General features: G+C 39.5%; 3 protein-coding genes and 1 long non-coding RNA gene across 17 annotated transcripts in view; 2 read left to right on the top strand and 2 right to left on the bottom strand.

Moving 5' to 3' along the window:
* The window catches only part of DCBLD1 (discoidin, CUB and LCCL domain containing 1), a 74,643-nt gene extending 31,882 nt beyond the window's left edge, over positions 1-42,761 (top strand). Inside the window, exons 3-15 of one of the 3 annotated variants that reach the window (XM_081530921.1) lie at positions 12,325-12,459; positions 13,812-13,863; positions 18,310-18,382; positions 28,519-28,652; positions 33,402-33,442; positions 34,391-34,606; positions 35,004-35,128; positions 35,397-35,556; positions 35,645-35,752; positions 37,340-37,424; positions 37,656-37,705; positions 38,488-38,607; positions 40,710-42,761. In XM_081530921.1, coding sequence (XP_081387047.1) covers positions 12,325-12,459; positions 13,812-13,863; positions 18,310-18,382; positions 28,519-28,652; positions 33,402-33,442; positions 34,391-34,606; positions 35,004-35,128; positions 35,397-35,556; positions 35,645-35,752; positions 37,340-37,424; positions 37,656-37,705; positions 38,488-38,607; positions 40,710-41,218 — 1,808 coding nt within the window. In that variant the 3' untranslated portion in view covers positions 41,219-42,761. Of the gene's footprint in view, positions 1-12,324; positions 12,460-12,820; positions 12,976-13,811; positions 13,864-18,309; positions 18,383-28,518; positions 28,653-33,401; positions 33,443-34,390; positions 34,607-35,003; positions 35,129-35,396; positions 35,557-35,644; positions 35,753-37,339; positions 37,425-37,655; positions 37,706-38,487; positions 38,608-40,709 lie in introns of those variants that run through there. The other 2 variants (XM_081530922.1, XM_081530923.1) reach the window with 2 other exon arrangements.
* On the bottom strand, positions 33,614-46,468 carry LOC145521983 (uncharacterized). Its single transcript, XR_014065822.1, has 6 exons — positions 44,400-46,468; positions 42,767-42,880; positions 40,140-40,300; positions 38,477-38,647; positions 34,726-34,879; positions 33,614-34,581 (listed from the first exon to the last, which is right to left on the bottom strand). It is a non-coding gene; the product is annotated as an uncharacterized LOC145521983 (long non-coding RNA).
* Positions 46,469-59,740: 13,272 nt separating this feature from the next.
* On the bottom strand, positions 59,741-100,474 carry GOPC (golgi associated PDZ and coiled-coil motif containing). Of its 11 annotated transcripts, none has more exons than XR_014065820.1 (9): positions 99,950-100,474; positions 79,710-79,874; positions 78,149-78,172; positions 74,771-74,946; positions 73,569-73,734; positions 69,903-69,998; positions 68,499-68,663; positions 65,243-65,803; positions 59,741-62,837 (listed from the first exon to the last, which is right to left on the bottom strand). XR_014065820.1 is itself a non-coding variant. In XM_081530924.1 (9 exons), exons 1-9 carry the CDS (start codon positions 100,235-100,237, stop codon positions 62,707-62,709), a joined length of 1,392 nt encoding a protein of 463 aa, XP_081387050.1. In that variant the 5' UTR covers positions 100,238-100,474; the 3' UTR covers positions 59,741-62,706. The 11 variants fall into 11 exon arrangements, 9 of the variants coding, with proteins under 9 accessions (XP_081387050.1, XP_081387053.1, XP_081387056.1 ...); XM_081530924.1 differs by having other exon boundaries at positions 65,623-65,803; XM_081530927.1 differs by having other exon boundaries at positions 65,680-65,803.
* A 9,526-nt stretch (positions 100,475-110,000) lies between these two features.
* Positions 110,001-133,709, top strand: LOC145521978 (nephrocan-like). 2 transcript variants are annotated; one of them, XM_081530918.1, is made up of 3 exons: positions 110,001-110,189; positions 122,539-123,440; positions 131,497-133,709. In XM_081530918.1, exons 1-3 carry the CDS (start codon positions 110,001-110,003, stop codon positions 131,942-131,944), a joined length of 1,539 nt encoding a protein of 512 aa, XP_081387044.1. In that variant the 3' UTR covers positions 131,945-133,709. The 2 variants fall into 2 exon arrangements, with proteins under 2 accessions (XP_081387044.1, XP_081387046.1); XM_081530920.1 differs by lacking the exon at positions 110,001-110,189 and adding an exon at positions 114,204-115,134.
* Positions 133,710-144,179: the final 10,470 nt, after the last annotated feature.

Genomic DNA, 144,179 nt, shown 5'->3' with positions numbered 1-144,179 from the left:
CTTTGTTGGCCTGGGCGAGCTGAGGGAGTGGGCTTTCCTGTGGGGCTCTTGTCCCGCTCCCTGGAGGAGGTGAGGCCCCTCTGCAGCCAGGATGGCCCCAAGACTGTGGAGGGAGGGTCCCAGGGACCCACAGCACCTGGAGGGGAGTGCGCACTGCAGTCTCCCTACGGGGGAGTGGGGGTTGAAACACATGATCTGGAATACCGCCTGCAATTCCAGTATACTGGGTTCTAACAGTTACATGTGTGGCTGAAACAGCTAAATAGTTTTGGTTTATCCAGCTCAGATTTTTTTCAATTAATTGCTAAAACCCATTGCCAAGAGATTTTAAGACTCAACACTGTCAGATTTTTAAATGTGGAGTTAATGTTTTGAAAAAGAATTATGTCTTCTGGCATTCATGTTTGGAAGCTCTGCCAAGAGTGGACATTTTTGGAATGTGATTCATTAACCACTGTGAATAAGCTGAGGTTGTACAGTTTTTACTCATTATGCATTTAATTTGTAATGGTTCCCCCCTCCCACTCCACATCTATTTTGTTTTAAAGGTTTGGTGTGTGTACTTTGAGTGCTTTCATTCATGGTAGCAAAATGTACTATAAACAGGTGTGACCCACATCAGCTTCCACAGTGATCAAGGAAAATACACAACTGATCTCACTGATTGTTAAGAGACCTGATACAAACAAGATGAGATTATTCTTCTTCTGTTTGTCATGTATTATAATTATGGCTGATATTTCAGATGCCAACATCAATTAAAAGAATGCACTTATATACCTGTGGCTGAGTTAAGACACTGATTCTCCCTTTTAAAATACTCTTGAAACAGCCAGAAATCAACAACTTTATCAGCCTTACTTTAGAACATATGTTAAGAATAAAGTATGACTCTTCAGTTTAGTTCAGTCGCTCAGTCATGTCCGACTCTTTGCAACCCCATGGACTGCAGCACGCCAGGCTTCTGTGTCCATCACCATCTCCCAGAGCTTACTGAAACTCATGTCCATCTAGTCATCCAGCCATCTCATCCTCTGTTGTCCCCTTCTCCCGCCTTCAATCTTTCCCAACAACAGGGTCTTTTCCAGTGAGTCAGTTCTTTGCATCAGGTGGCCAAAGTATTGGAGTTTCAGCTTCAGCATCAGTCCTTCCAATGAATATTCAGGACTGGTTTCCTTTAGGACTGACTGGTGGATCTCCTTGCAGTCCAAGGGACTCTCAAGAGTCTTCTCCAACACCACAGTTAAGAAGCATCAACTCTTTGGCACTCAGCTTTCTATATAATCCAACTCTCATATCCATACATGAGAGTATGCTTCTTAAGATATTTTTAAACATAAACTTTTAAACTTATAAACATTTTTGGATATAAAACATATATACTGACTTTCAAGATCATGTGTACTAATATCCTGGCCGAAAAAAAATTTTTTTAAGAAGTATCATACTTTTCTTAGAGATTTTTTTTCACTGTTATTAAGGGCATTTTGCATTTCAGTTTGAGGCCAAAGTAACAGAGACTTCCTTCAAAAGAAACAGCAATGTCCCTTTCCTGGTCTAGAATCCAATCAGGATCATGAAGCATTTAGTTGTATGCTGCTGCTGCTGCTGCTAAGTCACTTCAGTCGTGTCCGACTCTGTGCGACCCCATAGACGGCAGCCCACCAGGCTCCGCCGTACCTGGGATTCTCCAGGCAAGAACACTGGAGTGGGTTGCCATTTCCTTCTCCAATGCATGAAAGTGAAAAGGGAAAGTGAAGTCGCTCAGTCGCGTCCGACTCTTCGCGACCCTATGAACTGCAGCCCACCAGGCTCCTCCGTCCAAGGGATTCTCCAGTCAAGAGTACTGGAGTGGGCTGCAGTTGTATAGTTTGGTTCAAATTGCTGCTTCGGTATTGATTCTCAATCCCCTCCTTTTTATATTTGTGATGTAAAATAATAAGAAGTTGTATAAAATATTAAAATATCTTGAACTTGGGGGGGAGAGTAGGTGCTGATTCAGGCATTGTGTCATACCAATGTACCGACATTTAAAATATAAAATGTCTCACATTGTTTTATTTATGACACTGAAGAGGGAAGGCTGTGGATTCCTACTAAAGATCATTATTCTCAACTTTAAAACTTGTTAGGCGCCCTGTCGTCTTTACTCGTTAAGTTCCATTTCCAGTCTTGCTGACCACAAAGAAGTCACCCAGAGGTTTGTTTCTGCCACCACTGTTTGTGGGGATCCCAGAGAAACTCTTATTTCTGTTTCCTGATATTTCAAGATTTACTAGGTCCCAGTTTTCCATGAAAGTTGATCTTTCCCAGTGAGTAGAGTTTAGGGCTGTTCCTCAACCCCCTGAAGGACCTGCTGGAAGAATCTTGGTGGGAATATTGGTCCCTTGGGATCTCAAGGGACCTTGTTCTGATGGAGTTTCATAGACTTCTACACTCAGTCACTGTGGATCAGTAAAACCAGGCCTTCAGCATGGACTGAGATGAACACTTCTGTTTCTGTGTAGAGTTTTCACTTGGGCTTAAGGGTGCAGACTCTGGAATTAGACTGCTTAACTTCAATTTCCTGCTTTACTGCTTACTTTTAAATTACTTTGACCTTGAGCAAATGCCTAAATTTTCTGTGTCTCCATATTCCCTTATTCAAAATGGGAAAAATAACAATATCTGCCACATATGGGTGATTGAAGCACTTGTATATATAACTTTAAAGTATGATGTATGGCCCATAATAAGCACTCAGTCACTGTTAGCTACCGTCATCATTCCCTCCCTCCTTCCCCTGCTCTTCCTGCCTCTCCCCTCCCTTTCCACCCGCTCCTCCTCCTCAGTGGGCTAGCACACAGTCTATTGTTTGTCTAACATGTCTTAACAGCAGAGAATACATCGGTCCCTCTCGATACCCCACATGCTCTCCTTTCACCCAGAAGAGGCTAAGCTGCAGCAGGACACGCCACCTACCCCTCCCAGTGCATCCCTGGCAACCCAAGTTTATCCAAATCAGTCCCAGCCTGTGGCAGGGGTTCCCTGAGTCAGAAGTAGCTTCATGGACAGATTTTCTCCATCCAGATTCATGAGATGAGTGGAGAACCCATATTCCCTAAGCCCATAGTTCATTCAGTTTGGCTTATTTTGTTTTTTTTTTCCACTGCCACCACCAGTTCACATCTTTGTGTCTATTTCTTATAGCAAAAACTTCCTGATTTTCTCTTTTCTTTCACCAGTCTCCATTCCCTCCAGGCCATCTAAGATTATCTTGTTAAATATTGTTGTGATAATTTCTTTCTTTATTTCAAAAATGGTTAATTGTGCCTCACTGTCCACAGACAATTGCTAGCTTGGTGTTCAAGGCTGGCTCACTCACTCTCTTCCCCACCCACATTTCCAGCCACATCTCTGAGTCTCCGCATCTCTATGCCTTTTCCGAATAAACACATCAAACAGTTTCACGTTCAGTACATTCGATGATGTCATTTCTTGCGTGTGTCCCTCTCCTGTTCCCCCTACTTTTCTGCCCCTTCTAAAACACACACACACACACATACACACACACACAGTGTGAAGACAAAGCAAATCCAATGCTAGTTACCCTAGAACCTCCTCTGATGTTCAGCAGCTCCAGATACTCCTTCTCTTGGGCTCGCATTGTTTTTCTAAGCCTTCAGTGTAGCACCAATCTCAGGTGGAGATCATTATTTTAGCCTCTCAACTGATACGGGGTTTCCTGAGGAAGGAACTGCATTTGATTCATCCTTTGAACATCCCCTGTTGCTTGTCATAATCTTACACTTGCAGACTCTCAATCAACATTTAATGAATCAAATTGCATGCAGCTTGATTTTGGCAAACATACATTTAAAAGTCTATAACTTTATAAATTTGAGTATCTTCACTCACACTGTAGGAAGATTTATAGTAAGATTCCTCTATCAATAAATATCTGCTCTGCATTTAAAGAAAGACTTGATTTACCTACAATTTTAGGACTCTACTTATTATATACAAAAGACCATGAAACTGTATAGAAGGTGCCTGCAATAGAGCATTCAGTTGTGCTGTACACTGGGCTTTGGGGCTCTAGAGTTACTCACCTAACCCTCGTAATAGCCCTGTAAGAGGGGGCCTATTATTAGCATCCACACATAAGGAAACTGAAGCTCAAAGAGGTCAAGTCACTTGCTTATAATCACTTAACTAGATCTGGGATTCAAGTCTGAACATTTGGCTCTAGGGACCCCATTCTTAAGCACCGCGCCATTCCCATTCAGGGTGACAAAAGCCATCTGATCTCGTGGTTTGTGCAGAAGTGAACTGTAGTTCTTGTTCATTATTTGCTGGAAGAAATGGAGACCTCTGCAGGCCTTCCCCTGGGGTGGGTATCCTGAGAACCAAATGGAATTCTGAGAAATCACTCACTTGCAGAGTGCTAGTGTAAATTTAAGGCTTAAAAAAGTGCTTCTTAGTCAAGAAATTAAGGGAGACATCATGGTCAGTGAACCTAACTATAGTCAGTTAAATTAGCTGTGTTGCTAAATGACTTGGACTATGGAAAACCCAGGATGTTCCAAAATTGTTCTCTTACATTTCCTGTACTCCCATCTCCACCCCTAGTATTTTTTTAACCATTGTCAGTGAGTTAGAAATACAACGATGTGAAGTCAGCCATTAATATTTATATTACACCAGGAACAAGAGAAATGGGAAAAGTCAGAAATAATCTGAGTGTTTTGACTCATAACTACAACAAGATTTCTGTGATGATAGTTTAGAATGATATGTGTCTGGCATATTGCAGTAAGATCTAATCATTATGACTTCTCTGTTGATTTAAGAAGATTCCAAATAGAGAAAAACCCGATATTGGCAGCCTCTATTGTATACATGGTTTATGTCTCAAAGCCATATTATGGAGAATGCAAAATTCTTATGACTTCTGAAGATAAAACAAAAGCCTATGAAGAAGCTTTTGGAAGATTATTTTGGGGCTTCCCACACGCCAGAAATGCATTCTCCTCTATCACTGGGGTGGCTTTGGTGGAAATGCTTAAAAAGGACTGTTTTTTCTTTTGCTTTGTTTTGCCTTTTATACCAAGATAGAATTCAGAAAGAACTGTAAGCATATGAAAAAGTTAGGGGGCTTCCCTGGCAGTCCAGTGGTTAAGACTCTGCACTTCCACTGCTGCAGGGGATGCTGGTTCCATCCGTGGTTGGGGACCTAAGATCCCACATGCTGTGTGGCATGGCCAAAAATTTTTTAAAAATACAAATAAAACATATCTCTTAAAAAAGTTGTATCAGCCAGAATGTTCCATGCTAGATGTCTCATTAACATAACCATAAACCTCAAAGAGAAAAGATACTGGCTTCTTCCTTCTCCTTTTCTTCAAGCACTTCCCCAGAGATACACTGTGATTCATTTCAGCAAAACACTTCCCCAGAGACACACTGTGGTTCATTTCAGCAAATTGCCATCTTTTGTTGGGCGAAAAGTAATCGCTTAGGTAGGTTCTGGAGTGAAGGCACTTGTTGACCCAAGTCCCGTAGCCCCAAGGAAAGCTGCACCTTTGTCTAGGAATCTGCCTGGTTCATTTATCATCTGTCACTGATTTTTGTCTGGGAACCAGAGACCAAAACTCTCCAGGGATACCACTTACATTCTTACGTGACTATGGTTTTAATGGCACAGTCCAGGAATATCCCTTTTTTATGCAAATTTCCCTCCTTTTCAAAGAAAACGGCCCTGAAAATTCTGTAATTTTGTACAGTGGCCTATTGCAATTAGCTAGCAAGGACAAACCCTGCCATTTGACTGCACAGAAGAAAAAAAAATGGAAAATGGACAGAAGTCCAATGGCATTTGAAACTTTAGCATTTCTGGAGATTGTTTTATCAGTGTGCCTCTACACCCAGATCTGGGCCACATCAGGTACCACTTTCGTGGCAGCCAGCTGATGGCACACCGTGTGGCTGGCTCTGCCAGTGGCTTGCCCAGGGAGCATCACTTCATCTTGTCGGCATGTTCTTATCTGCCATGAAAAATTAAATGTGTGAGTAAGATGGTGCTCATAAGGCTAATGAAGGCTTTTAGGAGGTTTTTGGTGGTTGTTGTTCAATTTGATTTATGACAAATCTCTGGTGAGTTAGTTTTTCTTTTGGTCTCTGTTTTCACCACTGGATCTGGAGAGGGAGAGATCTCCTCTTTGGTTTATGGCATGCATAGCATCTTTTAAACACATCTTTTCACAGATGAAACAATAATTTAGTGCCATCAGTTTCAAGATCAAAAGCATAGACCCATCTGAAATGACTTGGAACAGTTATTAAATAAAATACTGCCTTGTATCCAGAGACTTAGGCAGACAGGCCATAGAGAATGGAGCGTGAGGATGAATTGCTGCACGGATTGTCAGATTGCCAGAGATTCCAGAGGACTGGCTCCAGGCAGACAGTTCATTCTTCCTGGTAGGACAGTTTGCTTTTATTCACACGTGGGAAGATAAAGGGTTTCCCCTCTCAGCTGCTTATGGAACGGGATGTGCTGAGAGGAACTGGCCTACTGTGCTCAAAGCAGGCAGCTCCTAGTGTTCCTGGCCCTTATTCCTTTTGTCCAAAGAATCAGTCCATTGTCTGCCAGCTCCTGGTCTCATGTCTGGTGCCAAACGCCAAAATGCTACTCCATTTGGTATCACTGATGGCTTTTCCCACAATCCAGGGTGACTCACTACAAACCACAAAAGGTAGAAGGATTTATTTCTCATGATTTTCTTACTACTTGATGAACTGCCTTTCTGCTGTCTCCCAGTCAGATGGGAATTTGGGACTACAAAGATGGAACCTGCTTCCCAGACAAGGATAGAGGTAGGGAGGAGGTTGGAGTTAGACAGCAAGTCCAAGTTCTGTGAAATACACAGCACTTCCAGTTGTAAAGCAAACATCCATGCAGATTGTGAGTCTTGCTTTTGGGTCTGCTAGAGTTCTTAAGAACTGCTCAAAAGGGTTAGGGTTCAGCCTTGACTGTGAATTGAGGCAGTTGTACCAATCCAGGAACACTGCACAGGAAGAGAATATAACCACAGTCAAAGCTAGAAGTCACGTATGAACTCTTAATGGGTTTCCAATGACACTGACATTGTGTATTGTTCAAATACAGATGTAGACCCTTTTTAAAAATTGAGGCAGAGAGTACCTGAGAGTAAATACATCTTTTGGGCAGGTGTGGGTGGAGAAAGTCTTTCATAGAAAAAGATATCATCCTCAAGGGAGTCTGGCTGAAAACTGAGAATGTAGGACTTTCCTGGTGGCTTGGTTGTCAAGAATTCGCTTGCCAATGCAGGGGACCTGGGTTCAATCCCTGGTTCGGGAAGATGCCATATGCCGCCAAACAGCTAAGCCCGTTTGCCACAGCAGCTGAAGCCCACACTCAAGGGCCCACGAGCTACAGCTCGTGAAGTCCACGAGCCTAGAGCTTGTGCTCTACAGTGAGAAGCCAGCACAGTGAGAAGCTCGTGCACCACAGATAGGGAGTAGCCCCCACCCTCTGCAACTGGAAGGAGCCCACACGCAGCAACAAAGACCCAACGCAGCCAAAAAGTTAATTAATTAAAATAAATTAATAATTAGTTTTAAAAAAAACTGAAAGAGAGAACTTAGGATAGGCTTGTAGGAGCCTCACATTTTTCTGTTTTCATCACTTTTCCCTTTTAACTCCAGGAATGCAGTTATTAACTTTCAGTCTTTGAAAAGGAATCTTTATCTGTCAGACCTTCAGACAGGCAATAATTTGAATGTTTTGCCAAAGGCAGTAGAGAAGCCAGTCTCCAGCTTCAGTTCGCTGCTCTGGACTAAAGCTGCCTCCTGCTGTGTGGTGGCTGTGCCTTGATGAACCTATCAAATAACTTTTAATGAGGGCATTTGTAGAGACAAGGCACATCCTATCCCTGCTAAGGTTTAGTTATGTTTTTGCAGCATATCAATGAGAATGTGGGAAGGATGGTGTCCGTGCGTGCGTTAAGGGTGATTAAAGGCTGTGTGTGTTTACATTTTCTTTCTTTGAACTTCTTCCAGAAATGTTTACTGGGACTTTGGGGGGATGCAGCCAAATTAGAGTTTTACTATGTGTTTTTGATTTAGGAAATTATGTGTATTGCACAGCAAGTTAGCATGATGGCATGCACTCTTATCTATATGTGTAAAGTATTTATAATTTTGCAGCCTTTCCTTTCAATTGTTCCATAAAAATTAAAAAAAAAAAACAAACCTCCAATTATTCAACCGTGAGAAAGTAGGACATCCTGTCATTTGCAACAACGTAGATGGACCTTGAGCACATAATGCTACATGAGATGAGTCAGATAGAAAAAGACAAATAGTGTATGATCTCTACTTACGTGTGGAATCTAAAAAAAGACCAGTTCATAAAAACAGAAAGCAAAATGGTAGCTACCAGGGGATGGAGGGTGGGAAAATAGGATTGATGTTGTTTAAGGGTACAAACTTGCAGTGAGTAACAAATAAACCCTAGAGATTTAATGCACAGTTTAGTGAATATAGACAACAATACTTCATTGTAATCATCAACTTGCTGAGAGACTACTACTTAATTATTGCAACCACTCAGAAGAAATGATAAGTAATGTGATAGATACACTAATTTGGAGAAGAAAATGGCAACCCACTCCAGTATTCTTGTCTAGAGAATTCCATGGACAGAGAGCCCTGGCGGGCTACAGAGGACCTCCATGGGGTCAGACACAACTGAGCGACTAATACAACACACTTGCTAATTGTCCCTACAATGACTACACATTAAAATACATAAAGGTATCAAACTAACATGTTGTCTACCTTAAATTAGTGTTATATGTCAAATATATTTCAACTAAAAAAATGTCAAGTTCCCACTGATAATCAATTTAGACTTGCTTTTCCTCACTGTTTTTGTTAGAACCTGTTGGAATGCAAAAGAAGTTTAAGGAGAGATTGGCATGGTGTCATCATCACTGTTTGGAGAAGTATACATGTTGTTATTTCTTCTTGGAAAAAGTAAATATGGGTTAGGAAAATATTCTGACTTATTAATAGCAACAAGTTACTAGTTATTTCATCTTTGTTGTTAGGTTTGCAAAGCAAGTATCTCACTTAACCTGTGCAAAGAACAAATGAATTTGAAATGTATTTAAAACTGAGAATCAGTTGCAAAAGTCAAGCACAGTAATGACTCACTTTAATTTTGAAAAAACGCTTCTCATTCTACTTTATTATACAAAAATGGATTTAGTATTAATTGCCTATCTTCTGTGCTTATGAGCACTCTTAAAGATCAAAAAATCCATATAGCTACCACACTAATGATTTTCTTTCCTTTCTTTTCTATAATTTTCTTGCTTACTTCTTCATGATATTCTGTAATGATAAGATTAAATATTTTATATATCCTTATAATCATGTTTTGTTTTTAAAAACCAATTATTGCAAGTAGAAAAACATTTAACTTCATTTAGATTCAGGCAATATTTGGGAAGCTGCCACATGCACAAGCTGTCTGAGAGAAAGTGATGGATAGGAAAGTCCCTAACCCCACGGAATATAGTCTAAAAGGAAGACAGGCATTATTTGTTTGTTTTTATATATTCATTTAACAGATACTTAATGCATGAGTAACTCTTTATATCCTAGGTTCCATTCCAAATAATTTGCGAGTATTAACTCATGTAAGTAATTATATACAAGTATTTCCAAAGAGAGAAACAATCTTTTTTATTTGGATTTCATTATCATTTAATAATAGGGAACAACAGAGATGTGTGGCATGTAAACACACAGCATCCCTCTCATTGCGTCACATTTTCAGAATATGACACCTGGACCGGACAAAGGGAAATCCGATCCCTTATATCAGGAGAGGAAGGCTGAGTTGAGTTCACAGTCTTCTTCTGCCTATTTAAGCCATTTGGTCCCTATATTGGCTTTGGCTGGTGTGACCAGTTGTACTCATGCTGACTTGGAGTGGTCTTCTTCCCTTAACCTGATGTAATCATTGTTGTTGCAATAGCCCTTTCTATGCTGTTCTATTTCGGGAGAAGTTGATGAAGAGTACCTCCCTTCAAAATTTGTTTGCTAATCCCCGTTTTCAGATAAATTATCATGTCTTGCATACTTGATTTTCAAGATGACAATTTACAAACTAAACTTCTACTTGAGTAGTCTTAGGAAGGTTTTTTTTTTTTTTAAGCTCCAAATCTAATTTTGTCTTTTAAAAGTTCACAGAACTTCTTATTGCTTTTCAAGCAACATAGTCTAGAAACAATATGTTATACTCTTAATTGTATAATATATACTGTGGTATTTCAAAAGCCTTTAGAAATTACTCGGCTTTCTTATAAACTTCATTTTACAAATCAAAGTAAATTACATATGTTAATCAGAAGTTACTGTTAAGAGTGGTAGAGAAGAGAAAGAGAAATGAGTAAACTGCATGAACATAGATTTTTACCATGTATGGGACAATCTTAAAATTGTGGAACTTTCTTTACTTTATGTACATTTTTTTTTTAATTGTAGTATAGTTGATTTACAATGTTGTGTTAGTTTCAAGTGTATAGCAAAGTGATTTAGTTATGCACACACATATTTTTTATTCAGATGCTTTTCCCTTATAGTTGAAATATTGAATATAGTTCCCTGTGCTATGCAGTGGTGGAACTTTCTTGGAAAAAGGGAGTTTGTGAGTTTCTTTGAACAAATTTAGGAGGCCCCTGTGCTTAGTCGCTCAGTTGTGTCTGACTCTTTGCAACCCCATGGACTAGTAGCCCGCTAGGCTCCTCTGTCCATGGGGATTCTCCAGGCAAGAATACTGGAGTGGGTTGCCATACCCTCCTCCAGGGGATCTTCCCAACCCAGGGATTGAACCCAGGTCTCCCGCATTACAGGAGGATTCTTTACCAGCTGAGCCACCAGGGAAGCCCTAGGAGGCCCCTAGAATATATTTTTGTGATAACATTTTCTTTGCTATCTCTCTTAGTCTCTCCAGGCTGCTATAACAAAATATCATAGTGGATATAGTATAGTGGCTGGTGAAAAACCAGTTCCTGGTTCATAGCTATCTTGTTGTCTTCACCCGCTGGAAGGGGCAAGCCAACTCACTGGGGCCTTCTTTATACAGGCTCTAATCCCATTCGTGAGGGCTTTGCCCTTGCTAAACTAAGCACCTCCCCAAGGCCTCCTAATACTATCACATCAGACATTAGGATTTCATTATATGAATTTGATTGGGACACAGTTATTTAGACCATACTTTAAGCAAATTTGGGCTTCCCTGGTGGCTCAGATGGTAAAGAATCTGCACTGCAGGAGACCCGGCTTCGATCTCTGAGTCAGGAAGATTCCCCTGGAGAAGGGAATGGTAACCCACCCCAGTATTGCTGCTTGGAGAATTCCGTGGACAGAGCAGAGGAGTCTGGCAGGCTACAGTCCATGGGGTCGCAAAGATTCGGACACAACTGAGTGACTAACACTTTCATTTCACTTTTTTTTTTTCTTTTAAGCAAATTTAGGAGGTTCCTAGAATATCACTTTTGCACTAACATTTTCTTTACTATCTAACATTTGTGTGTGTGTGCGTTCATGCTCAGTCTTGTCTGACTCTTTTCGACCCCATGGACTGTAGTTGCCAAGCTCCTCTGTCAGTGGAGTTTTCCAGGCAAGAATACTGGAGTGTGTTGCCATTTACTCCAGGGAATCTTCCCACCCCAGGGATCAAACCTGTGTCTCTTGCATCTCCTGAGTTGGGGTGGAATTTTTTTTTAACCACTTGCACCACCTGGGAAGCCCCCAATATATTTGATTTTATTAAAACAATTTATTTATTTATCTATTTAATCTTGGCCATACTGCCAAAATTTGGCCGTACAGCATGGGTGATCTTAGTTCCCTCACAAGGGATTGAACTCATGCCCCCTGCATTGGAAGGACAGAGTCTTATTAACCACTGGACTGCCAGGGAAGTCCCCTAATATATTTGATTTTTGTTAGCAGTGTTCTTACAAAAATAAAAACCTGTGACTTGGGTTGTTCATAATTAAATTAACTAGTTCCAGCCTGTTGCCTGTCTAGAGCTGGCCACTGTCCCTACCTTGGTTTGTCTGTATAATTAAGTTTACCGTCAGTCTCTACCTCTCAGTCTCAGTACAAAGCAAAATTTCAGTTGGTAAAGATGATAATCCTATGTGTGTGTTGTTTGGTAAATTTGACCTTTAAGGAAGAAAAATGCATAAACAAATTCTTTGTACTGGTCTAAATTTTGAAATGAGCATGCTTTGTTTTTAGGCCCGTATTGTGGAAGCATGACTATGCCCAAAGAACTTTTGCTGAACACCAATGAAGTAACTGTGCGCTTTGAGAGTGGATCCCACATTTCTGGGCGGGGTTTTTTGCTAACCTATGCCAGCAGCGACCATCCAGGTATGGCGGAATAACCAGCATGAATCTGTAAACCTTTATCTGTCTTAGAATTCCTCTTTCTTGTCACCATCTCTGGACAGAATTATGACCTCAGAATCAGAATTGAGATGTGAGGGAAGAGAGGAACACAGTGTCTTCATAGGTATTTAGTTAGGTCTGAACTGAATACTTTCATAGCACATGATTGACCACTGACTTATATGGGAGAGGGTTGACTTAATTTTCCAAGAAACCTTGGATTGTATATCTTTAGGGATATGCGCCTGACCCTCCTCAGGTCTGGCTGTTCTCTGGGGCTCTCCCCCAGCCCCTTTCTTAGTCCAGGAGACAAGCCTTTAACCAGTGATACCCCTTGCCCCAGCCCTCATACACACCAGCGCACCAGCCTGGGAGCATGCAGTGCGAGAAGGATGAAGTCACTGTCACCGAGTGTCCCGTTCAGCAAGCTGGCACATCAGCAGGAGAGAAGAGGAGCATGAACACGGATGGGGAAGGAAAACATGGCCTCTTATCCAGGTCTCCAACTCCAGAGTCATTCCGTGCAGCCCAGGGTCTCTCCAGGGCCTCGGAGGTGCTCAGTTCCTTCCAGCAGAAATAACTCTGGGAACAGGGTACTCCATTTATTTCCGGTTCAGCCAATCAGATCTGAGCAATCCTAGCAGGCCCCTGCATGGCCAGTGATTAGCATAGGTTGCTCCCTAAGAACCACTGAAAAGATTAAGGAAAGAACTCCTGCAGCAAGTGTGGAATATTTTGGAAACTATCCTAGGTGCATCTAAAAGCACCCAAATCCACAGCATCTGTGAGTTTCCATTTTTAGTATAAGTTCAGTTCTGCAAGTTGCTCCAGAGAGCACCTTTCTTTTAAGTCTTTGGACCTCATTGATCAAAGCTGATAGGCACTTTGTGTTCCTGCTAAACACCTGGCCATGTGGTCGCTCGGATGCCACTAGATAAACTGTCAAATTAAAATGTGCCTGAACCTTCTCTGTAAACCACATGGGCTCTTAAAATTGTTGTCTACCTGCCAGTAGAAGTTACATGATCTTTGTAGGTGTGTAGTTAATAGCAATGAACCAATGTTGTTTTTTGGTTGGAAAAAGATTCTGTTACCATCCACTGGATAAATGGTGAAGAACCATCATTGAGGGTAGAAAAGAAAGATGAAGGGAACTAATGAAATCCTGGGGATAGTGTATCAGTTTTTATTTATTTTTAAACTGAAAAGTTCAGATAACTAGAGAATAAATAAATACTTTTCAGAAACTGTTTCATTTTAAAAGAAATCTTTAGAGCATGAGTGTCCTGACTTCTATTCAGTCTGCTAATTGCAGTTGTCTTTATTTATGACAGATTTAATAACGTGTTTGGAACGAGCTAACCATTATTTGAAGACAGAATACAGGTAAATACAATGTTCCAGTTGTGCTGCAGTCATTTGTTGCTGAATATTTTGTTTTCCTTGACATTAAGATAAAGTACCTTTATTTGTATTTAATTTAAAAAATCATCTGTGTTGTAATGAATCAGGAATATTTGAAATGGTTTCTTATACAGCAGAGATCAGCAAAGTTTCTGTCAAAGGCCAGGTAGTAAATATTTTAGGTTTTGCAGGCCATGCAGCCTTTTTTTACCTGTTCATGCAGTTTCTGTTGCCTTTGTAGTGCAAAAGCAGCCATAGTGAGTATGTGTGTGAACAAATGAGCGTGGCTGTGTTCTGATAAAACTTTATTTAAAAAAAAAAGTGCAGGCTGGATTTGGCCAATGGGTCATAGTTTGCTGACCCCTGAGTTCTACTCTAGTACCAGTGTGCCAAAATGGAGTCTAGAGTGCATTTATTACCTGGCCCCCATTTGGGAGTGACTTTTGTGATTCTGGAGGGGGTTCATTTTCTCTTTCCCACAGGAAAGAGACCTACTGAGAATAGATGAAAAGTTTCACTCCAGCCTTACTTTAACTGGAAAAATTACTTGATCTCTTTGATGTACATTTTCTCATTTCTAAAACAAGAGCCTAGAGCGGGTTTCTCAACCTTGGCACTACTGATATTTTGGACAATTTGTTCTTTTGAAGAGCTGTTCTGTGCATTGTGGATATTTAACAGCATCCCTGGCCTGTGTGTGCCAGTTGTGATAAACATCTCCAGACATTTCCAAGTGTTTCTGGGCAGGCAGAAGTCACCCCTAGCTGAGAACCACTGGTCTAGAAGTCATTGTCAACAAAAACACTAACAACAACTCTTAACTCCTTAGAGTGTTTTCTCACTGCCAGGTATAGCTCTCTGGGTTTCGCATATCAACAGCTACACAATAAATAAGTATACGCCAGAAGTCAAGCTCAAGGGTCCGTGGTCCTATCCATCTAACATTCTAATAAATGAGATTCTTTTATATGCACAACCCTACTGTTTACTAATATGAAGTCTAGTTCAGAAAAGACAAAAACAAAAATGACCAATAATTAAGTGTTGCCCTTAAAGTTGCTGTTCATCCAATGTGGACATTCACCAGCATTTGCTTTCCAGCCATCCGTGTATAGCCCCAGTGGTGCTGAGGCCTTTGGGAATCAGTAGTCATTTCATATCCTCTTAGAGAAAGGAATATACTCAGCCCCACAGTGTGATGTTATGGCACCAGATCATCTAAGCTGTGGCCCAGCCGATTTGTAGTGTTTAGTTAAAGATGAGGTATGATGACTAGTACAGAGCCATAATCCTTCCTCTATCATGAAATGTAGAAAATGTAGAAGTTGGAAAAGTCAGATAATTTTTGTAATTCATTTGGTGGCAGCACCTGATTAATGTGACCGTAGATTCATCTGACAGCAAAATTGGACTAAATTAAACATGAGGCTGTTTTACCCTTATCCTTTTGGCCCAATACAACTATCCATGTATTTGGTAGAGATATTGAAGTTCTGATTAATATTTGCAGACCTTAGTAGGGTTTTACATCATATACACTGTTAGCACTGTTTTACTTTTCCAAAATCCTTCAGATTCTGAATTCTGAAATATATCTGGCTCTAAGGGCTAGGATAAGGAACTGTAAGCCTGTAATAGGATTTCCATTATTTCTGTTTCTTAATTCCTTGATTATTGCTGCAGTGCTGGATTCCATTAGGTCAGTGGGGAAGAATTATAAACCATGTACTTGGGTAGTTTTGATAATTAGGTGTTGTCACACATCTAACTTGCTAAGTCAGCAGGAGGAAATTGAGAGGAAATGAAATAAAAGCAACTGCTATTTTAGAATCTGTTTGGGCTGGTACATTCTTCTTGAGCAAACCAAACAAACATTATTGTGATATGGTATATATAGAAACAAGGGCTTATGGCATTCATCTTCAAAGCTGTCAATGTTCATGTAATGTTTTGAGTTTCCTTTTGCATGTTTTTTAGATGTATAGTTGTCTTTCATAGCCTATTGATATGTTGATGCTGGAAGGAACTACAGAAGGGGAAACTGAATTTAAAGGGGATTAAATGCAATATTCAGGGTCACACAGCTAGTTAGGTAGTAACAGGGCCCAGGTCACCACACCCCAAATCCTTTCAACCATACCATATGCCATGACATGTTTCTGGAAAGCTTCTTGAAAAATGACTCTTAAGTAAGTAGAATCCTAATTGTAAATGCACCTATTTTAGTCAAACTCATAGAAACAGAAAGTAGTTGCCAGGGGCTGGGGTTAGGGGAAATAGGGAAAGGCTAATAAAAGGGTATATAAACTTTCAGCTATAAAGATGAATAAAGTCTGAGGATCTAATGTGTAACATGGTGACTATAGCTGTTAACCCCACATTGTATAATTGAAATTTGCTAAGAGAGTAGAGGGACTTTCCTAGTGGCTCAGTGGTGAAGACTCCACCTGCCACTACAGGAGACACGGGTTCGATCCCTGGGTTGGGAAGATCCCCTAAAGAAGGAAGTGGCAACCCACTCCAGTAGTCTTGCCTGGGAAATCCCATGGACAGAGGAGCCTGGCAGGCCACAGTCCATGGGATTGCAAAGAGTCGAATATGACTGAGTGTCTGAGCAGCAGCAGCCAGAGTGGTGGTGGTGGTTTAGTCGCTAAGTTGTGTCCAACTCTTATAACCCCCTGGCAGGCGTCCTGCCAGGCTGCTCGTCCATGGGATTCTCCAGGCAGGAATACTGGAGTGGGCTGCCATTTCCTACACTTCAATGTCCCCACCACAAAAATATATATGTACGTGTGTGTGTGTGTACCAGATGATGGCTGTGTTTTATTAGAGGTGAACAATTCTTTCACAATGTATATACATATCAAATCATCATGATGTACACTTTAAATATTTTACAATTTTATTTGTCAACTATACCCCAATAAAGTTGAAAAAAGTACACCTTTTTCTGATGGCAAAAGTAATCTGTGATTAATTTAGACCATTACTATACTATCTAGGCATTTAAACTTGACTAATTCAAATTGAGTTGTGCTAGAAATAGAAAATACACTGCAGATGTTGAAGATTTATTTTTTCAAAAGACTAGAAATATCTTGTTAATTTTTCTGTTCGTTACATGTGGAAATGATAAATTTTGAATATATTGGATTAAATAGAATGTATTAATAGTATTAATGTGCTTGTCTCTTTAGACTTTTTTAATGTGGCTACTAGAATATTTAAATTTACATGTGTGGCTATCCATAGAAAACGGAGAAGGCAATGGCACCCCACTCCAGTACTCTTGCCTGGAAAATCCCATGGACGGAGGAGCCTGGTAGGCTGCAGTCCATGGGGTCGCTAAGAGTCGGACACGACTGAGCGACTTCACTTCCACTTTTCACTTTCATGCATTGGAGAAGGAAATGGCAACCCACTCGATTACTCTTGCCTGGAGAATCCCAGGGACAGAGGAGCCTGGTGGGCTGCCATCTATGGGGTCGCACAGAGTCGGACACGACTAAAGTGACTTAGCAGCAGCAGCAGCATAAAAAACAAAGTTGTTATTTAAACATTTCTTTTTATAAAAACAAGATTATACTATATATACATATATAGTGTTTATAAACTTTATCTTTTTTCTTAAAAACATTTCTTCTTGGATATTTTCAAATCAATTAAGATGCTTTAGGGAAGCTCATTGTTTAATAGAGTTTATAATGAATTCTGATATAAAGCAAATAGTTGCTGTGTAAAACTTGCCCTCAGATTAACATTTGAGATTAATCTGTGTGTATGTGTGTTAGTTGGTCAGTTGTGTCTGACTCTTTGAAACCCTATGGCCTGTAGCCCACCACGTTCCTCTGTTCATGGCATTATCCTGGCAAGAATACTGGAGTTGGTTGTCATTTTCTTCTCCAGGGGTCATCCCAACCCAGGGATCGAACCCATGTCTCCTGCATTGCAGGGAGATTCTTTACCATCTGACTCACCAGGGAAGCCCTTAGATTAATCTGTGTTTTCACAAATCAACTTTCTGAGTTGTCATTAGAGGAAGATGTTCCTGCATGCTGCATGGAGAGAAAATACTTTTAAGTATAATTTAATACTTTTTACGGAGAAGGCAATGGCAACCCACTCCAGTACTCTTGCCTGGAAAATCCCATGGATGGAGGAGCCTGGTAGGCTGCAGTCCATGGGGTCACTACGAGTCCTACATGACTGAGCGACTTCACTTTCACTTTTCACTTTTACGCATGGGAGAAGGAAATGGCAACCCACTCCAGTGTTCTTGCCGGAGAATCCCAGGGACGGGGGAGCCTGGTGGGCTGCCTTCTATGGGGTCGCACAGAGTTGGACACGACTAAAGCAACTTAGCAGCAGCAGCAGCAATACTTTTTAAGTAAACCTTAATAAAATATATACTCTATTTTTTTTTTCCAGCAAGTTCTGCCCAGCTGGTTGTAGAGACATACCAGGAGATATTTCTGGGAATGTGGTGGATGGCTATAGAGATGTAAGTAATTGAGGGTAATTTTATGGCAGGGAAGACAATAAAAAGTTAGTGCTTGTTGTTCTGCCTAAATTCTTTACAAAGTAAAGTCAAATAAGATGTAAAACTTTGTAGATAGATGCACACTTCTCTTTTCTGAGAATAAATGAAATAATAAGTATAAAAACCAAGGTTATTCAGGCATTCATTCACTCCTATTTTTAGCATTTCCAATTAAGCCTACTATAAATGAAATGGTAAACAAAACCCTTTATTATAACTTAAGAGTATAATTCCATCCAATTTTCATAAGAGATCATCCTTTTGTTATAATTTATTTATTGATTTTACTACTCCAACTGCTTCAGGTAATACAGCCAAGGACATGAACATCTTATAGCACAGAATAGTGACATTGTATCTGGGACCAATGAAGCCATTTGCCCTGCTCTTTTACATTATTCCTCTCCCTCCTTGCACCCCAATTTCTTAGGCCTATTGAAACTGGGTGATATACATTGTTCCCAGAAAAAGATAAACTCACCAGAAATCCTTTTTCTTAAGTATATGTCTTACATTCAGATTCACAATTCTTCATTTCTTACTATTTACAGATTTCTATCCTGGAAATCTGATACCTGATTTTTTAAAATTTACATTACTATTTCAAATGGTTGGGTTATAGCTTATGGGAGGGGGCTCAAGTTATTAGAAATATGAAAATCTGGATAGTGATGGAACTTTCCTAAGATTTATTGACATGTCTTTATGCACAGGGAAGACATACATGTTCTAGGAGCTTGATCATTTATCTCCTACAGGAGGAGGAAAAACTGGCTTTAATTTTGCTTTCAGTACCTCCTGATTCTGGAAGCAGCAGGTCTGTGATTTTGCTCGTTGTTTGTTTTTTCATGTGTTTTCTTTATTTACAAGATTGACACAGAATGTTTACTTGGCCTAGAAACTGAATCTTAAAATGATTTGTACTACCTCAGTTCGAAAATTACTTGGCACAGGCTGAAGTACTAAATGACTTTAGGAAGTAAACCAAAAGACATAAAAAAGTTGAGGTATAGTTGTCACCTCCTAGCAATGTATAGTTTTAATTTATTATTTTCCTGTCCAGTGTAAGAAACTTAAGAATTCCATGCAGCAAGAGAAATAGCGTTGTTTCTTTCTTACTTTAGCTGTTTACCCTGCCTCCTCTGGACAGAGCTCTCCTTTTCAGAGTAACAGGTAAATGGTTTCCTGGGTGGTACGTGACCTGGAAATGCTGACAAGCAGGTTTCCTGTTTGATGCACTAGCTGGTTTTACACCATTTGCTCTCAGTATGATTTTATCTGGAGGGAAAATTTGTATTTTGAAAACGCATCTCTTCAAAGAAGTCAGACTTGTGTCTCTTTTTTGTATATGTTGATATTGTGGGTATATTAGATATCTCTTGCCACATAAGTATTACCAAAAACTTGGAAGCTTGAAGCACATGTATTACCTCTTATGTTCTGGGGTCGGGAGTTTGAGCACGCACTGCTGAGTTCTCTGCTTCAGGGACACTCACTCACCGGGTTGTATCCAAGGTGACACAAGGGGGTCACTGGGGCTGCAGTTTCATCTGAGGCTCCACTAGGAAAATATATGCTTCTAAGCTCATATGGTGTTGGTAGCATTCAGTTACTGATGGACTGTTGGCTAGAGGACCTCAGTTTCTGCTTGGTTGGACGCCCCTCAGCTCCTTACCATGTGGACTGTTGCAACGTGGCTACTTGCTTTTTTTCCCCTCCTGATAATTTTCTTTCCATCTCCTGTGTACCATTTTTATTTATTATTTTTTTAATTTTATTGATGTATAGTTAATATATAATTATATGGGCTTCCTTGGTAGCTCAGACATACTTCAGTCAGTATTACAGTCTCTAGGTCCATCCATATGAAAAAAAATTGGTGTAGACGATCTTATTTACAAAGCATAAATAGAGGCACAGACACAGAGAGCAAACATATGGACAGCCAAGGGGGAAAGCGGTGGTGATGGGAGGGACTGGGAAATTAGGATTGATATATACACTATTGATGCTATGTATAAAATCGATAGGGCTCCCTGGTGGCTCAGACGGTAAAGAATCTGCCTGCAGTGTAGGAGACCTGGGTTCGACCCCTGGGTTGGGAAGATCCCTTGGAGAAAGAAATGGTATCCCACTCCAGGGTTCTAGCCTGGAGAATTCCATGGACAGAGGAGTCTGGCGGGCTAATAGTCCGTGGGGTCCCAAAGAGTTGGACGTGACTGAGTGACTAACACAACACAGCACGTAGAACAGATAACTAATGAGAACCTACTGTTTAGCACAGGGAGCTCTACTCAGTGCTCTGTGGGGACCTAAATGGGAAGGAAATCCAAAAAAAGAGGGAGGTGTACGTACAGCTGATTCACTTTGGTGTACATAATAGAAACTAATACAATATTGTAAGCAACTGACTCCAATAAAAAAAAAAGAATTGGTTCATTCTGTGTTGTTTCAAAAGGCAGAACGAAGATCTGGGAGCATATAAAGAATTATATGCTACCAATTTCCATAGCATATAAAGAATAACTGACCAATGCAAAATGAGACAGGGTGTCTCCAGAAACAGTGGGGCCCTAATCACTGAAGATGTCCAAGTGTGGAGATTACAGCCTTTGTCATGGTGGCCTTGGATGTGTGTGGAACGCTGCTGTGGGGTGGAGAAAGGGACAGCCTGTCAGGAGGTGTCACAGAAAACTTTCAAGATCATTTAGAATTCTGAAGATTCTGTGATTCTGTGTCCTTGGCTGGTGAATTAAGGCGTCGTACAGTGTAGGCTTAACAAGACAGTTAAGAAATACAGACTTTAAGCTCTGCCTCACCTGGAAACCAGAAATAAAAAGCTCTCAGAACAGTTTTTCTCTTAGTAGCTTCTCCCAAGCCTGCTGACGGTACCATCTGCTTTTAAGCAGAACACATCCCTTAACTAACTTGTTTCAGTAATTCTCCATTCCCCCCAAATATTCAAGAAGTACTGTAAGTTAAAGGGAGACAGTGCAAAAAGTGTGTTCTTGATTTATCAGAGAAAGGGAGAAACCCAGTTGCATCCACCCAGAAAAAGCCAGAGGCAAATAAATACATCATATTGGTGAGTGCTTGTCTCTGACTGATGACAATATAGTGATTTTATTTTTTCATATTTTCTAAAATTTCTATGATAAATGTATATTGCCTGTCTAAGGACAATGTTATCATGGTAATTATGAAGACTGTAGCGACACTAAAACAATTCATTGAATAGACTGAGGAATATATTTTTGTAATTTTGAATATGTGCTTTCTTCGTTTTTTTTTTTTTTTAATTTTTGGCTCTGCCGGGTCTTTGTTGAAGTGCCAGGGCTTTCTCTAGTAGCAGCGAGTGGGGGCAGCTCTCTCTAGTTGTGGTGCACGGGCTTCTCATCACGGTGGCTTCTCCTGTTGCCGAGCACGGGCTCTAGAGCACAGGCTTCAGTTGTTGTGGCCCATGGGCTTAGTTGCCACATAGCATGTGGGACATTCCCCGACCAGGGATCAAACCTGTGTCTCCTACATTGGCAGGTGGATTCTTTACCACTGAGCCACCAGGGAAGCTGTCTTCATGTTATGTTAAAATGAATCTAAAACGTTTCCTCATATTAGATTTTAATACTTTGTCAATACTTTTTAGTACAAGTTGTTTTTTCTTAAAGGAAGACTTAAGAAAATGCTCCAGTTCTGGGATGCTTTGATGATTTCTTTGTCTCCTCATGCTGATCTGCTTGGTCATCTTTTGTGGCTCAGGGACCTTCAGCGATGTTTAATTCCACCAACTTACAACTTCATGAGCCTTGCAGGTGTCCTCCTCAGCTGTCCATTGCATTCCCTTTCCTGAAGAAATATGTTTAAATTTTTTTGTTTAAGGCAATCACTGATTAATATAGACTTTCCTGTATTTACATTTCAGTGAAGTTTAGATCCCCAAATAGCTAGAAAACAAAGTATAAATCTATTGTTCAAAAGGAAAATTTTTAAAAATCTGATTCAGTGAGTGTGAATTTATAAAGGTCAAGAAACAACAGTTAGAACCGGACATGGAACAATGAACTGATTCAAAATTGGGAAAGGAGTATGACAAGGCTGTTCATGTAACAACTTATTTAACTTATATGCAGAGTGCGTGCTAAGGTGCTTCAGTTGTGTCCAACTCTTTGTGACCCCATGGACTGTAGCCCGCCAGGTTCCTCTATCCATGGAATTTTCCAGGCAAGAATACCGGATTGGGTTGCCATTTCCTTCTCTGGACGATCTTTCCAACTCAGGGATCAAACCCACGTGTCCTGCAGCTCCTGCATTGCAGGCAGATTCTTTACCACTGAACCACTGGGAAAGCCCGATATGCAGAGTACATTATGGGAAATGCTGGGCTGGATGAATCGGAAGCTGGAATCAAGATTGCCTGGAAAAATATCAACAACGTCAGATATGCAGATGATACCACTCTAATGGCAGAAAGTGACAGGAACTAAAGAGCCTCTTGATAAGGGTGAAAGAGGAGAGTGAAAAAGCTGACTTAAAACTGAACATTCAAAAAACTAAGATCATGGCATCTGGTCCCATCCCTTCATGGCAAATAGAAAAAGTTGCAACAGTGACAGATTTTATTTTCTTGGGCTCCAAATCACTATGGATGGTGACTACAGCCTTGAAATTAGAAGATACTTGCTCCTTGGAGGGAAAGCTATGACAAACCTAGACAGCATATTAAAAAACAGAGACATCACTTTGCCAGCAAAAGTCCATACAGTCAAAGCTATGGTTTTTCCAGTAGTCAGGTTCAGGTGTGAGAGTTCAACCATAAAGAAGGCTGAGCACTGAAAAATTGATGCTTTCCAATTGTGGTGCTGGAGAACACTCTTGAGAGTCCCAATCTTAAAGGAAATCAAACCAGTCATTCTTAAAGGAAATCAACCCTGCATATTCATTGGAAGGTTTGATGCTGAAGTTGAAGTTCCAATACTTTAGCCACCTGCTGCATAGAGCCAACTCATTGGAAAAGAACTAGTTTCTGGGAAAGACTGAAGGCAAAAGGAGAAGGGAGTGGCTAAGGATGAGACAGCTAGATAGCATAACCAATTCAATGCACATGAATTTGTGCAAACTCCATGAGACAGTGAAAGACAGGAGAGCCTGGCGTGCTGTAGTCTGTGGGGTCACAGAGTCGAACATGACTTAGCGACTGAACAACAATAAGACCAAAAAGCCTCAGCTTTAGAAAACATCACTTTTATTTAAGTTGGTGGAGTGGTTGTTTTTTTTTTTAAGGAAATAACCTTCCTTCCTGGAAACAACCCAGGAAAGGGCTTACAATTTTATGATATTATGGTAGCAAGATCTGGTGGTTATTCTCTTGAGGATGTATCTTATGTCCTGCCTTTAATATAATGAAAAAATATTAAACAAATACATGTAATTTAATATGCAATAATATAATGAAATAAAAATTCCATAAAAGGGGCACATACCACTGAGTACATCAATGCTAGGGACCGTGGGAAATGAGAATGTTTGTTGTCAATGAAGCTGATGGGTCCCATTGCTTGTTGGCCTGTAAACCTGTCCTCCTGTTACCGAGGAGGTCCTTGGACATCCCAAGTCCACTGAGAGCTCTACACAAGGCAGGGATTCTGGGATGAAGACCATCCAGCCCCAGACTGAATTCAGAGGAAGCCAGGAGATCCCAGAGACAGTGGGAATAGCTGCCCAGCTGACCCCTAGATCAATCTACCTTTCATTTGGGGCTGAGAAAGGGAAGCAGTCCTGCATCGACCCTATAATAGTACACAGGGTGTCCTTTAGAATCACAAAGTGATTCCCAGTCCAGCCTTTTCATTGCCCAGGAGAACTGGGAAGCTGGGTCCAGAGCAGTGAGATGACTTCACATCTGGTAGAGTTGGAGGCAGAGACAGGGTGATGCACCAAATTGCTGAATTTACATTCAGGATGTCTCCATTATAGCTAGCTCCTCTATTTTGTGCCCTAAGAGACTAAAACCATAATAAGAAACCTTTCAAAGAAAAGAAAATTCATAAAAGATGAAAAGGCAAGCTGCCTTTTTAAATATTACTATCTTCTAATTCTTTTTTTCCCTCCAAATCAAGAAGGGGGTAGTATCTGCATCTGTTTCAGCATTCTCTTCTCTTATTTTTTCTCTGTCATGAAATCCTCCCCTTTTTTCACTATAATAGTAACCATTGCAAAACTGACTCACTTTGCCAAATCTAAACTAGTTCAGGAAATGTGAGCTCTCTAAATTAAAGATCACAAAAGTTCTCAATTTTATTGCAACCGCATTGTTGCTGTTGTTCAGTCACTAAGTCGTGTCCAACTCTCTGATCCCATGGACTGCAGCACACCAGGCTTCCCTGTCCTTCACTATCTCTTGGAGTTTACTCAAACTCATGTCCACCGAGTGAGTGATGCCATCCAACCATCTCATCTTCTGTTATCTCTTTCTCCTCCTGCCTTCAGTCTCCAATGACTTGGTTCTTCTCATCAGGTGGCTGAAGTATTGGAGCTTCAGCTTTAGCATCAATCCTTCCAATGAATATTCAGGGTTGATTTCCTTTAGGATTGACTGGTTTGATCTCTTTGCAGTCCAAGGACTCACAAGAGTCTTCTCCTGCACAATTCAAAAGCACCAGTTCTTCAGTGTTCAGCCTTCTTTATGGTCCAACTCTCACCTCCTTACATAACTACTGGAAAAACCATAGCTTTGACTATCTGGACCTTTGTTGGCAAAGTGATGTCTCTGCTTTTTACTATGCTGTCTAGGTTTGTCATAGCTTTCCTTCCAAGGAGTATCTATTAATTTTATGGCTGCAGTCACCGTCTGCAGTGATTCTGGAGCCCAAGAAAATAAAATCTGTCACTGTTTCCACTTTTTCCTCCTCTATTTATTATGAAGTGATGGGACCAGATGCCGTGATCTTCATTTTTTTAATGTTGAGTTCTAAGCCAGGTTTTTTACTCTCCTCTTTCACCCTCATCAAGAGGCTCCACATTAGTCACAAAAATATGGTTGGTCTCATTTGTCCTCCTAGTATTATAACCTAAACCTAAGAAAAACTGTCCACTGCAATAAGGTAAACAGTGTTGGCATTAACACAAAGGGAAGCTCCCAAGTTCAGTTATGAAACACATTTTCATGAGTTGCTTTTATCTTTTTGGCACTAGCCATCACAGAGAAGTGAGGCATTGCTAAATTTTATTTAGGTAAAGATCCTTCTGGACTGCTCAGTCCTGGGCTAATAGCCAGATCACCCTCCCACACCGGTCTGGGCTCGTGGGGGCCTCTGGGCCTGGGTACCCTGTGAAAAAGTTCCATTTCTTTCTCCCCACCCCCACTTCCAATCACAGGGCCACCTGCTAGTCAGAGGCAGCCAGGCACCTGCTCCGGGTTCATCACCCCAGCCAGCAGCCATGGAGGGCTGAGCCAGTTGTTAGACCCACTCAGAGGAGATTCAGGAAATGAGAAGGAGGCTGTGGGCCCTGGATTGCTCTTCATTCACTCTGAGACCTTCATCCTGTTTTCTTGTCCATTGAATGTTTTGTGGCTGATACTACCATTTTGGTTTTGAAAGTGAAAGCCACTCAGTCATGTCCAATTCTTTGTGACCTCATGGACTATACAGTCCATGGAATTCTCCAGGAATCTCTGGGTTGGGAAGATCCCCTGGAGAAGGGAGTTTTCGTTTTGACGCCTTGTTAAATGTCTAATTTTAAAATGAAACTGTGGTATGGAAGTTTCACCTTCTCAAATGATCCTCAAAATGTGTATCTAGTAAAGCAAATTTAAGAAGCTGTTGTTGTTGTTCAATCGCTCAGTCGTATCTGACTGTTTGTGTCCCCATGGACTACAGCTTGCCAGGATTCCCTGTCCTTCACCATTTCCCAGAGCTTGCTCAAAGTCACATCCATTGAGTTAGTGATGCCATCCAACCATCTCATGCTTTGTCATCCCCTTCTCCTCCTGCCCTTAATCTTTCCCAGCATCAGGGTCTTTTGTAATGAGTTGGCTCTTCACATCAGGTGGCCAAAGTATTGGAGATTCCAATGAATATTCAGGATCGATTTCCTTTAGGATTGACTGGTTTGATCTCCTTGCAATTCAAGGGACTCTCCAGAGTCTTCTCCAACACCACAGTTCAAAAGCATCAATTCTTTGGTGCTCAGCCTTCTTTATGATCCAACTCTCACATCCATACATGACTATTGGAAAGACCATAGCTTTGACTAGATGGACCTTTGTTGGCAAAGTAATGTCTCTGCTTTTTAACACGCTCTAGGTTTGTCATCGGAGAAGGCAATGGCACCCCACTCCAGTACTCTTGCCTGGAAAATCCCATGGATTGAGGAGCCTGGTGGGCTACAGTCCATGGGGTCGCTAAGAGTCGGACACGACTGAGCGACTTCTCTTTCACTTTTCCCTTTCATGCACTGGAGAAGGAAATGGCAACCCACTCCAGTATTCTTGCCTGGAGAATCCCAGGGACGGTGGAGCCTGGTGGGCTGCCGTCTATGGTGTCGCACAGAGTCGGACACGACTGAAGCGACTTAGCAGCAGTAGCAGGTTTGTCATAGCTTTTCTTCCAAGGAGCAAGCGTCTTTTAATTTCATGGCTGCAGTCACCATCTGCAGTGATTTTGGAGCCCCCCAAAATAAAGTCTGTCACTGTTTCCATTGTTTCCCCATCTATTTGTCATGAAGTGATGGGACTGGATGCCATGATCTTAGTTTTTTGAATGTTGAGTTTTAAGCCAGCTTTTTCACTCTCCTCTTTCACTTTCATCAAGAGATTCTAGTTCCTCTTCACTTTTTGCCATAAAGGTGGTGTCATCTGCATATCTGAGGTTATTGATATTTATCCTAGCAATCTTGATTCCAGTTTGTGCTTCATCCAGCCTGGCATTTCGCATGATATACTCTGCATATAAGTTAAATAAGCAGGGTGACAGTATACAGCTTTGACATACTCCTTTCCCAATTTGGAACCAGTCCCTTGTTTCACGTCTGGTTCTAACTGTTGCTTCTTGACCTGCATACAGGTTTCACAGGAGGCAGGTAAGGTGGTCAGGTATTCCCATCTCTTGAAGAATTTTCATAGTTTGTTGTGATCTACACAGTCAAAGGCTTTAGCATAGTCAATGAAGTAAATGTTTCTTCTGGAATTCTCTTCCTTTTTTCATGATCCAACAGATGTTGGCAATTTGATCTCTGGTTCCTCTGCCTTTTCCAAATCCAGCTTGAACATCTGGGAGTTCTCAGTTTATGTATTGTTGAAGCCTAGCTTGGAGAATTTTGAGCATTTCTTAGCTAGCATGTGAAATGAGTGCAATTGTGCGGTAGTTTGAACATTCTTTGGCATTGCCCTTCTTTGGGATTGGAATGAAAACTGACCTTTTCCAGTCCTGTGGCCAATGCTAAGTTTTCCAAATTTGCTGGCATGTTGAGTGCAGCACTTTAACAGCATCATCTTTTAGGATTTGTAAGAAACTGAGAAGCTATCTATTCTTGCTGAACAAGTCACCCCAGAACTTAAAATGATGGTTTAAAATGATAGCCATTTTCTTTGCTGACCAGTCTGTGGGTCAACAATGTGGGCTGCTTGGTTCTTAAGCTCCCTTTCCCTAGAATTGCAGCTGCATTTGTGTGACAGGTCATCTGGGGTGGGAGTCTCAGGAGGCCTCACTGACAGTTGGCAGGGCCGCGTTACCTGCAGCAGAACAGAACAAGTGATATGGCCCAGTTCAGACTGCGTGGGAGGTGACCACACATGGGCATGGCCACCAGGAGGCGTCATTCACTGGAGAACCTTGGATACTGTAAATTACCTCCCTTCCTTCCTACCTAGGGGAGAGGTTCCCAAGTTAGTCAGCATAAATATATGATTCTGATGTCATTCTGAGATGGTTATCTAATACTTTTTTCCATTCCCTTCCACTTTTTATTTAAATGAATTATAATTTAGCTATATCATGGGTCATGTAGGCATCCTGACCCCAAGTTGCAACAAAAGGAAAACTCCCACTATATGTGAAATGCATTGTTGAGTCACTTGTAAGTGATGACTTGCTGTGTTTCAGACTTCTTTATTGTGCAAAGCCGCCATCCATGCAGGAGTGATTGCGGATGAAGTGGGTGGTCAGATCAGCATGTTTCTGCGCAAAGGGATAAGTCGATATGAAGGAATCCTGGCTAATGGTGTTCTCTCAAGGGAGTAAGTACTTAGCTTTTTGTTCTGAATGCAAGGTAACCCTGCAGGCATATGTAATCAGCTCACAATTTTTTAAAGACAGCCGGCATGTGATACCAAGGGCCTGTCAACTAGGAAAAACATGTGTGTGTGCTTAGAGTAGTATTTATAATGTCCATGTGGGCTTCCCAGGTGGCGTCAGTGGTAAAGAACCCACCTGCCAATGCAGCCGACTTAAGAGGTGCAGGTTCTATCCCTGGGTCAGGAAGATGCCCTGGAGGAGGGCATGGCAACCCACTCCAGTATTCTTTCCTGGAGAATCCCATGGACAAAGGAGCCTGATGGGCTACAGTCCATAGAGTCACAAAGAGTCCGACACAACTGAAGTGACTTAGCTTGTAGCAATAAAATAGCTCACTGTTTAGGCTGACAAGTTAGTTAAAATGGCACATTTCTAAAGTCCCAGGGCAGCAGAACTTTCTACTCTCAGGTGCTTCAGTGGGAGGGAATAAAGGCTTATTCCTCTAGTTTCTCATGTTTATGTAAACTACTGATTATCGCCAATATTACCAAAGATACTGAAGGAGATACAGGACTGAAATAAACCCAGGCAGAACCACAGAAATCCCTAGAGGATCCCTAGAGACAGTCTCTTAAGGACAAATCATAGTTGAGAAATGAAAAAAAGATGGCTTTTGTTAACATTGTTCACTTCTGTTTGTGTTATCCTCTGATCTTTTAGCTTTTTACGAAAAAAGTATGTCAGTTGCTTTAAACACTTCAACCTCAGTTTTTAATGCTTTCAGGTTTCCTCAGCATCTAGAGAGGAAAACTAGAACTGTTATAACTAAAATAGACTAGCCTTGTGATCCAGATGTCCATCCATATAAACAGGCAGCTAAGACTGGTGCAGAGGGACACTCCCTTTGGAATGGGTGGCCACCTAGTGAGGGAACAGAGCTCCTTGAGCCACTATACGGTTAGTGTCCTCAGGGATTGGTTCCAGGACTCCCGTGGATACCCAAATCCAGGGACGCGCAAGTCCCTTATATATAAAATGGCATAACATTTACATATAACTATGCACATCCTGCCATGGACTTTAAATCATCTCTAGATTACTTATAATACCTAATACAATGTAAATGCTATGTAAATAGTTGTAAATACTACTGTAAATGTTGTGTAAAGAGTTGCATGTGGCAAATTCAAATTTTGCTTTTTGGAATTTTTTTCCTGAATATTTTTACTCTGGTTGGTTGAATCTGGGGATCCAGAATCTGCAGATATGGCTGACTGTATATACTTGAATGTGCTCATACATATGTACTATAAACATAAATAACATTTTATATTATACACATGTATTATATGGAGAAGGCAATGGCAACCCACTCCGGTGTTCTTGACTGGAGAATCCCAGGGACGGGGGAGCCTTGTGGGCTGCCATCTATGGGGTCGCACAGAGTTGGACATGACTGAAGCGACTTAGCAGCAGCAGCAGAAAGTATATACTTTTTTTTTCACTTACATATTTACCTCAAACTCTTTGGGACATTAAAATTTATATCCTGATTTATAAATTTATACCCTGATTTATGGGGAGCTTCCCAGGTGGCACTAGTGGAAAAGAACCTGCCTGCTAATGCAGGAGACATAAGAGATGTGGGTTCAATCCCTGGGTCAGGAAGATCACCTGGAGGAGGGCACAGCAACACACTCCAGTACTCTTGTCAGGAGAACAGAAGAATCCCATGGATAGAGGAGCCTGGCGAGCTACAGTCCATGGGGTGGCAAAGAGTCAGACATGACTGAGCACGCAGGCACCCTGATTTATAGTATTTATAGCATAGCGTATTGCTTCTCCACAGTAAGCTTTAAGTGTCTGCTCAACTTTGACTTTTGAAGATCTATTTCTTTTTATGTTTTTTATGGTCTGCTCTATTGATACTACAGTACTATTTATCAGGAAGGTATCCAGCTGTGACCTAGATGTGTTGGGGTGCTACTTCTCCAAATAGGAACAAAGAACTGGCCTTTGGCCTTAAGTCTGTTGTTTTTGGATCTCTTGCCTATGTTTGAATACATCTGTATGCTTCTTTTTTAGAAAAACAGGATAGGAAAAAGTTAAACTTCTATTACTTGGATTTTATTTTACTTTTGAAGAAAAGTTACTTAAGCTATTGAATAAAAGTAGACATAATGTCCTCAATTACTTCTGCTACATCAACTGGACTTCCTACATTAGAAGCCACTTTATATAATTTGATATTAAACTTTAGAGCAAAAATAAGAGTCCAGAAATCTAAATCATAAATGAATTAGCAAAGTTTTGCTCCACATTCCATATAGTTATTTGAACTCACTGAATGGATTTTGCTTTGGTGTGCATAGACAGAAAGTCTAGAACCGTATCAAGGTCCCCTCTCCCTTCTGGCTCTGTGGTCTTTTTTGTGCCGAGCAGAAAAGAGTAAACTGTGTGCTCACACCGTCCCTTCCACTGATTTCCATTCCCAGGTCTTCAGGGAGCCGTTGTTTTGATCGGTGCTGTTTTGCTGTTGGGGAAGCACTGTACATGCGGTCATTGAACTTCTGTTCCCACGCATGATTGTCTGGTGTTCAGGAAGACACACAGAAGGAAGCATTGCCGCTGAGGAAGAAGGGGTCCCTAAAGTAAATATCTAGGGTTCTTCTGGGATTCATCCCGGGTCAGGTCACTTCCCTGATCTGAGGAGACCAGAATGGAATCAGGAAGAGCCGCTGACCTCACACAGAGGACGATGGCTCAGACCATCTGCAGGGAAGGCTTTGTGTTTACATCAGACGATTCATGATGGCTTCTACAGCCCTCTGGGAAGGCTGGCAATTCCTGGAATCTGATTCATTCACCCTAGTGTGAAAATGCCTCAGAATCCCATCCTCCCTAGGTGGTTTTCATTTTTACAATCAGCAGCTTATTTACCTACAGAATTCTCAAGGTGGTTGTATTTAATTAGTTTAATTGGGTGAAATGAAAAAACATATTCCAGCTGATAATAGAGGAAAGCTAGGCAGAGAGATCTTAGAAGCACAGCCTTCCCCAGCATCATCATCTTCTCAGGGTTAACTCCAAAGCTAACCTTCTTGCCTTAACTTCTCTTTTTCAGTCACAGAATAAATATTTTAATGATTCATGGCAGTGAGAGCACATCTAGGCAATCAGAGAAGAGGCAGTATTATTTGGGCTTATCCAGCCAAACTTCAAGTGTAATACTTAGTGCAGGAATGTTAGAGGAAATGGAAAAATCAAGAAGAGGTTCTAAATACATCTTAACTAATTTAAATATGAATCACAAAAATGTGGACTGCAACAGTGTGAACCTTTCTTTAAAGGTTAGGAAAACTGGGTCCTCACCCCCACTCAGCCACTAACTATGAACTGAAGGAGGTTCGATGATCCACGTGGGCCTGCATTTTCTCATGTATGAAATGGTTGGTCCCTGCATTATACTCGGTACAGATCATAACAGAACCTGAATGTGGAAAACCAAGGCTTACAGAGTCTCTTCCTGAGAGTGGACAAAGAATATGAAAGAATAACCTGTTACTTAAGAAAAAACCAGAAAACAAAACCTGTGGTGTGAATGTGCTAATACTCTTGTCCAGACTATTTTTGGGTTCTCTGTGGATTTCACATTTCAGTACTCTTTGTCCATTATTGCGATAGTAATTGAGCCAAAACATTTAAAACTGTAAGCAGTACTCAGATTGTAAAATAACTGAACATGACAGTGATAGCTATCTTTTTTGTTTACCTCTAGTATCTAATACATAAAGTATGATGCGTATAAGATGAATCTTGAGAATTTCAAGTTTTCTATTCATTCTCTGTACTGTCACAGCATTGAGTTGATGAGGGATTTATAAAAAGATAAATGTGATTGTAGGCCTTAGGAACCTCTTCTCTGCAGGAGACAGCTGCAGAGCAAGGCTGATTTGATAAGTTTGCCAGGAGAGTAATACAAGTTATAGAACTGGGGCGCCCAGAGGCCCGAGGGTCAACGCCAGCTGTGCAGGACTGTCCAGCAGCAGTGGGGCCCAGTTCAGGACCCGTCAGCGAGGCGCTCTGAGTTTTCTCCAGCTGCACCTTGTTATCCAGAGGCAGGAACTGCTTCATGGCTTGATGTCTTTGCTGCAGCAGGTCAGAGTGTGACTGGAGAGAGAGACCAGGCTGAGGAGGTCCCTCAGGCTGAGACGGGACCACTCAGGGAAGGAGTGAAGTCTGTAGCGAAGGCAGCAGATAACATGCTCATTCTTCTAAAAGTGACCAGGCGTCTTCATGTCTCAGTGGTCCTTGATGGGTGATAGTGAGTGGGCCGCTGTGGGGGTGCCTGCTAAAGCAAAGGGCATGTCTAGGGCAGGCATCCTTTCTGCCTCCATCACCACAAACTCATTAACTGGGATTTCAGGGTGTTCTGGAGACCATATGTGTGTACATTCCTTCCAAGTACAGTGTGGCATGATGGAAACAGCACAGAATTTTGATTCACAAGCAGTGCCTCAAGAGTCCTGGCCACTTGTCACCTGTATGAATTTAGGGAAGTTGCTTACCTTCAAAGGGCCTGAGTTTCCTGGTCTATGAAATACCAGTGACAGAGAGAAGAGTGGCCTCGCCAAGTGCTCTGAGGACCATGTAAGGTGTGGGAAGCTCAGAGCCCCATGCTGTAGCGCTGTACCAGTCATTAAGATCCAGTTAAGCAACTCACCTCCTCATCTTTGTGTTTATTATTTCAGTGGTTCCCTGTCAGACAAGCGATTTCTGTTTACCTCCAATGGTAAGGATCATGCTTTCCTTAAGAATTTGATAATTTAAAAATCTTCAGGGGTAGTTTATTCTTCTATACCCCTTAGATGAGATAGTTTAAAGGATTATTTCTCTTTCCCCTCAGGCTATGTAGCACCAATATGCTGTGACTTAAAAATACATCAGACAATAAACCCAATTAGCACTAGGAAGAAAATATTTTTCTTTATAATCTCTCAAACATTTGCCAAAAAGAATGAAAATTTAAAATGACATTTAAGATAAATTCCTTTGTCAATTTTTAACAGAAAAAGCTTTTGAGTAAGTACAATCTGTATTTGTGATCAAGTTATTGAAAATGAATATATAGTATAAAGGCTTTTTTTAGTCCCTCCATCATGGAATTTATTCTAGGGAAATAGTCTCCCTTATATAAAACATTTGGGGAGAACACTGTAAACTTGTCTTCTCTGCCCAGGAGGAGGACTGGCCTTTATCTCCTACCTCTGCACTGTCTTGGGCATTGCTATAGTTAAGCGCCTAGGCATGATGTTGGGTATGATGAACTCATCTTTGAGCACCTAGTGTACCTGCTCTTCAAGGGTACAGAGCATGAAGTCCCCCTTCTAATCAACTGAGAAGAAACTCAGCATTAAGCTTTTAAGACACCTTGCACTTCAAATGAAATTAGGGTGAATTTAGAAGGATAGAAAGGAAAATCTACAGTGGGGACAAAGAGATATCATTTTAGGGGACATAAATTCTGTTAAAAAAAAACAGCAACAATTTCAAGACGCCACAGTACCAACAAGTCAAATGGAACTCTGGATCATTAAAAACTAGTAATTAAACAGTTGATTCAGCATCAGAACGGAAGTAGATCAACGGAATCATTCTAGGTGAAATGGGGTGTTTGGTTTTTTTTTTTTGCTTTCATTTTGTGTCCATATCCGACATCTTTTCCTGCCCTTTATCCTAGGCTGCAGCAGATCCTTGAGTTTGGAACCTGACAGGCAAATCAGAGCTTCTTCTTCTTGGGAGTGGATCAATGAGACTGGAGATCAGGTCTGCTGGTCTCCTGGCCAAGCCCGACTTCAGGACCAAGGCCCGTCGTGGGCTTCAGGGGACAGGAGGAAGAATCACAAACAGCGAGAGTGGCTGAGGATAGATCTGGGAGAGAAAAAGAAAATAACAGGTACGGACACAAGTGCAATTTCATGAAACAAGATGACTTGCCATTGAAATTGTTTTGAATTTGCATGGGTGTCCCCATCTCAAAGTACCATGTCTTGTTTAAAAGTAACAAATCTTCACCTTGTCTCTATGAGAAGAACCTGTGTGGAGGGTATACAGATGGATGTGTGGATAAGAGAGCTGGTATCTCTTCGCGGAAACCTTGTTAGGGCATGTTGTCAGTGTGAAAACTCATCTGTTATCACGTTTCTAAATGCAGATAAGAAATGCAGGCCTGAAAAATGATTTGAAATTTCAGATGGGGGAGGGGAGGAAAGGAAAAGAAACCTGAAAATAATAACGCAAGTTATATATAACATATTTTTAAAACTAACCCATAAATAATGTTTTCTTACAAGGAATTAGGACCACAGGATCCACACAGTCAAATTTCAACTTCTATGTAAAGAGTTTTGTAATGAGCTTCAGAAACAACAACTCCAAGTGGAAGACCTATAAAGGAATTGTGAATAATGAAGAAAAGGTAAGAGACACTCTGGAGGGAGGAACTGAGCTGGACAGCAGGCCTCCGGATATTTTCATTAGTGTGTTTCCAGAAAACAGATGCAAAGCACCACATCCAATTACTTAGCCTTTGTGCGCAAAGCCTTGTATCTTCAATATCAGGCATGTCTATGCAAATGGAATGGACATAGAATCCTGACTTTGATTTCATATCACCAGGTGTGAGTGGGTTGATCAAGACCTAGAAACTAATAGGACCTTCAGGTAAAAGTTACTTGTTCCTACAGGTGTTTCAGGGCAACTCTAATTTTCGGGACCCTGTGCGGAACAATTTCATCCCTCCCATCGTGGCCAGATACGTGCGCGTCATCCCCCAGACGTGGCACCAGAGGATAGCCTTGAAAGTGGAGCTCCTTGGCTGCCAGATTGCACCAAGCAGGACTCAGGGTGAGTGAAGGAGTTATTGAATTCTGGTCCCCTCCTTTCACAAACTGCTGTTACCAGTGTGGTTTCTCCAACATCTCTTCTCGCTCAGGTAATGACTCACTGGTGTGGCACAAAACAAGTGTGGATACTGTTGGTTCAACGAAAGGAGAAGATGAGACAATCTCAAAACCCATCCCCCCTGAAGAAACGCCCAAAGGTATGGCAGGGATCGATTTGTGGTTTCTTAAGGAACGTAACTGGTATTCCAGCCAATAATACAGTGGCTTCAACAACATTGTTTTTGCCTCTGTCATGTAAGTGTCTGGAGGCAGATGGTTCAGAAGTATCTGCATATGCATAAGATAATATGTATCCACGCTTTTCATTGCGATGTTGTAAGTAGAAACAGACTGGAAACAAAAGTATGTGCGCTTCAAACACAACATAAATCTTTTGTAGGAAAAAAATACCAATAGCACATTCATGCCATGGAATACTCTAACAACCATAAAAAAGTGTGTTAGAGAAAGTTCTCTGAGACACACTGACAACTTAAAATAATAAACATCACCAATACATTTTTTTTCAGAATGTAAAATAATTTGCATTATTAATTTTATACAATTTGGAAGATTTGAGATATATATATAAGAAAATAAAAATAATCCATAAATCAGCATCCATGGTCAACATATTCCACTGTGTATCCAATTATATTTATTTTTGTAACTTCAAAATGGCAGCATACCACGTATTTTGTTCTGTAGCATGTATTTTTCATTTGACATTGTATTATGAGCATTTTCCAATGCTATTAAATAGTTGAAAAACACAGTTACTACTATCCTTATAGTATTTCTTCATATGGACATACCATCATTTAGTTAAGCATTCCCCTGTTACTGGATGTTTGAACTGTTAGATTTTTCCCAAATTCCCACTCCTATAAATAACACTGTTATTTACATAAATATTGTTCCCTTCTACGTTCCTTGTCCTCCGTTTCATGAACTATACATTTCCACTCCTGATCATTCCTTTATTTTCTTCCCAGGGAACACAGAAAAAAGAAGGGTTAAGAAGAAACATTTCTTCTTTAGTTTTCGTAGTTTCTACAAGCTTGGGGTGTTAAAGTGACCTTCTTCCTTAAAACAGACAGTTGTGGGAAGACATGGTCTGACGTTGGCCTACATTTCCTTTCAGCCCACAGTTCCAAGGGTCTGGTTCCTTGGGCTTTTGTTACCCTACAGGTCCAAACCTGCCCCCCATCTCGGGGAAATGCTTACCTGCCCCCCTCTCAGGGAAATGCTTACCTGCCCCCCATCTCGGGGAAATGCTTACCTGCCCCCCCTCTCGGGGAAATGCTTACCTGCCCCCCTCTCAGGGAAATGCTTACCTGCCCCCCATCTTGGGGAAATGCTTACCTGAGCCACGCTGAGAGTTCTGAACTGTGCTTACATCATCATCTACCTGCCTGAATAAGGCCAGCTATAAACCTCCCCAACCATTTTGATTTTTAGTCTAATATGATCCAGGCAACAAACTCAGAGTAAATGTTAATCCCAAGGAACACTAGAAAGTGCCTTTGGGCGGGAGGGAAAAGATCAATTTTATTTTCCTAAATCTTAGCAGGGATTTTGAGTCCTCTCTTTTTGGTTTTCAGTATCATTACATGTCTAGCGTGTATTCTTTTTCCCCACATGTTAAACCACTGAGGACTTTTCAAATCAGGGTTCAGTTTTAGATCATGGAATTTGGTCGCTCTTCATTTCTGTTGTAATGTGGTGGCTCTCCCCCTTTTTAGGATTAAACATCACAACTATTGTTATTCCACTGCTGCTCTTCTTCGTGCTGGCTGCTGGAGTGGGAATCTTTGCAGTCCTTAGAAAGTATGTGACTTCACATTTAAAAACATTTTTATTCTAATTATGTCAACAATCACAAAAGTTTACTGCTTTTCATATGTTCATGTGTAGAAAGCAGCATCACTTCTTCCAAGATAAAATGTTAACTTATATTTTTAAAACAAGTTGGAGAGAGGGAGAAAGTGTCAAGTATTATTTCATGAGCAGTACTTATCATTTAGAAATCTTTTCAGTGGGATTTTTTTGTTTTAATAGGAGGAAGAAGAAAGGAAATCCTTATGGATCATCTAAGGCCCAGAAAACAGGTTGGTTGAAAAAAATATGTTTTATTCTGTCTTTGAGGACATGAAAACCCACACTTATATGGTTAAAGAAATAAGATTTAATAGCTTTAAGTCAGCAAATCTAATAGGAAAGAATATATTGTATCCTATCTTTTACTTCGGAATCTTCATAGCCAGTTTACTTTTACCTTTGTTCAACATCATCCCATCATTTGTCAAAATTATTTTTTTGGCAACTGGAGTTTGGGTCACCACACTGCCTGTCACCAAGGAGAAGATCGCACCCCCAGCACCTTCAGCCTTGTGTTTCTCATTCTGGGAAATCAGGGGAAGGACTGGGTCAGGCAGGTTTCAGAGACTCCTTAGGACACGGGTTGCCCGGCATGAGTCAGCTGTGGTCCAGAGAGAGGGCAGCAGGCAGGACCCCTGAGAATCTCAAGGCCACCTTAGGATGCCACCTTCAAAGGCTCTGAACCACCAGCTTTTTGGACTCCGTAAGGTCACAAATGCCCTGTCAGCTCAGATTAGGGAAGTCCATGCCCAGGTGGTCTAAACTGGGGATAATCTGGGGGCTGATGGGTACATAAGTACATCTTCCAGGCACAGTGGAAAGCGTGGTTTGGGTGGTGTGTGCTGCTGTCGTAATGACCTCAGCATGCTGGTTCCACCACACACCTGGAGAGTGTGCTTGTGTCACAGTCAGCTGGCAAAAGGCAGTCTGACCTCTGACTTTAGGAGGAACCTGTTGTGGAGTAACTCTGCTATACTTCTGAGATATTTGTTTCGTGTTACCTTTATTCCAGACTGTTGGAAGCAGATCAAGTATCCCTTTGCCAGGCATCAGTCAGCTGAGTTTACCATCAGCTACGATAATGAAAAGGAGATGACACAAAAGTTGGATCTCATCACAAGTGATATATTAGGTAGGTACCAAGTCTCTGTGACCATGCTATGAGGTGCTGCCTGTGGGAGAGGGGAGGCCAGAAGTACGACTAAAATCTTTTGTTTAGACAGGATCTAGTAAATCTGTAATGTGTGACTTTTTCTCTCTGTGCTCTGTAAAGACTCACATACTAACACTGAACTGTTTCCGCAAAGCCCCATTTAGCCTAGACTCTTACACCTGTAGGGCCTCTAATGATACCCAGAGAGACGGCCCTGAAGTACCACTGAAATTTGGAAGCCCTTACATAATCTATTTTTGTTACTAAGGTTTTGATTGAGGCACTAGGAAAGAGGGACTAGAAAGATGAATTCAGCATAGCTCCTGCCCTGAAGAAAGAGGAAGAAGGAGATGAAGGAATCTGTTAGAATGGCCTCAGGGTTTTGACAAGCCATTGTGGAGTCACTGGATTTATGAAGAAGGATCTATTGTTTGGATTTTCAAAATGTCTAATCCATCAAGGACCAATAGTTTTGTAAAATACAGTATAAATAGTAAGTGAAGTTTTAAAAAGAAATTGAAAAAATTGTTTTAATTTTTAAAAAACTTTTTGGCCATGCCCTGTGGCATGTGGGATCTTATTTCCCTTACCAGGGATTGAACCCCTGCATGGAAATGCAGAGTCTTAACCTCTGGACCACCAGGGAAGTCCCACAACAATCATTTACTAACTCATATGCTCCAGGAACTCCTTTTCTAGGTGGCTTCCATCTGTGCATCCCATTTTTCAGGGCTTAACAGCTGGGAAGCATCCTCTTTCCTCTTACCCTACTTACATTGTTGGTGACCAATTCTTCTGATGGTGGTAGTTTAGTCGGTAAGTCATGTCCGACTCTTGTGACCCCATGGACTGTAGCCTGCCAGGCTCCTCTGTCCATGGGATTCTCCAGGTGAGAATATAGGAGTGGGTTGCCATTTCCTTCTTCAGAGGATCTTCCTGACCCAGGCATTGAACCCAGGTCTCCTGCATTGCAGGCAGGAGCTATGAGGGAAGCCCTATTCTTCTGATACCCGTCCTCAAAGTGTGGTCTTTCCAAAGCTGCTGCTAGTTCCCTAATTTATGACTTTTTTTGTTTCATTTCTCTGCTTTTTACTTTTATCTTTCCTTCTTCTGTTTCCTCCCAGGGTTACCTCTCTTTGCCAGTCATTTATTTAGAATCTCCATAGGTTTCTACACAATTAAACCAAACTTCCTGGCAGGGCACTCACTGCGCTCCATGACCTAGGGTATAGGTAACAACTCGCATTTGGGACATATGTTTGCATTCTTGCCCCATTGGCTGCTACCTGCGTGATCCTGGAAAAATTACTTAAATTTCTCTCTGCTTCAGTTTTCCATTTGTAAAAGTACTGTGAGGAAACTACCTCATAATACTTTTTCCCAGAGGATTTAACTAATTGATATCTTAATGTTATAGAATAGTGCCTGGCGCCAAGAAAGGACTCAATAAATGTGAGCTTTATGATTATCATTGTTGTTGTTTAGTCGCTCAGTTGTGTGCTCTTTCTCACCTCATGGTCTGTAGCCAGGCTCCTCTGTCCATGGGATTCTCCAGGCGGTACTGGAGTGTGTAGCCATTCCCTTCTCCAGGGGATCTTCCTGACCCAGAGATCGAACCCACGTCTCTTAGATCTCCTGCACTGTCAGACAGGTTCTTTACCACTAGAGCCACCTGGGAAGACCATGATCACCATTATCGTTGTCATTAACTCCCAACCTATTAACTCTGGTCTTTATTTTCTATTAAATTTCTCCACATCTCTCATAGTCGGGTCACACCACACTCTTTGTTCATGGTTGTTTAATAGGTTGTTCAATCACTTTTCCCTGTCCTAACAGTATTATCTTCAACTCCAAAATCTGGCCTTTCAAGAGCCAGTTTAAGAGCTCCATGAAGATGTTCCCTCATACCCCTAGGTGTGGTTAGAGGTAATCTCCACCTCTCGAGGCGTGGAATCTGTGCTGTTTACATCCCTGTCTTTCTCTTCCGCCTGGTACACGTCAGGCACCGGGCAGAGCACCCCCTCTGCGGAGAGCAGGGGTGTGGGTGGAGTACCAAAAGTCTACTCCTTGGGTTTCAGATTACCAGCAGCCTCTCATGATTGGCACCGGGACGGTCACCAGGAAGGGCTCCACCTTCCGGCCGATGGACACCGAGGCGGACGCGGCGGGGCCGGGTACCGAGGCTGGCGGCCACTACGACTGCCCCCTGCCGGCCGGCCGCCACGAGTACGCACTGCCCTTGACCAACCCCGAGCCCGAGTACGCCACGCCCATCGTGGAGCGGCACCTGGCCCGCGCGCACACCTTCTCGGCGCAGAGCGGCTACCGCGTGCCGGGGCCCCGGCCGGCGCACAAGCACTCCCTGTCCTCTGGTGCCTTCTCCCCTGCCGCCAGCTACCGGCGGCCGCCAAGCCCCGCGCCCGCGGAGCCAGGCTACGACCAGCCCAAGGGCGGCGGCTTAGCCGCGGGGTGCGCCCCTCCCGACTATCAGAAGCCCCAGATCAGCCCCGCGAGCAGCGCTGCCTACTTGGCCCCCAGAGACTGCCTCAGACCCCTCAACCCGACGGCCATGACCGCTCTTCTGTGAACACACACACTGTGAACGAAACTGCTGCTGCGGTACTGAGCGCCGGGCTGCGCGCCGCCCTGGAAGCCGGTGCGTTCGGGAGAGTGTGCGTGTGAGTGTGGTGTGTGCGCGTGCGTGTGTGCGCAGTGGAACAGGATCCTGCGGGGGAGTCGGAGAGCCCCTCCTCCAAACTGTTTACAGAATTGTGCAGCTGGTTTTGTTCTGACCCTGAGGACCAGCGTCTGTTGGGTTTTGTGGGCTAGAAAAATGAACATTTTTCAGATGGCGTTTTCATTTCTTTAACTGTGATACTGAGCTGCTTCTGTGTAAAAATGTGCAATCTGTACAGAGTTGTATTTAACAAGAATTAAAGTAACTTAAGTTTGCTTTAGCAGATTTTCGTTCTGCAGGGAGGTTAAGTGGGAGAATGCAGCTGTTGCAAAAACATATAATAGTATGTTCACTTTTTAAATATATTTTATCTGATACTGTGTTAGCAGCAGGTTTGTTTAAACTTAATCTTGTTGTTATTATGGCTCATTTCCTTTCCTTTGATATGGAAAACTAAAAGCATTGTTAACATTCTTCTCCTGGAAGGAATGAAATTACTTGAAGCATGAAAAGCACACCGGGGTGGTTGTTTGCAATTACTATTGTAGATTAAAAAGAACAAACAAAATCCAGGCACCTCGGCAGCTGCCGGTTCCTTGGACCCCACTTCGGGTGGGGATGTGCAGTGGCCTGTCAAGGTGTGCAAGGACCAGGTCTCTGTGGCCTGCTGGGGACCTCACTTCCCTCAGCCTGCAGGACCTGGCCCTCTGAGCAGCTGGCCTTCCTGACACTTTGCTTCTTGTTCACCTCAGGCCTGGCAGATAACTCGCTTTCACATGCAAATCTGCCTTTTCAAACTGTCTGCAAAGCCAAATGCCGAGACTTAGAGCAACCAAAACTGCTCTCTCAACAGACAGCGTGAAGGTGGCACAGCAATTACGCTCTAAATTACTGTGTCAGATGCTTTTGTATCACAGATGAAAAATATTGCTGAACGCCCACACTTTTCATGACTTTTGTCGGAAACAGCACATTGTACTATTTGAAACACAAAAAAGTTATTTGAAGTGTGTTCTTATTAAAAGTGACTGAAGCCAAATCTACATAGAGTTTTTCTACTGAGGTGGCTGGAAACAGCTAATTTTGTAAGAAAAAATTTTCCCTCAAGTAGGTGTCTATAATTCCAGATTGGCCCTGACTTCAGCTGTACCTCATTGTCCAGTGGTTTTATCTGAGTTTGCTTTGTAAGTTCACTGTGTGGGTGGGGGGGCGAATTTAACCTCTTTTGTCAAAGAGGAAAGTGTATGTTTTTGTTTTAATAGAAAATGTGGACCAAAAAATTCTTTCCCTAAAAATGTATAATACTAGTTGTATGATACTTTCTGTGATACTGAGGTGCTGGAAGGTCACAGCAGACTGTCTGTGGTTACTATGGAGGACAAACCATTTACCTTGTGAGTTTACATGGTTTTCTATGCATACTAATTGTAATAAACTATGCCAAACCAATGTACATACCCGTCTCTCATTGGCATCCGGCTTGCTGGCCTACTGAAGGCACAAGAGGCTCAGCCTCCATGAAAGGGCAAGTGGTACAATGGGAAGAGCATACGTGGCTTCCTCTGGTTGGTCCTAAGTTGGAAATAGGGACAGAAATCAGGGAAGCTGTCAGTTATTAATAAAGTCCTAGCGATCTGGGGTCAGCTGTTTCAGGCATTTTAATCTGGCTTCCTGCATTGTTTCCAGAAGTAGTGGTCGGACTTCCTACAAGCCTGACTTACAGTAGGCTGGCCTCTCTACTGGGTACTATGGATAATAAGTTGGTTTCCTATGCTTATTGCTGTAGGCTGCTAGCCAGAGTTCTGTTTTTATTTATGGTCTGCCCATGATTCATCTGTATATCCAGTTTGTCATTACCTAACCCTGAGCCTCAGTGTCCTCATGCATAAAAAGGATGTGAGTATGCCTTCCTCCAAGGCTTACAGATAAGAACTGTGACATTAGGGCTGTATGTATTTTTAACATTAAAATGCTAGTCCAAAAAAACAGACTTCTCTACAGTGGAGCAGTGTCCCTCTATCCCATTTCTTTCCCATATATATGATCCAATTATGACAGAAAGAGCGAAGACAGGACTTTGTTTTGGAACGCCACTTCCTCAGGATGGCCTCACTGTGTAGCCCAGGATGATCAGTGGAAAAGTCTGTCTGATACACCCAACACAGCCAAGCCTAAACTATAGGATAAGAGCAGGAAAACACTATGTTTTTCTTTTCCGTTTTGCAACATTAGCACCTATGATAAGGCAACTGTCTGTTTTTTTCTATATTATCAAATCCTACTGGGAGGCAAAGATTGCAGTCTGTCACTTCTTACAATTGTGGCAGAAAGATATCTGCTCAGACAGACAAGACTATGCCATCCACAGAGGCTGCTGACACTGCTCTGGCTTCTATTACTGTGATTTACATGTACATTAACTAATATTTATAATCAGCCTACAAAACATCTAGAAAGGATGCTAGAGATTTCTCTTGTTTATTTTGCACTGCTTTAGATTCTTAGCAGAAACTGAAATCATATTTATCACCATGAATAGCCCTTCACAAAAACATCATCACAAGGCCTTTCATAAATACATCAGTTTAGCAATCCAAGTGTAGCCACCAGCTTGGCCTCATTATTCTCAAAATGCTTCTTGCATTTGTTTACGCACCAACTATTTATTAAGGTTCTGAGAGCCATGCTCCACCCTGTACTTCCTTGAGAGAAAGTACAAGCTTGGGCTCTCACTAGTCCCACTAATGAGAAGCTAGGGTTGAGTAAGTCCTCCTGGTGGTCTCTGCCCCCAAACCCAGCCCAGCCAGTCACCTAGTAGTGCCCATCTCAAAGCCACGCTGCTGTGTTCATGGCCCGCTACTGATCTTTCACCTCCAACTATGGGTCTCTCACCCAGCCTCTCCCTGTTCTGGGAATAAATTCCCCTAGAGGTTTTAAAGATTTTCACCCTGCTTTGGTATTCTGCAATTTTACCACACGGGGTTGCTATAAATTCATTTGTATTCACTTGGGACTTGTGCTTCCAGAATCTTAGGATTCATCTTGATGAACTATGAAAAAGTCTCAGCCTCCCTTTTCCAATACTACTTGCCTCTGCTGTCTTCTTTATTCACTCTTGGGATTCCTGTGGATGCTCACTGGGCCTTCTCATTCCATCATGTCTCTTCTTCCCTCTTTTTTTCTCTTTATCATTCTTGCTGCATTCCAGGTAAATTCCTGAAAGACACTATAGCATAGTGGTTGAGTGCATGGTGGGCAAGGAACCAGAACTTCTCTGCACCTGTTTCCTCGCTTGTTACCTGGGGGGAAAATATACTCTCCCCCTACCTATAGCTGTTGTATTACATGAAGCTTTCAGAGCACTGTCTGACCCACATGAAGCACTGTGTAAGATTACATATTATACTCCAGTTTACTAATTTCCAGTTTTGCTATCTGCTGTTTAATCATTGAGGTTTTAATGTTAATTAAAAAAAATTTCTGGAGGGTCTACTGATTCTTTTTCAAGTCTTCCCTTTTCTACAGTGTCTTGGTATTTTCTTTGGCTTTGATTCCTTCTTTTAATCATGTGAAACCTACTCATTTTACATTTTTTTTCTGTTATCTTCATCTCATTGAGAGTAAGAGCCACAAAGTCTCTGTAGTGATTTATAAGGCTCCATCAACACTGCCCAGTAGAACTTTTGCAAGAACAGAAATATTCTCTGAGCTGCTCAGTAAGGTAACCACTAGAGTCACATGTGGCTGGAGTGACGGAAGAAAAATTTTTTTAATCTTGTTGACTTTTCACTTATTTAAATGTAGACAGCCAGATGTGACTACCGTGTTGGACAGGACAAATCTGTGATCGGCACCCCCCCATCGGGCTGTCACCTGTCTGACTTCATCCCCCACCTAGTTCTCCCACCTGTTCACCCCACACCAGCCACGCGGAGCCCCTGGCTGTCACCTACCCATGCCAGGGACATATTCTGCACTTGCTCTTCTCTTCCTGGAAACCTCCTCCCCTGGACCACTGCACAGTTGTTGTCGCAGCCCCATAGACTCTGTACTCCAGCGAAAGCCCCTTAACATCTTCCCCTCCCTGTCAAAAAACTGCACATTGCTCCCCTAACACATCTTCTATCTCCTTTCCTGCTTCACTTTTCTCCTTGACCTGTGTCACTGTCTAATCCAGCAGTTTTATTTTATTATCTGACTCTCCCACTAGATCACATCCCCACGTAAATTCCCAGCACTCAAGACAGTTTTCAAGCATTTGCTCAGTGACAAGAAGTTCCGCGGGCTCTGTCCTGTTTGTCGTTTCTGCCGACTCTTGTTTGTGATGGTTTGTGTCTGTGTGGTTTCAGACTTGTGAGTCATCCCTCAGTAGGGCTTTTTCCTTATGGTGAAAACTTTGTGATAATGTATTTCTGAGGGGTTTTTGAATTTGTATCTGTCAGGTACACCAGGAAGGGCTGCCAGATAAAATAAAGGATACCCCATTAAGTCTGAATTTCAGATAAACAAGTAAGTTTTTAGTTTAAGTATGTTCTGAGCAATGGGACAGATTTATACTAAAAAGTTATTCATGTCCTATAATTTGTATTTGTTAAATCTGGCAACTCTAATACCAACCTTGCACCAGTTTTTAATTTTTGGATTTAACTTTTCAAAAATCGTGCAATGCACACCTTCTTCCTGATTCCCACTTCCCCATCCACTCTCTCCTTCAGCCCCATGCAAAACTCTCTTCCTTTATGGCTCAGCTGGCTAGCTCTACCAGCTTTTCTTCTCCATGTGTCACCTAATATCTTCCAAGCCATCTCCCCCATTCACTGAGGACATCATCTAGCTCAGTTCTTCTCCAATTTTTCTCTATAATCATGTGCAAAAGTTCAGTGTCAACATGCTAACTTTTATGATCTTTTTGACATCTACTCTAGAAACCTGCAGTTCGTTCAAACCACCTCCACATATGTCCACACTTGTTATCAGCAAGAACTCCAGCTCTGAAATCTTAATAATTCTATCTCCGCTCAAAACCTCCTGTTCTCTGATTCCTTAGCTTTCATCCTACGGATTCACTGATCTCAAGAAGAGATTTAAAACTTATTTAATGCCTAGATCTCATCATTTTCCTCCAGTTGTTAAACTTTTTCGGTTTTCTTTTCTTCCCCATTCATCACTTAAACTATTTTGTCTGAGCATTTTCACTCCATGGTCTTTCCAGGACTGACAACCTTAAGGCCCTAACAACAGAAGTCCCCTTCAGGATGCCATCGTCCCATCTCCATCAGAGCAGCAGGAGAACAAGGCATAACTGTTCACATGGGGCCTCTCAAGAAAATCCCAATTACCTCAGGCTCATTATTCCTTACCCCTTTACACACCTTGGATCCACTTCTTTTCTCATCTCTTTCTGCCACTCTGCACAATTTCCCTCTAGATTCATCTAGGCAAGTCATTAAAATCAGATCCGACAACTCCCTGTCCATCCTCTCCCCGCAAAAAGCTGTATCTACTCCAGTCCTTTCCTCCAGTGTCGATGAAAAAAAATGTTTGAAACCTTGAAGCACCAATTTCTCCCTCATTTCAGATTTTGCTTCAATTATGTCCATTTCTTTTATCTTTAATTTCTGTTTCTGAACTGATATCTTCCTCTTGACCTATAAATGTGTTCAAATCTCTCACAAGTGTAAAAGGATTCTCTCTTAATATCCCAAGTCCTTCTAGTAAACAGTAAACTAAGCCTAGAATTTTCATGTGCCTTATCTCCCATTCATTCTTTTTTCCAGTGAAATTTTTATTTTCTATAATAGCCCTTTCCACTGTTTCAAGTCTTCTTTTACATTCTTTAAGGTCATTTTAAAAAGGTCTTAATGACCCAGATAACCATGATGGTGTGATCACTCACCTAGAGCCAGGCATCCTGGAATGTGAAGTCAAGTGGGCCTTAGGAAGCATCACTATGAACAAAGCTAGTGGAGGTGATGGAATTCCAGTTGAGCTATTTCAAATCCTAAAAGATGATGCTGTTAAAGTGCTGCATTCAATATGCCAGCAAACCTGAGAAACTCAGCAGTGGCCACAGGACTGGAAAAGGTCAGTTTTCATTCCAATCCCAAAGAAAGGCAATGCCAAAAAAATGTTCAAATTTCCACACAATTGCACTCATCTCACACACTAGCAAAGTAATGCTCAAAATTCTCCAAGCCAGGCTTCAACAGTACATGAACCAAGAATTTCCAGATGTTCAAGCTGGATTTAGAAAAGGCAGAGGAACCAGAGATCAAATTGCCAACACTGGATGGATCATTGACAAATCAAGAGAGTTCCAGAAAAACATCTACTTCTGCTTTATTGACTATGCCAAAGCCTTTGACTGTGTGGATCACAACAAACTGTGGAAAACTCTTCACCTGACCACCTTACGTGCCTCCTGAGAAATCTGTATGCAGGTCAAGAAGCAACAGAAGTGGACATGGAACAACGGACTGGTTCCAAACTGGGAAAGGAGTACATCAAGGGTGTATATTGTTACCCCACTTATTTAACTTATATGCAGAGTACATCACAAAAAATGCCAGGCTGGATGAAGCACAAACTGGAATCAAGACTGCCAGGAGAAATATCAACATCCTCAGATATGCAGATACTACCACCCTTATGGCAGAAAGCGAAGAGGAACTAAAGAGCCTCTTGATGAAGGTAAAAGAGGAGAGTGAAAAAGCTGGATTAAAACTCAACATTCAAAAAACAAAGATCATAGCAAATAGATGGGGAAACAATGGACATAGTGGCAGACTATTTTCTTGAGCTCTAAGATCACTGCAGATAGTGACTGCAGCCATGAAATTAAAAGACGCTTGCTCCTTGGAAGAAAAGCTATGATCAACCTAGAGAGCATATTAAAAAGCAGACATTACTTTGCCAACAAAGGTCCATGTAGTCAAAGCTATGGTTTTTCCAGTAGTCATGTATGGATGTGAGAGTTGGACTATAAAGAAAGCTGAGCATCAAAGAATTGATGCTTCTGAACTGTGGTGTTGGAGAAGACTCTTGAGAGTCCCTTGGACAGCAAGGAGATCCAACCAGTTCATCCTAAAGGGAATCAGTCCTGAATATTCATTGGAAGGACTGATGCTTTAGCTGACTTTGGCCACCTGATGCAAAGAGCTGAGTCACTGGAAAAGACCCTGATGCTAGGAAAGATTGAAAGCGGGAGAAGAAGGGGATGACAGAGGATGAGATGGTTGGATGGCATCACCGACTCAACAGACATGCGTTTTAGCAAACTCTAGGAGTTGGTGATGAACAGGGAAGCCTGGCGTGCTGCAGTCCATGAGGTCGCAAAGAGTCAGGCATGACTGAGTGATTGAACTGAAGTAAGGGCATTTTAAATAGTTTTATATAAGTACTTCACATTTTTGGTTTAATTTACGCTTAGGTATTTTTTGTTGTCATCACTGTAAATGGTCCCACATCCCTCCTTTTACATATCTAGAATCAATATGGCCCTAATGGAAAAAAGCATAATTCTGTTCTAGTTGTATGACCAAAAAAATATGATTCTACATCTCTCTGACACCATTTCTGTATTTCTAAATGGAGATCATAACAGCGTATACCTCATGGAGTGTAGTGAATATTATGAGTTAATACATGTAAAACCTTTAGAACTGTGCCTTGCCCCATGACAAGCACTATGCTGGTATTAGCAGTTACAGACATATATTTTAATATGGAATTAATTTTTTGTCCAGATCGATTTGTTTATATACCACTCCTTTACTAAATTCCTTATTTATAGTAGTTTTTGTTGACTTAGTATTTTGGAAATGTGATCATAATGCATGCAGATAGTGCTAGTGCAACCTCCTTTATTTATGGTCCTTCCCAGGTGGCTCAGTGGTAAAGAATCCACCTGCCAATGTAGGAGACATGGGTCTGATCTCTGGGTTGGGAAGATCCCCTGAAGAAGGAAATGGCAACCTGCTCCAGTATTCTTGGCTGGTAAATCCCATGGACAGAGGAGCCTGGAGGGCTATAGTCCATGGGGTCACATAAGAGTCGGACATGACTTAGCGACTAAAATAATAACAGTAACAAGAAGAAATATGTCCCTACTAAGCATGATGCTGGCTTTGGGGCATAGATTATGTTGGACTGTATGCTATTATGCTGTGTTCCATTTTCCCCCGCAACAAGAATGGGTGTTGAATTTTGACCAATGCCTTTTCAGCATCTATGGAATTAGAAGCAAATGATTTTCTTCCCTAGGCTCCCTCTCTGCTGCTGCTGCTGCTAAGTCGCTTCAGTCGTGTCCGACTCTGTGCGACCCCATAGACAGCAGCCCACTAGGCTCCGCCATCCCTGGGATTCTCCAGGCAAGAATACTGGAGTGGGTTGCCATTTCCTCCAGTGCATGAACAGGAAAAGTGAAAGTGAAGTCGCTCAGTCGTGTCCGACTCTTAGCGACTCCATGGACTGTAGCCTACCAGGCTCCTCCGTCCATGGGATTTTCCAGGCAAGAGTACTGGAGTGGAGTGCCATTTCCTTCTCCAGTGCATGAACAGGAAAAGTGAAAGTGAAGTTGCTCAGTCGTGTCCGACTCTTAGCGACCCCATGGACTGCAAGCCTACCAGGCTCCTCCGTCCATGGGATTTTCCAGGCAAGAGTACAGGAGTGGGGTGCCATTGCCTTCTCCGACTCAGCCAAATGATGTATTTGATGCCCTAATACATGTGGTCATCGTGTATGAGTCTATCAAGGTGCTGCTGAAATCATAATGATAATATTTTACTTAGAATTTTTGCGTTAATACTTTTTTCAAGATAGCCCTTTCATTTTTCTTTGTGTCAATCTTTTTCCTGTTTTTTCTTTAGCTAGACAAAAAGAATTTAGAAGTTTTCTTTTCTTTCTAGGTTATTCTCTTGCTAGGCATTAGAATTATCTGCCCTTTAAAGGTTTAGTAGTATTGCCCTGTGAAACCATATATTGGGGTAGTATGTTGGGGTTGGTAGCAATCTGATGGTTTTTTTTCTATTTCTTCTCCTATGGATATCTGTTTAGATTTTAAAACTTCAGTTTTGGTAAATTATATTCTTTTAGAAAAGTTGCCAAAATTATTCATATGGAACTGAACAAACAGTCTTTCATTATCCTTTTAGTTCCCTCTGTTTTTATGGCTTTTTCCCCCTTATTTCTTGTTTTGCACATTTGCCTTTAGTACTCTCTTTTTCATGGTTAGTGTGGCCAGCACATTGTCTTTTGCCCCTGAAAAATCAGGTTTGTTGTTGTTGTTCTATTTGTTTTCTGCTTTCAGAAGCTGATAATCTGCTTTTTACAGCTGTAGGCAAAGGTAAAAATCCCCTTAACTATGGTGAGGGTGACAGCAGAAAGCCACCTAGTGACAATGACTCCTTCCGTGAAGGTCACAAGCACTACTCACTAAAGAACATAGGGACCATAGGCACGCAGAGATTATCTGTGTGTCAGGGGAGAGAGAATGTTACAGTCTTAAGGATTTAGAAATCTACTTATAACTTTAGGGGGTTCCTGCATTCAACAGTCATTCAAATACAAAAAAAGTATTTCTATTGAAACTCAAATGCAGCTCAATCATTTTTTCCCAACCATCATTTTTAAAAATCAACATAGAATCAATCATAGGTTCCATTAATCCTTGCACCATTTAAGAAAAATAAAAATTATCAGGACAGCAAGACTGAAAAATTGGTAATTTCATCTGTATTTCCTTTTATGGTCTATTAAAGATGAATCAAGACAGGGATTTGAGTCCTGCTTTTGACACTTATACCATCTGCATGACTCTGGAAAGTAATATCTTTCCTAGTGCTCAGTATGTTCATTCTTATAATAAAGAGTATTTTATTTGATAATCCTCATAAAGCCTTCCAGCTCTAACAATAGGTGGAAGTAGAATATCCCATTTGGAATCTTCTGCCCCCTGCTGGCATTTTATCAAACTTCAGATTTTACCTTTCCAACGCACAGAATCTTAAGTTTAGTTGTCTGTTTCACATATTGTGTATCTAATTTTCCTTCTTACAGTCTATTCATCTATCATCCTACTTAAAGGCCAGAGGTCTTTCTTTTAGAACCAAACACCCTCTTGAACTTTACAACAATCTTGTTACTTTTGCTGTTTAAATCTTCCTTCTCCCCTGATTTCTTTTAAAGTTTTGTAGCAATCTCCACTATGGTGATGGATTTTTGTCATTTTTATGGTTCTATTTTTACTTTATAAAATTTGAGGCTATTTTAAATTGGTATATACAGATCAGAATTACTTTAACATTGGAATGTGAAAGACACAAAAAAGAGGAATAAACCTAACCAAGGAGGTAAAAGACCTAAAAGCAGAAAGGAAACTGAAGATGATTCAAGGAAACGGGAGGATATCCCATGCTCTTGGATTGGAAGAATTAGTATTGTTAAAACAGCTATACTATACTATACAAATTTAATGTGATCCCTATCAAAACACCCATGACATTTCTCACAGAACTAGAATAAATAATTTATAAATAATTTATACAGAACCACAAATGACCCCAAAGTGTCAAAACGATTGTGTGGAAAAAGAACAAAGGTGGAGGCATAATCTTTCCAGCCTTCAGACAGTAATACAAAGCTACAGTAATCAAAACAGCATGGTACTGGTACAAAAACAGACATAGATCAATGGAAAAGAACAGCCCAGAAATAAACTCACACACCTATGGTCAATTAATCTACAACCAAGGAAACAAGAAAATACCATGAGTAAAAGACAGTCTCTTCAACAAGTGGTTGTTGGAAAAGTTGGACAGCCATATGTAAATCAATGAAATTAGAACACTTCCTCACACCACATGCAAAAATAAACTCAAAATGGTTTGCCATGACACCATAAAACTCCAAGGAGATAACAAAACATTCTCAGACATAAATTGTAGCAGTATTTCCTTAGATCAGTTTCCCAAGGCAAAAGAAATAAAAGCAAAAATAAACAAATTAAAGGCATTTGCATAGCAAAGGAAATCATTAACAAAAGACAACATATAGAATAGGGAAAAATATCTGCAAACAATTCAACTGACAATAGTATCCAAAATAGATACAAACAATAACTCAATATCAAAAAAAATCAAACCCAATTAAAAAATGCACAGAAATGCTAAATAGACATTTCTCCAAAAAAGATACATAGACAGTTCTCCAAAGAAGACATACACATGGCCAAAAGGCACATGGAAAGATGCTAAACTTTGCTAATTATTAGAGATATGCAAATTAAAACCATAATGTGGTATCATTTCACACCAGTCAGAATGGCCACCATCAAAAAGTATACAAATAATAAATACTGGAGGGAATGTGGAGAAAAGGAAACCCTCCAATGTAAACTGGTATAGCCACTATGAAAAACTGTATGAATGTTTCTTCAACAACTAAAAATAGAGCTACCGTATGATCCAGCAACCCTACTCCTGGGCATATATCCAGAAACTATGGAAACTAATATGCACCCCCATATTCATAGCAGCGCTATTTATAACAGCCAAGACATGGAAACAACCCAAGTGCCCAGCAACAACTGAATGGCTGAAGATGTGGTATATGCATACAATGGAATACTATTCCACCATAAAACAGAATGAAATACTGCTATTTGCAGCAACACGAATCAAACTAGAGAATATCACACTAAGTGAAGCATGTCAAACAAACACAGATATTGTATCACTTAAATGTGAAATCTAAAAAATAATACAAATGAATTTATACACAAAACAGAAACAGACTCAAGGACATAGAAAACAAACTTAGGGTTATTACTAAAGAGGAAAGGGAAGGGGGAGGGATAAATTAAGAGTATGGAACTAACAAATATAAATTACTATATATAAAATAGATAATAAGGATATACTGTATAGCAGAGGGAACTATACTCAATATCTTGTAGTAACTTATAATAGAAAATTATCTGAAGAAAAAATATATATAACTGAATCACTTTGTTGTACACCTGAAACTAAAACAATATTGTAAACCAACTATACTTTAACTAGAAAATAAGAATATAAATAGTTTCTCCATGCCTGATAATGCTTTTGCTCCTTTAAGTCTATTCTCTCTAAGATGAGTATAACTATCTCAGCTTGCCTTTGGAGACTCTATACCCAGTTTATCTTTATCTTTTCACTTTTAAACTTTCTGTATCCTTAGATGTGTTCCTTATAAACAACTTTTTGTTGCATTTTTCTAATTTGAATTCTTTCTCTTAATGGGAAAGTTTTAGTCCTTGATCAAGCATTTTCAAAATCTAATCATAGTAGCACTCTCTTGGTTTCTGCCAGGATATGCTAGCTAATTCTTACATTTTTGATATCTAGTCTTCTTTCCCCCTTGCCAAGCCCAGCACATTTGCAGCCAGGAACTAACCCTAGTTATAGACCTGGCAGCAAAGAGAGGAGATGGGCAGTTACTCTCTGAGGAGTGGGGGAGGGGAGGAGGGTGGGAAGAGGAGGAAGGGTGGGTAGCAGCCTCTGCAGCATCTTCTAGCATAAGCTGACGTGCCTTAGTAGGAAGGGTGGGCTACTTCCACAGGACTACAGAATGCAGCAGGGAGTGCAGAGCCAGCATCCTCAGGGGCATCCATCCAGGTGTCCCCATGGCATGTTTCAAGGTTCTAGGTTTTCCCTACCAGCACCCTGAATTTTCACAAAATAAAATTTGGCTGAACATTCAAGTCCCTGAAGCTCTGTGACTATAACAATTAGATGTTTGACCTGAATCTCGGCTGTTTCAACCCTTCCATTGCAGGAGTAAAGGCCTCCTTGTGAGTTCCCCTTGAGAGCTCCTTGTGATCATCCCCTTGTGAGAATGATCTCTGTTCGTTTTGAAGGCAAACCATTCAATATCACAGTAATCCAAGTCTATGCCCCGACCAGTAATGCTGAAGAAGCTGAAGTTGAACGGTTCTATGAAGACCTACAAGACCTTCTAGAACTAACACACAAAAAAGATGTCCTTTTCATTACAGGGGACTGTAATGCAAAAGTAGGAAGTCAAGAAATACCTGGAGTAATGGGATAATTTGGCCTTGGAGTACAGAATGAAGCAGGGCAAAGGCTAATAGAGTTTTGCCAAGAGAACGCACTGATCATAGCAAACACCCTCTTCCAACAACACAAGAGAAGAATCTACACATGGACATCACCAGATGGTCAATACCGAAATCAGATTGATTATACTTTTTGCAGCCAAAGATGGAAAAGCGCTATACAGTCAGCAAAAACAAGACCGGGAGCTGACTGTGGCTCAGATCATGAACTCATTGCCAAATTCAGACTGAAATTGAAGCAAGTAGGAAAAACCACTAGACCATTCACGTATGACCTAAATCAAATCCCTTACGACTACACAGTGGAAGTGACACATAGATTCAAGGGATTAGATATGATAGACAGAGTGCCTGAAGAACGATGCAGGAAAGTTCGTGGCATTGTACAGGAGGCAGTGACCAAGACCATCCCCAAGAAAAAGAAATGCAAAAAGGCAAAATGGTTGTCTGAGGAGGCCTTACAAACAGCTATGAAAAGAAGAGAAGTGAAAGGCAAAGGAGAAAAGGAAAGATCCTCAGTGATCCGAGTCACGGCACCATAGATGTCAGGTGGGTATATGCTCCTCGGTTCTGTCTTGTCACAACAAAGATTTGGAGCTACGGACATTAAAGCCCTAGGAGGGTCACAGCTCTCGGGTCTTGGACTGACCATGTTATAGCTCTTAGACAAATCAGTGTTACAGCTCTATTTTATTTAGATAATAGCAGGAGAATCCATCATCGAAGCCTGAGGGCTTGCTGACCCAAAGACACAAAGAGAAGAGAGTGGGGGAGCGCGCCAGCGCACGGGAGACAGAGAGAAAGAGAGAGCGAGAGCGAGAGAGAGAGGGAAACAGAGAGAGAGAGAGCACTTTGGCTCCTCCTTTTATATGTTTTTTTCCTCCCCCTGGGCCTGCCCTATGCAAATTTGGCTTAGCCAGGAGTGCTGTTCTACCTGAAGTTCTCACTCAGGTCCTCAGACCTTCCTTTGTTCCATTTTCGCGGGCTTTTCCCTTCCTTGTATTTTAGCTACTGCCATTCTGGACTCCTGTTTCCTATTCTAACTACCTAACATTCCCCCCTCAAGAGATGGGAGGCCCAATTCTTTGGGAATAGGGGCGTCGAGGTCTTTCTGGCTACAGAATGGGAAAGACTAAAGATCTCTTCAAGAAAATTAGAGATACCAAAGGAACATTTCATGCAAAGATGGGCACAATAAAGGACAGAAATGGTATGGACCTAACAGAAGCAGAAGATATTAAGAAGAGATGGCAAGAATACACAGAAGAACTATACAAAAAAGATCTTCATGACCCAGATAATCATGATGGTGTGATCATTCACCTAGAGCCTGACATCCTGGAATGCAAAGTCAAGTGGGCCTTAGGAAGCATCACTATGAACAAAGTTAGGGGAGGTGATGGAATTCCAGTTGAGCTATTTCAAATCCTAAAAGATGATGCTGTGAAAGTGCTGCACTCAATATGCCAGCAAACTTGGAAAACTCAGCAGTGGCCACAGGACTGGAAAAGGTCAGTTTTTGTTCCAATCCCAAAGAAGGGCAATGCCAAAGAATGTTCAAATTACCATACAATTGCACTCATCTCACATGCAAGCAAAGAAATGCTCAAAATTTTCTAAGCCAGGCTTCAACAGTATGTGAACCATGAAATTCCAGATGTTCAAGCTGGATTTAGAAAAGGCGGAGGAAACAGAGATCAAATTGCCAACATCCACTGGATCAACTAAAAAGCAAGCGAGTTCCAGAAAAACATCTATTTCTGCTTTTTGACTATGCCAAAGCCTTTGACTGTGTGGATCACAACAAACTGTGGAAAATTCTTCAAGTGATGGGAATACCAGACCACCTGACCTGTCTCCTAAGAAATCTGTATGCAGGTCAAGAAGCAACAGTTAGAACTGGACAAGGAAAAACAGACTGGTTCCAGATCGGGAAAGGAGTCCGTCAAGGCTGTATATTGTCACCCTGCTTATTGCAGAGTACATCATGAGAAATGCTGGACTGGATGAAGCACAAGCTGGAATTAAGACTGCTGGGAGAAATAGCAATAACCTCAGATATGCAGATGACACCACCCTTAAGGCAGAAAGTGAAGAAGAACTAAAGAGACTCTTGATGAAAGTGAAAGAGGAGAGTGAAAAAGTTGGCTTAAAACTCAACATTCAGAAAACTAAGATCATGGCATCTGGTCCCATCACTGCATGGCAAACACATGGGGAAACAGTGGAAACAGTGACAGACTATTTTTGGGGGGCTCCAAAATCACTGCAGATGGTGACTGTAGCCATGAAATTAAAAGACACTTGCTCCTTGCAAGAAAAGTTATGACCAACTTAGACAGCTTATTAAAAAGGAGAGACATTACTTTGCCAACAAAGGTCCGTTTAGTCAAAGCTATGGTTTTTCCAGTAGTCATGTATAGATGTGAGAGTTGGGACTATAAAGAAAGCTGAGTGTCAAAGAATTGATGCTTCTGAACTGTGGGGTTGGAGAACTCTTGGGAGTCCTTTGGACAGCAAGGAGATCCAACCAGTTCATCCTAAAGGGAATCAGTCCTGAATATTCATTGGAAGGACTGATGCTTTAGCTGACTTTGGCCACCTGATTCAAAGAACTGACTCACTGGAAAAGACCCTGATGTTGGGAAAGACTGAAGGCAGGAGAAGAAGGGGACGACAGAGGATGAGATGGTTGGATGGCATCACCGACTCAATGGACATGAGTTTGAGTAAACTCTGGGAGTTGGTGACGGACAGGTTAGCCTTGCGTGCTGTAGTCCAAGGGGTCACAAAGAATCGGACACAACTGAGCAACTGAACTGAATTGAACTGAACTGTGAGCTCCCCAAGGGTCCTTTGGCTGTCATTTCAGTAATAACAGCTTGATAACAGCCTGGGGTCTCTCATTATCCTTCTGTAGGTCATCAATACAACCAAGGAGTAACCAGCCAGTTCTGCTGTTTTTGTAGATACTGTTCTTTCCATACTTATCAAATGCCTGCCTCACTGAACTTCTACAGAATTCTTCTCCATGGGGATATCTGCCTAAGTTACCGCCTGTATCTGGGGTTTCTAAGAACATCCTCAGGTTAAGCAACTTGCTAGAAGGACCCACAGGACTAAGCACAGACCTGTGCTCACAACTATGATTTATTACAGAAAAAGAACACCAGCAAAATCAGCAAAGGAAAAAGGTATATGAACAAAGTCTAGAGGAAGCCATGGAGTCACACATGAACTTAATTCCTCCAGCAAAGATGTATAATATGTATAAAATAGCATGTACCAAGGAAATTGGCTTGAGCCTGGACATAGGAGTTCAGGGTTTTTATTGTGCCCAGTTAAGCAGGCACTCTTTGCCTAACAAGTACCAAAATGCACGATTCCCAGAAGGAAAGCAGGTGTTTGACATAAATCCTATCGTCTGTACAAAGACTTCAGGCAGAGTAAACCACCCTTATCAATTAAGAGAATGGCAGAACACCCATGAAATCCAAATTGCTGGACATATGTGAACCCTGCAAGCAGGCCTTTCTAAGGGTAACAGATTCAGGCCTGCTTTGACAACTCTTCTGCCCACCATCTGTGACATATTTAGTAACTAACCACAACCTTGTGCCTGGGCCTATATGGACACCACTTACCAGCCAGGTTGTCATCCTCTTCATTTTTTGGAACAGAGATGAATCAGCTCCTATTCTCCTATTAACCGGGTTTCTTGGATCTCACTCCTGGGCCACTTGTGTTAGTCTGGATCTTCCAGGAAGTAGACACCTAGACCAAGAAGGGACCAGCTATGGAACAGATTTACTACGGGCAACACTGGTGAGGAGAAACAGCGGGGGTGCTGGGGCTGGTGGGAGGCAACCAGGCCCTGATGCAGGTAAATAAAAGAAGGAAGGCTGAGTGAAAGTGACTTAGAGACTATAACGCAATCTTAAGGGAGTCTGGCAAGACGGTCAGGTAGCCTTAAAACCAAAGTGAAGGAGTCATCTCCCTGCCAGGCTCAGTCCCTGGCTGGCAAGTCAGAGACTGTACGTTAAGGCGGGGAAGACCAAGTGCAGCGGCTGCAGGGCCTTCAGTCCCTCATGTTCCCTTCGGCTAGCGGGCTGAGAGGTGCATTCTCCTGGCTGCTGTACCCATGACTGTAGCTCTCAAAATGCGCCTGAAAAAGATTTACCAGACGAATATTTAGCACCAACAGCACGTAATAATTTGCATGAATACTTCTCGGCTAAAAAAAAAAGTTAAGTATAAAAATCCCCTAATCTAGAACACTAATTAATAATGAAAATGCAAATAATCTTTTTTATTTCATAAACTGAACAATATCCTATGTAGATGAATTTTGGGGGACAGATTTTTCCAAACTGCTTGGTGAATTGGGAGCTGACACATAGCATACAGTATTAGGACTGAATCAAAGCTACTCAATGACAAAAAAATAAATAAATATGTTTATATGTTCATAAAGTGAAAGTGTTAGTTGTTCAGTCATGTCCGACTCTTTGAGACCCCATGGACTACAGCCCTCTAGGCTCCTCTGTCCATGGAATTCTCCAGGCAAGAATACTGGAGTGAGTAGCCATTCCCTTCTCTAGGGGAAATTTCCAACACAGGAATCGAAGCCGTGCCTCCTGCACTGCAGGCAGATTCTTTACTGTCTGAGCCACCAGGGAAGCCCCAAATGTTCATAATGCAAGTAAATTTCTGAAATATGATTTACATTAATTAATACCTAAGAATAAAATACCATTTTTGAGTTTTTCCTCCTGACTGACCTCAAATACCCTTGACAAAGAAATAGCATTCCTACATATTTTACACCTAGTTCTTAGGTTGACTATAAATGACCACATGTAAACCTTGTGAGGAGCAAACTGACTATTTGAGAACTTCTAAATTATATATGCTTAGATGATAAAATGGATGAACATCCTCTTACACAGTATCTAATAACAAACAATTTTATTATTATTTTTTTTTGGTCACACTGAATGGAATGTGGGATCTTAGGTCCCCAAGCAGGGAGTGAACCCTTATACCTTGCATGGGAAGTGTGGAGTCTTAACAACTGGACAGTGAGGGAAATCCCTCTTTATCTAATTTTTATCAATGTTATCCTCAAAGACAACATTGGCTATCAATTTTCTTTTTCCTTTTGCTGCACTGTGCAGCATGAGGGACCCTATAACCCAGGCCAGGGATCTAACTGAGCCCCCTGCATTGGGAGCTTGGAAGTCTCAACCATGGACTTCACGACTCATTGATACAAATGACAGAAGCTACTGGAAATAAAGAAAAGCTTTAACATGAAAGACTTGTAAAATGTTTATTTTTAAATGAGATTAATACCATTTTAATATAGGAGAGAGGCCATCTTTATTTACAGGCTAATAAAAAAATACTAAAACTCAACGCAACTAGATATGATACATTTGTCAAAAATCCTGTAGATTTGAGGCCAACCCTACATGGAACTGGGTAGCTGGGATAGCGCATTACATAATAAGGACATCAGAAATATGCAACTTACACATGAATCAATATATTTCGTTTCTAAACATGAAAACAAAGTCTACGGGGGGGGGGCGGGAGGGGGGGGATAGAACCAGCACCAAAAAAACGCTGAGCTAACTTTTGACAACTGTTAAGTCAGCCAAAACCATTTGTTTATATTACCAAGGATCTCAAAATTTTCATCTCTTTTCAATCTAAAGTCTCAGAACCCAAACGCTGTTTGCCACCAAAGTCACAGACACTTAGAACTGTAGAAGTTAAATGTAAATATATACACACATACATACAACCCTCATACTCTTGAAATTTTTTTCTTAGCTATTCTGTTTGTGTGTGCATCTGTATACTTTTGTTTTTCCTTTTTAATTGTAATGGCTTTGCAACAGTTCTCTCCTTATCTGGTTTCGTCCTAGAAATAAGTTTCTTTCCTACAAATGTGAAAACATAAAAACTGCTTCTTATTTAGACCTTTCGAAAGAGTCTGTAATTCTCAGTTCATCTCCCAAAGACCATATATTCTAAAAGGAACTTTTAACCAAGTACTTTCTAAATACCACATGGGAATCTCATAGTAATCCCTGAGCAATAGTGCTCTCACATAGGCTGCAAACCAAGGTGAAGCAGGAATGAAATGGGAACTGACCTCTGTAATTTTAAACTAACTGGAACATTTTTCATTTTGCTTATCAGCCCAAGAAGGGAGTTTCTATCATAACCATCTCATACAATCCTTTACATTACACAGCGTCCTCATAGAAATGCCAACTCCTCTTAAAAAAACTCTTTATAGACATATTAGTTCTTGAAAATCAAAAGGCTTTGGTTAATATTTCCTAAGGATTCGGTCTTAGTAGATAAAAGATACTCTCTGAAAAACTGCCAATGCCATCCCATCCTAGACGGTGTTTTAAAAAGATAAGAATAACATAGTTTCAAGTCACAACAAAAAAGCTTTCAGATATGTGACAATGGAAAATTTTTTCGACTGAATGAATACACTGGTTAAAATCCAGTTTATAGATCTCATATCATGCATGGGGGCATGTGCTAGAGTAGGGGGAATGCATAAGGAGGAAACATTTTTCTTTTAAGAGTCCTAGCCTGTCAGGAGCAAACAATAACATGTGGCTTCCTTATTCAGTTGTACAATTAAATACTAGTTTTTGCTCAGAGGCAATATTATGCTAAAAGGTATTTTAATATCAGTAACCACATATACTACGAAGTGCATTTCCAAATTAACAAATTAACATGGTGATATACAGATGAACAAAACTACCAAAACAAACCATAAATGAGCAACAGTTGAAACATAAAATTTATAAATAGCAAAACCACCAAATAAAGTATATACATTTTATAGATTTACCTATGAACAAATATATAGTGCATCTAGGAAAGACAAGAGAATGTGTTTTGTATCACATAACATCTGAATATTAGAAATGAGATACTGATAATACTCTAAAAGCCTTCTCCCAATTTATATTCCCTTAAATGTATATTCTTTAAAACAATGATATTGGCAAAACTATCATCTCTGCAAATGCAATGTTTCTCACTTCTCCCTGCAGGGTACAGTGGCCTGCAGAACAGCATGTAAGAGAGCAGGCACTCCAAGCTTATTCCTGGGATAAGAGAAGGAGCAAATCTAGTTTGCATATGAAAAGCACTTTTAGTCAAACTTAACACTGAAAAGCCAACCAAAAAATTATCATATCAAAACGTGTTCACTTTATCCTGCCCACCATCAGTGCCTCAGATTTATAGATTATTGGCAAATCAGTTAGTTATCAATACTTTAAGAGAAAACTGCTGTTTGAATTAAATGTATCTCATTGACATAGTAATAAATTTGAGCTTTTACTGCCAGAAAAAAAATGTACCTTTAAGTGCTAGGACTATCACAATACAAACATTACGAACAACTCAAAATGTATAAAACTGTCTTTCGTGGATTCCAGAAAAAAAGCATTTGTGACTAAACATTAATAACGTAATGCTCCAATACTGGGCACACAGATCAACATAATTGAGTACAGATATTTCACAATCATCTACATTTCTTTTAAAAAACCTGAAAAGTACAATAACTGAAACTATTTCTAGTGCAGCATTGATTGATACAGGATTGCTTAAAGAAAACTATTCTGTACTGCATGAATAACATTGAAAAACAAACTCATTATAATAAATGATAATTAAGAACTGATTAGACATCAGGAAGCACATTAAATTAAAAAAAACACTAAAACTATTCTTTCAGTTAAAAAACAAATTTAAGTCAAGCCTACATTTCTGCAATTCACTGAGTCAAGTTCTGTCCTTTGAAACATCACACTTAACATTCTGGAACATACGATATGAATTCATTTATTCTCTTATATTTCAAGGTTATTCCTTAAAAAAAAAATTCCAGTTAGCACTGTCCTTCTACTAAATGGAAAAGGAATCAAATAAAATAGTAGTGCTTCATTTGGTACTTAAGAGCCTAATACTATCCTTTTGGGAAACACATGCTTTGGTACTTTATAATTTGAAGAAAATCAAAATTGCTTTTCATGCAATAGCTAATTATGGTATACCACAGAAAACAGGGAGTTTTATGCATTTAGAATTGTTCACATGAAGCCCTGAGGTACCCGCCTTTCATTTAGGCAATAAAGAGCTTCCTTAAACCTTGTATAGTCTTTGTCACCATCTTCCCTAGTGCCCCAAATTCAGAACAGTCTGATTAACAATCTTGTCTGAAGATACAGTCAATTTAATAAGACTTTTTATGATACAGACTGTGTAGATCATCTAATTTAGAAGCACTGTCTTCTAGAGGAGTTTCACTTGAAGCTCCTAGGTCTCCATTTTCGTGTCCATCAGTAACTGCCTTCTTATTAAATCCTGAAAGAGAAAATAAGCAGATACTTGCTAATTAAAAAAAATCATACTTCTATTGAGCAATAACAAAGGAAAGTCCACTGTAACTAATAATAGTAATATGAAGCAAATAATGGGGCCCTAGATTAATCAAGACAGCAATTTCTGACAAAGGAATGCTTCCTTATAGCAGATATCAAACACTGTACAGATGTTTTTAATATTATCTATTGGACCTATCTAATAATTATATAAAATTTCCTACCAATTATTCATGAAATTCAGAGTTGGTACACACAACTGCAAAATTCAATCAGTTCTACTTAACACAAATACTAAGGAACTGTATATTTTTCTTTCAAATTATTTAACTTCAGCTCACTGAGGCACATACTAGTTTACTCACTAAATCTAACCTGTTGGTAAGACAACATCCAGGTAAAATTTAAAACTAATTTTGGTTAATCTACAAAACAGATAATAGGCTTGCAAATAAATGAAAGTTGACTACGAAATCTGCTTAGTGGGCTATGAAACATGGATACATGCTAAAAAGATAACCAACCATTTCTTGTGATTTGTGATCAGTTAATAGTAATGTATCCTAAGAGTATACATGTTTGGTTATTTGGGTCACATTTTAAATGGTTTGCAATTTATATAGGTGACAGGGAAACCTTTTAAAAGAGCCTCAACTGCAAAAAGGAAGGGGTAAGCCTTTTAATCCTGACCAAAAAAAAAAGAAGAAAAGGTAAAAGACAACAAAATCAAAAGAAAAGCAGCTCAATAGTGCAAGGTTTTGACATACTGACACAATGGTTTTGTTCAAGATGCACAGGGAGACCAAACGCGACTGCTATCTTTGTACAGATACTGTACAACACACAGGCTTGCCAAAAGGACAACAGTTCATCTGTCTACTGTAACACTCTGCCACAAGTTCTCAAACTTTCTGATTTCAGGATGCCTTTACACTCTTAAGAACTGAGAACTGCAAAGAGCTTTTTTTCATGTGGGTTATTAATAGTAAGTGACATACTAACGTTTACCATATTAGTGATTAAAACTGAGAAATCTAAAAAAATATTACTTTGTTAAAAATGGTAATAAACTCCATAAATGTTAACATAAATATCTGTTTACTGAAAATAATTCTAATTTCCAAAAAACGTAGTCAGAGGAATGTCACAATTTTACAGTTTTGCAAGTATCTTTAATGTCTGGCTTTACAGACTGCTAGATTCTCATATCTGCTTTCACTCAATCAGTTAGAAGCATGTGAAGAAAGCTCACTTCACGTAGATGTATAACTATGAAGAGGGAAGAGTAACTTAGCCTCTTCAAATAACCGTCAATATTCTTCTTTGATATTATACCAAATTTTACAATATAGAATCTAAAACCATATCAATAATCTTTCACACTCTGATGCATTAAAATCATTTGTCTATCTTGCACTTTTGAATGGCTCTTTCACCCACACAGGATTCAGTAATATCACACACTGGTCATTTCAAAAGTATTAGATCCCTGAGTTATGCAACAATTGCAAAAGTGGACACATTTCATTTTACTATATCAAAAAAATCATACTCATGAATACCACCATCAATCTCACTAGAAAAGCTCATTAAGTGTCAGGAAGTTGTCAAGCTCATGGTGGTTGATATGTGTTTTACAAAATTCTGATTTCCACTTGAAAGCTCACATTTTATCACTGGCAATAAATACTGTCACTTGTTCTAGAAGTGATGGATTCACCTTGTTCATTTTAAAGAAAACGTCTGCCAAATAGTCTGAACAACCATAATTTGTCATTCTTTCAAGTAAAAATTGTCATCCATGAAAAGAATGGCTAATTCAGCTAGCAAATTAATCACTTAAGTACTTTTCCTCAAGACTAGCATCTTAGTTCAGCATATAACCTCAGTGCTATGCATACTTCCCATTTCATCACACAGAATAATTAAAAAGTTATATACTCAACATTTAATAAAATGAATAACTTTTACTATTTTATAGAGGATATTCTTAAGAAACTGGCATTTTCTTCTTTTTTATTCTGAGCAGATGACAAGGAAGAACACAGTGATCACTAGTACAGCAGTGCTACTTGCCTTGACTCATACTAAGGCACCAATAGTTTTACCACCATTGATTTTGTACCATCAGTGTAAGTATCAACACAAGACAAACAATGCCTTAGTATTTATTAATATGAAAAGTTTGGATCTCAGAACTCCCTGAAAGGTCTCAGGGTCCCCTACAGATCTATGGATTACAATTTAAGCACCACTGCTCCATATAAAAGTGCCAGAATTGTTCTTTAAAATACGTACAGATGATAGCAAAGGAACTAAACCCAAAATCCTCAAGACTACATATCCTGATTCCAATAACAATCACGAGATAACAGTCTAATTACTTACTCAAATTCAGCCTGTAAAATCACTGCATTATGAGAGAAGAATGTGCATTAAAACAGCAAGATGTTAAGATGTATCTATGTTGGCCTTTGTTTCTGTCTAGAAAACTTGAATTTTATTTATATTTCAAGGATTAGCTGTAGTTTAGTAACTGCTCATATATTTGTCCAAGGTGAATCTAGGAGAACTGACATGTAAATAAAATATTGACATAATTACTGGTGTATAATAAAGCTATAATTTAGCAAGGGAAAGCTATCCACTCTGTTAATGCTGGTTTCCCCATCATTAAAACAGTGTTACAAAGAACATCTAAGTCTTTTATATTTTTTAAGTTTACTGATAGTAAATACATTAATTATAACTTTGACGGTGATTTTTACCTTGTAACATTTTGATTTCCCCACTTGTGTCTTTACAACTAGCACCAGAATTACTACTTCCCTCTAACTCATCAAGGTACAAACGGTAACGATGTCCACTCTCATCTTCATACTCTACATTTTCATCATCAGAATCCACTTCAGGAGCCACGTAAACTACTTCAAATTCAATCTCTCCTCTCTAAAATGGGGAAAAGAAAATGCGAAAACCAAGTTATTGTAACTTTAAAAGATTTCCAAATTCTTTGAGGTGAGAAGCAACAGTTGGGGCTCAGATGTAGCTCCTTTCAAGACAACAAATAGTGAAATTTTAGACTCTCAAGAGATACACATAATTTCCTTTCAGTATTACAGATCTTTCTCCTGATCAAAATATATTCCCCCAAAGACCTAAAACAAAAAAGGATGACTATTCAATTTACAGAATTTTGGAACAAAGTGTTCAGTTTAAAAGTCATTTTGTCATTTTATACTTTACATAGTAGCAATTCAGAAAAATCTACCTAATAGTCAGATATTAAAGTTGCACCTAAGGGCACCACACAAACTTTTCTTTGACTAGTTCAAGAAACCTCTACACAATGATTTCTTGTTTCTTACTCAATAGGTCTTGAGAGTTGCCTTAACTATCACTGACTGCCAGACATTGTTGGTCAAGGTATTCTGTTGAGTAATAATAGCAATTACTGCGTTTATTGTTCAAAATTATATCCTTCAATTCTCAGAAGAACTCTATTGTAGTCCCCTGTACGTGAACGAGGAACCTGAGTGAGTCCTGGACAGGGCTGATAACTCTCAACAAGACGAACAAGTAAAATAGAAAAACAGAAATTGACTCCGAAGTCCTTGCACTTTCTCCTATACTAGACTAAATGTGTAATATTTATATTTTATTCTTTAATAACAACTTTATGTTCAAGTAAAAAGATATAGATTATTTTATGTTAAAAAAATTCCGAGCTATAATTGTCACTTAATACGAGACCATAATCACTACAGACAAGACCAGTGTTTGCAATTCTCTGAAAATTATGGCCTGCCTTTGCTCAAAAGAAAGCATGACTTTTTTTTTTTTTAATTGCTACCCACTAAGTCTCCTTGGTGCTCCACTTTCCCAGCAGTTTAAGGTTATCCTTCAGAACTTTAACATGTGTTCAGCATTTTCATAAAATTTTGTATCTCATGAACTGCAGCTCATGAACTGCCTGTTTATGTCCCCTTTACCTCAGCAGCCATTCATCCCACTCTTACGCTACAGGATGACAGCCAAGTTGGACTGAGAAAACACCAACTTAAGGAAACTAGTGCTGCATTCTTAAATCTCCCTCATCAGATAATGCTTTAAAAATAACACTTTGGGGAGTCGGTAAATGCAGTGCGTTAGTCGCTCAGTCATGTCCAACTCTATACAACCCCATGGACTGTACTGTCCATGGAATTCTCCAGCCAAGAATCCTGGAGTGGGTAGCCATTTCCTTCTCCAGGGGAATCTTTCCAACTCAAGGATCGAACCTGGGTCTCTCACATTGTAGTGGTCTTCAGTAAAGTTCTTTAGATGACAGAATCAGGTCTGTGGGTAGCTGTCATGAAGAAACAGATTTTAGGTTTAATATGAGGAAGCGCTTTCTAAAAATCAGCAGTCTAAAACAATGAAATGGACTGCATTATCACCAACAAGTCCTCCCTTTAATACTGAATACATTTATTTCCCAGGTGGCACGGTAGTAATGAATCCCCCTGCCAATGCATGAGATGCAAGAGACGTGGGTTCGATCCCTGGGTCGGGAAGATTCCCTGGCATAGGAACTGGCAACCCACTCCAGTATCCTTGCCTGGAAAATTCCATAGTCAGAGGAGTCTGGTGGGTCCATGGGGTCGCAAAGAGTCAGACACGACTGAAAACACAAAACACACACATTCATTTAGTGATACTATAGTTATTTATACATCAAGTAGAATTGAACTAAATGAGCTATAAATTCACTTTCAACTCTGAAATTCGAGTCTATTCTGGCATACTATACTGATGATCCAATGAACATCTCAATGTACTAACCAACACCTCTTTAATTCCCTCAAGCCTATTCTTGAAAGAAAAAACAAAACATTTTTTACATCTTAATTTTTCTGGATAAGAAATATGACTCCTGTGATCCAGAAGGATGGGATGGGGAGGGAGGTAGGTGGGGGGTCCAGGAAGGGGAACACATGTAAACCCATGGCTGATTCATGTCAATGTATGGCAAAAACTATTACAATATTGTAAAGTAATTAGCCCCCAACTAAAATAAATAAATTTATTAAAAAAAAAAAAAAAGAAAGAAATATGACTCCTGGATATGAATCTCAATTCTTTAATCTATTCGTTCTGCAACCTTGAGCAAACTAATTTCTAAGAACTTTATTTCACTCATTTTAAATAAGATGGTTGGTTAAAAGGTTTCTAACGATGCTTGACTTCTAACATTTACGACTGTAAAATCAATCCACTTCTAGCATTGTTTTTTCTATAATACTTCATATCTATATAGTGTTTTAGTCATTAATGATGTTTGCTTTCCAAGAACCAAGTCCTGTTCTGATCACTTTATATGTATTAACATACTTAATCCTTCCAGCTCTCAGATGAGGTCATTGCAGCACTAAGGACTTAAGTAACTTGCTCAAAGCTATACAGCTGTGAAGAAGAGCAAATGAAATCTTTTTCAGTAAATCTGGCTGAATGTCTTCTATAAAAGGGTCAGGTCAAAGGAAACTAGTATCTATAGATAAACACTTTACTACCTAAGAAACCTCCTAGAGAAGTATCATCTATTCAATAGATTCAAAAAGGAACAACTGAGAGATCCAATTTTAATTATATAAAGGGAACTTACCTGCTGGGAAAGAATGGTTACAGCTTCTTTATGCTTTGTGTCCCGTAGGTTAACTCCATTAACAGCCAGAATAGCATCTCCAACATGCAGCCCTCCACATCTATCAGCAGGTTGCCCTGGGTGGATCTCAGAAATGAGGATTGGAACTCCATGTTCCTTTCCACCCTAGTCAAAAAAAAAAGGCAGCAAACTAGTTTACCTTTGTATAGTCGCACACTATTCTGATAAAATATTTTCCTAAAAACATTTCAATAAGCACCTGTACTGTCTCTATAAATGCTGAGTGATATCCTATTTGCAACTTAGGTAATGGTAAATCAAACTATCATGAATATCAAAGAGTTACCTCTAAGTAAAATGATTAATAACATATATGTGCTTTTTAAAATGCATTACAGAATTAAAAAAAAAAAAGAACCCTGAAAAGCTGAAAGAACAATTGGCTTAACTCCCTTAAATATTAACATTTTATGTATTAGTAGTCCATAGTACTATCAGATTTTATCAAACCTAAGTCCCAATGAACCATAAGAAAAAACCCATTATTTTATGTTCCACAAAAATAACGGTAAGATGAATCTGAATTTCACAGATGTTAAAATGTGAAAAAATATGCAATGCAAAATTAATGAAATACAGCATTTGGTACCTTTCACTTTCTAGCCTGTAATCATAATTATGTGTGTGTCTTATTTCTCTTACTAAACTAATGCTCTTTGAGGGAAGTATACTCAAAAAGGTAGGTATACTCAATAAATATCTATTAGATAAACTTTTTATTATAAGAAACAGTAAACCATACCAGGAAGTAAATAAGCTTCTGCAGTGCCTGAGTATAAAAAGCCAGCTTATTCATTGACTTGGAACAAAGCACTGAACAAAATGGTCTAGTTATACGTATTTTAAAATAGATTGCTCTCAGGAAGATTGTCCAAGACAATTGTTTGTAAAGGAATCAACATTAAAAATGAGGAATACTTGGACCCAAGAGCCAGTGAAATCTGACAGCCAAGAAATGAGACAAAAGAAAGACAGCAAATACTCTAGAGAAAAGAACAATACAATCTGGGGTCATTTAACACAGAAGAAAACAGTCATATTCAGTCCCAAAGGCTCCTACAGGCCTCACAGGATGTGGTGCAGAACTATGATCTGAGTCATAATGAAAATGATAAACAATGATTACTGAAAAAATACTTTAAAGTAATATTTAACAGTTATTAGGAAGATTTACATACCAAAAAAAAAAAATGTTTACACAAAAGTGCTATTACCCATGGGGATAAGTTTAGTTATTTAGAAAATATATTCAGAATACTTTTATTTCCCAATGATGTTCAACAAAGGAGTGTGATTATACTAGAGAAGTGTAGAGAAAAGGAGACTGGAAGCACTACTTCTTACTGTAATTGAAATGCCAAGCCCTTCATGATCTTCCTTAAGGAGGAGAACTTTTCTAATTGGACCAACACCTTGGCTTTTCTTTAATGAGTCTTGATCCTTGTTGGAGAAAAAAAAAGAAGAAAAATTAGTAGTACTTAAACTATATACCATATAGAGTAACTTGCTTTTAGAAGTGTTTCTTGGTTTCCTGTAATGGATACACAGTATAATGTTAAGAAAGTAATTAACAGATAACACGGGAAAGCAAAAATAGTGGTTCTATTAATATAGTGAATGTACATGATTTTCTCACCCTCTTGTTAATTTTTTTAATACTTATATATGACATTACAAAAGAAACTACTGCCATAAACTGATAAACAATACCCTTAAGAAATAAAAGGAGGTAACTTTATCTAAGGTAACTAAGATCATGGCATCTGCTCCCATCACTTCATGGGAAATAGATAGGGAAACAGTGGAAATGATGTCAGACTTTATTTTTTGGGGGCTCCAAAATCACTGCTGATGGTGATTGCAGCCATGAAATTAAAAGACACTTACTCCTTGGAAGGAAGGTTATGACCAACCTAGATAGCATATTTAAAAGCAGAGACATTACTTTGCCAACAAAGGTCCGTCTAGTCAAGGCTATGGTTTTTCCAGTGGTCATGTATGGATGTGAGAGTTGGACGGTGAAGAAAGCTGAGCGCCGCAGAATTGATGCTTTTGAACTGTGGTGTTGGAGAAGACTCTTGAGAGTCCCTTGGACTGCAAGGAGCTCCAACCAGTCCATCTTAAAGGAGATCAGTCCTGAGTGTTCATTAGAAGGACTGATGTTGTAGCTGAAACTCCAATACTTTGGACACCTCATGTGAAGAGTTGACTCATTGGAAAAGACCCTAATGGTGGGAAGGATTGGGGGCAGGAGAAGAAGGGGACGACAGAGGATGAGATGGTTGGATGGCATCACTGACTCGATGGACATGGGTTTGGGTAAACTCCGGGAGTTGCTGATGGACAGGGAGGCCTGGCGTGCTGTGATTCATGGGGTCGCAACGAGTCAGACACGACTGAGCAACTGAACTGAACTGAACTTTATCTTCACTGGAAAATAGCTTTAAGATCTATAACCATTTCAACTGATTTATAGAACTGAAAAACAAAATGTCAATTGGTCATTAACTACTTTTTCATTTCTTTGAGCTGTGGAGTCTACCTCTTAATAAATGACCTTGCTCCATTAATAATTCTTTCTCTGGTACCTTTACTTTTTCCCTCTCTCTACAAGCTCCTTCCCTAAAATGAAAAAATGTCAAGCCTCACCAAACTATTAAACATAGACCACGTACAAACATAAAACATATAAAAACCTTTAACCATCCACGATCTTGGTTACCTTCTCTCCACCCTCCATCTTTCCTGAACCTTTACACAAAGTTAATCTTCACTGTAGTTACTTCCTTGCCTTCCATATTCAGTACTCCAACCTGTAATTAGGATTCTGCTCCACTTGCTCCACTGAAGCTGTCCTCTCTGCAGTCACTGGTAACCAATGTGGCTGCTTCCAATGAATACTTTTAGTCACTGCCCTTTTGAACCCTGCAGAAGTTGATACTGTTCTCAATTCCCTCCTTGAAACCTCTTTTCTTTGGTGTCCATTACACTACTTTCCTAGAAGGCCCATATCTGACAGCTCTATCTCAGGCTTCTGTCTTTGGTCATTCATTTCCTTCCCTCACTCCTTAATGGTTTCCTTCCATCTTTTTACTTTCTATATACTTTTCCTGGGTGACTAAATCAATCCCATGGTTTTTTTTTTTTAATCCCATGGTTTCAAAGGACGATTTACTCTTCAACTCAAGAATTCTCTCTAGAATTCTGCTGCTGCTGCTGCTGCTAAGTCGCTCCAGTCGTGTCCGACTCTGTGCAACCCCATAGATGGCAGCCCACCAGGCTCCGCCATCCCCGGGATTCTCCAGGCAAGAATACTGGAGTGGGTTGCCATTTCCTTCTCCAGTGCATGAAAGGGAAAAGTGAAAGTGAAGTCGCTCAGTCGTGTCCGACTCCTAGTGACCCCATGGACTGTAGCCTACCAGGCTCCTCCGTCCATGGGATTTTCCAGCCAAGAGTACTGGAGTGGGGTGCCATTGCCTTCTCTACTAGAATTCTAGAGTCATATATATAATTGGATATAACCTGGTTGTCCCACTGGCACCTCAAACACTACATGTCTAAAACTGATATCATCTTTCTACCAAAACCTTTCTTTCCCTCTGGTTTATCAATGCATGCCATCATCTCACTCGAATGCCCAAACCAAAACCCAGACTTTCCTTCTTACTTACCTATTTAACCAAAAGCAGTTAGTCACTAACTCCTTTTGATTCTAATTCTCTCAAATCTGTTCTTCCTCTGATCCCTTTCTCCTTATTATCTTTCTCAATGTATTTCTCTGATTTCAATTAGGCTCTCTTCCAATATATCCTCCTCACTACCCAAAGCAACTGTCAAACAAATGCTAAATCTTATTAAGTCCACTATTTTATTTGAAAATCCCCTGACCATCAGGTTAAGATTCAAATGTCTTTATTTAGCATAAGATAACATTTATCATCTGGCCACTGCCTAGAAGTTAATGGGAACCAAGAGAATCCCAAAGAAGACAGTGGCATGAGTGCTTACTGCAATCACCACTCCTCTCCCATGAACACCACACACGTATCAATTCTTCTTACAATAATCTTTTCAAAGGCAACAAATAATTCTACTATTCGAGGCCAGGCTTTACCTGATACTAAAATATGTGATCCACTGGACAGGAGTTAGATCTGATTTTATCATATTAAAGCTTGTTCATTGGAAGGACTGATGTTGAAGCTGAAACTCCAATACTTTGGCCACCTCATGTGAAGAGTTGACTCATTGGAAAAGACCCTAATGCTGGGAAGGATTGGGGGCAGGAGGAGAAGGGGACAACAGAAGATGAGATGGTTGGATGGCATCACCAACTCGATGGACGTGGGTTTGGGTAAACTCCGGGAGTTGGTGATGGACAGGGAGGCCTGGCATGCTGCGATTCACGGGGTCGCAAAGAGTTGGACACGACTGAGCAACTGAACTGAACTGAACTGTACTGTTAGGCTGCTGTTGCAGTGAAATTTAATAAAATTTTATGTAGGTAGAAAGAAAAGCTCCTGTACAGTGGTGGCTACAGAAGCAGACAACTGGACACAGATCTCAAATTCCATCTTAATACAAAACCAAACAGGTATAAATGTTAGCTTGGAAACAATATATAAAGCTAGTTACCAAGAGTCCCCTTATAAAGAACTACCCCCAAATATTTGCCCAATTTATCCACTGGATCACACACACTCTGCTAAGCTTAGAACTTCTGTAAACATGCCTAATTGAGATCCAGGAAAATTCTGAAATATGACCTGAAGCAACATGCATCTGCTATCAGTAGTTTAGTCTCTTCAGAAATACCATTTTTGGGGTATTAGTGTAGGAGCTATATGGGCTCCTGAAACATTAAATATGTATCTATTTTAAAATAAGTTTAATCCCACTTTCACTTTTAAATAAAGGTTTTAAATTCTACTAGAATTCTTAAAAATGCAAAGGACTTGTGATTAAAGAAAGGACAAGACTGAGTGAGAAACAGTAGCAAAGCAAACATACATGGCCTGGTGGTGCATGCATTGGTCGCTTCAGGTCATTGCGTCCTCTACAGGCTCTGATAACAGTTTTGTGACGATGCAAATGTATTTCAGCTTCCAGCTGGTTCCAAAGCTTATCATGAGCAGGTCCCTTCATATCTCGTCCAAGTAGCTGTATTTGTTGGACTCTTCATTTGGGAAAAGAATTAATTCAGTTAGTTTTTCATTTTATATATATACATATATATATATATATATATATATATATATACACACACACACATATATAAATCTATATAAAGAATTCAGAAGATTTACTGAACACAAGTAGCTTTCACATAAATTTAATTTAGTAATGAAACTAATACTCAGAAATTTCCTGATGTCTCTCAGATTTATAAAGACATAAAAATTCCAAAAAAGACAGGTGTCTTCAAGGGAAAACTAGTTTTAAAAAAAGAATGACTATGACCTTCTTTAGTCACATACCTAATTCATATACATCTTAGAAACAATTTATGAGACTAATGTCAACATGTTTAATGTCTTACATGCAATCATACTAGTCTTCAGATGAGGCTAACTGTACAAAATATTTTTTCTAATGACAGTTTTTTTTTTTACAAAATGATTACTTTTTTAAATGTGGTAAAATTATTAGAAATGTGCACTTTGAGATAATGTAACTTATTTTTATTTGCTCCACATCAGTTCTTAATACATTAAACCAACAAGCAGAAAATTATTTATTAATAGTGAATCACCTGAGTTTGTGAATAATTTACCATAAAAGTTAATGAAAGCAGAACTCTATACTATGACAAAATCACTGTCATTCCAATATGTTTTTGAGGGACAAGAAAGACTGGGTTTCAATGATCACAGAAAGAATTCCTACGAAAGTCCTGCTGTACATGGAAACATCATCTGTTACGGTATGAAGACAGGAAATGGTGAAAAGTATAGCTCTAAGAGTTGCTAGCATTTCACAGTAATTTACTAGCAGTGTGTATATCAACCAGAAACACTTATTTAGTATGGCTAATTAAATCTGCAATATGTAATGCTATGAAGTTAACAACAGTAAGCTACAATCAACCATAAAAGCACTCTTATATAAAGATTAATATATTGTTTACCAAAAGAGATAAGAGTCCACCTCTTTAACTATGCACTTGGTCACCTAAGAGCACAAGGGTACAATGGTACCCATTTTCCACACACCTTCCTGCCAGTTCCTTATCCAAGTACTTGGCAGCCAGTCTTGCCCCATAAACTTCAGCCTGGAGAACAGCTATATGTCTGCGAAGGGCTTCATTCTCTTTTCTCAATAACTTCACTTCAGCTTCAAGTTGAGCTTCTTTCATTTTCTCTTTTTTGTTTGCTTCAAGCTCTCTCTCCTGTTGCAATTTTAAAAAAATGCAATGAAAATACTTTCAAGACTCTTTAGCAATAGACCATGCTCCTTAAAAGACACAAAAGCACACAATCTAGGATACCAACGATGAAAGCATATGATAAAAATTACCACTTTATTTCTATAAAATGGAGCACAATGATTTGGATCCAGTTTTTTCAAAACTAGTACCAGAGGTGTTAGAACCACTTCTAAGTAAGATAACATAGCTTGAGGCACCCTGATCCTGAGGATACTAAGATTAGTAGCCTTCTCTAAGCACAGGTTATCACATACTAATAGTAATGGCTTCAATGGATAATTGAATCTACTCTCTACTTTCTAAAATGACTCTAAAACTAGACTAAAATAATCACTCTAGTGACTGTGCCCAAACATTTCATTAACTTTAATGCAGCAATTCTATAAACTATAAATTCGGTTACAAAGAAACATTTTATAGCCAATTTATCTTAGAGGATTGTAAGAAACTTACAATGCTTAAATTAGAACAGATACTCCAATTTTTTAAAAACATTTTATGGTAATGGAGAACTGCTGGTAATAACTGCATTAAAAATATTTACATATTAAAAAATGTCTATATAGAGAACAGACTTGTGGTTGCCAAGAGGGAGGGGGAGAAGGAGAGGGACGGATGGGGAGTATGGCGTTAGTAGATGCAAGCTATTACATTTAGAATGGATAAACAAGGTCCTACTGTACAGCACAGGGATCTTTATCTAATCTCTTGGGATAAACCACAATGGAAAAAAACATAAAAGAGTAAATATATACATGTGTATAACTGAGTCATTTTGTGGTATAGCAGAAATTAGCACAACACTGTAAATCAACTATACTTCAATAAAAAATATAGCTTATGGAAAAACTAACTATAGATAAGTATATCCATGATGCAGATTATCACTGAACTTTGGGATCTGGAATGGATCATCTATTTGTCCAAATGTTAAAGTGACTGAAGAACTGTTTTCTGAGAAAAAGTACTGGCCTCACTTGCCTACTATGAAGTTGGATAGATATCCATTTTTATCTCTCAAGAAAGGATGCTATCCTTTGCTTCACTTGGTAGATAACTCATATATATATGAATTTATAGGTGTCAGCCAGAGAATATAACCTTAAGATTTTTGCCATCAAGTTTTTATCACCAACTCACATGTGAGAGAAATAATTTTCAATATACTTTTGAAGTATAAAGTACAGTGTACCTACTCCTATGCATCAAGGGTTACAAATGTAAATACCTTTGGGATCCAAGCACAGAATAGGCAGGTAGGTACAAAGGAAAGCGGAGGGCAAAACAGAAGGTAAAAATCCTGCCTAAAGACAGTCAAATTCAAATCTGAACTCACAAACACACACACACACAGTATGACTAAATAAACCCTTCTGAGAACTGGATAAGGGCCCTGAAAGATCTTTTAAATGTTATTTTTGGATCAAGAGAACCATCCCAAATTTGAGTGGAAGTGTTTACTGACTTAGAGCACTACTTTCACAGATTCATTAATTTACAGAATCTATAAATCCTGTGAAAATATAGTTATATTTACTGATGACATGCAGAAGACACTGTTTACTACACCATGTCCCCTTTAAGAGATTTAAATAAAGCTCCACCTCAGCACCAGGAAGAATGCTTCTCTTGAGTGAATGGCACAGGATATTGTCTCTAATGTTCAAGTAGTGAATACTGTAATTATTTCCCTTTTACTATAAATAATAAACTGAGAAACAAATGTAAGCAAACTTTTAACAATTAATGGAATATATTTTGATACTAATTTCGATGTCTGCTTTGATCTACTGTTTTAACAACAGCATATCAATATACAATATATCTAAACATCAATATATGATATATTCAAATACAAGGCAGTGAGTACCACCATCTTAAAAACAATAAAAAAAATATAGCCTAAAATGAATGACAATTACCAAATGTTGAATATACTTATTACTTCCTTGATTAAACTTTTGTCATTATGTATGTGATAAGAAGGAAGATTAGCAGGCTTTTTCAACTTCTGTAAAAAGACAAATATAACAACTAGAACACAATTGTCTAGATTTTTTTTTTATTTGAAGAACTAATAATCTAGAATCCTTCATTTACAACAACTTTGGAACTCTTAAAATCCCAATTTATTTCAGAATCTCTTTTCTAAAAGGGCAGGTTATCAGTTCCAAAAGAAACCATGGTTCAACAACATGAACAAAGTCTTTTTTAATGACATTTATGGAGTTTAATGCTTTTGTTTCAGAAAAAAAAGAGTTCCTAGAAGAACAAGAATTGTTTATGGGCTAAGTAAATTTTATGTTGAGGATTATCTACTTACAATCACTTTAATGAGCTATTTATACAATATTTATGAAATATGAGAAACATATTAAGTCACTACTCTGCTTTAAAGATTTAAACTCCTAGTGAATCAGACAAACTCTCTAGCCTGAAATGAACAGATGCAAGCACAAACAGGACTAAGAACACTGAAGTTGATCACTTTTAGATTTAAAGGAAAGAATCTTGTTTCAGTTAACCTGTTCATCATTAGGTAACAACAAAGAAGTTAATTTTGTATTCTGATATCCACATGCTATATTTCCAAAAGAAGAAAAGTCATATGACAACTTAGAACCTGATTAGGCTTAGGTAGTGGGAAAAATATTAAGAATTTATCTATACTGTTATTTTCTAAGGTAAATTTAATAAAGGGTTTCAAAATTCAATTGTTTCAAAGGCCACACAATTATTTTTAAGACTGTTGAAAAGTTATAACACATGCAGTGGATGAATAAGAAACCAACATGCACATTCTTTCTCTGAGAATAAATTCAAATAGAAAAGGAGGAAAGAGCTAGGCCTGCATAAGGAAAACCAATTGTTCTTTTGAAGCAGCGGTACGCGCAAATTACAAAGCTCAGGAGTTGTCAAAAATTGATGGGTTCTACAAATAATGGCAATAAATCACAAACAAAAGAAAAATCTTTTAACAACATGAGGTGAGAAAAGAGCAATGGGATACTGACTGAATTTTTCAGGTATTGGCACATTAAAAAATTACCATCATTAACATCACTTTCAGATACGTACAAGGTGACAACATGTACTATGCAAAAAAAGCACTAAGAACACTTCAGCATAACATATTGAAGCAAAACAGAAATGGTATACTTACCAGCTCCTCCACAGAGGGGACAGACTTAAGATATAAGAAAAAAGTTTTATAATTAGAAAAACATCAAACAAATAAACTTATTTAGTGGTACAATCATTACAAGGAAAATTCCTATATGCTGAGTATCACTTGGGTCAAGTTCATTAAAATAAATATATTTGCAAATCCATAAACAATGGTAACAGTACAGGATTAGATTAATTTTTTTTGGTTTTATCCAAACTAGTTAACACACGTGGTTCAATGTCTTTCCACTAAAGCACCATGTTTCAAAACAAATGTTAATATTTCAGATGAATTCTATTCTAGTGAAAATGTACATTGTTTCTCAACGTTAATATCAAATATTCCAAAGAAGCAGTTATGAATCTGACTCATCTCAGTTAAATAAAACACTAATAATTTATATTTAGAGAATTTCAAAACTTAAAAGTATTTTAAGAGAATGTAAATATTCATTTAAATAAATTCTAACATACCAGTATTAGAAACTAATCAACCAATTAAACAGAAATAACTGAAAATGAATAAAACTTTACACTGCATTGCTGTCATCATCAATATCATCTTATCTCATACCTCTCCCAAGCTGTATGTCTTATTTATTGCTGTGTTCCCTATAGTACACTTAATACATATGAGGTTGAATCAAAATGAGACTTTAAAAAAATTCTCTTTAAACAACCTACGTTGATTAAGAGGGCAACAGTTAATTATGCAACACTTATAAAAACGAACATTATGTAAACATGAGAAAGCTCTCATTGGCAGGGAAAAACTTATATTAAGAGCAAAAGAAAAAACGTGCCACTGGCTGACACCCAACCCCATTTTCCTCCATTTTCTTCCTTATTAAAAGAACTCAGATTTTACTGGAGGTGGTCATGTGACCAACTAAGGGTGTGACATGCAGCTAAACGATTGGCAAAAAGCTGAGGAGGATTTCATGAAAAGGTCATTAAAGAAAATGAACGCAGCTAGGAAGCATCAAAAGTTTTGCCCTTAGATCTTGGAATGCAAGATCCTGGAATGCAGGTAGGAAGAAATCCTGAAGGCAGAAACCATGAGCTGACGATGACAGAGCAGAACAACAAAAGGAAGCTGGATCTCTGGTATCTGTGGAGCTGTCCTACCAGCTCTGGACTGCCTGTCTCAAGGCTTCTTCAACTGAGAGAAAAGACTGATAATGTGTACTATTTAAGAACAATTCTCATGTTATTTGGGATCTGTTTTATATGTAGCTAAACTAAAGCTTAACTGATACAGTAGACTGGCAAAAAAAAACTGCTTACATGTTACAATCAGAAATATCTTTTAAATATATTTATATAGATCGTTTAAAATAGGAATAAGATTCTAAGTACTAGTTGGTTATTGATGTTGTCACTGGTCGTCTCCAGGTAATGAGATCAAGGATGATTAGGATAATCTTCACATTTCCTGTGTTTTCCAAATTTCCCAGGAGCACACACTAATTTTTATAATTAAAAAGCCTCATTGAGGCTGTCCTTTTCACCCTCTAAAATACATATAAGTATGTGTTATCCTCTAAACTACTTACCAATTTTGCCTTAATGGTGCCAGAGTCAACACTTTGGCCAGTTTTAGCATGAAGCTGAAGCTGAATAGAGTGCAACTGTAAAAGTTGATCGTGTACTTCTTTCTCCAATACAACTTTCTCTGCTTGGGTCTCTGTCAGTTCAGATTTCAGATCCACCAACTGTGCCTAAAAAACCAGCAACAATAGCAGAAATTAACACAGCATTGTAAATCAACTATATCTGAATTTAAAAAATTAAAAAAATAAAACAGCAACAATAAAAAACATTAAGTATATTTAGTTTTCTTTATTTTTGATTATATTATTCAAGAATGACAGAGAGAGACTATTTGCAATGAATAGATGAACACTAGAAGACCACTATTTGACCAAGCTATAGGATATCCACCTAAACTGATATAAAATCAACAGTACAAGTAAGATTATTTGAGTGGAAAGAGAACTTTACCATAAACAGTATCTCTTAGTAACACAAAATGCTAGTTCCATTTTACTTTGCTTACTTTAAGAAGGCTTTTCACTGTTTCAGTTTTATCTGCAAAGCTTATGAAAATAACAGGTATGGGATGATTCATCATCCTATTGAGATAATATGTGCTATAGTGGTTTACTAACATTAATAGTATGTTACAGGAGATGCTGAAGCTCCAATACGTTGACACCTGATGCTAACAATCAACTCACTAGAAAAGACCCTGATGCTGGGAAAGATTGAAGGCAAAAGGAGAAAAGGGCGGAAGAGGATGAGATGGTAAGATAGCATCACTGACTCAATGGACAGAGATTGAGGAAACTCTATGAGATAGTGAAGGACAGGGAAGCCCGGCATACTGCAGTCAATGGGGTCACAAAGAGTTGGACACAACTTAAGTGACTGAACAACAACAGGAGAGGCCAATCAGTGGTGCCATCTTCACCTCAGTGAATATTAGTTCAAATCAGCCTAATCACCACCTAGCAGTTATTTTAGGTGCGTGCTTCCGTACAAACTACTGAGGCTACAGTGGGTCCAAAGACCAGAGTTAACTGTAAGCTATAGTTAACTGTTACAGCGTAGCAGAACAACCCATCAGAACCACTTAGCTATTCAATCTGAAGTTTTTCATTTTTCACAACTGACACATTGTTTTACAATAGCACACAGGATATACTCCTTGTGTGTGTTCGATCTTTCCAGCTCACAAGTAGATTAAAGACCAAGGCAAGGCCTTAGTTTTCTATTTAACATAAACTTTACCACTAAGCATCTCAAAAGCCAAGTAACATGCTGGCCCAATGAGGTAAAACTGTGGAGAATACTTTCTAAATTGTAGGTGATACTTATTTATGCCCTTGAGAAGCTTTCTTATCAACTGAGGTAATAAATGTGCATTTGAACCAAAAAAAAAATGTGGCAAGTTACAGATATATTTAGAATTGGTCAGGTCCTCAGGAATTCAAATAAAAGAAGGTTTAAAGAAGGTTAGTGAGGAAAATAGAGCTTAGAAGGGCTTTGAAGTTAGAGGGCAAGAACAAAATAAAAGCAGTAAAGCAGACAAGAGATGAGAAGACCAGCAAGGACAGACCAAGACTAGAAGCAACACAGGTAAATTCCCTGAGTATAGCGATCAGAGGATAGGAGTCTACTTCAGTCTCCCAACTGCACCAACTAGTGCCTAGTATATAAAAGATGCTCAGTAAGTATCTTGAAGTTGAAACAAATTCTAATACTAGCCTTGTGATTTCAGATAAATCATTCTGTCTCAAGTTTCCTTGGTTTTACAATAGTATAGTATCCACTAGGTATAAAATAAATGAGATACAAGGATGTAATACACAACAACAAGGAATATACGCAATATTCTAACTTTAAATGGAGTATAATCTATAAAAATGTCAAATTTCTATGCTGTAATCTGAAACTGATATAAATCAACTATACTTCAATACAATTTTTAAGTAAATAAAATAGGAATAATATCTATGCTTTGACTATTTTCATATTATTAAGTATATATATGAAAGCACTTACTAGAATATGAAGATGTTATCTGCAAGATTAAGACTACTGAGTGGACTGTACACGAAAGACTGGACAAGACTGGAGAGGAAAGTGAGGCTAGATACAACAAATGGCTTTGTCTGATAAACCAAAACTGAGATTGAATCTGACAGGAAATCACTACATGTTCCCAATGACATTTTGTTTTTGTTTTTAATAGCAGCTTTATTGAGATATAATTCACATAAAATTCACTTTTTTGAAAGTGTACAGTTCAGTGACTTTTAGTATAATCACAGAATTATGCAACCATCAACACCATACAACCATGGAACATTTTCTCTCAATGACATTTCAGCCACATGATATTTGCAGGTGAGGAGGTGAAGACAGGGACACTGGCAACATGCTACACAGCTTTCCATGGACTACGGTTCCAGTGAGTCTATACCTAGGAAGGAAACCTCTGGGTTACAGAGTATGACTGCGTTAAACCTCAGCGGAAAAGGCTGAACAGTTTTCCAAATGACTGCAGCACTGACATGCCTACCACGTACGATAACTCTGGTAGCTTCACAACCTTGCCTTCATTCGGCATTGTCAGTCTTCTTCATTTCAGCCATTCTGGGAGGAATGTAGTGGCATTTCATTATGGTTTTAATGAAAACTTCTTGATTACTGCCACAGAAGCTGAACCACTTTACATTCCTACCAGCAATAAATGAGGGTTTGTTGACAGAAGTTTTAAATATTTGTTTTGTCTCATGGTTCTTCAGGGCTTCCCTTGCGACAGTTGGTAAAGAATCCACCTGCAGTGCAGGCGACCTGGGTTTGATCCCTGGGTTGGGAAGATCCCCTGGAGAAGGAAACAGCTACCCACTCCAGTACGCTGGCCTGGAGAATTCCAGGGACTGTATAGTCCATGGGGTCACAAAGAGTTGGACAAGACTGAGCGACTTTCACAAGCTTCTTCAGGGTCTCTAATTATACTAATATGAATTACTCTTTCCCTATCTTTTATATCTGCAATTTCCTCTTAGATTCTGTTTTCCTCTTGCTATACTTACTGTATTGCCTATTTTTTATGTTCCTTCCAAATTAGGCTCCATTCTAAAATAATTTTCCCCAAAGTTCTGCAAGTATTCTTTTTATTACTTTATTTCTGAGTTTTCCTATCTCTGAATCATTGTGGTTTATTCATAGATGAAGTAACATTATTAATTTCCTTTAGTTTATATTTTACAGTTTCCAATTGGTTTGGAGCCTTATTTTTCTAACATGCTTTCATTGTCTCTTGTCATATTATTCTATTCATGTCTACCTTTTTTGCATATAATACATTTATATGGGGTTTACAGAAAATCCTTTTCTGTTACTCATGTTGAAATGAAATGGGTTTTCATGTAACACCTGTCAGGGAGGAAGAGACTTGCATGTGGGGGTTTAAGGTGAGCATGGGTAGCTTTCCTAGCTTCAGGTTAGTAGGCTACCTCCCCTGGTCTTAAAGTGAACTGTTTAAAACCATGGCCTCTGTGGCCAGAACCACTGTTTTGAAATCAGACTCCTATATATGTGTTCCATCCATATCTTGAATATAAACTCTCCTCCTTTCAGACTTCATGTTTCTGCCCTGCACAAACAGGATTCTATTTTTTACCAATGTTTCTTTACAATTGGACTTTCTTACTCAAAAGCGGTTTTTGTTAGAAATTTCTGAGATTCTTCAAGCGCACCTGAGCACTTTCTAATCTTCTTCCTGCAGCTTCCTTGTGTGTCCCCGTGGTTGTTTTCCATTCCTCTGCAACCCGGAGGCAGTTTTGCTGGTTGTTCCCAGGCCCTGTGCTCAAGTTTCCCATCCAAAGGGATGTCTTCTCCTTCTGGGCTCTGTTAGTGACTTCTGTGTCTGGGTCCCCTTGCTCTTCATTCCTTCTGCCACACAGGTCCTCAGTCACATGATTTGTGTGGGTCCTGCTGCCCCAACCCACCCATGTTCTGAGGCTTATGAGGACACCTTCTCTTCATCTAGTTTTGCTTAAGAGGCTATGGCTGGATTTCTTTTTTCATAATTCTAGTTCTTCTGTTTTTACAAAAGATGCTTTAAAATTTAAAACTTAATCCATTGTGATCTTTCTCAGACCAGAAATCTTTATCTCACATTTTCACTGCAATAGAAAAGCTGTGATAGGCTAGATCAGTACTGCCTAAGATAAATTTAATATGAACCACATGTGTAATTTAAATTTTTCCAGTAGCCACATTTGAAAAAGTAAAATTAAACAAGTGAAATTAATTTTTATAATATAAACCTAAAGGTTTAATCAGATTTACAGTCAGCTCTCTGTATCTACGCATTCTGCATCTACAGATTCATCAACTGTGGATCAAAAATATTTGTGGGGTGTAGGGGGGGGCTTCAGAAAGTTCCAAAAAGTAAAACTTAATTTGCTTCATGCTGGCAACTATTTACATAGCATTCACATTGCATTAGGTATTATAGGTTAACTTAGAAATGATTTAAAATACATGGGAAGATGTGCACTGCTTATATGCAAATACTGCAACATTTTATATAGGAGACTTTAGCATCCATGGATTCTGGCATCTGCAGGGGAGGGGCTAGGGAGACCTGGAACCATCCCCTACAAATACTAAGGAATAACGGTACTTAAATGTTTGTGGCAAGTACACTATGTGTTTCAACAGGTATATATTGTCTGGTTTTCCCATTATGATTTAGGTTTCAAACCAAAAATCTCATTATTTATTAATAGATGAGCAAAATTTCTGGCATTAAGAAAGATACAAAGAGGCATAAGTGGTATTCATGATTTAGCAGGATATCTTGGGATACTGTGCATGCATGCTAAGTCACTTCAGTCGTGTCCAACTCTTTGTGACCCCATGGACTGCAGCCCGCCAGGTTCCTCTCTCCATGGGAATGCTCCAGGCAAGAATACTGGAGTGGGCTGCCATGCCCTCCTCCAGGGGATCTTACCAACCCAGGGAAAGAACCTGGGTCTCCTGTGTCTCTTGCATTGGCTGGCAGATTGTTTTCTTGCTGAGCCACCAGGGAAGCCCCAGGTTAGCAGATTAATATTCAAAAGACCTCCATACTACTCTGCTGTTCCTGTAGTATGGAGGTCTCTTGAAAGTGGCCTACTATAAACATGAACTCTTCATTAAGTGAAATAATTTCTCAAGAGACTGCTCAACTTTAAAAAAATGAAGGAAAAATTCTTTACAAAGCAAGGATGTAGTAACAAAATTCAAAGCCCAAGTTAATTTTTTTGAAACAGAGTGTTTCAAATTTACTCTAAATTTAGTAATATTTAAATAAGTCTTATCTATGATATAACCATTTTAGCTGCTAAGAAAAGTTAGTGGTACATTTTATGTGAAGATTATAAATTTCCACATTTTATTCAATGGCTACCCTCCTGATATAACAGGATTTTATAATGATGACTACTATTTAGATAACAAAACCAACGCCCATCAAAGCTGATTTTCTTTCTATGGCTATCTGAACAGACAGTGGCAGAACAACCCTTTGAACCCAATCCTTACTCCTGGGGCAAGGAAGCAGATGTGTTATCAAACTATAAGGAAAAAATGTTTCTACTGCTACAATACCTGTTTAACTTACTGACAATATTCACAGTTACCACAAAGCAAGCATTTACCTACCATATGGCAGGCATACATGTACCATGAGTCATTTGTAATTCTTATCATCATTCTCTCTCTCTCTCCTTTTTTAATAGTTACTGCTAAGTCGCTTCAGTCGTGTCCGACTCTGTGCGACTCCATAGACGGCAGCCCACCAGGCTCCGCCATCCCTGGGATTCTCCAGGCAAGAATACTGGAGTGGGTTGCCATTTCCTTCTCCAGTGCATGAACAGGAAAAGTGAAAGTGAAGTCGCTCAGTCATGTCTGACTCTTAGTGACCCCACGGACTACAGCCTACCAGGCTCCTCCGTCCATGGGATTTTCCAGGCAAGAGTACTGGAGTGGGGTGCCATTGCCTTCTCCGTTTAATAGTTAAGGAAACTGGAAATCAGAGTTTAAGCAATTTGCCCAAAATCACACAGCTGGTAAACAAGACTCAAAACTAGCTAGACCATAAAAAACACCTGAGCATCTTTCACATCACTAACCTTGGCCACGCAATACCCAGGAAAGCCGCTGCTGCTGCTAAGTCACTTCAGTCGTGTCCGACTCTGTGCGACCCCATAGACGGCAGCCCACCAGGCTCCCCCGTCCCTGGGATTCTCCAGGCAAGAACACTGGAGTGGGTTGCCATTTCCTTCTCCAATGCAGGAAAGTGAAAAGTGAAAGTGAAGTCGCTCAGTCGTGCCCGACTCTGCACGACCCCACGGACTGCAGCCTACCGGGCTCCTCCATCTATGGAATTTTCCACGCAAGAGTACTGAAGTGGATCGCCATTGCCTTCTCCGAACCAGGAAAGAATGAAAATTAAAAAATAAATAGTTGATTTCAACCTTCAACTCTTACATTTCTACACTGTTATCTAAAAAAATATTTTAAAAAGCAAAATCAAAACCAGTTAAAGACTATCTTACATATAGACTTTATTTGGGATTCATTCTTTTCACTTTCCTACTTTCGATTTTGGACTCATTTATGGGAGGAAAAAAAAAAGCTGACCATCAGGATATTCTTTCCCTGGAACTCATAAAGAACAAAAAGACTTCACTCTAGGAGGATCTCTGAGCCTTAGGACCTTGACTTTCACTTAAAGGTCATTAAATCAACCAATGGTGAGATTTTCTAAGGCAGTGATTCTCAAATATAGTCCCTGGATCTCCACTATCAGCTAGAATGGAGTGGTGAGATGTATGAGAATTCTGGGCATATTCTGCAACACAGGAATGCAGTATTCTCAGGAATGAAAAAGAAAAAGAGTGTCTCTAAATAACTTTTTTGGATTTTTTTTAGGATTATCATTACCATTCATTTGTATATGTAGTCATAACTATTCTATTTCTTACCTCAAATTCTTTTCCATCAAGTTAATTCCTTTCTAATTCTTAACTACTGGATTCCATTCTGTGGTACCAAAAATTAAAGCAATTTTTTATTCAGAGTTTCCTATTATTCCAAACTGTCTCGACTTTAATCCTCTGTCCACACAATTTTGTAAAAATGTACAATAGCTGTACTTTTTCTTTCTAGACATAGGCTAGTTTTTATTTCACTGTCTTATGGATAAAAAAGGCAATTACTTTACCTTAAGCATCCCCCCAAATCTCCTGTTCTGGGGAGGATTAAACTAAGACAAGAAATTAGCAAATATCCAACAGCAGGGAACTTGGATCCAAGTCATTCATTACTTTGGGCATTTTGTACAACTCTTTTGATAAAATTTTATAAAGTCTAAGTTAAGAATCTAAATTTAAAATCTGGTAAAACATTTTTATTCTGCACATGAAGAATTGAGGTCCAAAGAGATTGGGTGAGTTGTCCTAAATTACAAACTGTATGGGATTAAAACTTAAGACCTCCTGACATCCTTTGTAATACTGGTAGTAATAGGAAAAATGGAAAGGAAGGAGTCCATGAGTTCCAAATGAGATCACATCCCAAAACCAGAATTAGAGCTCTAAGCAAGAGACTACTCTGAACATATACCACGTAACCAGCCTCACCCCGCAAACATCCAAATGCATGTGCACACACACATACACAAACACACATGTAGGCATGGACAGGCATGCACACAAAAGCACACACACTCAGAGTTGTTCTTTGTAAGAATTACAAAGGAAACAGTTGACTTCAAATAGCAATTTAACCATTATGAACCATAGCATACAAAGTTGCTGATAAAGACCACATTTCCCTGCAAATGCTTCTATACTTGGTTTTAAAATATGTGTATAAAATGTAATTACATCATTAAGAAGAAACAATTATGCTTTTAAATGTATGTTTTTACTATTTGCAAATGCAATTTAGGATGAAAGTACAGACTGGAATTTAAATCTCCAGCAATAACACCATTTAATGTCAATGTCTAAAAGTTATCATCTATACCCACCTCCTTTCCTCAAAGGTTTTACAGCTTATAAGAGCAAACAAATATAAAAAAAAATAAAAATCATACACTGATGGTGGGATATGACTGGTAAAGATAAAAGCCTTACTACAGTTTATTGAGTATTAAATATTGTGCTTCCTATTAATAGGAGAAACTTTACAGATTATGTACCTCTCCTTGTCTCATTTAAACAAACAATGCTATTTTATCCAGTAAGACTGTCTTTTTTTCCCCCAGGGTCTGAACTTTTAAAAGAATCTATCATTTTTATACAAAAGGTCATAAGCTACCTGACAGACAAGAGCATCATTGCTTCACAAGGCCTTTTCCCGTCTGTGACAAAAATCAAGGGGATGTTACCAATGAAAGCATCTTGATCCATTCTCTTTCTTTTCTTCTACTTCTTCAAAATAGCCAAACAAAGTCTTACAGCTCATTTAATTTAACCCAAACCTTTATAAAGACTCTTTCTCTATTTTCTCTTTTCTTCCTGTGACCAGGATGCTTGGCACTGCTCTAATATCCAAGATTATAAAAAGCCAATGAGTCCTGTTATAAAGCAAAGACTGTGACCAAACAGAAAGTATATTCAAAGGTTAAACATGAAGATCCGTTAACTCAAGATAGGAAGTAATATTCTCTTTTTTAATTACATATCAGCTCTTGAAATAGTATGTTCATTTGGCTTATGAAAGTTCTGTGAGAAAACTCTCTCTGCTCCAATTTCCAATCCAAGCATAAAGACCACTAACTTCACCTGTCATCATTTCTCCCCAAAGTATTCTACAGCTATTTTTAGTCTCCCACACCATCATACATTTATTCAACAAGTATTTATTAAGGACCAATATATGCAAAGCAGTGGGCTGGGCCAAAGGGATACACTGCTAGATGAAACAAATGTGGATCCTGCCGTGCAAAGCTTAGAGTGGCCTTGCGCAGGAGGCAGCTCATACAGAAAATGAATGGCATATATAATAATAGCATTAACCATGTGCCAGGCACTGTTGTGAACAAACTCATGTTTTAATTGTCCTAATCCTCACAATAATCCTCAAAGATACTTTTTTGTACGAAGAGAAGTGAAGCAGAGAGATTAGGTAACTTGTCCAAGGTCATTACAAAGTCAGTAGTAATATACATAAATAAAAGTCATAAGCTGTCTGAAAGGAGCTAAACAAAGACAATTAGTGGGGTGGGAGTGTATGGCTAGGAGAAGGAAATGGCAACCCACTCCGGTATTCTTGCCTAGAGAATCCTGTGGACAAAGGAGCCTGGTGGGCTGCTGTCCATAGGGTTGCACAGAGTCGGAGACAACTGAAGCGACTTAGCATGCATGCATGCATTGGAGAAGGAAATGGCAACCCACTCCAGTATTCTTGCCTGGAGAATCCCAGGGATGAAGGAGCCCGGTGGGCTTCCATCTGTGGGGTCACACAGAGTCGGACGCAACTGAATCGACTTAGCAGCAGCAGCAGCAGTGTATGGCTATCCTTCTGGGAAGAGTTGCAATTATTGTAAGAGCAGCAGTTCTCATTGGTCTGTGTGACCATTTCAGAGCATAGGCAAGGCCAAAACTATTTTCATAGTAATAAAGTATTATTTGCCTTATTCATTGTGTTGACATTCGTTCCAAAGATGTTAAAGCAATGACTAGAAGGCTGACAACACGTCAAGGCAGTGACACCAAACTACCAGTAGTCAATGTATGCTTTACTAACATGTACTCCCAGTAGAAAACAAACAAAAACACTTCAAAATGTCCCAATAAAGCAGCAAAATTAACAATTTCTAAAAATCTCAACCCTTAAGTTTTTAATGTTCTGTGGGATGAAATGGGAAGCATGCATAAAGCCTCCCTGATACTGCCCTGATGGCTCAAACGGTAAAGAATCAGACTGTAATACAGGAGACTTGGGTTCAATCCCTGGGTCGGGAAGATCCCCTGGAAGAGCAAATGGTAACCCACTCCAGCATTCTTGCCTGGAAAATCTCGACAGAGGAGCCTGGAGGGCTACCGTCCATGGGGTTGCACAGGGTCAGACACGACTGAGCGACTCAAACTTGCCTTTTCATTTTCACTTTGCTGCATTATCAAACTACGTTGTATCAAGAAAACACACTTATGCAACTGCCTGAGTTGCAAAGCTGAACATTTTTTTCTTGGAACACCATTTTTATTTGAAGGAAGAACAAACTATGGTTATTAAGATTGATATATCTGGCAGACAAGTTCTTAAAGATAAATAAAGTGAATCTGTTATTCCAAGGTAAACAACTGACAGCATTTGTTGCCAATGGTAAAAATTTACACTTTCAAGTGAAAATTAGAATTTTGGAAAATCTGAATCCATCACCATGAACCTGACAGCTTCCCAATATTTAAATTCTTCTCATGTGATTGGAGATATTAACAAATGTAATTTTTTGATATTGTATCATGAGGTGTGTCCACATTTGGAAGATCTAGATAACTCAGCAAACCAATATTTTCAAAATGACCACACAACAATGTTAAAATCATGCCTTGGTAAAAGATTCATTCAAAGGCTACAAAGATAGACCAATGTATTTTAATGTGACAGCATAGAAAAAGTTCACTCATAGTTTCATACTCCACATTGTAACTAACCTTTAAGTAACTACCTTTTACTATCAAAGAATATCCACGATTATCTGAAATGGCTATTAAAATACTGCTCTCTTATTGAAGTACTTATCTCTGTGAGGTCAAATTTTCTTTCTATAACCAAAACCACATTATCACAACTGTTCGAATGTAAAAGCAGATACGAGAGCCCAGCTATCTATTGAGACAGATTTTTTTTTTATTTTAATGTAAAACAATGCTACTCATAATTTTGGGGGAAGTATAGTTATTTTTAAAACTATATTAATAATTTAATAATTATTAAATTAATTATTAAATAATTAAATAAAATTTAATAAATTAAATAATTGATAATTTAATAATAATTTAACAATTTAATAATTTAATAGTTATATTAACACACAATGGGTTTACTGTTGCTGTTTTTTTTAATAACCACATTTTACTGAAGTATAGTTGACTTACAATGTTTCACGTGCACAGCAAGATTATACATATACATATGTATATATAGTTATACACATACACATATATTATCTTTGAAATTATTTCCATTATAGGTTATTACAAGATGTTTACTAATTCCCTGTGCTATATACTGTCGCTACTTTTAACTGATATAATACAGGGTTGGCCAAAAGATTTGTTTGGGAGACACTGACTGAATCTTTTCAGTTCTGTTCAGTTCGGTTGCTCAATCACGTCTGGCTCTTTACGACCCCATGGACTACAGCATGCCAGGCTTCCCTGTCCATCACCAACTCCTGGAGCTTGCTCAAACTCATGTCCATTGAGTCGGTGATGCCATCCAACCATCTCATCCTCTGTCGTCCCCTTCTCCTGCCCTCAATCTTTCCCAGCATCAGGGTCTTTTCTAATGAGTCAGTTCTTCACATCAGATGGCCAAAGTGTTGGAGTTTCAGCTTTAGCATCAGTCCTTCCAATGAATATTCAGGACTGATTTCCTTTAGGATGGACTGGTTTGATCTCCTTGCAGTCCAAGGGACGCTCAAGAGTCTTCACCAACACCACAGTTCAAAAGCATCAATTCTTCAGCACTCAGCTTTCTTTATAGTCCAACTCTCACATCCATACATGACTACTGGAAAAACCATAGCTTTGACTAGATGGATCTTTGTTGGCAAAGTAGTGTCTCTGCTTTTTAATATGCTGTCTAGGTTGGTCATAGCTTTTCTTCCAGGGAGCAAGCGTCTTTTAATTTCATGGCTGCAGTCACCATCTGCAGTGATTCTGGAGCCCCCAAAAATAGTCTCTCACTGTTTCCATTGTTTTCCCATCTATCTGCCATGAAGTGATGGGACCAGATACCATGATCTTAGTTTTCTGAATGTTGAGTTTTAAGCCAACTTTTTCACTCTCCTCTTTCACTTTCATCAAGAGGCTCTGTAGTTCTTCACTTTCTGCCTTAAGGGTAGTGTCATCTGCGTATCTGATGTTACTGATATTTTTGCCGGCAATCTTGATTCCAACTTGATGAATCTTTTGGCCAACCCAATAAATATTTAGTTTTCTCAGTCTTAATTTCTGATACAGTAAATACCAGTAGATATAACCTGTATTTCTTTTTTTCATAAAAAGCTGAGGACCTTATAACCGTAGAATGTAAAGGAGTCCTGAAACCAAAAAGTTTAAGAATTATTGTTTTAGTTTCTGAAAGGAGACCCATGTGGACTGGGCCATACAGAAAAAATGAGAAGAATGATAAGATATGACACTGGAGAGCTATCCAGAGGTCAGATCACAGAGATTTCATCAGTAATAAAGAGTCTGAATGAACTCAAAGTACAATTAAGGAATTTAAAACAGAATGATATGATCATATTTATGTTTTTAATATGGAGACATGTGTAATATGGGAAACATGTGACTGAACTAGAGTTAGGGGATCTGAAATGGAAGAAAATAGATAAATCTGTGGTGTATTTTTAAAAGTTAAAGTATTTTAAACCTCAAAATGAAGTTCCAAACAATGTAAAATGCTTTCAGTTTTCATTTTAATGTAAAGAATTCAGTTGCTCTATGATCAAATTGGAGGTGGACTGAAGAGAATGAACCTACCCAATATATTAGAAACATTACAAGTACACTAAATCCATACTCAGTACTCTAATACAGTGATGTTTAAAGTTACTTTCAGTCAGTTTCAAATTGTTTTTAAAATGGAATACCATGAAATAGTAACTCAGAAATCATATCTTTGTAACTGATTCAGTCATTCAATAATGTGGTGGGCACCATCTTAGACACAACGGATAGCAGAGTCGTCCAGAGAGACACCATCCCAACTCTCATGAAACCTGTATTACAGAATGATTACTGGTAACCTTTGAGGATTCATGGCAGAACAAAATAACTACAGTTGTTTCAAATGATTTACTCATTCAAATAAACATTTGTAGAGTATATACAGTGTGCCAGGATCTGGAGGAAAAAATGATAAGACATGGATTCTGCCCTTGAGGATTTTACATCTAATAGAATGAGATTAAAAATACATTTCCAATTAGGATGTAAAGTGTTGTAAACACCTGTACAGAGGCATGTGTGATGTACCAATTCAAGAAGAAACAAAGGGAGTCAGAAAGAAGGGACTGCTGAATGGAGATCAACTAATACACAGAGAAGGGAAAGGTCTGAGATATGAAAACCCCTAGCAGGTGAGATATGGAGGCAAGCATGTCAGAAAGGTTGGTATTTAATGTGTGAGTTCCAAATTTCCAAAAATTGGCCCCTTTAAGGGGCCAATTCTGTAATCCACATATGTAAGTCAACTTGATAACCACACTGAAAGGAATTATTTACTTCTCAATATGGTATGGGAAGAACTAGGGAGAGAAAAAACTACCAATCAATTTTCAGAAACCAAAATGGGTTCACAAAGGGATATTGTTACCCTCAAAAGTCAGCTTTCACAAGCATTTGATGGTTCAGATAATTTCACCTACAACAAAATCTTGACCTCCAAGGAGCTTACTTTACAGACGTAGAGAAATGTGGCAACCACTAGTTACAGCCCAATGTAACAAATCTTATAACAGCTTGAGTTTCAAGGTGTTATGACTAAGGCTTGTTGGGTGAGGAAAGCCTTCAAAACAAATGGTGATGTAAGCGGTGTCTTGAAAGATGAGGGTGTTTGATCCTGTAGACAAAGGGGACAGAGAAGTTACTATACACAAAAGTCTATGTCGAAGTAGAGATGCCAAGAGAAGGCCTATTTAGAGAAAAGAAATTAGACCAGTTTTACTGAGAGACAAGCAGCTAACAAGGGGTGAGGAGAGATAAGGACAGACAGACTGGGCACTGATCAATATGCCAGCAGAGTATGAATTTTAGCAAGTAAGTGATGATGTGCGTGCTAAGTCGCTTCAGTCATGTCCAACTCTGTGCAACACTATGGACAGTAGCCTGCCAGGTTCCCCTGTCCATGGGATTCTCTAGGCAAGAATATTGGAGTGGGTTGCCATTTCCTACTCCAGGGGATCCTCCCAACCCAGGGATCAAACTCACATCTCTTATGTCTCCTGCATTTACAGGAGGGTTCTTTACCACTAGTGCCACGTGGGAAGCCCAGTAAGTGATAAGGAGGTATACAAAGAGAGTGACAGAGTCAGAGCTGTCTTTTTTGATGTGAACCTTAATATGAATCACTTTGGAATGAATTTTGGCAACAAAAGGATGATTTGGAGGGGTTAAGAAGTAATTAGGAAACCATGTTGCTGTGTTGTGCTTAGTCGCTCAGTCATGTCTGATTCTGCGACCCCAGGCACTGTAGCTCACCAGGCTCCTCTGTCCATGGGCTTCTCCAGACAAGAACACTGGAGTGGGTTGCCATGCCTTCCTTCAGGGGATCTTCTCAACCCATGGATTGAACCCAGGTCTTTCGCATTGCAGGAGGATTCTTTACTGTCAGACCCACCAGGGAAGCCCAGTAAACTATGTTAGGAATATGCAAAAAAGGATAAAGACCTTAACAATGCAGTCTCCTAAATGCAACCCATTCTCTTTCCTGCCAGTCCTGCTCTGTCTTCTGGATTCCTTACTTCAGTGAATGGTATCTGTCTCCTATGGTTGTCATAACAAATTACCACAAACTAGGTGGCTTCAAAGAACAAAACTTTATTTTCTCACAGCTCAGGATGCAGGAGCCTGGAATCCAGGTACTGGCAGGGCTCATGACTTCTGGAGACCCTGAAAGAGAAACTATCCCATGCCAGTCTCCTAATGCCGTGGCTGTTTGACTTGTAGACTGTCCCTCTCTAATCTCTGACTCCATCCTCACATAGCCTTCTTCTCTGAGTCTCTGTGCATCCTCTGAGGATACTCTGTAACAATCTGCTATGACCTTATCTCCATCCTTACATTAATTACATTTGCTAAAACCCTATTTCCAAATAAGGTCCCATTCTGAGGTTCTGTGTAGACATGAATTTGGGGGGAAGCACCATTCAAGCCACTGCAGGTATCAACCAATACATTTCCCAAACAGAAATGGGATGCCACCCATAACACTTCCTCTTCCTTTACATCTACATGATTATCAAATATAGGTTATACTCCTTTAAAGATTATCTCCTTTTCTGCATCCTCAATACCATTTTCATGTCAATAACACTCTTTCGTGTATAGCAAACTTCCTGCTATGGCACTGGATGAATGCAATTATTACTCTCACTACTATGTTTGTATTACAGGAGAAAGTCATACAACAGGGCAGACTGGTTGTACCGTGAATTTATGGTAACTCTAAATTACTTCAGCATTGCCTGGCAGTCCTTCTATTTGACTGGCCAACTTGCTATCACACCCTTTCATTACTATTTCAGATTTTGCTCATTCTCCTTGAGCTTTTACTTTCAACCACTTCCAGTTATTGTCCCAGGCTGCTATTCTATACAGAATAAAGACACCATCACACAAAACACTCCCTCCCACTTCTGTGCTCATCATCTCTCCTTTCCCTTTAAGTGTAACAGCTATCTTCTCAACATGAAGTCAGTCTCTCAACCTGTATTCTGACCTTCATCTTCATTCAGAAACCTTACTGCTACTGATAATCCCCCTCTTTTCCCTAGAATATTCAGATTTTCCCTCAACTAGATGCTGCTCATTGGCTTGCAAACATGTTTAACTTTATTTTTCCATTAAAAAAAATGAAAACAATATGTCTCCTGAACTCCCCCTCCTGGCTATCCAGCTACACACACCTCTTTCTGGTTGCTTTTCTCTCTACCTCCTTTCGCAACCAGAGATAAATGTGTTTTTGGAGAGATTGGTTTTTCATATTCTGTAGTCCTGGGCCCCTTACTTAATCCCTGTAAAATGGGAATAATAAACCTACCCCACATGACTTGTAAGAAATAGGTGAATCAATATACATAAAAGACATAGGACAGAGCTGGGCCCACAGTAGGTGATCAACAGTTAGCAATATAGTCATTGCTGATAATATCTCATATTCTTCCATTTATCCAGCCAACTGACATCATGGAATCATCTGAATTCCCTCATCCCTCTGTTCCAACCCATCCCTAGACTCCGTTTATTTTCACTTCTCAAATCTCTCTTGTTCAAATCTCACTTTCCTCTGTCTCTGCTATCCTACTCCCATCATCTCACATGGATCAGAATTAAGAGCCCCCAATGGTTTTCTGCATTTATTCATTTTATTTCCACAAACTCTCTCCTTACCATAGCCAGAGTGAACTATTCTAATTTCCTATCTGAGATTACCACCTAATTTAAAATATTTCCCCGTGTTATGATAAAGCCCTCAAATCTACTACATGGTCTAGAAAATCATAAAGATGTGGTCCCTACGTACTTGTTCAAACTTCTTTTGCCCTCTGCTCTTATAACACATATCAACTCTCAGTTCTTCAAATGCATCAGCACTCGCCTATCACCGTTGCTTTCCATTTCCTGTTCTCTCTACTGGAATGTTGAATGATACTCCTATTTCTCTTGGCCTAATTAATTCTTACTCATCCTTTATGTTTTAACCAAATGGTCACTTCCTCAAAAGAAGCCTTTCTTGATCTCCCAGAACAGGTTCTCATTACTCTATGTTCCTCAAAGTTGGAATTTCACATTTATATAATTATTTCAACAAACTCCCCCAATAGAATCCAAGTTTCGTAACAGTAATGACTATATCTGTTTTTGCTCTCCATTGTATACCAAGTGCCCAACACAGCACATGGCACATAGCACTCAATAAATATATACTGGATCAATATTAAACTTCAGGTTCAAGGCTGCAAACAGCCCCACTGCTTGTTTATAAAAAAAAATACTTCTCCTGCACTAGTCTAGAATGCTGCCTAGTTTATCCAAGTATGGAAGATGGCACTAGAAACTAAACATGAATGGCCTTGGGCAAAAGGAAATCAATGTAGTAATTACAGAAAAGAGCAAGGATGGGGAATTCCCTGGTGGTTCAGTGGTTAGGATTTGGTGTTCTCACTGCCAGGGGCCTGGGTTTGATCCCTAGTCAGGAAACTAATATTCCTTGTAGACAAAAAAAAAAAGAGCAAGGATGGACAAGTGAGCATGGGGGCAAGATTTTTTGGTGGGCGGGGTGGGGGTGGGAAGTTGGTTACTATTTTTGAAACCGACCATTTTATGGCACTACAATTGTTCATGAGCAGTTAACAGCCAATGTTAAACAAACTACAACAAAACTGATGCACTTAACAACAAAAGAACAAAAACAGAATAGCTTTAAAGGAGTAAAAGGACAGTATATCAGTTTATTTTCAATGAAGCTCTAGATGGCTCTGAACAGTAAATCACTTTAAAAATGATATTGACTCAGCAACTGCTGAGGGAAAGGAGGATGTGACAGAAGATGTGCTGTGTGGCTGTTATTTCAAAGAAAGGGTGAACAGGCAGAAAACCGTGTTTCAAGGCAGAGAGGTGAGTTTTCATAAAGCACTGGTTCTTGACCTTTGTTCTAATCCAACACCTACTCCTGCTACTACTACTATTACCACTACTACTGTCCCAACCAGTACCTGTGACTCCAGCACAGCTCTTCCCAAGTGGCTCACCATAGCAGGGATTCTCAAGCAGGTGGGAAGTATAAGAGAGACGTGAGTAATTAAGAATGGCACTACTTCAAAATATTCTGAATTCTTTGCCCTCCTTTTCCCCTCTCTCCAAATAAAACTTATGGAAAAAAGCAGTCATATAGATGCAATTTATATATTTTTTTAAGTGCAACTTCTGATTTTTTTTGTAGAACTGTTTTTCTAACTACTATATTAATATTAAATTAACTACCTAAAGACAATAACTTAGCAGAAGGGCAATCTGGAAGGATGCTCAATTTAAATCTAAGTTACTCTTGGAGGTATCTGTTTCTTGATTATAAAAATATTTTATTATGGTAATATAGTTTAAGTATTAATCTCTAAAACCACCGAACTTTGGTGCACATCTGGTGCACTATATCAGACCATAAGTGACCTCAAATATTATGTCTTAATGTCCATATCCTTAAAGTAATAAAATGAATTTAATTCACTTCCTAAAAAATAAAACAGGGCAAGAAAGTATGAAATCTTCGCTAAAATTTCAAGATCTCAAAAGATTGCTAAAGGTACACAGGGCAACCTCTGAAATTCTGCAGATGATACAATGGCAGAGCTACTTTGAAAGGCACTACTGACAATGACTCTCTCTCCTCAGCAACACACAACTGATTCCATGAAAACTGTAGAAATTGTTAAATAGAGAAACAATAATCTTACAGACAAAGAAGTCAAGTGTAACTGAAAAAACACACAAGCAACCCCTATTTTCTAAAATCTTTAAATCAAAAGCTTCAAGGATGTTGAAAAAAACACGCTCACACTGTGATGGGCTAGCATTTCTTGTTTTGAAAAATAAAGCCACCTTCTAAGCCAGGACATGGAATCAGAATACATAATTATGATTTCTGAAAAAGAAAATGCATAATTTAATATAACTCTAAATACTCATTTAAAATATTTAAAGATGAAAAAACTGAGCATCACCTGCTCACAGAACAATCATTTCTCCAAAATTAGATTTTTTTAATCTGACATCAAAATATCAGTTTCCTTAAGTCATTTAAAAAATGAATCAGATATCGTTTCATTTTTTTTAAATCTGTTTATCCTCAGTGTGTGTGTGTGTATACTCACTCAGCTGTGTCCAACCTTTTGCGACCCTATGGATTGTAGCCTGCCAGGCTCTTCTGTCCTCAGTAAAAACTCTCAGTTATATAGGGTGAATAGCAAAAGCTACTAGACCATCAAATGCAATGTCACTATCTGAATAAAGAACCATCTTCTAGAAACTACAGCTGAATCAAGAAATCAAGAGACATTTTCACAGATGTAGATTAATAAGTGATTAGCTTTATGTCAACACTTCCAACCTTTTCAAAAAGGATAAAAGAAATTAACAGTTCTTTCAGCGAAGAAGAGTCACAAAATCTCCCATATACAATTCTATGCTAATCAAAGATAAATTATATTACCTTTTTCATGACAGAGAGGAAAAAGAAAGAATGCTAACTAACTACTAAACAAGGAGAGAATGCATTTCTGCTATTCATATTGATCTGGATCCAGTGAAAACTCTCAATCATCACAACTGATAGTAATGATTTCTTAGAAAATCTAATGTCAAAGAGCTTTGCATATCATTTATTCTCCTATTTTTATTCACTTTAAAATGAAAGACCCATTCTCTTGTTTACATTATCTAATTAAAGAATGATCTTTATATAGTGTTAATCTATCATGATTTCTAAATATTGTAAAACTGTGCTAATTTAATTTTCTGCAAAACATGGTAGGTTTTTTGGGAACTACTACTACTGCACTCACACCCACAACCAAGATGAGAGACTTAAGCAAATGATTGGTCTTCACACACTTTCAAAAATAAATCCAGACTTTGGGAAATGTAGTATACAGACACAACCTCAATATTAGAAGTTATCTGAATAACCGTAGGCGCTCTGGAGGTATCTGCCTGTAACTTAAGGACTAACTGTAAACTGAGATAGACATTGATACTATCTTGTTTATCCCATTTTCCTAAGAGCTTTGATCAAATTCCCCTAAATAGTTCATGCAGGCAAGGAATAGCGCTGTCTGTGTGCAACAATGAAAACTGACCTGAAATAGTTCAAAATGATCAGGACTGGTGATATACAAACCTGCAATGTGAAAGTAGATCTAAAAACTCAAATGTTAAAAGGTGAGCTAAAATATTCTTATGACAGAGCATCTCTGAGCTTCAGTTAAGTCTTAGGCTTCTTAACGAAAAGGCACAAGTAGGCAGGTGTAATTAGTTCCCGTTTCCTCCTCATAAAGATACCAGGAAGGTGGCTTTCAGGACGCCAGGAGACCTACATGTCAACCTACACACCTTTTCCTGCTCTCACTTCACCTCACTCTTTTCCTTCACAGACACGCACTCTCCCGTCACATAGGAAGCCCAGGTGCCCCAGTTGGCAGTTTTCACCGGTGCGTTAAATGAAGTCTGAGGGCTGGAGCTGAATGCCACCCCCTCCAGGGCTCAAGGCTCACCTCTAGCTTGTGGTTGATTTGGGACACAGTCTGGGCTTTGTGGCAAAGCTGCGCAAAGCAGGAGCTCAGGCTGGTCATCTTCTGTCTCCCCTCATAAGTGATGTCCGCCTGGTCCGGATCAATCTCGCCCAGGAGCAGATCCACATCCACGAAGGCCTTGTCGAACTCCTTCTCCAGTACCTCCAGCCACCGAAACATAGATACCCCGCCAGGGGAGACCCCCACGGCGCAAGAGGCTCCCCCTGAGCCCCCTCCGGCCCCTGCCGGGCATGGACCGCCCGCCGACATGGCGCCGTCTAGGGCCTCCCCCGACTGCTGCTGACCGCGTCGTCCACTCCGCGAGAGGAACTGCTGGGACTGCGGGAAGCCCCGCGCACGCACGCTCTGTCGGTCCCCTCTCTTCCCCTCGCGTGGCTAACGCCGGCAACGCAGCCCCGAAGGGGCAAGAGCAGCAAAGCAGAGGCGGCGGCGGTGGCGGCACACGGAAGACGCGGGCCGTCCCACCGCTCGGCCCGCCCCCGCCGCGCATGCGTAGAAAAGAGCTAGGCAGACGCAGCCCTGAGGGACGAAATGGGCGGGGCTAGGGTGCGACCTTGGCCTATGACAAGCCTCCTTTTGGGACCGGCCTGTCAACGGCCATATTGAGAACTGGCAAACTCCAGCTTGAATCCCCGAGACCTAGAGACGCATGGTGTCGGCTTCCAAGTTGGAAAGGCCCGGAGAAGAGAAGGGTGTCCACGTCGCAGAGAGGAACAGCTTCCACCCCTTTGACTTCATAGTGGGCGGGAACCGTTCTAAAGTCGTCCGACAAAGTTGTCGCGGTGACATTCTGTGGCAGGGAAGGAAGAGTGAGAAAGGGCCGTGTGAGCATGCGCAGTGGCCACGTTTTATCTTTTCCAGTCCAGTTCTTGTTACGGGTGATGTGGGTGGGGTGGGTGGATACACTTGCTCTTCTCGGTAAACCAGGCCTTAAATTCTGGATGGAAACTGCCTAGAACTGCAAGTTGAAGGACAGCGGCTCACTAGGTGTTGCTTAATTAAGAGGAGTCCTTTCCTCTTGTGAGAAAAGTCAGGCAGCCTTGGGTTCAAGTTTTAAGTCTTTTCCCCTATTAGCTGTGCCATCTTAGTTGTATTTTTGAACCTCATAGCCTCAGTTTCCAAATTTTATTTCGCTCAGTAATAAGGTAAAATGCTTAGCTTCAGTGCTTGGCACTTGATATTCCTTATTATCACACCACAGGTTATACATTTCCAAAGCAACTACCTAAAAAGATGTTCTTATAAAAAAAAAAAAAAAACTTGCGTAGTGTTCCTACACGTGACATTTCAGTGAAACAAAATTATGAAGATTTACATATTCATAGGCAGATTGAATGCAGAGCCCTGTTGAGGCATCGGGGACACAAAAATGAATGAGACGTGACCCTCCCATTAGCAGAGCACGTAGCTACAACTTTAATGTGAATTTTGGGAGTGTTGAGCAGCTGTTCTTTACCATTTCACTTACTCACTCTCAACCCCTTTCCCGCCTAGTCTTGAAAAGGAAGGAGAAAGTAGTCTGATACAGTAGGCTGGTGAGAACTGTCTCTCATAGGAGATATTGCCTAAGGGAATATTTCACTGGCTAACTACAGACTCTTCTGGTTAATCTCCATCAAAGTCTGCACGGTGGGTCCCTCACTAATGCCAGTGAGGAATAAAAAATCATAGCTTTAGTTTGCCCTCTGGGTCAGGGCAGACTGTTCAACATATCAGTCAATAAAGTTCTTTGGCTTCAACAAACTTGGCTAAGCAAAACTACTCAGAGATCCTTTCTTTGAGCTTAAGTAGGCATATTCACAAAGGTTTTACCCAGAAATAATATAAAATTAAGATTTGCATTTCCCACCCCCCAACCTCTGCTCCCAAATTAACTTAATTTTTATCTGCAAAATTTGCAAGAACATCATTACTACAGCCACCAAGTTCCCAGCCACTTTCCGTATTCATAGTACAGTTAGCAATCCCATTTCCAGGAATTTAAAGTAGAAAAATAATGTTAAGTTGGGGTTGGGGGGCCATGTACACATGAAATCACAATAATAGCTTTTAGTTATTGAATACATACTATATGTTAAGCATTTTGCTCTTTGCTTTGCTTCTCTGACTCTCACAAAATCCTGTGAGTTAGCTGTTGTCAGTTTTTTATTCATGAGTCACAGAGAATTTAAGTATCTTAGTATATATCTAAAAATCCACTGAGGTGAGATTTCAATCTAGACGTCTTTTTCTCCAAAGTCCTAGCTGTTAATCACAGGGTATAGAAGGTTGCAGAAATCCATCTCTTCATGTATAAGTTAATAAGTTGGCAAATCAATCCCAAAGCTTTTTAAAAAAAAAATTCCTTCCCAGTTATAAGCCATATACAAACAGATTAATATATAAGAACTATTTATCCCCAAAATTAAGTGTAATATTCATTTTCTATTGCTTTTTGTTGTTGTTGTTGTTTAGTCACTAAGTCATGTCTGACTCTTTTATGAACCCATGGACTGTAGCCCGTCAAGCTCCTCTGTCCCTGGGCTCTCCCAGGCAAGAATATGGAGTAGGTTCCCATTTCCTTCTCCAGGGGATCTTCCTGACCCAGGAATTGAACCTGTGTCTCCTGCGTTGTCAGGCAGATTCTTTACCACTGCATCACCAGGGAAGCCCATTCTATTGCTTACCACTTTCTTTAGTGTATATAAACTACACCTGAAAATAAACTTAATTTCTTAAAAAAAATTCAGCTTCATATTGTATGAGTACAACCAAAATGAATTTTAAGTATTTATATGTATCCAGTGCTCTGATCCTTGGTGAATACCTCCATTTTCAGGACTGAAGAACCCGACTCCACTTCTGTGTACAATTTTTACAACCACTCCAACAAGTCACACCGTCTGTGACTCAGAACACTGTCATCTCATATTGTCCCTTCTCATTACTATGCTATGTAGCAGCTTCCTCATCCCTATGTGCTGCTCCTTGGTGCTATGTGACTATTTCAAATGCTCATGAGCACCCTTTTGGTAGGTGTTATCTTCTGCCCACCTTGATTCTTGCACTTTTGCAAGACGTGAGAGGCCTGGTTTGATGTTCTGGTGCTGCCATCTGTTGTCAGCGTGCTCTATCTACACGTGTTGCTTTGTGTTGGTCTTTGGAATCGTATATAATCTCAATATTTGTGGGACTTAATTTCCTGGGATAATAAAATCTTCATACTTCTATTTGCAGTTGCATTGGCATAAAGTTCTAAAAACTGTTTCATGAATCATGTTTATGTGATAAAAAAATTTCTTATATAGCTTAAATGTGACAGTCTTGTTTTAAGAACTTATCCCTAGCGAATTTTACCATAAAGTATTACTAAGAATACAGTGGGGGACTGAGGAAACTGGGAAAAAAGGGAAGATGTTCAAGATTTCTTTGTTGGGTAATGGTAATTAGCTGGGAGGTTAGTGTAGATTTCAACAGGCAGATTCTTTAGCATCTGAGCTACCAGGGAAGCCCAAAAGTTAATTAGCACATCATTAATTGCAAAGGCACTGTAGCTGAATGGACTTAAAAACCTACCTTGAACTGTAGAGGGAGACTACCATTTATTGAATGCTACTGTGTGCTAGTGGAGAAGGCAATGGCACCCCACTCCAGTACTCTTGCCTGGAAAATCCCATGGATGGAGGAGCCGGGTAGGCTACAGTCCATGGGGTCGCTAAGAGTCGGGCACGACTGAGCGACTTCACTTTCACTTTTCCCTTTCATGCATTGGAGAAGGAAATGGCAACCCACTCCAGTATTCTTGCCTGGAGAATCCCAGGGATGGCGGAGCCTGGTGGGCTGCCATCTATGGGGTCGCACAGAGTCGGACACAACTGAAGCGACTTAGCAGCAGCAGCAGCAGCACTGTGTTCCAGGCCCTGTACTAAGCTTCACATGTTTCATTTATTCTCCAGTAATCCTACCAGGAAAAGAAAAAGGTATTAAGTACCACTGGTCACTGGAAACAGTTGTATAATGAATAAGGGGGAAAATCTACTAGCATTTTACTTGAGCAATGGGAGGAAAGTACATACATACTCATATGTATTATTTATATTTATTCATATTTGCTAATAATCTGAAACTCTTTGATACACATGCAGAAGTTTGGGCATTCCAAAGTGACTTATTAACCTCATTCTCCTGGTTATTTCTCTTTCATACACAAATGGAACAACTGTTTGACCTCTTGTTTTTAAAACTTGAGAATTTTGGTGCAGTGATGTAGGATTAGCTCAGAAACCTGTTCCAAGAAGAACCTTCCTTTTTTCTTCATGTGGGGCTGTGGACGTGTTCCCTGTCTATTTTTCGGCAAATACCTGTTACAGCATTTACCATACATTTTTTGGCAACAATAATGGTATTTTGCTTATTTTTGAATCCCAGATCCTAACATCCTAGGGCCTTGAATCTAGTAAGAATGCTGAAAATATGTGTGATCAGTTAAAAAATTAAGACATTACAATAGTCTACTTAGAAAATTCTAAATACAGTCACTTTTTAAGACATACCTTTGACATCTTCTAGAGAGTAAAACTAAATATATTTTCATATTAGCTCAACAGTTAGGAATATCTATAAAATATATGTTCCTTTAAAATCCAAGGAATATTTTTCCCAACCTAAAGAGAAAAGTTCCTTTAACAGTGATGGATGATTTCACTAATAAACCCAGTATAATTTAGGCTTCAAGAATTATTTTACTTACTCTGTAGTTTAAATCTATAAGATACTAATTTTTCATGGTGTACCCAAATCTAAAACAAAACATAGCAAAAAGTAATTTTAAAAATTCCTATTATTTTTAATGTTGTCATACTACCCAAAACAACCTAAAGATTTAATGTGAAACCTATCAAATTACCCATGACATTTTTCACATAACTAGAACAAATAATCTGATAATTTATATGGAACCATGAAAGACCCATTATTGCCAAAGCAATCCTGAGGAAAAAGAACAAAGCAGGAGGCACAATCCTCCCAGATGTCAGACAATACTAGAAAGCTACAGTAATCAAAACAGCATGGTATATGCACAAAAACAGAAATATGGATCAATGGAACAGAATAAAGAACCCCAAAATAAACCCACATACCTATGGTAAATTAATCTTCAACAAAGGAGGAAAGAATACACAAGGGGGAAAAGACAGTCTCTTCAGCAAGCGGTGTTAGGAAAGTTGCACAGCCAGATGCAAATCAATGAAATTAGACCATACCCTCACACCATACACAAAAATAAACTCAAAATGGCTTAAATACTAAATATAAGACATGACCCCATAAAACTCTTAGAATAGAACATAAACAAAACATTCTCTGACATAAATTTTAGCAATGTTTTCTTACATCAGTCTCCTAAGGCAATAGAAATAAAAGAAAATGTAAAAAAAAAAAAATGGGACTGAATCAAACTTAGAAGCTTTTGCACAGCAAAAGAAACTGTTAAATGAAACACAACAACAACTGACAGACTGGGAGAAACTACTTGCAAATGATGCAAATGACAAGGGATTAATTTCAAAATTCGCAAATAGCTCATACAATTCAATAACAAAAAAACAATTCAATCAAAAAATGACTCAGTTCAGTTCAGTCGCTCAGTCGTGTCCGACACTTTGTGACCCCATGGACTGCAGCACGCCAGGCTTCCCTGTCCATCACCACCTCCCGAAGCTTGCTCAAACTCATGTTCACCAAGTTGGTGATGCCACCCAACCTAAATAGATGCCATCTATTTAGACTGGAAGATCTAAATAGACGTTTCTCCAAAGAAGACATACAGATACCAATAGGCACATGAAAAGATGCTCATCATTGCTAATTAATAGAGTAATGTAAATCAAAGCTACAATCAGGTACCACCTCACGTGAATCAGAATGGCCATCATTAAAAAGCCTATAATAATAAATGATGGAGAGGGTGTGGAGAAAAGGGAACCCACTTACACTGTTGGTGGAAATGTGAATTGGTGCAGCCACTATGCAAAACAGTATGGAGGCTTCTTAAAAAACTAAAAATAGAGTTGCCGTATGACCAGCAATCCCCTCCTGGGCACATAGCCAGACAAAACTATAACTTGAAAAGATACATGTACCTTATTTTCATAGCAGCACTATTTTTAATACAATAGCCAAGGCATGGAAATAACCTAAATGTCCATCTATGGATAAATGAATAAAGAAGATGTGGTACATATACCAAATATATATATATATATATAGACACACACACACACACACACATACATGGCTTCCCAGGTGGCACTAGTGGTAAAGAACCTGCCTGCCAATGCCAATGCAGGAGATGTAAAAGACACAGTTTTGATTACTGTGTCAGGAAGATCCCCTGGAGAAGGAAATGGTAACCCACTCCAGTATTCTTGCCTGGAAAAGCCCATGGACAGAAAAGCCTGGTGGGCTACAGTCCACAGAGTTGCAAAGAGTCAGACATGAATGAAGCAACTCAGCACATACGCACATACACATACATACGATGGAATACTACTCAGCCATAAAAAGAATGAAGTAGTGCCATTTATAGCAACATGGATACCTAGAGATTATTGTATTAAGTGAAGAAAGTCAGAGAAAGACAAATACCATATATCACTTACATGTGGAAATAAAAATAAATGATACAAATTGAACATACCTATTAAAGAGAAGCAGACCTACAGACATAGAGAACAGACAAGGGGAAAGGGAAATGGAGGAGGGAAAGATTGGGAGTTTGGGATTAGCATATGCAAACTATTATGCATAGGATGAATAAATAACAAGCTCTTACTGTAGAGCACGGGGAATTATATTTAATATCCTATGCTAAGCCTATGCTAATCCTAATGGAAAAGGATATGAAAAAGAATATATGTAGGTATAGCTGAATCACTTTGTTGTACAGCAGAAATTAACACAACATTGTAAATAAACTATATTTCAATAAAGTTTACAAAAATCCATATTACTATATTTCTATTCCCTTACATGCTCAAAGACTCACTATAATTGCTTTCCCGCTGTTACCTGATCTACATTCTTCATTTACCCTCTTAACAGCTCCAGGTTTGGGTGAGCACTATCTAAAACCACCATTTATCAACACTGCTATCAGAGTTTACTAATCATTGATTCTTCCTCATTCATCCACTGTCAAGTTACTGTTTACATCTCAGACTGTCAGACTTTACAGATCAAACAGACTAACCCTTCATCAGCCTGTCATTTATATTTCTTTTGGATTAGTTCTAAAAGGGACCAAAACAATTGGATTCTGAACACCATTTAATGTTAATTATCTTTCCTTTGTATGTATATTTAAGAGTACAAACTTTTTTTTAAATGATCTCATTAGAATTTTTATAGCCTTCTAAATGAACAAGTCAAAAAGGTATAGTAAACAATTACACAAAAAGCCATGTCACAACCATTGTTAGAAGTATAATTTGTTTGACCCTCAGGTGGTTGCAACTTACTCAAAACTCATTTGACTTTTGTGGTCATGATGAGCAAGAGTGAGGGTGAAAAGACTTCCAGTGGACATTTGTGACTAAAAATGGGGGGCTGTCCATATTTGAACCCTAGGACTTTCCTGGTGGCTCAGATGGTAAAGAATCTGCTTACAATGCAGATCAAACCCAGGTTTGATGCCTGGGTTGGGAAGATTCCCTGAAGAAGGGAATGGCAACCCACTCCAGTATTCTTGCCTGGAGAATTCTATGGATGGAGGAGCCTGGTGGGCTACAATCCATGCGGTCACGAAGAGTCAGACACGACTGAGTGACTAACACTTTCCTTTGGTTAGGGAATTGTCTCCTTATATGACTGGAATATTGGAAATTTAGTCCTCCTTCCATAATGAACTGAAAACATCAGATAACACTTTCCCAGCTCTGTGACAGCTAGAGCACAGGCATATGACCCAGGTTCGCCTAACCAAAAAGTCATCCACCTGAAATTTTTAACATGGAGATTGTGAGGGAGGGATTGAGAGAACTCTTGCTGATAGGGAGTAGAGATAAAGTGAGGGTAGCAGCATCCTTTTTCAGTAGCCACAGGGTCAGCAAGCATATCCAATTTCCAGTTCAGTGGTGGAAGCAAGGGCATCTATGTTGTGTGTTCACTACACTGAAGTGTGTGATTCTGGCTGAATATATGCGTGCATGTGAAGTCACTTCAGTTGTATCTGAATTTTGCAACCCAGTGCCATGCCCTCCTCCGAGGGATCTTCCTGACCCAGGGATACAGGGATCGAACTTGGGTGTCTTGCATCTCCTGCTTTGGCAGGCGGGTTCTTTACCACTAGTGCTATCTGGGAAGCCCGCTGGGTACATAGCCTTTATTCTTGTCCACTTTAAAATCTGGTTCTCCAGGTTTTCCTGCAATTCTGTGTGCTACACAACTTCCTTTCAATAATTCCTTTTCTTCCTAAATTTGTCAGAATTTGTTTCCATTGCTTGCAACTAATAACCTAAACAGATACAACAATTTCTTTTCTTTGGCCACATGCAGCTTTTGGAATTTTAGTTCCCCAACCCGCGGTGGAACCCGTGCCCACTGCAGTGGAATCGCAGAGTTCTAACCACTGGACTGCCAAGGAATTCCCACAACTGTCATTTATTGAGACCCTCTTTTTGCCATTTCAAAGCCTAGGCAGAGGAAAAAAAAACAAACAGAAAATAAGTTTGTTTTGGAGCTAGGACTAAAGTTTCTTTTTCCTCCTCCTTGCTTCTTTTTCCAAATTTTCTTTTACTGAGCATTGCTTTGCGATTCGAAAATTCTAAAAATTAAATTAAATTAAATTCTAAAAATTAAAATTATTACTGGACAAAAGAAATAAATAATAAAGCTTCTTGAAAATCTGAATATTGACAGAAATCTCTTATCACTTCCTGTCTCTGATAGTAAAAGAAAACAGAGGACAAACAATCAGAAAAGAGGAGTAGAAAAATTCTTTTGGGAAAAGCACACAAAATCCTTACTCTGGAAATAGAATGAATTGATTATTAGAGCCAAGAAACTTTTGCCTTTGAAATGACAATTGTAGCAAAGTAAGGTTAAAGAGGAGATCAGAGAAGATTTTCAATATTAGAAAGGGTTTTTAAGAGCAATCTGCTGAAGCCACACGGGGAAAGAGTTTCTCTATATAATCTTTCGCTTAAAATACTTTCAAATTCCTTCAGCAGGGATGAACACAGCAAGACAAGAAGTCACAACTATGGGGCCCCCAGGACATAGGAAGCTTTCCCTCTCTGGTAGGAATTCACGACCAAGTTCCTCTGAAGAAACTAAAGAACTTTTCTTCCATTATTACAAACAAACAAAGATAATAGACCTAGGGTGATGTTTTATTTTCATCTGAGTCAGGAACATTTCTGAACAACAAAAATATTTTCTATATGTGATATGAGGGTGATCAAGTGACAGATGAATCAAACAAGTTACCTGTGGCTCTAAACATCTCTCCATTGTACCCCCCATTGTTTCACTAGCAATAAAATACTGAAACAACAATAATAAATAGAAAACCTGTCTATTTTCCCATACTGGTTAATGTGAGGAGAAAAACACCTGCCCATTGCAGTCCCACAAAAATGGTTTTAATATAGGGTCACAGAAAATTCAATGGCTTTATGGCCCACAATAAAACAGCTCTTTGTCTTTTCCCCCTAATTCCTGAGTGTCACATTTAACAAAACAAGGAAACTACAGATAATAGAGGTGTTTGCAGATTAGAGCCTTTCAAGCCATAAATAACATAGGGTTTTGCTCACCTACAAATACTAAGGTAGCTTATCAATGTTTAAGTGCCTCCCTCTTTGTAATAGTTGCTAACATTTTAACCCAGGCAAACTGGGGATTTTTTCTCTCCTGTCTTCTTACATTGACAGAGTACACATCCATAAGATTCTATGATCAGATCTCACGGCATAAAAAGTGAGACATCGCCTGAATGCTCGCCTGCTGTGTGAGGGGCCCTTTGTGGGAGATGTGTCTGCTTTACGCTCTCCTCGCTCTGCTCTCTCTCTGCCATGGTTTCGATCCTCGCTGTCCTGGACGATGCAGCTGTGACTCAGAGCAGTCGGTGCAATGCTACAGGCTAACGGAGGTACCATCGGGCATTCCTTCCACCACCAAGAAGCTCTACATCAGCCATAGCAAAATTCAACACCTTCAGGTAATCACTCATTCTCCTGCAACTTCATTTTGTGAGACAGGGTGAAGGGGTGACTGTGGGGTTGTTAAACTTAATGTAAATAATCGAAACTTAAAAGCGATGGTTATGAAATTGTGTCGCTGCACTAGCTACCTGCTTGCTCTGTGTACTGAGATGGGTATATGCCTCTGGATATTTCATTTTAGGGAAGGAACCCCGCCCCCCCATAATAAAATAATATTTTGTTTTAGTTTTTAAAAATTTTAATTATGTTGTTACAGAGTAAAAGTAATGATTCTTAACAAACAGAGTTTGAGAGCATATGGCTCCTTCATGTCCCCATTTTAAAAAGGATTTGTTTGGGAGAAAATGGTACTTTTGTTTATGCCATAAAAGGCAGATGATACTTATAACATTTTAAGGCTATCAAGATAAACACAGCATGTGAGAATTATTCATATAAACCCTACAAACCAGCTGGGCATTAATGTCTTTATGGAAACTTATACAGAAGAAATACACGTTTTTGTTTTGCCACATTACTGAAATTCTCATTGTATGTGCTTTTAGTTTTTAATTTATTTATTTTTAGTTGATCTACGTGCTTTTAATTATGGCTTTTATTTTCATGCTTTCCTATTCAGAGGGCACTTGAAAAGAATGCTGTAGATCTGTCTGACTTGTATAACATGAAGAAACTTGTTTTTGACCTTTGGTATTTTGAAAGGTATCAAGAGACTAGAGTTCTCATTCTAGTTTTCTCACTAGAGATAGAATTACCTTAGACAAGCAGTTAAAAAAAAAAAAATCTGTGGACCTTATTTGTTACTTTTATGACATGAGAAGGCTGGATTAGATTGGGGACCCCAGGAATTTTATAGACGGAAAATTCTATGACTCTCTGGTCCCTGCTTCTCCGTCACCAACCCAAACTTAAGATGAGGGAATACCTGTCTATGAGCCAGGTGCAGAGAGTCAGCAGGTGAATGTACTTTTCCTTCAAACAGAGACACCTCCCTGTCCCCCTGTTTTATTTGGTCAGGAAATTTTAATGTAGGTGCCACGAACACTGGGAGTTTGAAATGTGTGGCATGGTATTTATTTCGAGGTTCAATAAGCACCACTGCCTAGTCAACATCTGTTTACTTTCCTCTTTCAATCCAGTAGTGCCTAATGCCTGTCAGGTCTCAGCAGGCTTCAGCTTTAACCTGGTTAAAGGGCAAAATGCTTAAATATTTGTCCTGAAGACTTGAGATACTGAGAGGTGGAGTGTCAACTAAGCTTGGTAATGATCCCCCACTGTTGCTCTGCAGTCAATAAGATGAAATTATGTCTGTCATCAAATTCACTTACTGATTGAGTTCATTTGTCATTGGTTTAGGTTCATTGAGCAGCAATATTGATTGGTTTAGGTTCATTGAATAGCAATATTGCCACTTTCCTGACTTTAACCTAGTTAATTATCTCTAGGAAGTACTGTTCGCAGCAGAAAAGTTGAAGAGAGGACTGTTTGGTGAAGGAAGTAGAAAGTTCTGAGCAATAATACTTCTCTTTTCCCTTTTAAAAATCCTTAGGCTTTAAATGACCATATTTTACTTGCATTTAGTGAATGCAATGTTATTCTGTTTATCTGGTTTGAATTATAGAATTGGGTGCCTGTATTTTAAAGAAAAAGACTTAAAATGGATCTACAGATTAATAACAATAGAAACTATATATATATCTATACACACATATATGTACATATATACACATACATAACATATATACGTATGCATGCATAGCATATTTATATATGCATATATAATATATGTGTGTGTGTATATATACCACAATTTTAAATGTTTCTATTACTTGTTCATATGATTCACTTGTCTTTGGGTCTGTGAATGCTATGGTTGAGACTGCAGATAAAAGATGAAAAATTCAGTTCCAGGAGTTTCTTGGTGGCCTAGTGGTTAGGAATCTAGGCTCTCAACTGATGTGGCCCAGGTTTAATCCCTGGTCGGGGAACAAAGATCCTACAAGCCACACAGCACAGTCAAAAAAAAGAAAAAGTATTAAAAATTCACAGTTTCTGCCCTCAAGAAAAGAGGGATTTTATTCATCCTTTTATCTGTAAAAATCCCTACTTCTTTGAAGTGCACACCATCCAACAATAATACTCTGTTCTTTCCTCTATGAGTCTTGTACTGTGCCCCTGTCTCTTTCTCCTAAGTCTCCTTCCTCTCCATCCTAAGTTCTGTATCTTTTGGGGTGCCTTTAGTATTCAATATCCTCGTCCCACACGTCCTTGAACTCATAAAAATTATCTATCTACATTTCCAGTTCTCTACAGCTGCCTACTCTTGTTTGTATCATAATCCTCGTTATACCTGAAATTTCTCTAATCAAAAATCTTGAATTCCCATAGGCACTCTCTTGTCATTATCTCCTTTCCATTCAGCTGCCATATGCTGCACTTATCATTCTACCTCATGGAGACTTCTAATCCTAGATCTACCCAGGTTCTCTCAGATAATCAGTTCATTTCTTATTTATCTTCTTTCCTTACCCCTTCCCCTTTTGCATCCCACAGTTAAGTATCTCAACACTTATTCAGCAAAGCCTCAGTCTCTATTTAGCATGATCACTTTCCTTTGTTTCTCCTATACCTGGACAGCTGCTGCTGCTGGAGAGGATCATATCTGGGGTCATACACAAGATAACTTTTACCAAACCCCAGCTCATGACAATGCATGCCTGTATTTTCTTCTCAGAGATTTACAGGTTTAGCTCTAACATACAAAGGACAAACAGAAATGTCTTTGGGGTTCCCCAGTGACTCAGTGGTAAAGAACCTGCCTGCAATGCAGGAGCCAAGGAGATGCAGGTTCAATTCCTGGGATGGGAAGATCCCTGGAGGAGGGCATGGCAACCCACTCCAGTATTCTTGCCTGGAGAATTCTGTGGACAGAGGAACCTGGCGGGTTACAGTCCACAGGGTCGCAAAGAGTTGGACACGACTGAAGCAACTTAGCGTGCACACAGAAATGTCTTTCTGGTGGGAGGTAGTGAAAATAATTATACTTTACATCTTTTGTGGAAGAGAAGAAGGTACTTCAAATTCTTCTTGCATAAGAAATATATAGGGACTTCCCTGATGGCCCAGCAGCTAAGACTCTGTGCTCCCAAAGCAGGGGTCCTGGGTTTGATCCCTGGTGAGGGAACTAGATACCCGGGGCCACAACTGCAGTCTCAGTGCTTTCTCTTAGTTGTGTCTGGCTATTTGAGACTCCATGGACTGTAGCCCCCCAGACTCCTCTGTCCATGGAATTTTCCAGGCAAGAATACTGGGTTGCCATTTCCTCCTCCAGGGGATCTTCCCCACCCAGGGAATGAACCTGCATCTCTTGGGTCTCCTGCATTGGCAGGCAGATTCTTTACCACTACCCCACCTGGGAAGCCCCCAGTTAAGACCTACTGCAGCCAAATAAATAAATACATAGATTTAAAAAAGAAATATATAGTTTATCAACAAGGGAGAGATTATGAATTCCTTTTATATTCTCTCCATACTTTCCAGAATTTTTAAATTTCTTACAGAGAACAAATGTTGCTTCTATGATCAGGAAAAATTCCAACATAGTTTAGAAAACTTGCTGGCTTGGTTCACGTATGTCTGAGGCAGTCACTGTGAACGTGTGTCAGTTTCCTGTGTGCGTTTGACCTAAACAGAGCCTAAGGAAGTTCTGTGACCCTCTAGTGCTTGGAGAGGGACTTCCCAGGACTGAAAACTGAAGCAAAGCCTTTTCATGGAGAGACCAGCAGAATTGGCCCCTCTGCTATTTCATTTTACTTGGCTTGCTTTTTTTTTTTAACTTTTCATGTTATATGGTAACTTTTATCTCCATAAGTATTAGGTTCACCAAACTATAAAACTGTGATGGCAGGAATTTTACTTAGCTATGCTTTCTAAACCTGTTTTTCTTTTCTTTTTTTTCTCCTAAGCCTAATTGTTAACACCAAGCCACACTTGCCTTGCTTTTTAACCAATGTTGACAAACGGCCAACAGTTCCAAGGTTAGCTCCAGGGCAAAAGCATCTCTTTCCACATCTCTTGAGCACAATCCTGCTCAGGCCACCGAAATGGAAAAAAACAAGTCTGGAAGAATTTTTTTGCCTTTGTCAGCTCTGCAAACTCAACTGATAAGTTGAAAATCAATGGGTGTCTTCCTCATTGTGGCACCAGAACTCTATACATTTCAGCTAAATTCATGTTATAAACAGTAAAGTTAAAAATATATGTGTTAACATTTCTCCAAAGAAGACATACAGATGGCTAACAAACACATGAAAAGATGCTCAACATCACTCATTATTAGAAAAATGCAAATCAAAACCACATGAGGTACCATCTCACACCGGTTAGAATAGCTGCCACCAAAAAGTCTACAAACAATGAATGCTGGAGAGAGTGTGGAAAAAAGGGAAGCCTCTTACACTCTTGGTGGGAATGCAAACTACTACAGCTACTATGGAGAACAGTGTGGAGATTCCTTAAAAAACTGGAAATAGAACTGCCATATGACCCAGCAATCCCACTGCTGGGTGTACACACTGAGGAAACCAGAAGTGAAAGAGACACGTGTACCCCAATGTTCATCGCAGCAGTGTTTACAATAGCTAGGATATGGAAGCAACCTAGATGTCTGTCGGCAGACGAATGGATAAGGTAGTTGTGGTACATATACACAATGGTATATTACTCAGCTATAAAAAAGAACACATTTGATTCAGTTCTAATGAGGTGGATGAAACTGGAGCCTGTTATACAGAGTGAACTAAGTCAGAAAGAGAAAGACAAATACTGTATATTGACACTTATTATGGAATTTAGAAAGAAGATGGTAACTACAACCCTACATGAGAGACAGCAACAGAGACACAGATGTAAGGAACAGACTTTTGAACTCTGTGGGAGAAGGTGAGGGTAGGATGATTTGAGAGAATAGCATTGAAACATGTATATTACCATATGTGAAATAGATGACCAGTGCAAGTTCGATACATGAAGCAAGGCACTCAAAGCCGGTGCTCTGGGACAACCCAGAGGGATGGGGTGGGGAGGGAGGTAGGAGATTCAGGATGGGGGGACACAGCCATGAATTATGGCTGATTCATGTCAATGTATGGCGAAGACCACCACAATATTGTAAAGTAATTAGCCTCCAATTAAAATAAATAGATTAATTTTTAAAAATATATGTGTTACAATAAGATAAACCTGGATTGGAAGCCCAATCTTTCCACTTCCTAGCATGAAACACTTGGACAAATTGTTCTGCCTTCTTGAGTTTTAGTTTCTCTCATTGAAAAGGGAATAATCATGTTTACACACAGAGCTTTTAAACCTAAGCGTCATATGTATCAGTTCTAGTGACATGGATGAACGTAGAGGCTGTTATACAGAGTGAAGTAAGTCAGAAACAAAAAAACAAGTATTGTGTATTAACACATATATATGGAACCTAGAAAAATGGTACTGATGAATGTATTTGCGGGCAGGGACAGAGGCGCAGACATAGAGAGCAGACTTGTGGACCCAGCAGGGGAAGGAGAGGGTGGGACAAGGGTGAGGGAGTAGCACTGACGCATATACACTACCAGATGTAAAAGAGATAGTTGGTGGGAAGTGGCTATATAACACAGGGAGCTCAACCTGGTGCTCTGATGACCTAGATGTGTGGGATGGGGGGGAGGCTCAAGAAGGAGGAGACATAAGCATGCCTAGGCTGTTTCATGTTATTGTATGGCAGAAACCAATACAAAATTGTAAAGTAAGTATCCTTCAATTAAAACATAAAAAATAAGCATAGTAAATACTTAGAAAATGGTAGGCCATTGTAACAAATAATCAGTTCAGTTCAGTCGCTCAGTCATGTTCCACTCTTTGTGACCACATGGATTGCAGCACGCCAAGCTTCCCTGTCCATCATCAACTCCTGGAGCTTGCTCAAACTCACGTCCATCGCATTGGTGATGCCATCCAACCATCTCATCCTCTGTCATCCCCTTCTCCTCCTGCCTTCAATCTTTCCCAGCATTAGGGTCTTTTCAAATAAGTCAGTTCTTCGCGTCAGGTGGCCAAAGTGTTGGAGTTTCAGCTTCAGCATCAGTCCTTCCAATGAATATTCAGGGTTGATTTTCTTTAGGATTGACTGGTTTGATCTCCTTGCAGTCCAAGGGACTCTCAAGAGTCTTCTCCAACACCACAGTTCAAAAGCATCAATTCTTTGGTGTTCAGCTTTCATTATAGTCCACATAAGGTATGGAGTTAGAGTAGGCGAGGTTCAGAAAAAGAATGAGACTGGCACTCTACAGGAACAGATCACCTTTAATGAGGTGAGAAGGGGCAGCAGTCAGACTAGCGAGCTGCTGCACTTATCTAAGAAAAGAGTAAGTATATATAGGCATGTATGTAGAAAGCTACTGTCTTAAGGGGGCCTGTTCTTCTCCAAGGTTGCTGGGAGTAGTAATCTCTTAAACAGCTGGGGCAAGGAGTTCTGGAGATCAGCCAGAGGCTGGGCTGGCTTGGAGCTGGGTGTAATCAACCTAATGTCTATTTTTCCTTTGGGTGAGAGAGTTCTCTGTTTTGCCTGGAATGGTGGAGAGGACCTGGAGGGGAGTTTTAACTCCAAGCTACCTTGAGCCATGCAACTTTCCTTCAGCCCAACTCTCAACATCCATACATGACTACTGGAAAAACCATAGCTTTGACTAGACAGACCTTTGTTGGTAAAGTAATGTCTCTGCTTTTCAATATGCTGTCTAGGTTAGACAATATGCTTTTCTTCCAAGGAGCAAGCGTCTTTTAATTTCATGACTGCAGTCACCATCTGCAGTGATTTTGGAGCCCCCCAAAATAAAGTCTCTCACTGTTTCCATTGTTTCCCCATCTATTTGCCATGAAGTGATGGGACTGGGTGGCTTGATCTTAGTTTTCTGAATATTGAGTTTTAAGCTAACTCTTAAACCCTCCTCTTTCAAGTTTATCAAGAGGCTCTTTAGTTTTTCTTCACTTTCTGCCTTAAGGGTGGTGTCATCTGCATATCCGAGGTTATTGATATCTCTCCCGGCAATCTTGATTCCAGCTTGTGCTTCATCCAGCCTGGCATTTTGCATCATGTACTCTGCATAGAAGATAAACAAGCAGGGTGACAATATACAGTCTTAACGTACTCTTTTCCCAATTTGGAACCAGTCTGTTGTTCCATGTCCAATTCTAATTGTTGCTTCTTGACCTGCATACAAATTTCTCGGGAGGCAGGTCAAGTGGTCTGGTATTCACACCTCTTGAAGAATTTTCCACAGTTTGTTGTGATCCACACAGTCAAAGGCTTTGGCTTAGTCAAAAAGCAGAAATAGATGTTTTTCTGGAACTCTCTTGCTTTTTCGATGATCCAACGGATGTTGGCAATTTGATCTCTGTTTCCTCTGCCTTTTCTAAATCCAGCTTGAACACCTGGAAGTTCATGGTTCACATACTGTTGAAGCCTGGCTTGGGGAACTTCGAGCATTACTTTGCTAGCGTGTGAGATGAGTGCAATGGTGCGGTAGTCTGAGCATTCTTTGGCATTGCCTTTCTTTGGGATTGGAATGAAAACTGACCTTTTCCAGTCCTGTGGCTACTGCTGAGTTTTCCAGATTTGCTGGCATATTGAGTGCAGCACTTTCACAGCATCATCTTTCAGGATTTGAAATAGCTCAACTGGAATTCCATCACCTCCACTAGCTTTGTTTGGAGTGATGCTTCCTAAGGCCCACTTGACTTCACATTCCATGATGTCTGACTCTAGGTGAGAGATCACACCATCATGGTTATCTGGGTCATGAAGATCTTTTTTGTACAGTTCTTCTGTGTATTCTTGCCACCTATTCTTAATATCTTCTGCTTCTGTTAGGTCCATACCATTTCTGTCCTTTATCGAGCCCATCTTTGCATGAAATGTTCTCTTGGTGTCTCTAATTTTCTTGAAGAGATCTCTAGTCTTTCCCATTCTATTGTTTTCCTCTGTTTCTTTGCATTGATCACCGAGGAATGCTTTCTTATCTCTCCTTGCTATTCTTTGGAACTCTGCATTCAAGTGGGTATATTTTTCCTTTTCTCCTTTGCCTTTTGCTTCTCTTCTTTTCTCAGCTACTTGTAAGGCCTCCTCAGACAACCATTTTAGCTTTTTGCATTTCTTTTTCTTGGGGATGGTCTTGATCACTGTATCCTGTACAATGTCATAAACCTCCCTCCATAGTTTTTCAGGCACTCTGTCTATCAGGTCTAATCCCTTCAATCTATTTGTCACTTCCACTGTATAATTGTAAGGGATTTGATTTAGGTCATACCTGAATGTGGTTTTTTCTACTTTCTTTAATTTAAGTCTGAATTTGGCAAGAAGGACTTTATGATCTGAGCCACAGTCAGCTCTCTGTCTTGATTTTGCTGACTGTATAGTGCTTCTCCATCTTTGGCTGCAAAGAATATAACCAATCTGATTTCAGTATTGACCATCTGGTGATGTCCATGTGTAGATTCTTCTTTTGTGTTGTTGGAAGAGGGTGTTTGCTATGATCAGTGCATTCTTTTGGCAAAACTCTGTTAGCCTTTGACCTGCTTTGTTTTTTACTCCAAGGCCAAACTTGCCTGTTACTCCAGGTAGCTCTTGACTCCCTACTTTTGCATTCCAGTCCCCTATAAGGAAGAGGACATGTTGGGTGTTAGTTCTAGAAGGTCTTATAGGTCTTCATAGAACTGTTCAACTTCAGCTTCTTCAGCATTACTGGTCGGGGCATAGACTTGGATTACTGTGATTTTGAATTTGCCTTGGAAATGAACAGAGATCATTCTGTCATTTGTGAGATTTCATCCAAGTACTGCATTTAGGACTCTTTTGTTGACTATGATGGCTACTCCATTTCTTCTAAGGGATTCTTGCCCACAGCAGTAGATATAATGGTCATCTGAGTTAAATTCACCCATTCTAGTCCATTTTAGTTCGCTGATTCCTAAAATGTTAATGCTCATTCTTGTCATCTCCTGTTTGTCCACTTCCAATTTGCCTTGATTCATGGATGTAACATTCCAGGTTCCTATGCAATATTGCTCTTTACGGCATCGGACTTTACTTCCATCACCAGTCACGTCCACAACGGGGTGCTGTTTTGGCTTTGGCAAAAGTAATCTGCATTCACCTGGTAAAGAGAAAAGGTTCTCTATCCTTAATAACAGAAAATGACTATTCACTGGATTCAGTTAAGAATATGACTGGTATTTACTATGTAGTCTAGTCTATATACTTTGTAAATAAAAATGGAGACAAATTGAAGCTCCCACACCACACTTTGTCCTCAAAGAAATTGTTCATTCAGATCCACATCATCTCTTGACTGGCTGCATAGTCAGCAGTCTTTTAGGATTTGCCATCATGCAGACAGAAGTGGAAGCATTTGCAACACCAAGGTCTTTTTCAGGGAAATCAATAGTCCCAGAGGTGCAAATCTATGTGTAGAGTCATTTGTTACTTTATATGAAAGAAAGCCTAGGAAAAGGCACTTTAGAATGAAGAATAGATTAAACACCTGAGTCTTGGATAGGTCATTTATTTTACTTTTATTTTTTGGCCTCACCCCTTCAGTTCAGTTCAGTTCAGCCGCTTAGTTGTGTCTGAATCTTTGCGGCCCCGTGGACTGCAGCACGCCAAGGTTCCCTGTCCATCACCAACTCCCGGAACTTGCTCAAACTCATGTCCATCGAGTGGGAGATGCCATCCAACCATCTCATCCTCTGTCGTCCCCTTCTCCTCCTGCTTTCAATCTTTCCCAACATCAGGGTCTTTTCTAATGAGCCAGTTCTTAGCATCAGGTGGCCAAAGTATTAGAGTTTCAGCTTCAGGATCAGTCTTTCCAATAAATATATAGGACTAATTTCCTTTAGGATTGACAGGTTGGATCTCCTTGCTGTCCAAGGGACTCTCAAGAGTTTTCTCCAACACCACAGTTCAAAAGTATCAATTCTTCAGCGTTCAGCTTTCTTTATAGTCCAGCTCTCACATCTATACATGACTACTGGAAAAACTATAGCTTTGACTAGACGGACCTTTGTTGTCAAAGTAATGTCTCTGCTTTTCAATATGCTGTCTAGGTTGGTCATAGCTTTTCTTCCAAGGAGCAAGCATCTTTTAATTTCATGGCTGCAGTCACCATCTGAAGTGATTTTGGAGCCCCTCAAATAAAGTCTCTCATTGTTTTCATTATTTCCCCATCTATTTGCCATGAAGTGATGGGACCAGATGCCATGATCTTAGTTTTCTGACTGTTGAGCTTTAAGCCAACTTTTTCACTCTCCTCTTTCACTTTCATCAAGAGGCTCTTTAGTTCTTCTTCACTTTCTGCCTTAAGGGTGGTGTCATCTGCATATCTGAGGTTATTTATATTCCTCCGGGCAATCTTGATTCCAGCTTAAATCATCCCTTATATGGAAGATTTGGACTAGATAATGTCTAAAATTTCTGCTTTTCTAAAACCATGATCTGTGTCTAGATTTTGAATCTTTTTTGAAAAACACTAATTATAGACCACAGGCAGTGGAATATGTATTAGAGAATGATGAGTTGAGGAAGAAAGGGCTTTGGAGTTCCATAGACCTTGTTGAAATTGAAACTTGCAGGGTTATAAGGATGATTACTGATAACATAAAAAAGCACATGGAACTTGTAGATGCTCAACAAATGCAAAAGAAAAAGGTATTATTCTTGGGACTAGTTCTGATTAATGCATCTGATTAATCATTAAGAAAATATCAAATGTTAGCAGCAATATATAAGCCAAGGCAGCTGCCAAAAATTTTATGATTAAAAATATCTGTTTATTGAATTTTTAACATGAGATTCTTCAACTACTGTGCCATTTTAGGAGATGCTTTAAAATATACCATAATTCACATCACAGGTCCTCCTATAGTATAAACACCTATAACAAATATGTGCTGAAGAATTAACCCACTTTGAAGGTATTAACCATATACTGGTATTACAAAAGGGTTCAACTGAACAATTAAATCAAACATTTAGAAGCTGTAGACAGTAAGACATAAAATTGTGTATTGAAAATTCCAGGTTAACTGAATTCTAAATCAGGTTGAAATTTTTGTAAAGATTTATCAAGCTTAGGAAAATCTGGAACAATTCTTCTTTTTACCTAAACATGGTTTTACTCTGAGAAACAAATACCAAAAATTACATCATCCTAAAAAAGAGGTAGATGTCAAGCTAGGAGTCTGGAGGATATGTGGAGAGATAGGGGTGCTCAGACTTGCAAACCATGGAGAAAGTGTATCAGATTTGGGTAATTCCTAAAATCGAGGACAGGAATAGCATTAGGTCTAGGGTATACACATGAATGGACTCCTTGCTCTACAGACATGGAGACACATGTATCCTGTTTATTTCTTCATGAATCTTTTTCATCAATGAAACAAAAATTGGGGAGTGGGAACAAGGAGACTAGTTTTCCAAACTATAATATACTTGAAATGCCTCTCTGATAGGCCCGTCTAACTGATAGCAGTATCTAGGACATTAATTTTTTACTTTTAATGCTTAAAATTGTTTAAATGTAATTTATAATTTTAAAACATCTAAACAATGCAAAATGTAGATAGATAATGAAAATGCCCTATAACCTTACCCCCTAAGAGTTAGCAACTCTAGTTAACAGCTTGGTGAAATTTCCAGATTGTTTTCTTTTTGGCTGTTACAAGATGATGCAACAAAGAACATCCTGTCGCACACATCATTGTGCAATTTGTAAGCATTTCTACCTAGAAGTAAACTTGCTGGGTCAAAGAATACACAGCAAAAGTTGTCCAGTTTTACATCTACCAATAGTGCATGAAAGTGCTTAAAATATTTTAGACCTCTTACACCGCTAGCAGTTGTTAATAAAAATGGTTAGGACCTGAGTTCTATCCTTTTCCAAGAGATAATTTAAAACCACAGGGAGTCCAGCCTATGCTCTGTGATGACCTTGAGGGAGGGGATGGGATGGGGAGGGAGGTTCAAGAGGGAAGGGGTATATATACATATATGTATATAATTATGACTGATTTGTGTTGTTGTACAGCAAAACCAATACAATATTGTAAAGCAACTTTCCTCCAATTAAAAAAATTTTTTTAAGTAATTCTAGCAAAAAAATAAAATAAAATAGATCCTGAAGGAAAAAGCTGAAGTATCATTAGTACTGAATGATAATGTATATGGCTTTTTAAAAATAATAATCCTAATTTACTGCTTTTCTTCTCTCTTCCACATCCCTGCTTTTTTTTTTTTTTTAATAGCTATCTAACTTTACCCAAATGTTAGCTCTAGAAGATTTTCTTCTGCTGGCCAGTGGAACAGAGTCAGTAGAAAACGACACTTTCAAAACTCTGAGTACTTTGAAGACCTTGGAACTCTGGAAAAATAAGTTAAGACGGGTCCCCCGTGCTCTCCCGGCCAGCCTTGAAGTGTTAAAACTAAATGATAATTCAATATATGTCCTTCACGGATCTGATTTTGAAGGACTGAAGAAATTAAAAATCCTTGAACTGAAAAACAATCTGATCTCTTCCGTCTCTCCCAGCATGCTCTCCTCCCTTGTCAGTCTGCAAAGCTTGATGTTAGACGCCAACAACATCGAGACTGTGGAGGGACCGCTGGCACTTCCCCACCTGAAACATCTGAGCATGGAGAATAACAAGCTGCATCTCATACCAGCTAGCTTCTTCACTTCCCTTCAGTCTCTGCAATTTCTTAGTTTCAGCAGTAACTTTCTGACTAAAATTCCTATTAACCTGCCCAAATCTTTGCTCTCTTTAAAAATGGAGAGAAACCGCCTCAAAGCAGTAAGGTTTCGAGATATGAAACACTTGGAGAATCTTTCTCACCTTTACCTGTCAGAAAACTCACTCTCTTCCATCGAGGGGGCACAGCTCCTTGCCAATTTAACCACCCTTGAGGTGTCCCAAAACCAACTTCAAACGTTGCCCCTCCGACTACCAGCCCGGCTACAAAAGCTGGATATCAGCAATAATCTGATTCGGAAAGTCACGGCGCAAGATTTCCGGGACCTGCGAGATTTGAAACATCTGTTTCTGGACAATAACGTTGTCAGCTTGTTTGAAGCCGGAGCCCTGCAGAAGTGTTCCCAGCTTTCCAATCTGGCCTTGGAGCAGAACCTACTCCTGTCTATACCTCTGCGGTAAGTGAGCCTTATCATCTATGGTACTTACCAGAGAAGTCTTCCAAAGATGGGGGCAACTAAGTACATTATACAAGAAAGAAAAGTAGTCCAAGTAAATATAATTTATCTGGTTAAAGCTATCCAAGGGTTCAGAGGTGGAAGTTTTAAACAAGTGTTTGCAATCTCCAGCCCTCAAGCTGACTCCTATACTAACTTACCTTGCCTGTGGGACAAGATACCAGCAGGAGATCTATATTAGAAAATATGCAACTCCAGCTTCAGGGAAGTATGCTAACAAACATCACAGGGGGCTATTACTTGTAAAAATGTGTTCTGGTTTTCTAAAATATGGCCAGGATCCAGCAACAGGCCCACTAGGTATGTGCTTAAGGGGGTGCATGCTTAGTCGTGTCTGACTCTTTACAGCCCCATGGACTGTAGCCCACCAGGCTCCTCTGTCCATGGAATTTTCCAGGCAGGAATATTGGAGTGGGTTGCCATTTCCTCCTATAGGGGATCTTCCCGACCCAAGGATGGAACTCGTGTCTCTTGCATCTTCTGCATTGGCAGGCAGATTCTTTACCACTGCACCACCTGGGAAGCAAGGCATGTGCTTAATCACTAGCAAAACAAGGACCCCAGGAAAAACTGAGGGGGGGAATGTAGTAAGACATTTATATTTTTAAAAGTATTGAAATAGTATATAAGGGAAAAATCAAAACTTTGAAATCTAACATTGTATTTGTTTTGAATTACGTATTTAGGAGTCTTATGGTTTTCTCAGTGCTGTGGGGTGCTGCTTAGCTTTCTGTGTGCCTGTCTGTGAGTGTGTGAGTCAGTTTGTGTTGGTCTTACTTTGTATTTTCAATTGTTTCTTCTGTTCTCTTTCTCTCACACACAAACACACACACATCCTCATACTCTGGCACTTAATAATTTTTTTCCAAATATCCCTACTTCTATACCCAACCCACCGTACTTGTTCCTCTCTAACCAGTCATTATCTGTAACTAATATATGTTTATGTTAATTGACTCTATTTATTTAACTTTTATCCCATGTTTCACATTTTAAAGTAGAATAAAAATAGAAGAGTAAGTACTATTATTCTCCTAAAAAAGATACTATGTTGTTTATTAAATGTGCCTATTGGCAGATTCTTTTTCCTTTCAGCACTTTATAGAAAATAGGCTTTCTACCCTATTATCATTATCAAATTTCTCACAATTAATATATCAACTTCTGGCTTCTATAGAATCCTGTGGCACTAGATTTACTTATTGTCATTGTTCATTATGATATATTTTCTTATCAATGAGAAAGGAATAAAATTATCTTTTATATGGACAGATGTTCATTTTTTTTCTAGTTGAAAAGGGGATTTTAAAAGTGTATGGTATGTTCTGTCCCCAGTATAAAACATCAAAAGGTGATTTTTCAAACTGAAATCTGTATTTAAAATTCTATATTGAGAATGATTTGAAAGTAATCAATTTCTCTTAATGAATAAGCATGCATATACAATCAATTTAATTCAACAAGTATGTTTTGAGCATTCACCATGTGCCAGGTCCTTTACCAGGCACTTGGGATACATCAGTCTAATAAAGAGATAAAACTTCTTGCTCTTAAATTCTAGCAATGAAAGAATGACAATAATATATAAGCAAACTATATAATATTTAGATATTGTTAGGTGTTTTCATTAACAACAAAAAACAAGCAGGGTTACCAGGTTCAAGACTGTAAAGAGTGGGGGGGGTAGCTGGTTGTAATTTTGAATAAGGTAAGAAGGGTAATCCCCCTGAAAAGGTAAGCTTTAAGAGAAAACTGGAAGAAGCTGACAGATTTAGCTGTGATGCTATTTGGAGGGGGCGGGGAGTGTTCTAGACAGAACAGCCAGTACAAAGGCTCTAAGGCTACAGCATGTGGGCAGTATTTCAAGACTCTCATTCTTAAGACCAAGATCATGGCATCCGGTCCCATCACTTCATGGCAAATAGATGGGGAAACGATGGAAATAGTGACAGGTTTTATTTTCTTGAGCTCCCAAATCACTGCAGATGGTGACTGCAGCCATGAAAGTAAAAGATGCTTGCTCCTTGGAAGGAAAGCTATGACAAACCTAGACAGCGTATTAAAAAGCAGGAACATCACTTTGCTGACAAAGGTCTGTATAGTCAAAGCTATGGTTTTTCCAGTAGTCATGTACAGATGTGAGAATTGGACCATAAAGAAAGCTGAGTGCCAAAGAATTGATGCTTTTGAACTGTGGTGCTGGAGAAGATTCTTGAAAGTCCCTTGGACTGCAAGAAGATCAAATAAGTCAATCCTAAAGGAAACCAGTCCTGAATATTCATGGGAAGGACTGATGCTGAAGCTGAAGCTCCAATACCCTTTGGCTACCTGATGCATAGAGCCAGTTCATTGGAAAAGACCCTAATGCTGGGTACGATTGAGGGCAGGAGGAGAAGGGAGCAAGAGAGGACAAGATGGTTGGATGGCATCACCGATTCAATGGACATAAGTTTGAGCAAACTCTGGAAGATGGTGAAGGACAAGGAAGCCTGGCGTGCTGCAGTTCATGGGGTCGCAAAGAGTCAGACATGACTGAGTGACTGAACAACAACATTCTTGTTATTTAAATAATTTCTCTACTATATTTTCGATTACTGCATGCTCCTCCAAAAAATATGTATCAAATAAAAGTCACAAAACAGGTTAGGGAGTGACTATATTACCTAAGGATTCTCAGTGGGCTATGACAGCCATGGACAAAACTGTGAAATTGGTGGACTTTTCTATTCAGGTGACTTTTAGAAACATTTGTGGAAGTAATTCTGCTAAGTTTAATGAGTGAAAAGTAGCTTAATTATTCTTAATTACTTCTGCCAGAGTATTTGTGTTTTAATAAGTGACTACAGAAAGCACAATGCTTTTACCCAACAGAGTGTATAATGGGTTTGCAAACCTGCTGCTTAAAACTCAACATTGAAAAAACTAAAATCATGGCATCTGGTCCCATCACTTCATGGCTAAAAGATGGGGAAACAATGGAAACAGTGAGAGTCTTTATTTTGAGGGGCTCTAAAATCGTGGCAGATGGTGACTGCAGCCATGAAATTAAAAGATGCTTCCTCCTTGGAAGAAAAGCTATGACCAACCTAGACAGCATATTAAAAAGCAGAGATATTCCTTTACCAACAAAGCTCTGTCTAGTCAAAGCTATGGTTTTTCTAGTAGTCATGTATGGATGTGAGAGTTGGACCATAAAAAAAGCTGAGCACCAAAGAATTGATGCTTTTAAACTGTGGTGTTGGTGAAGACTCTTGAGAGTCCTTTGGACTGCAAGGAGATCAAACCAGTCAATCCTGAAGGAAATCAGTCCTGAATATTCATTGGAAGAACTGATGCTGAAGCTGAAGGTCCAATACTTTGGCTACCTCATGAGAAGAACTGACTCTGGAAAAGACCCTGATTACTGGGAAAAATTGAAGGCAAGAGGAGAAGGGGATGACAGAGGATGAGTTGGTTGGACGGCATCACTGATTCGATGGACATGAGTTTGAGCAAGCTCTGAAAGTTGGTGATAGACAGGGAAGCCTGGCGTGCTGCAATCCATGAGGTCACAAAGAGTTGGACACCAATGAGCCACTGAACTGAATTGAAGCCTGCTGCTGCTGCTGCTGCTCAGTCGCTTCAGTCCTGTCAAACTCTTTGCGACCCTATGGACTGTAGCCTGCCCGGCTCCTCTGTCCATGGAATTCTCCAGGAAAGAATACTGGAGTAGGTTGCTATACCCTCCTCTAGGGGATCTTCCCAATCCAGGAATTGAACCCGGGTCTCCTGCATTGCAGGCAGATTTTTAACCTCTGATCCACCAGGGAAGCTCTTGAAGCCTGAACTAACCCTAATTTTAAAATCTGATTTCACAATTGAATTATCTGGATAACTTTTAAAAAGCCCACTCATGCCTAGACCTCACTTCAAACCAATTAAGTCATCACCCCAGGCATTAGTATTTTTAAAAAGCTCCCCAGATGAATTTAAGGTGTAGCCCAGGTTGAGAACTACTGGGAAAGGACAATGGGGCAAGTAATGAGCTACCAGGGCGTATATGCCCATGAGGCGTAAATGAAGCCACACAGCTCTCTACTCTGTCAGAGAACTTGGCCTGTGTTCTTATAGAAAGTGACTTTTAAATTCCCCATTATGACCACCAAACCCCTCCTCTCCAATTTTTCTTTAAACTGGAAATTTGGAAGGACCTAAAAAAGTTTTTCCATGGTTTCCCTCCTATAAAGAATTACAATACTATTTATTCCTTGGGCTTCCGTGGTGACTCAGCCGTAAAGAATCTGCCTGCTAATGCAGGAGAGGTGTGTTCAATCCTTGGGTCTAGAAGATCCCCTGGAGGAGGAAATGGCAACCCACTCCAGTATTCTTGCCTGAAAAATTCCATGGACAGAGGAGCCTGGCAGCCTACAGTCCATGGGGTCACAAGAGAGTCGGACATGACTGAGCGACTCAACCACAACTTTGAATTTAGACTACCCAGAACCTGGGTCTCACTTTTTGCCACCTCTCATTTCACCGGTCTGCAGCTCAGAGAACAAAGATAAGTTACACCACTCCTTCATTGTTCACAATTTGGATAATTCAAATCCAGAATAGCTTTCTACAACCTAATGAAGCCACTTAGCATTTTCTCTTACACTCAAGTGCCATCTACTGACAAAATGGGGGTGTGTCTCTTTTTACTCTAAAGGGATACTGCCCAAAGAACAAACAGCATTTCTAGACACTTGTTTGTCTTAAAATCAGGGCTATGTTTTTATAGAAATCAGACTTATAAAGACAAATTATATCAAAGAAATAAATGACTGCCAGAAGATCACAAAAGCAGGAAATTACTGATTTCTCTTACAGTGCCATTTTGATTATCCATAGTAACATGAAAGAAAAAAAAGATACTCCTAAGAACAGGTACAGTTTTTGACTACCCAGCTGATAACTGAATAACTGTGTTTGTTTAAAAGAAAAGCTTGGCTTGCTCATTGTCATTAGCTAACATTTTTATGTGACTTCTGTGCAGTGAACACTCGGAAAATCAGAAGCTTTAAAAAGCTAAATAACTGGGACTTCCCCAGTGGCCCAGTGGTTAAGACTCCACTTCCAATGCAAGGGGCATGGGTTCAATCCCTAGTCAGGGAAAAAAGATCCCACATGCTTGGAGTGTAGCCAAAAAAAAAAAAACCAGCTAAATAATTTACCTGAAGTCACATGCTGGTAGATAGAGTAGCCAAAGTTAGAATTCAAAGTCTTAATAAGTAGACCTGACTTTTGAGTTTACTCTACAGTATCTTTCCTCAGCTGTGCCCCTTGCACCCTCAATATTTACAGAGCCTTGATTGCCGCATCATCACCAATTAACAGTCCATTTTTTCTTGGGGAAAAGAAAAGCTATACACAGATTTTCTGTATAACTTTTAGAGATGTAAGCTGGATAAGCTGGTGTGTGTGTGTACAAAGTTACATTCTCTCAAGGATTAATTTCAAACTGAATTTAAACTGTGGATATCAATTTGAAAGTTGTTAATAGTATTAACAACAAACTTATTAAGAGAAAATTTCTTTGCAGAAGCTTATACTACACTGTTAAAATGTATGAAGTGATTTTCCCTGGTAAATGCACCTACTTTGTTAGGTAAATTTAATTCCAAATTAAAAGAAAGTCACTTTAAACAAGCATGACTTTAAAATATTCAAAAGCACAAATACTTATGTATGTATATGTATTATATGGTTTAGGAGATGAATACAAATATAAAATACATAAACATAAATATATACAACTATAAAATGCAAATATCAAAGAAAAAACCAAGGGCAAAATTTAGGCTAAGTGCCAGTAACCTTGGGCTTCTCTGGTGGCTCAGATGGTAAAGAATCTGCCTGCAATGTGGGAGACCAGAGTTTGATCCCTGGGTCAGGAAGATCCCCTGAAGAAAGAAATGGCTACCCATTCCAATAACCTAAAAGATTAACCTTTTAGAATTAAATTCATCTAAAAATAACATTATAACAAAAGGTAATATTGTTGTAAAATATGGTTAAATTCAGTTATTTCTTTCTCTTTGGCATAGCAATCATATGACTGAGACCACCATAAAAAATTCTACTGAATACTAAAAAGCATGAAATAGAATACATTCACACAGCATGAAGATAGCATTTGGGTGGTATTTTTCCGGACTTTTTTTCCCATAAAACTTTTTCACTTATTGCACTTCATAAAGAGAATAGCACTTAATGGAAAGTTGTTGACTCACAGAAAGATTTTCAGTTCACAACTGTGATCCTTTTTTATTTTTCTCAACAGTCGTTAGCATGAAATTTTTCAAATTGGTATCCACAGTTAAAATTTTTTTTCCTGATTATACAGCAATACCTGTTCAAGTTGAAAACTTAGTGTGCTGAGAAATAAAGAAGTCATCCATAACTGCTCAATCAGAACCCATGTCGAGCCTTAAGTTGTTTTTATGTATTTCAGATCAGTCAATTTTGTCTTCTGTTTTCCCCATTTAACATTATTGTGTAGCTTTTTTCTCTTTTTCCATTTCTATTTTTTTTTATAAATATCACTATGGACCCAGAGATCTTAATTCATTCAGTGAGTTATGGTTATTTATAGTTGCTAGTCTCTTTTGATGCTCAAATTTCATTAGTAGGAGCCTCTCCAAGCTGGTTTCTGTGTTCATGGGACACAATTCCATTATCTCTATTTTTTTTTAAATTGTGGTAAAATACACATAACATAAAATTTACCATGTTAACCATTTAAAAACGTACAATTCAATATTAAGTACCTTTGCATTGTTGTGCAACTAGTGTCCAGAAATTCCACATCTTGCGAAACTGAAGCTCTGTACCCATTAAACAACTCTTCATTTCCTCTCTCCCCTAAACCCCTGACAACCACTATTCCACTTTTTCTGTTTCTATGAATCTGACTACTCTAGACATCTTACATAAGTAGAATCATACAGTGGTTATCTTTTGAAGTGAAGTGTTAGTCGGTCAGTCAAGTCAGACTCTGTGATTCCATGGACTGTAGCCCACCAGGCTTCTCTGTCCGTGGAATTCTCCAGGCAAGAATACTGGAGTGGGTTGTCATTCCCTTCTCCAGGGAATCTTCCTGACCCAGGGATCAAATCCAGGTCTCCTACACTGGGGCAGATTCTTTAATGTCTGAGCCACCAGGGAAGTTATCTTTTTAAGACTGGCTTTTTTTTCCCACTTAGCAGAGTATCCTTGTTCATGTTGTAGCATGAGTCAGAATTTCCTTCGTTTTAAGGCTGGATAATAGTCCATTGTAGATACTTATATTTTGTATTTTGCTTACTAATTCATCAATCAATGGACATTTGGATTGCTTCCACATTTTAACTATTGTGAATTTGACATGGGAGTATAACTGGGTGCATAAGTATCTCTTTGAGACCTTCCTTTCAATTCTTTTGAGTATATACACAAAAGTGGAATTGCTGGATCATATGGCAATTGTATTTTTAATCTGGGGAAAACCACCATACTGTTTTCCATATTGTCTATACCATTTATACTCCCATCCACAGTGTACAAAAGTTTCAATTTCTCCACATTCTTGTTAATACTTGCTATTTTCTGTATTTTTGATAGCAGCCATCATGACGGGTGTTCCACTAATCTCTGAACACTTCATTGCATTCTGGTTCCGATGTTCTAGCTTACCTTGCCCCAGACATGAAATTAGCCATTTTTTCAAGATTTTCACTGGAGGAGAAAAATACATGAATATAAAATAGAAGAAATCAGAGGGTTAGAAAATAAGGCTTATGAGAAAGGATTAAAGACCAATAGGTAAGACTGAGGTTTGTACTTTTAATTAACTTTTCAAAATAAAGCTTGTTTTCTAGCTTCAGAGGGAACAGAATGGTACAGAAAAGGTGGATGTTGCTCAGTCTGAGTTGCCTCGGCAGTTTGGAATGACGGTCACAGCCTCCTCTCACAGTCTGTTTCCATGCTTTTGCAGGCTCCCAGGAACCTTAGCCAGGCTGGACCTAAAAGGCAATGCCATCCAGGACATTGCTGAGAGGGAGGTCAAGGATCTGAAGCAGCTTCAGGTTCTAAACCTCAGGAACAACAAGCTTTCCGCTTTAGACCTCAAAGCCCTGGAGGTGCTGCCTCGCCTCCGGCACCTGTATCTGGATGGAAATCCGTGGAATTGCACCTGTAGTCTCCTGAGAGCCAGGGAGGTCCTGAAGGCCAAGGGCACAGATGTGAGGGGAGGACAGTGTGCAGCACCAGCCGAACGACAAGGGGAGAGCTGGATGTCTTCCAAGAAGATCATGAAGCAATGTGAGCATCACTTACGTCTGACCGAGAAAAGCAAAGAGACCAAAAAGAAACCAAAGCTGGAGGAGCACGCCAGCATCAGAATCAATGTGGATGATGATTATTATGATTATGAGATAGATTAGGGATGAGCTTTGTTTGCAGTTTAGAAAAAGGTTTTGTTTCTTTCTTTCTTAAAAGTAGACCTCATTTTTAGAGCAGTTTTAGGTTCATAGCAGAATCGAGAGCAAAGTACAGAGATTTCCGGTATACCCCCCTACCCCTACACAAACATAGCCTCCCCCATTACAACATGTCCCACCAGGCGTGGAGCGTTTATTACAGTTGATGAACCTGTATCAATGCATCATAATCACCTAAAGTCCACAGTTTACGTTGAGGTTCACTTTTGGTGTTGTACATACTATGGGTTTGGACAAATATATAATGACATGTATTCACCATTACAGTATCACACAGAGTAGTTTCACTGCCCTTAAAATCTTCTTTGCTCCATTAAAAATGCTTTCTAATGTTCAATCTCTTATGCAGAAATATATAATACATTTAGATATGCAAGATTTTTAAATAAGTTTTTCTTTTTCTTTAACGAATGAAATGACAGTTAAGATAGGTTGAGGTGGGAGGAGTAATGTAGAAAAGAACAATGGTCAGAAGAAGATGTAAATTCCTACCATGTTAAAAGTAATTTGTGTTTTATACGGAAACAAATAGTAATGCCCAATAAAATCGCCAACTTCCTGCAAATAGAGCAGATCATTTTAGCAGATAAAAAGTGATGATTTCATATATGAAGCTGGTACTTAAAGGCCTACGCCATACACTTTTGCTTACAAGAAATAAAAACTGACTAACCTCAAGCAGGGGAGAATTTATTGGAAAGATTGGGACTAGCTCACAGAATCAAAGGAAAACTGGAGCATATGGTAAGGATGGAGATCAGGTCTGCCCCCAGGGCCCCAGGGAAAAGAACGTAATGGAGAGTCCCTGAGCCTTTTCAGGGTTCTCTCTGTAGAATGAAGTGTTCCACTATTATCAGTGTTATTAATAGCTCCCCTCTTCTCAAGAGTCACATCCTCAGAGGGAGAGACTAACTGTTCTAGCTTGAGTCACATGTTTGCCTTTAACTAAGGGACAGAAGCCAAGGCTACTTTGACAGTCTCCCCAAGACCAAAGGGAAATCTGAAAGAGAAATGTAAACTGGCGCTGTAATTACTGCAGATGTCCCTATACCGGGCTTTCTGAAAAGAGCATGCTTTAGTTACATTCAATTTTCTCCGGGGACCACAGTTTCTGCTGTGCCTTCCTTTTGATTAACTGCATGCATTTGAGAGCTGTCTGACAGAGGATACAGGTGTGACTGTGGGATAATTTTCTATCAACCTATCTGTGAAAATGTGCTGTGTGCTTAGTCAGTCAGTCTTTGCGACCCCATCGACTGTAGCCTGCCAGGCTCTTTTGTCCACAGGATTTTTCAGGCAAGAATAATAGAGTGGGTTGCCATTTCCTCTTCTGGGGACTTATGAAAATGATCTGCTTGCAAATAAATTTAAAACCCCATCAAAATCAGCTGCTGTTCTAAACAATAAAATTTATCAGCTGTAGTAATCTACAAAGAATTTCCTCAGAATGACAAAGAAAGAAACTGTAGCGATTGAGTGGATGAGCAAAGATGCCCATAAGAAGCTAAAACTTTCTCCAGAGTGCTATGTTTTAAGTTAAACTTTTGGAAAATTTTGCATTACTTGCTTTATATCCATATTTTCTTCTCCCCAAATCTTTATAACATTGATATTGCTTGGAGAACAGCCTACAAATATTGTCGTTTCTAGTACTCCTTGGCACATTGACAGGTATCCCAAATACATGTGCACAGATGTGCAGAAATCAGGGAAATCATATGGTTTTCTTTGATATTGTGTGGAGCTTCAATTCTTCTAATGAGTTAGACCACAGTTCTCTCTAACAAAGATGAATGATGCTTGATGTGTAATGATTTATACTCGCTGACTGCATGGATATTGATAATCAGAAGTCTCACGCAATGAGGACCTTGAGAAAGAATCTAGTCTTGTACAGGTAAGGGAGTTCAGGTTCACAAGGGTGAAGTGACTATTCAGTTCAGTTCAGTTGCTCAGTCATGTCTGACTCTTTGCAACCCCATGGACTGCAGCATGCCAGGCCTCCCTGTCCATCACCAACTCCCAGAGTTTACTAAAACTCATGTCCACTGAGTCGGTGATGCCATCCAGCCATCTCATCCTCTGTTGTCCCCTTCTCCTCCCGCCTTCAATCTTTCCCAGCATCAGGGTCTTTTCAAATGAGTCAGTTCTTCACATCAGATGGCCGTTGTGACTATTGGGTCCACACATTAGGAAGTGGCAGGACCAGAACTTGATTGCATCCAGGCTTTTTGACTTCAGTCCAGTACTCTTTCTACTATAGCATTCAAAACTACGTTAAGATTCCCTTAGCACATTCTACTCACAATGTCTCGAGTGGTGATAGGTTCAATAAAGTATCTTTATTCATCTGCTTGGGCAGACATAACAAAATACCACAGGCTGGGTGACTTAAGTAACAGAAAATCTGTTCTGGAGGCTAGAAGCCCAAGGTCAAGGTGTTGTAAGGGTTGGGTTTTGGTGAGGTGTCTCTTCCTGATTTGAAGAGGACTGTCTTCTCACTGTGTCCTCACATGGCTTCTTGTCTGTGTGCACACACATGGGAAGAGAGATATCTCTGACATTCCTGCTTCTTATAAGGGCACCAGTCCTATTAAATTAGGCCCCACCTTTGTGACCTCAATTAACAGTAATTAAGGGCTTACCTCGTAGCTCAGTTGGTAAAAGAATCTGCCCGCAATGCAGGAGACCTGGGTTTGATTCTGCGGTCAGGAAGATCCCCTGGAGAAGGGAAGAGCAACCCATTCCAGTTTTCTTGCCTGGAGAATCCCATGGACAGATGAGCCTAGCAGCCTACAGTCCATGGGGTCGCAAGAGTCGGACATGACTTAGCGACTAAACCACCACCATCTCCCTAGAGGTCCTGTCTCCAAATACAGTCACATTGGAGGTTAAGGCTTAACATATGAAGGAAACTTGGGGACACAATTCAGTCCACGACAGTATTTACCTAATTTTCTATCTATCTACCTACATACCTATCAATTTATCTCAATTTCTGACTCTTGATTAAGTTTGTTGATGAATTTACATAAAAAAAACAAGGATAGAAGGTTGAGAGGCCAAGAAAGGGAAATTCTAAGGCCCAATTATTACATATTTACACTTAATGTACAAATTTTAAAAGATCATACAATTATGTATTAATCATGGAAAACAGCTAGTGACCAGGATTGAGATATAAGATGAGTGAAATTGGGAAGGAAAGACGAAATATGGAATATAAGAGACTGCTTCAACGGGAAGGTGAATGTAAGTGGAGTTGGAGAAGGGGTGGTCATCTTAGCGCAGGGTACATTCAATGCCTAGGAAAGAATTACTTGGTAGATGAAGGTAGATAAACTGTCAGAGACCAGTTTTTATTCTGTTAATTTTCAGTGCCTGTTTCCTCATGCATAAGATGGGGATTACATACAACCTCCCAGAGTTAGTTCTTTTGAATTAAACCTAATATATGGAAGAAAGATATTTTCATAACTATCCCATAATTTGCAAATCTGCCTCTCTCTACAGAGGATGAGACGGTTAGATGGCATCACCAACTCGATGGACATGGGTTTGGGTAGACTCCGGGAGTTGGTGATGGACAGAGAGGCCTGGCATGCTGCAATTCATGGGGTCGCAAAGAGTCGGACACAACTGAGAGACTGAACTGAACTGAACTACAGATGGAGACCTTGCTCTATACCCCAACTGTCAATCATATGGTGGTGTTTGTAAATGGCATCCGTCCACTAGGGCTTTGCAGGGGCCAGCGTGTATCCATACTGCAGGCCCTTCTCTTCCCTCACTAAATCCTCCCAACAATTCAAAACATACCTGTTTAGTCCTACCAAGCCTCAGAACCAAGCCACTCACTGCCTGGTCACACTCCTCCTACTGGCTGCTCCTTCAGTAATATAAATCATGGTGGCAGCCTGTTTAAAGCCTATTTAAAGGTGCAATTTAATGCATCTGGTAAGGGCTTGACTGTCCTTAGATGAAAGACCAGCCTCCCGCTCAGTCTTTGAGGAAGGCGGTGAGAAGTCCTAGTTTGGAACCTGAGAAGGAAAGACTGAAGTGAATAATCTGAAAATGAGGGAAAGAGGGCACTGGTGCTCCTTTCTGGCACACACTCACAAGGTCACACATGAATATGCTGCTTTTTATCACAGCTGATATTTTCATTTAGGACCATTTCTAGTTTCTACTCAGAATTGCTTAGAATTCATAAACTTTACAGAGTTTTTCCTCACAGACTTTATAAATTTCTTTATGCCATATGTGTAATAGCAGGAAAGTGTAGACTTGTATTCTTTTGATGTGTAGGATTTCAGTCTATGCCATGACAAAGGGGCTCATGAGTCTTTTCAAAAATCGTTGGTTCGGCTACATCTGTGAATACCTCCCTCACTTCCGAAGGAGGAGACTCATGGAGAACCTGCTTTGAAACGGGAACTATGTCCTGGTTTTAGACAGGAACTAGGGTTTTCCAGGTGGCTCAGACGGTCAAGAATCCACCTGCAGTGCGGGAGACCGGGCTTCAATCCCTGGGTCGGGAAGATCTCCTGGAGAAGGAAATGGCAATGCACTCCAGTATTCTTGCCTGGAAAATTCCATGGACGGAGGAGCTTGGTGGGCTACAGTCGATGGTGGTCACAAAGAATCAGACATGACTGAGAGACTATCACATACACACACACATTTTCAAGGCTGATGCTGAGAAAACTCTTCTTCCTCTGAAAGTGAAAGTCACTTAGTCGTGTCCAACTCTTTGTGACTCCATGGACTGTAGTCCATGGAATTCTCCAGGCCAGAATACTGGAGTGGGTAGCCTTTCCCTTTTCCAGGGGATCTTACCAACCGAGGGATTGAACCCAGGTCTCCCACATTGCAGGTGGATTCTTTACCAGCTGAGCTACAAGGGAAGCACAAGAATGCTGGAGTGAATAGCTTATCCCTTCTCCAGCAGATCTTCCCAACCCAGGAATTGAACCACGGTCTCCTGCATTGCAGGCAGATTCTTTACCAATTGAGCTATCAGTGAAGCCTCCTCCTCTGAAGGTGTCCTTTTTTTTCTCTAAAGGTTTGTTTGTTTGTTTGTTTTATTAGATCCCATCACCAAAAAAAATGCTCTGGTATTGAAGCTGTAGCCAAAAATGTTCCTTCTCATAAAACAGCCATTTGTCTGTGTGTGTGTGGGTGTGTGTATGTAGGTGGTGAAGGTTGGATATGGGCATCCATTGACATTTGACTGTTTCATCCCTTTTATATATAGGTTATATAGAATTCACCAGCCCTGAGAAACTGAATAATAATAGTAATATTTGTTAAGTTCTAGTTTACCAGCAATCATGGTTCAGTTATATCATTCATTACTTGGTTAATTAGATATTTTGCTCTTCAGTTCAGTTAAGTCATTCAGTCATGTCCAACTCTTTGTGACTCCATGGACTGCAGCATGCCAGGCTTCCCGGTCTATCACCAACTCCCGGAACCTACTCAAACTCAAGTCCATCGTGTCGGTAATGCCATCCAACCATCTCATCCTCTGTCTTCCCCTTCTCCTCCTGCCTTCAATCTTTCCCAGCATCAGGGTCTTTTCAAATAAGTCAGTTCTTCACATTGGGTGGCAAAAGTATTGGAGTTTCAGCATCAGCGTCAGTCCTTCCAATGAATATTCAGGACTGATTCCCTTTAGGATTGACTGGTTTGACCCTCTTGCAGTCCAAGGGACTCTCAAGAGTCTTCTCCAACACCACAGTTCAAAAGCATCAATTCTTCAGCTCTCAGTTTTCTTTATAGTCCAACTCTCACATCTATACATGACCACTGGAAAAAGCATAGCTTTGACTAGATGGACCTTTGTTGGTAAAGTAATGTCTCTGCTTTTTAATATGTTGTCTAGGTTGGTCATAACTTTTCTTCCAAGGAGCAAGCATCTTTTAATTTCATGGCTGCAGTCACCATCTGCAATGATTTTGGAGCCCCCTAAAATAAAGTCTCTCACTGTTTCCATTGTTTCTATTTGCCATGAAGTGATGGGACAAGATGCCATGAAGTGATGGGACAAGATGCCATGATCTTAGTTTTCTAAATGTTGAGTTTTAAGCCAACTTTTTCACTCTCCTCTTCCACTTTCATCAAGAGGCTCTTTAGTTCTTCTTCACTTTCTGTCATAAGGGTGCTGTCATCTGCATATCTGAGGTTATTGATATTTCTCCTGGCAATCTTGATTCCAGCTTGTGCTTCCTCCAGCCCAGCGTTTCTCATGATGTACTCTGCATAGGAGTTAAATAAGCAGGGTGACAATATACAGCCTTGACGTTCTCCTTTTCCCATTTGGAACCAGTTTGTTGTTCCATGTCCGGTTCTAACTGTTGCCTCTTGACCTGCATTTCTCAGGAGGCAGGTCAGGTGGTCTAGTATTCCCATCTCTTTAAGAATGTTCCACAGTTTATTTTGATCCACACAGTCAAACATGTTGACGTAGTCAATAAAGCAGAAGTAGATGTTTTTCTGGAAATCTCTTGCTTTTTCAATGATCCAGAGGATGTATGTACCCAAATGAAATAACTACTTTCTTTACAAGTCAGCCAGAAACTTGATGTTTTCCCATCAATAGTTGTGTAGTGAATGCTAAAACTTGGATGTTTACCAGATTGTTAGTCTGAAACCTTACGAGATGGTTAAAGTGTCCAAAAGCACAGTTTTATATGGAACTGATGTCATTCCAGTAATAATAATGGCTTATCTTAACATTCTGATTGAGGAATATTACTAGCACTATCTCTGAGCACTAGGATTGCCTATATTCTGGAAGGTATCTGGTTTTGACAGAAAAAAGCTGGTATGATGGATTTCCCTATCTTTTTTCTAAGGCAAAATACTGTTTCTAATATTCTCTGTAAGCTTTCACAAAACACTTTTTTAAGGAACCTAATATAGAGGATTTAATTTAATTTAATAGATGTTATTCAGTGTTCAAAACAGTAAGTGACAATTGCCTTAAGAGTGTTCTTATCCCTATCTATTTTAGTTCCTGGAAAATACTTAATATATTCCCACCTTCTCCCATCCTCTCTCCCCACAACACAAACCCTCCCAAGCTCTCTGACCCTGTGTTGGATCACTGTTATTCAGGCTTACAGTATTCATTTCTGCTTTAGGACTTAGCAATCTCTTCCCCTCCCCCACCTTTTTTTAGAAATCACAAATGCCACTGAAAATACCTTTCTTCAGGGGATCTTCCCGACTCAGGGATGGAAACTGTGTCTCTTAGGTCTCCTACATTGGCAGGCAGGTTCTTCACCACAAGCACCACCTGGGAACCCCATATGAAGAGTAGTTCATAATAATTATTCACTTGGAAATGTAATGGAATTCCAAAATAAGATCCCTGTGTTACAGGTTATGTGTATTAAAAAAAATTTTTTTAAAAAATATAAACGTTACTTTCCATTTACAGTCATTACAAGATATTAGATATTAGCTGTATTTCCCGAGTTATACAATACATCCTTGAGCCTATCTTACCACTCAGCCACTAAAAAAAGCATAGAATTTGGCCATTTGTGGCAATATGGGTGGACTTGGAGGGCATTATAGTGAAATAAGTCAGAGGAAGGTAAGTGCTGTAGGATATCACTTATACATAGAATCTAAAAAATACAACAAGTCAGTGGATATAACAAAAAAGAAGAAGATTCACAGAGAACAAACTAGTGGTTATCAGCGGGAGAGAGAAGGGGCAATGTAGGGGTGGGGGTGGGAGGCACAAACTTTTGAGTGGAAGATAGACTATGTGTATTTTTACTTAAAATTAATACCAGCGGATTATTTTACAAAGATTACTTCCTTTGAATGGCATATAAGCTTATCAGCAATGTTTATAGATACTTATTTCTAATCAGCATTTATCCTCCGTCTTTACATGTGGCCAATCTGACTGGTAAAAAAAAAATTGTATCTTATTGTTTTGATTTCCACTCTTCTGACTATTAGTGAGGTTGAGCATGTTTTTTATATATTTGTTTGCCTTTGCATTTCCTCTTTTGTTTATGACCTGTTCATACACTTGACTCATTTTTTAACATTCAGTTCTTTGTTTTTTTCCTAAAAATCAATGTGTTGGGTTTCTTTGTATAGCAGAAATATTCTATTTTGTCAGCTATATTACTAATATTTTCTCCCAGACCATCGTTTTTCTTTCAGCTTGGTTTATGGTAGATTTTACCTTACAGAAAATTTTAACCTTTAGATAGTCAAATTAGTAAATCTTTCATATATAAAGCATACACATATATGTATTGATATATATACATATACATACACTAAGATATATTTAGTGTGTTTACATGTAATATATTGTATGGTGGTAGTGGTTTAGTCCTAAGTCACGTCCATCTCTTGTGACCCCATGGATGGTAGCCCACCAGACTCCTCTGTCCATGGATTTTCCAGGCAAGAATACTGGAATGGGTTGCTACTTCCTTCTCCAAATATATTGTATATATGCATATATATACAGTATGTATACATACAATCTGTATCTATTTCTATGGTATAGATATATTACTATGAAACATAGTGACCTATATTTCAGTATTCTACATTACTTAGAAATTATCTATGGAACCCAAATGGATTCATCAATTAACCCTATTTAATATTATTTCCACCTGCTAAAGTTAACTAAGAGTCTTAGAAATTCTATTTAAAATGACACACTAAATGTTGACGTAATAAGTTCATCAGAATTTATATCCAGCTGACCCTTGAACAACATGGGTTTGAACTGTGTGGGTCTACTTTTATGTGCATTTTTTTCAACAAATATATACAGTACTACACGATTGGTAGTTGTTTCAACCCACAGATGTGGAACTGTGGAAATGGAAGGCCAACGATGGGACTTGAGCACTGTCAAATTTTGGTTTCCTTGGTAGGTTCTGGAACCAATCCACCATGGATAGTGAGAGATGACTAGAGTTCTAAGTTGTTGAACATACAAGTTTACATTTTTCCTGATTTCCACATTATGTGGTGGTAAACTTATCTAATCAATAACATGGTATAAAAAGTTCACGAAGCTCAGATTAACTAGTCTTTTCCTGAGAAGACAAATCCAGGGAATAAATTTACAAATTAAAAAAAAAAATCCAAACTGTCAAATAAGGATAATTTCCCCAAGGATTTTGGATTCCTGTATAAAAATGATTATGATGTAGCAGTTTCTGTGAGAAAGCAATTTTTTTTCCCTTCAAAAGCTGGTACATAGTTCACTTTCTTTATGTTCTGGGAATTCTAGTAATATTAGATTTACGTAAGTACTTCTTAGCCTCTGTAAACCAATCAGAATAAAGCTCCTTTTACTTAAGAGAGTTTATAATTTAAGTCAGGTGTTGGCCAACTTTTCATGTAAATGACCAGATAGTATAAATTACAGATGTTGTGGCCCATATGGTCTCTGTTGCAACTACTCAACTCTGCCAGAGACGATTCATAAATGAGTGGACGTGGCTACCTTCCAATAAAACAACAACAAAATGGTGGTAGGCTTCCAGTTTACAGTTCAGCATACAAGGCACTGGAAGTTGTAACAACAAGTGACAAGCTAAACAAACTGAAAAAATCAACAACTCTTCTTAGATCCACAAGAGCAGTGAGGTCACAGGGCAAACTGCTGCCCCCAAATTGAAGAGACAGACAGCAGAAAACAGAGAATTACAATTTATTGGAGCCGACACCTCCATGGAAGCCAGTGCTTTGGTAGGAACATCTGACCTGTAATTGATGAATTGCTGGAGCCTCAGAGTGGACAAGTCTGAGAATTAAAAACTCTGGTGGGGGGAGGCCTGGATATACGGAGGCCCTCTTTTTGTGAGTTTTACCTTCAGGAACTCAACCAGGTTCACAACTGAATACTAGAGGAATAGTCCCTCATACTTCTGGCAAGAGGAGGGGGAAAGGACCATTTTGAAATGTGCCAGAAATTCTACTCCTAACAAGACCTGCTCTCAACAGGCTATTTTGCCAGAGCCTAAACTGTTGGGGTTTTATCAGAACCTAACTGACCTAGGGGAAAGGAAATACTCAACTTCAGCCCATTCCAGCCTTTCACATGGGGAAAGGGAAATACAGTTGGCCCTCTGTACTTACCAATTCCACATCCATGAATTTAACCAACTGCAGATTGAAAAAAAAATTTTTTAATTCAGAAAGCTCCAGAAGCAAAACTTGACCCTTTGCTGCACTCCAGCAACTATTTACATTGCATTTATATTGTATTCACAACTATTTAGATAACACTACTTTGTATTAGGTATTAGATATGAGAAAGTGAATGGGAGAATTGCTTAGGTTATATCATGCCATTCCATATAAGGGATTGAGCATCTTAGGATTTTGGTATCCATAGGGGGTCTTGGAACCAAACTCCCATGGATACTGAGGGATGACTTACCCAACTCTTGCCCACTCTAGTACTTCCAAAATGAAATACTTAGGTATAAATCTAACAAAGTACATACAAGATCTCTCTGAGAGAAATTACAAAACACTGATGAAAGAAATAGAGGAACTAAATAAATGGGGAGATATATTCCATGTCCATGTATTGTTGTGGTTTTCAGTTGCTCAATCTCGTCCAACTTTTGTGACCCCATGGACTGCAACACACCAGGCTTTCCCGTCCTTCACCACCTCCTAGAGCTTGCTCAAACTCATGTCCATTGAGTCTGTGATGCCATCCAACCATCTTGTCCTGTGTCGTCCCCTTCTCCTCCTGCCTTCAATCTTTCCCAACATCAGGGTCTTTTCTAATGAGTGAGCTCTTCACACCAGGTGGCCTAAGTATCAGCTTCAGCATCAGTCCCTCCAATGAATATTCAGGACTGATTTTCTTTAGGATGGACTGGTTGGATCTCCTTGCAGTCCAAGGGACTCCCAAGAGTCTTCTCCAACACCACAGTTCAAAAGCATCAATTCTTCAGCGCTTAGCCTTCCTTATGGTCCAAGTCTCACATACACACATGACTACTGGAAAAACCATAGCTTTGACTATATGGGCCTTTGTTGGCAAAGTACTGTCTCTGACTTTTGTACAGCAAGACTCAATATTGTTAAGATGTTCTTTATAACTTGATCTATAGATTCAGTGCAATCCCAATAAAAATACTTGGAAGTCAATTTTTTGATATAAAAATATATCCAAATATGTGTTTACTAGATGGACATGAGTTTGAGCAAGTTCTGGGAGATGGTGATGGACAGGGAAGCCTGGCATGCTGCAGTCCATGGGGTCACAAAGAGTCGGACACGACTGACTGACTGAACTGAACTGCACTGAATCCTAAGGTTTATATGAGGGAGACAAAAGACCCAGAATAACCGCCTAAATATTAAAGGAGAGGAACAAAACTGAAGAACTGATACCACTCAATTTTACAGCACAGTAATCATGACAGTGTGGCAATAATAAAATAATAGACAAAAAGATCAATGGTACAAAATAGAGAAGTGTTAGTCTATCAGTCGTGTCCGACTCTTTGCGACCCCACAGACTATATAACCACCCAGACTATAACCACTATGGGATTCTCCAGGCAAGAATACTGAAGTGGATTGCCATTCCCCTCTCCAACAAAATAGAGAACCCAGAAATAAATCCATATAGTCAACCCATCTTTGACAAAGGAGGAAAGGCAATTCAATGGAGAAATAATAGTCTTTTTCACAAATGGTGCTGAAATGTTCATCGCAGCACTGTTTATAATAGCCAGGACATGGAAGCAACCTAGATGTCCATCAGCACATGAATGGATAAGAAAGCTGTGGTACATATACACAATGGAATATTACTCAGCCATTAAAAAGAATACATTTGAATTAGTTCTAATGAGGTAGATGAAACTGGAGCCTATTATACGGAGTGAAGTAAGCCAGAAAGAAAAACACCATACAGTATACTAACACATATATATGGAATTTAGAAAGATGGTAATGATAACCCTATATGTGAGACAGCAAAAGAGACACAGATGTGTACAAGTCTTTTGGACTCTGTGGGAGAAGGCGAGGGTGGGATGATCTGAGAGAATAGCATTGAAACATGTATATTATCATATGTGAAACAGATCACCAGTCCAGGTTCGATGTATGAGACAGGTGCTCAGGGCTGGTGCACTGGGATGACCCA

The sequence above is a fragment of the Giraffa tippelskirchi genome, chromosome 9 (assembly GCF_054371585.1).
Source record: "Giraffa tippelskirchi isolate mGirTip1 chromosome 9, T2T-mGirTip1v1.2.pri, whole genome shotgun sequence".
Taxonomy (NCBI): domain Eukaryota; kingdom Metazoa; phylum Chordata; class Mammalia; order Artiodactyla; family Giraffidae; genus Giraffa; species Giraffa tippelskirchi.
Note: the sequence above shows the minus strand (reverse complement) of the source record. Positions and strands in the feature narration are given on the sequence as shown.

What these genes read in the sequence shown, in the direction of transcription:
- GOPC (XM_081530924.1), bottom strand. Translation starts at nt 100,237, where the DNA reads ATGTCGGCGGGCGGTCCATGCCCGGCAGGGGCCGGAGGGGGCTCAGGG. An exon ending in AAATCAACCACAAGCTAGAG is followed by an intron (nt 79,875 to 99,949) that starts GTGAGCCTTGAG and finishes CTGGTTTTTTAG; the next exon opens with GCACAGTTGGTGGATCTGAA. An exon ending in GATAAGGAACTGGCAGGAAG is followed by an intron (nt 73,735 to 74,770) that starts GTGTGTGGAAAA and finishes TCCCAAATGAAG; the next exon opens with AGTCCAACAAATACAGCTAC.
- LOC145521978 (XM_081530918.1), top strand. Translation starts at nt 110,001, where the DNA reads ATGTGTCTGCTTTACGCTCTCCTCGCTCTGCTCTCTCTCTGCCATGGT. An exon ending in GCAAAATTCAACACCTTCAG is followed by an intron (nt 110,190 to 122,538) that starts GTAATCACTCAT and finishes TTTTTTTAATAG; the next exon opens with CTATCTAACTTTACCCAAAT. An exon ending in CTCCTGTCTATACCTCTGCG is followed by an intron (nt 123,441 to 131,496) that starts GTAAGTGAGCCT and finishes ATGCTTTTGCAG; the next exon opens with GCTCCCAGGAACCTTAGCCA.